The sequence below is a fragment of the Dendrobates tinctorius genome, unplaced genomic scaffold (genome assembly GCF_039654945.1).
Source record: "Dendrobates tinctorius isolate UK_male_01 unplaced genomic scaffold, ASM3965494v1 ptg000046l, whole genome shotgun sequence".
NCBI classification, from domain to species: Eukaryota; Metazoa; Chordata; class Amphibia; order Anura; family Dendrobatidae; genus Dendrobates; species Dendrobates tinctorius.
In genome coordinates this window covers 65782722-65926900 of record NW_027361714.1, presented here as the reverse complement: position 1 = coordinate 65926900, position 144179 = coordinate 65782722, and the positions used below count along the sequence as shown (strand labels likewise).

General features: G+C 44.7%; 2 protein-coding genes across 6 annotated transcripts in view; both read left to right on the top strand.

Moving 5' to 3' along the window:
- The first annotated feature begins 50911 nt into the window (after positions 1-50911).
- DSE (dermatan sulfate epimerase) lies at positions 50912-114599 on the top strand. Of its 5 annotated transcripts, none has more exons than XM_073575972.1 (6): positions 50912-51058; positions 67629-68097; positions 82049-82302; positions 106165-106404; positions 111836-112043; positions 112621-114599. In XM_073575972.1, the coding sequence occupies exons 2-6, from the start codon at positions 67682-67684 to the stop codon at positions 114371-114373; spliced, it is 2871 nt and encodes a 956-aa protein (XP_073432073.1). In that variant the 5' UTR covers positions 50912-51058; positions 67629-67681; the 3' UTR covers positions 114374-114599. The 5 variants fall into 5 exon arrangements, with proteins under 5 accessions (XP_073432073.1, XP_073432076.1, XP_073432077.1 ...); XM_073575973.1 differs by lacking the exon at positions 50912-51058 and adding an exon at positions 59374-59582; XM_073575974.1 differs by lacking the exon at positions 50912-51058 and adding an exon at positions 59693-59803.
- Positions 114600-141237: 26638 nt separating this feature from the next.
- The window catches only part of LOC141089639 (calcium homeostasis modulator protein 6-like), an 8699-nt gene continuing 5757 nt past the window's right edge, over positions 141238-144179 (top strand). Inside the window, exon 1 of the mRNA XM_073576129.1 lies at positions 141238-141827. Within this exon, the coding sequence (XP_073432230.1) occupies positions 141270-141827 (558 nt within the window). The 5' untranslated portion in view covers positions 141238-141269. The remainder of the gene's footprint in view (positions 141828-144179) is intronic.

Below are 144179 nucleotides of genomic sequence, written 5' to 3'. Positions count from 1 at the left end.
ATAAGTTTATACTGAATTCTGGAGTAGATGGGTAACCAGTGCAATGACTGGCACAAGGTAGAAGATTCAGGATAGGAAAAATGTGGTCAGACAATCCGCGCTGTGAATCACTAAAAACTCGGATTATTAATACAGTGGTCTTTCGCAGTGCGGATTGTCTGACCACATTTTTCCTATCCTGAAACTTCTATGTTGGTCCCTCGTGGATCTGTGGTTCTGCAGCAGAGAATCCTCCATTGCCTGTTACAAAACTCCATTTGGTGAGTGTATTACTTGCAGTTGTTATCTGCACACTGGATAATGCACTATTGCGCTATTTCTCTTTAACAGCAATCTTGGCACAAGACCATACATGATGCAGTAATAATAGATTACGTTCTAATTTGTATATGTAATGATGTCAGGAGTAGAGGTGTATAATTGGGTGTCATCAGCATAGAGATGGTAATGGAAACCAAATCTACTGATTGTTTGTCCAATAGGGGCAGTATACAAGGAGAAGAGGAGAGGGCCTAGGACTGATCCTTGATGAACCCCAACAGTAAGGGGAAGATGAGTGGAGGAGGAGCCATCAAAAGATACAGTGAAGGAGCAGTCAGAGAGGTAGGAACAGAACCAGGATAGAACGGTGTCCTTGAGGATGATGGAGTGGAACATAGTGAGGAGGACCTGATGATCCACAGTGTCAAATGCTGCAAAGATCCAGGAGAATTAGCATGGAGTAGTGGTCATTAGATTTAGCTGTTAGTAGATCATTAGAGACTTTAATGAGGGCAGTCTCAGTAGAGTGGAAAGAGCGGAAACCGGATTGAAGAGGGTCGAGAAGAGAATTATCTGAAAGACAGCGGATAAGATGGGAGAGGGGAACTAAGCATTCCAGGAGTTTAGAGATAAAGGGAAGATTAGGGACAAGTCTATAGTTAGCAGCAGTTTTGGTCGAGGGATGTTTTTTTAAGTAATGGATGTATGATAGCATGCTTAAATGAGGAGGGAAAGATAACGCAAGAGAGAGAGGTTGAATATTTTTTAGGTGAGTGGTTACAGCTGGGGAAATGGACTGAAGGAGATGTGATGGAATAGGGTCACTGGTGCAAGTAGTAGGGTGAGAAAATGCAACGAGCCTGATTACTTCCTGTTCTGTGACTGGTTCAAAGTCAGAAAGTGAGCTACATGCAGTGGAGGAGGGAGGACAGTGCATGGTATGAGGGGAAATACATATTAATGTGCAGGTGTCAAATCCAGGTAAAAAGATGACCTGTTATCAGACAATCAACAAGAGATCCCACATAAATTGCTGTAAATTTCAGCTGCCATAGAAGTCATATAAATGTCAAAATACTTACCGAAAAATAGGCAAACATATTATTGTGTATTTTATTAGAGTTGAAGAATTTTGCTCTATTTATTTTATGTTATCCACTAGATAGTAGTAAATGGGCAGACTATTGCCAACTGTTTTATTAATGGAGTGATCAGAGCAGCAGGCCAATGACCTGCAACTGCTAGTTGTAGACTGAGGCCCAAGTAAGAGGAATATCAAGAGTAAAGATATCAGGTCTGTATTGAGAGGTCAGTGACCCCAGGACTGCTAAGTAGAGATGGGTGAACCCAAGAAGTAAAGTTCGGCGTCCGAACACCTGTTCGGGCATGGACACCGAACTTGAACTTCACCAGGAATCCTGTGTGTTAGGAACGGCGGAACACACTAAATAAAAATAATAATAAAGTGCGTTCGCCGCTCGGGGTCCACCGTGCAGTAGGTGATATAACCGCTGCTAAGTGGTGGCAGGAGCAATATGGCGGTAATGCGCACAGGGTTAAAGTTCACCCAGGTGCGCAGAGCAATCTCAGTTAATTCACAGAGATGCCAAATAAATACAAATACAAAAGACTGAGCCGTTGAGGTCACAGTACTCAGTAAAAAACGCACACACGGTATCAGGTCACAGGAGTAGCCCAAGACGGCGGCACTACGTCCGTCTAGACCTACCGTGTGCAGAGCGTCGCAACTGCGAACGCAAAGGAGCTGCTTGTCATGATCACGTGTGTCAGGTCGCAGATGATGCCGCAAGGCGAACCCATAACACACGTGACCCTGAATACACCGCCTCCAGTGGGGCGAATTTAAATAATAGAACGTGCAGGTGGATACGCCGCCTCCACCTGGCGAATTTAGGAATTACACGTTAACATATACATTTCTGGAAACACCGCCTCCTGTACGGCGAATTTAAATAATAAGGGGGGAACCTGGGAAACTTTAACAATGGTGGGCCCTGCGATAGGGAATGGGGGCATGGAGACCTCCTAAGCTCCCCTGAGCCAGTGTCCCTGCACTCCTAACGTTCCCTATACAGGCCCCGCACCTGTCGCCGCACGCGAACCTTAACCCCTTGCTCGCCCTGACCCTAAACCCTCACTAGGGAATGGGTTGGTGCGGAGACTAATCCCACCACTGCACTAACAACACACATGAGGAAAGAGACAATACAGAGGGAACACCACTTAGCTTTGCTCTGTTGCGTACGTTCCTAGCAACAGAGCCCACCACCTGTGTGCATCTTCTCCTCCACCCTGATCCATCACCATAACTGGATCCGTCACCATCGTGCAGCCTGGGAGCAGAGTCCATCACCACTTGCAGCAGTCCAGTACACAGAGTCCCAAGATGAGTCCAGCCTCTGCCAAGAATCCAAGCATGCTCGAGTCCAGTTCTGAGCAACCAAGTCGAGCATGCTGAGTGCAACTCTCTTCCTAGTCGCCACTCCTCTAAGCCATGCCCGCACTTCCCGCCGACACCATAAACTGCGACTCCACCAGGCCATGCTAGTCCTTCCTGCAGACACCATTAGCTGGCACTCGTTCTCTCTGGCTGACTGCGCAGGACTCCTATCCAGCTCCATCCTTCCACCAGGCTCTCCAACAACTCAGCAAGAAATATCACCAGCCGTGATTGCACACCCCTAGCACATCTTTATAGGGTGTCACACCTGATCCATAATTAAGTGAACATTAACCTAAACCTAAGGTGCGATACCATTCCCCACCACCGGGCAACTTAGAATGAACGACACCACGTGTGATAATTCTAATGGCCACCGGGGGCTATCACGAAACACTTTGGAACCAAAGGAAAAAAAGTTCACTTAATGCATTTAATACCGCCAGATCCAACATTGGATCATGACAGTGCTATTGCAGTGCGGGGTGGACACTGCCACTAAACGACTGTCAGGAACACCGCACTGCACTTGCTCACTGAGCCAGTGCGCGTGTCCTGAGTACAAAAACAGTGCTCAAAGATACCTGTGGAGCGAGCAGCAGCAGTGACAATGCATGCTCCAGGACCTGAAGCACGTGACTGCTGGGGGCATGGCCTAAGCTCCACAGAGCTAGGAGCTGCAGGGAAACTCCTAGAAAGGTAACTACAGGACAATGAAACCAAGGGGCATAGACAGAGACAGAAACCACATCAAGCCGGGTCAAAGCACGAGATAGCAGGACAGTACCAAAGGGTTAGACAGAGCGAATAGTCAGGACGTAGCAATAGATCAGAAAACCAGAATGGGCAATGGATGGTACAATAGGGACAAACTGCAACGGAGTAACAATAGCCAAGCCAGGAGGTCAGAACCGAAGAAGACAATAATACCTAAACGAGAGACGGAGTACAGAGTGAGGGAACAGGCCGGGTCATACACGGGAATCAAACAAGCAATGCAGAATACACGCACACCAGGGGGGTCGGTCAGACACACAGCCAGAATAACAGTATAGCTGACAGAGAATGCTAGTCTGGAGTGAGTATAAATACCCCTCCCAGATCCAAAGAGAGGCCGGCAAAAGTTAACCCTGTGAGAACAGGACATTAACCATGTCCTAAACATGACAGTACCCCCCTCTTAATGGGGGGCCACTGGACCCCCAGGTTTCTCAGGGTATCTGGCATGAAAAGCCTGCACCAGTCGATCAGCGTGCACCGAACTGGCCGGAACCCATAACCGATCCTCCACTGAATATCACTTCCAATGAATAAGGTACTGAAGTCTCCGGCGCACCCACCGTGAATCAATGATGCACCCTATCTCGTACTCCAGTTGATCCTCTACCAACACAGGTGGAGCCACAGATGAGGGATATTCTCTAACTGTCCCCACATGTTTTAATAGGGACCTGTGGAAGACGTTAGATATTTTGAAGGAGGTGGGCAACTGTAATCTGTATGCCACCGGGTTGATCACCTCTACAATCTTGTATGGGCCAATAAATTTTGGACCCAACTTCGTAGAAGGTATTTTAAGTTTGATGTTATGGGTGGAGAACCAGACTTTTCCCCCACTGTTAACACAGGACCCAACCCCCTCCTCCTGTCTGCAAAATGTTTATACTTCTTCTGGGCTTTGGAGATGTTCCCCTGCACCTCCCTCCAGAGGGTTTTTAACTGTTGTACCATCCCCTCGGCACCAGGGCAATCCGAATCCATACGGGAAAATTCCCCAAACTGCAGAACGAACCCATAATTGACCTGAAAGGGAAACTTTCCGGTAGACTGATTAATACGACAGTTGAATGCAAATTCTGCCATGGGCAATACATCACACACCAGTCTTCCTGTCTGGAGGAGGCCAGGCATCTCAGAATCTGCTCCAACGACTGGTTGGTGTGTTCAGTCTGTCCATTGGATTCCAGGTGATAGGCAGAGGAGAATGACAACGTGACCCCCAACCTCATACAAAACGCCCTCCAAAACCTGGCCACAAATTGCACACCCCTGTCCGACACCATGTTCACGGGCACTCCATGCAATCGAACAATGTGCTGTATAAACAAGCGGGCCAAGGTTTCAGCAGATGGTAACGCAGGTAATGGCACAAAGTGAGCTTGTTTAGAAAATCTATCATCCACTACCCATACCACTGAGTTGCCCTTGGAAGATGGAAGATTAGTGATAAAGTCCATGGACAGGTGTGTCCATGGTTTATCCGGAATTGGCAAAGGCAACAATTCCCTGGCCGGCCGTACCTGAGAGCTTTTAGGGCGCGCGCACACCCCTCAAGAATTTACAAACCTTTTTATATCAGTACCCATAGAGGGCCCTCAAAACCCCTAGCTACTGCCCCCCGGGTAGCTGCAATACCAGAGTGTGCACTTAAAACAGAATCATAAAATTCTTGAAGGACTGTGAGACGGAATTGTTCGGGTACAAACAATTTACCTTGGGGTTTATTTCTGGGAGCTTGTGCTTGTGCTTCCAGAATCTATCTCTGTAACTCAGAGGAGATTTCAGCTACAACCACTCCCGGTTGAAGAATGGAGGAAGGAGGATCTGGAAGGGACACAGAATCAAAACTTCGGGATAAGGCATCTGCCTTTACATTTTTAGACCCTGGTCGTAACGTGATGGTAAAATGAAATCGAGAAAAAAAAAAGTGCCCACCAAGCCTGTCTGGGGGTCAATCTCTTAGCAGTCTCGATATAGGCCAGGTTTTTATGATCAGTGATGACCGTAATGGAATGAGCGGCCCCCTCCAAAAAATGCCTCCATTCTTCGAAGGACAATTTAACCGCTAACAATTCCCTGTTACCGACATGATAATTTCTCTCGGCTGAAGAGAACTTCTTAGAGAAAAAGGCACAGGGTTTGAGGTTAGTCAGGGTAGAGGGGCCCTGTGACAATACTACCCCCACCTCCGAAGCGTCGACCTCGACGATAAAAGGTCTTGACGAATCGGGTTGTACCAACACATGGGCTGTGGTAAAACACTTCTTTAGTGTAAGGAAGGAATTTTTGCGGCCACGGACCAATTTTTTACATCTGCTCCTTTAAGAGTGAGGTCCGTCAAGGGTTTCACCACCTGCGAGAACTCTTTAATGAACTTCCTATAATAATTAGCGAAGCCCAGAAATCGCTGCAACCCCTTCAGGTCATGAGGCTGCACCCAATCGGTAATGGCCTGAACCCTCCCTGGATCCATGCAGAATCCCTCCCCGGATACAATTACACCCAGAAAAGATAGTTCTTGCATAAAAAATGAGCACTTCTCCAGCTTAGCATACAAATGGTTCTCCCGGAGTCTCATAAGAACCATACGTAAATGGTGTAAGTGTGACTGACTGTCCTCAGAGTATATCAAGATGTCATCCAAGTGTGACGTCCGCCTGCGGGTCTGGGCTGCAGCCAGGCAACACCCCGAGAAACACTGATACCCTTTACCCCTATACAGGGATCTGGATTTATAGCAGAGCCCAGGAGGCGCTGTCTGAATAGGAGCAGTGACCAGAGCAGGACGGTCGCCAGAAAGGTGTTCCAATACGGGACACAAACGTGGAGATATGCAAGTCTAAACCAGTCGGGCAGCAATGGTACAAAAACGGTAGACAGAAGCAGAGTCAGATTCAGGCCGAGAGGCATAAACCAGGAGAGTAGCAGAGGTACAGAATCGTTAGGCAGAAGCAGAGTCAGATTCAGGCCGAAAGTCATAAACCAGGAGAGTAGCAGAGGTACAGAATCGTTAGGCAGAAGGAGAGTCAGAAGTCCAGGCCAAAGTCAGTCAGTCAGAAAGTAATTCACACAGTAACACACAGGGGAACCAAGAATATATCCGGCGGCTTGTAAGACCAGTCCCAAGGTATTTCAGGGATCAGGTCACCCCTCATAGGTTCCTGGACTGATGATGTCATCAGTACCGCTCCCAGGACCAGGCCAGATGGAGATGCAGTAACCTCTTGATGACTGACAGAGGGGTGGAGCCTGCGTCCACCAGATGCCTGCGCAGGTGCCCTTACTCTGTCAGAACCATAACTCCCGGACGAGCCATGGCGCCTCCTAGTGACCGCGACAGGAGCAGCAGACCCAGAATTTAACGGCGACGTGACAGACCGGCGCCTCCTAGAGGCTAAAGCCGGGACAGTAGGCTCTGAGCCTGACATGACAGAACCACGGCCCCTTCCAGTGGCCAAGGCAGGAACAGCCGTCCCTGAGTCTGACGATAAAGTGGCAGTCCGGCGCCTCCTAGCGGCCGCGACCGGAACAGCAGGCCCTAAGTCTGGTGGAAACGTGACACCAAGTAGATGACTACCTAACGCCCAATCAGGTCAGAAAAAACAACATTAATGAAGTTCTGAAAAACAGCAGGAGCGTTAGTGAGGCCGAAGGGCATAACCAGGTTTTCAAACATCCCCTCAGTTGTCAGGAACGCTGTTTTCCATTCGTCCCCCTCCCGGATCCTTATAAGGTTACAAGCCCCTTGTAGATCGAGCTTAGAAAACCATTTGGCCCCCATAAGTTGGTTGCATAGATCAGGAATCAATGGGAGAGGGTACGTGTTCTTAAAAGTAATTTTGTTCAGTTCCCGAAAGTCGAGGCACGGTCGCAAACCACCATCTTTTTTCTTTATATAGAAAAACCCCGCAGCTATGGGTGAGACGAGGGCCGAATATGCCCCTTGCGAAGGCTCTCTTTGATGTACTCTTTCATAGCTTGGCGCTCAGGCTCGGACAAATTAAAGAAACGAGCCTTGGGTAATTTGGCTCCAGGTACTAAATCGATAGCACAATCAAATGGTCTATGTGGTGGGAGCGCCTCAGCCTCGCTTTCGGAAAATACGTCTTCAAAGTCTCTGAGGTACTCCGGAATACCCTCCAGACCGACAGACGACACAGATACAGATCTTGTCGGATTGACAAAAGGAACCGGGTTACAACACAGACCATTATCATTACATCCCCATCGGATGATCTCCCCCTTCACCCAATCAATGAGAGGATTGTGGCGTTGCAACCAGGGCATCCCCAAAACCAGTCCTGCAGGCAGATTATTCATAATAAAACAACTTAACTTCTCCACATGAGTGGAACCCATTTTCATAGAAAAAACTTCATACATAAAGCAAATTCCATCCCGGGTAAGAGGGGATGAATCAACAGCCACAATTTTAACAGGGTCTTTTAACCTGACTGTCCCTATCTTATTAAGAGTCACAACTTGGGCATCAATCAGATTAATGGAGGAACCACAGTCAACAAAGGCGGTAGTCATAACAGGACCGCCAGCAAGTTCCAATTCAACCTGGAGCACCATCTTTGTACATGAGAAAAAATGTACCTTTGAGTCTGGACAACCTCTTCGATTGTTGCCCAGACTCAGTCGTTTCTCTGATGGTTTTTCTGAAGAAGGACAGGAGGGGCAATTCCTTTTCCAATGACCAGAGGCTCCACAGTAAAAGCATAGTAGGTTGTCTCTACGGTGCCTTCTCTCTTTCTCCTTAACCGAGACTGACCCAACCTCCATGGGCTCAGATACAGGTGCAGTGTCACACAATTTGGGGTACAAGGGAGACTCTTGTTGCATCATTCCTCTAGCACAGAGTCTCTGGTCCATACGGACTGCCTGTATCATGGCATCCTCCAGAGTATCAGGGGGAGGATGTCCTGCAGACGGTCAGACAGGCCCCTGCGGAACAACACCCTCAGGGTGGTGTCGTTCCAGGATACTTCAGCGGTCCAACATCTAAACTCTGAGCAGAACCATTCAGCAGAGTGCCTCCCCTGTGTAAGACTCATCACCATATCCTCTGCCAGACGCACTCTATCAGGCTCATCATAAATGTGCCCCAGAGCCTCAAAGAACAAATTCACAGACATACGTTCAGGAGCAGAGGAAGAGAGAGAGAAAGTCCATGCCTGTGGAGCCCCCGGAACTAGAGAAATGATGACCCCCCACCCTCTGGAACTAATCCCCGGAGGAGCGGGGCCTCAGAGAAAAAAAAAGCTTGCATTCTTCTCTGAACGACCTGAACTCCCTTTTTTCCCCTGAGAAAGGGTCTGGCAATTTCACCGGAGATTCGGGGGATGCCAATGACACATCTCTATCCCCAGCTCTAGAAGCCCCTGCAGTGACAGCCCCCTGCACAGTATCCACCAACTGTTGCTGGGTATGAGCCATCATGCACTGTTCCACATTAGGTTTGTGGAACAATTGGGTCAGGTGCTTCACCTGATCAGCCAAAGCTTGTATGGGATCCATGAGGATAACACATTTTTTTTTTTCTTCAGAGAAAAAAAAAACTAAAATGGTCAGCTATAATGTCAGGAACACCGCATTGCACTTGCTCACTGAGCCAGTGCTCGTGTCCTGAGTATAAAAACAGTGCTCAAAGATACCTGTGGAGCGGGCAGCAGCAGTGACGATGCATGCTCCAGGACCTGAAGCATGTGACTGCTGGGGGCATGGCCTAAGCTCCACAGAGCTAGGAGCTGCAAGGAAACTCCTAGAAAGGTAACTACAGGACAATGTTACCAAGGGGCATAGACAGAGACAGAAACCACATCAAGCCGGGTCAAAGCACGAGATAGCAGGACAGTACCAAAGGGTTAGACAGAGCGAATAGTCAGGACGTAGCAATAGATCAGAAAACCAGAACGGGCAATGGACGGTACAGTAGCGACAAACTGCAACGGAGTAACAATAGCCAAGCCAGGAGGTCAGAACCGAAGAAGACAATAATACCTAAATGAGAGATGGAGTACAGAGTGAGGGAACAGGCTGGGTCATATACGGGAATCAAACAAGCAATGCAGAATACACGCACACCAGGGGGGTCGGTCAGACACACAGCCAAAATAACAGTATAGCTGACAGAGAATGCTAGCCTGAAGTGAGTATAAATACCCCTCCCAGATCCAAAGAGAGGCAGGCAAAAGTTTACCCTGTGAGAACAGGACATTAACCATGTCTTAACCATGACGACAAGGCTAAGGCGCAAGCGCAATGTCGGACGCTAGCAGCTGTGGATGTTGCAGCAGAGGAGCGCTGGTGCTGATTCTAAACTCAGTCCCTAACCACATACGTAATATCAGAGGGAAGGGGTTTTATAATGAGTCATTCACCAGAATCATACATCCGTCCTCATACACACAGCAGCAAGTAAGTATATACTAGCGCATGGCGGAACAGCCATGCGTGCCTTTTAGAGCAGCCGGGACCTTCCACAAGCTTCCTGATCTCTGAGATGGACCAATGAGATCTGGAGTGGGACCTGAGCATATGACTCCCGATCTCCAATGGGAGATCGTCCCATGAGCATCCTCAGTAGGAGGACAGAAGGACTTAGCCTCAGGAGAGATTTGTTGCAAGGCAATCTCCTCTGCAGTAGATAAACAGCAGGAGACTGCAGAATGTGAGGGTCTGGATCCCTGCAGAGCAAACGCAGAACTCCGACACCTAACATTACCCCCCTCCTAGGGCCCCCTCCTCCCTGAGCCTTCTGTTCCAGCAACTTGTGCCCATCAGAGATATAGGCCTCAGACTCATCTGAAGGCAAGTCTGATGTCCCGGTAGGTGACAGGGAGACCCGGGACAAGTGGAAGGCATCTGGGGCGGTAAGATCGCCAGGTTTGAGAAGGGACCTGTGGGAGACAATGGGAGCAGAAGTTAAAGTGGAATTAGGCGCCTCCACCCTTCGCTTAAGGAGGCTATTCCGAGCACAAAAGGCGCAGGCCCGAATATATTTTTTAACATCCCGAGCCCTGTGCGGCCACCAGTAAGACCCTGCCAGGAGTTTTGTGGTCTGCATATAGCCACATTGACCACCCCTCCTGGACACGTGTGCCCACGCGAGAACCTTCGGCCAAAGGCGGAGAGGAACAAGGGTCTTGCCCGGCGGCACAGAATTTGGCCGTTGCGGGGCACTGTTGTCCTGAGAAACAGAGTATTGACAAAGATAACCGCAACTGGAGTCTTGTGCCGAACACGCCTGAAGAACAGCGCAAGACTCCTCCATGGGCTCTGGGGGTGGAACCCCTGGCTCGGGTAGTTCCAGAGGCTCAAAAAAATTGGGAGCCGAGGTAACCTTCCGTTTGGATTGAGCATGCTCCATACCGCGCTCCGAAAAACGGAGGTCAACACTCTGGCTCGGGTGATTCCAGAGGTTCTAAGAAGTTGTGAGCTGGAGTCACCCTCCGTCTGGATTGAGCACGCTCCAGCCCGCGCTCCAAAAAACGGAGATCAATACGGGTGGCAATGGCAATCAGCTCTTCCAAACTTGCAGGAACCTCTCTGGTAGAGAGAGCATCTTTAACATGCTCCGCCAAACCTCTCCAAAACACTGGGATGAGGGCTTTGTCAGACCACTCCAGCTCGGAAGCAGGGGCCAAAAATGGATGGCAGACTGACTAAACGAGAGAGAACCCGGAGTCAAAGCAAGAAGCTGAAGAAAGGCGTCGTGCGTGACCCGTGGACCGAGGAAGACCTGCTTAATAGCTGTTAAAATCTGAGCAGCAGTCTGAACCTCTGGGTCACCACGTTCCCATAATGGCGTAGCTCACTCCTATGCCTTGCCCGACAGAAGGGAAACAATAAACCCCACCTTGGCCCTTTCCGTAGGGAATCGTGCAGCCAGTAGCTCCAGCTGAATAGAGCACTGGCTGATGAAACCCCTACAGGAGGCGCCATCACCAGAAAATTTATCGGGCAACGGGAGGCGGGTAACTGTCGGCTCGAGGGAGGACGTGGACATATGGGAAACCACGTCTGTGATTGCCTTTACAGCAGCTTCGGTGGATTGTGCAGCTGAGAGAGTCCTCTCAAGAGTGGCCAAGTGGCCCTCAAGCTGCCGAATACACTGTAACAGTTGCTGCTGTTGTGCCATCACTAGCCAGACCCTGGCGCTAGTATAATGTTAGGAACGGCGGAACACACTAAATAAAAATAATAATAAGGTGCGTTCGCCGCTCGGGGTCCACCGTGCAGTAGGTGATATAACCGCTGCTAAGTGGTGGCAGGAGCAATATGGCTGTAATGCGCACAGGGTTAAACTTCACCCAGGTGCGCAGAGCAATCTCAGTTAATTCACAGAGATGCCAAATAAATACAAATACAAAAGACTGAGCCTGTTGAGGTCACAGTACTCAGTAAAAAACGCACACATGATATCAGGTCACAGGAGTAGCCCAAGACGGCGGCATTACGTCTGTCTAGACCTACCGTGTGCGGAGCGTCGCAACTGCGAACGCAAAGGAGCTGCTACTGCAGTGCGGCGTGGACACTGCCGCTAAACGACAAGGCTAAGGCGCAAGCGCAATGTCTGATGCTAGTAGCTGTGGATGTTGCAGCAGAGGAGCGCTGGCGCTGATTCTAAACTCAGTCCCTAACCACATACGTAATATCAGAGGGAAGGGGTTTTATAATGAGTCATTCATCAGAATCATACATCCGTCCTCATACTCACAGCAGCAAGTAAGTCTATACTTATGCATGGCGGAACAGCCATGCACACCTTTTATAGCAGCCGGGACCTTCCGCAAGCTTCCAGATCTCTGATATGGACCAATGAGATCTGGAGCGGGACCTGAGCACATGACTCCCGATCTCCAATGGGAGATAGTCCCATGAGCATGCTCAATAGGAGGACAGAAGGACTTAGCCTCAGGAGAGATTTGTTGCAAGGCAATCTCCTCTGCAATCTCCTCTGCAGTAGATAAACAGCAGAAGACTGCAGAATGTGGGGGTCTGGATCCCTGCAGAGCAAACGCAGAAATCCGACGCCTAACACCGTGTTACTCTTCGGGTTCAGCACCCTGAACACCGGGTGTGCATGACAGTGCGGCAAACACTGCTGTGTTCGGCAGCAAAATCATCACCACCAGTCAAACAGCCATGGTTCCCAAGCTGCCAAATGACAGTGTGAACATGCAGCTGAGATTGGAGATATAAAGTTTAAGTCCGTTCATTGGTGTCGGCTGATGGGAGCAGTAGTACCATCTGCCGATGCCGACTGTCGCTAATAACAGTGAAAGCAGGAGCAGCTGATGAGAGTATTCATCAACCAGCGCCTGTGCTGTAAATAAATAATTAAAATAGAAAATCGGCATGAGTTCCCATGTTTTTGATAACCAGACAGGCATCTTGGGGCTGCAACCTTCAGCTGTCAGCATTAGCAAGGCTGGTAATGAAGAATAGCATGGTCCCTACTCAGTTTTTTAAATTATTTAAATGAAAAAAAATGACCTGGGGTCACCCCCCACTTTAGACAACCAGCCAAGCTAAAGCAGACAGCTAGGGGCTGGTATTCTCAGGCTGGTAAGAGGCCATGGATCTTGGTCCTCCTCAGCCTAAAAATAGCAGCCGCACAAAAAATTCTGGCACTTTGCCCAACTCTTCCCACTTGCCCTGTAGTGTTGACAAGTGGGGTAATACTGGTAGGGTTAATGTCACCATTGTATTGTCAAGTGACATCAAGTCCACGGCTTAGTAATGGAGAAGTGTCTATAAGACAACTATCCATTACTAATCCTATAGTTATATGGTAAATAGAGACACAGCAAGTATAAAATCTTAATTGAAAGAATGACACAGAATCCTTTAATGATTCAAAAGTAAACAATACTCATGTCAGTGCCCATTCCATTGAATACCTCACCTCCTGTATTAAATCAAACACAAAAAACAACAATATCCCTCGCCTCCCTGTTGTTCTGTCCCACGCCATAACCCATGTCTGGGGGATAAACAGTTTTCAACCTGGACGGTGCCAAGATGCAACCATCCAGGCTAGATGGGAGTATTCATCAGCTGGCACCTGTACTTTTGATAACCAGCCAGGCAAAACTCACAGCTGGGGGCTGCAATCCTTTGCTGTTAGCTTCAGCAAGGCTGGTTATCAAGAATAGAGGGGTCTCCATGTTGTATTTTTTATTTAAATACATAATTTAAAAAAAACAGCGTGGGGTTCCCCCCATTTTTGAAAACCAACCAAGCTAAAGCAGACAGATCGGGGCTGGTATTCTCAGGCTGGTAAGGGGCCATGGATATTGGCTCCTCGCATCCTAAAAATAGCAGTCTGCAGTCACCCAGAAAAGGCACATCTATCAGATGTGCCAATTCTGGTGCTTTACCTGGCTCTTCCTACTAGCCCTGTAGTGTTGGCAAGTTGGGTTCATATTTATGGGTTTGACGTCACCTTTGTATTGTCAAGTGACATCAAGCCCATGGCTTAGTAATGGAGAGGCATTTATAAGACACCCATCCATTCCCCACTCTCAGTCTACTCCCTGCCACCCTGCCTTGGCTCTCTCCCCTGCTCCTGCTTCCTGGTGCGCGGCCAGCACATCCTAGGGTATGAGGCTTAGGTCGCGCACACATGCCCATTCTCTTAAAGAGGCAGCGCGCATTTTTCAAAAATGTTGTTAACTAATGGTATTCTTGTGTGTGTTATTTCTGGCCCCTCTGCCATAGAGAGGGCGTCAGAGCAACAAGTGTTTCCTGTTGCTAGTTTCCAGTTCTTTGATCTGACATTCCTGTGACTTGTTGTGCCTTGCCTGTGTCCTGCCAGTACCCAGCTAATACTGCTTGTCTTCTCAGATTATCTGCGGCTTGCTACTCCATCCTCGGGATGACACCACTACTACTTATGCAAGTTCCATTCGGCTCAGACGTCCGTCTCTCCATTACTGATGATGTCAGTACTGCCTGCCAGCTCCGTCCCGGAAGCTGCATCCCGCCTGTCGAGTTCTAGACTTTGTTATCCCTGTTTGAGCAGCTGTTTCGCTGGGCCAGCTTCACGTGTCTGGGGTCTAACTGGAGGTAGCACCTGTGTCCCTCTGATCCTGTTTGAGGGGTATTACTACAGGTAAACCTCAAAAAGATGGAAAAAAAAATCCTCCAAAAAATTCAGATACAAACCAGACAGGCCTAAATGCATCTGCACTAATGCAGGGTGCAGCGGACCCAAGTAAAATGGCAGCTGCACAGGTGCATAAATACCAAATGAAACAGCCAGCCTACAATCAGGGATTGGCCGTGTGGTACACCAGTGCAGAAGAAATAATCCGCATGTGGCAGTGTTCACACAGGGAATACAGGACTTCTGGTTCACAACCTCTTAGTAACGCCATATAGGGGGGCTGCCCAGTGTCAACTAGAATGCATCCCGTGTGAACAGAGACCACAAGTTTGCAGAACCATTTGGGCCCAACTGCACCCTGAAAGAAATATAAAATGTGCACAGAAAACATATCAATATATGTAAGGTATTGGTTGATATTAAGGCCTTAATACGGAAGCTGGCAAACTGCGTCAAAGTTCCTTACACTTGCCAGTCCTACTCTAACATGAAAACCTCAAAAAGAGAAAAAAAAAATCCTCCAAAAAATTCAGATACAAACCAGACAGGCCTAAATGCATCTGCACTAATACAGGGTGCAGTCACCCAGAAAAGGCACATCTATCAGATGTGCCAATTCTGGTACTTTACCTGGCTCTTCCTACTAGCCCAGTAGCATTGGCAAGTTGGGTTCATATTTATGGGTTTGACGTCACCTTTGTATTGTCAAGTGACATCAAGCCCATGGCTTAGTAATGGAGAGGCATTTATAAGACACTAGTGTTGAGCATTCCGATACTGCAAATATCGGGTATCGGCCGATATTCGCGGTATCGGAATTCCGATACTGAGTTCCGATACTTTTTGCATATCAAATACCGGAATCGGAAGCTCCCATAATGCTATGAGCCAGTTTGATTTGATTCAGCCAATGAGGAATCCTCAGAAGTGTGGGCACATCCTGTTAGGCATGTAGGCATGTTAACTAATGGCATGGCTGTGATTGGCTGCTGTAACGATGTCATGATGCACTATAAAAGCCGCCGCCGCCATTTAGGGTTCACTCTGCTGTGAATTCAGTTAGGGACAGGCTGCTGTTCAAGACTCTGAGGGACAGTTAGAGATAGCGATTTGCTATATAATATTGTGCTTTACCCAGGCTACATTATCAATCACTGTAGCTTTCTTTTGCCTTGCAGCGCTGTTCACAGCTGTCTGCAAGGTCTGTGTGAGTGCAGCTCACGCTGTAGTGTGTCCTGCAGCCACCTCTGGTTGTAGGCCGCTCAGCGTGCGTCACTGCCTCATACATATTTATTTTTGTTTTATTGCTGCTCATTTTTCATTAATTCTCCTATTAGTGTGCATCCATCCGTATCCATCTACATTGGTTGCAAACACTATAGGAGTAGACAGCGGAGCCTTTCTGCAGCCTTTCAGTGCTAGTGCCCAGTTCTCTGCACTGTTCACGGCTGTCTGTGAGGTCTCTGTGTGTGAGTGCAGCTCAGGTTGTAGTGTGTTCTGCAGGCACCTCTGGTTGTAGTCCGCTGAGCATGCGTCACTGCCTCATACATAGTCCTTTTTTTGTTTTATTGCAGCTCATTTTTCCTGATTTTTTTCTCCTATTATTGTGCTTCCATCCGTATCCATCTACATTGGTTGGTTGCAAACACTATATAGGAGTAGATAGAGGAGCCTTTTTTCTGGCTTGTGCCCTGCAGCCGCAGCCAGATTAGTATTAGCCTATTTTTTGGAGCCTCATCTATTGCATTGTAGGTTACCTTCCTGCATTGTAATAGCTCCAAAAAGTCAAAAAGTTTGTGATACTATCGCTTTCACATCGTTGGTCACATCCTTTTTGTTTTTTTGAAAAAAAAAAACACGTAAATAAAGTTCACCAAACACTCCACTTGACAGATGTGTAGGCCACATTAGCTCATATTAAAGTGTAGTCCACACACTATAAAATTAGTGTTTCTTATACCTGTTAGCAGCTGTTCAGGAATAAGCACACTAAGCCCCCCCCCTATGTACTTGTCTGCCTATCTTTATCAGTCTACCAAGATGAAGAAGGCAGGGAGTAAGGCACGTGGTCGTGGGCATGGAGTTTCAGCAGGGAGAGGACGTGGGGATTCTGTGCCTGCTGCGGGCACCAGTGACTCAGCATCCCCCAGTTTTACCAGGCAACAGTCCTTTATGCGCAGCTTTGTAGGACCTCGCCGTACCCCACTGCTGCGGGACGAACAAATTGAAGCCTGTTATGAATGGGTCACCGAGGAGGAAAGAACAAAACAAGCTAAGTCCCAGAAAAACCAGAGAGGTTGGTAACTATGCAGATTGCAGATCCCTGATCCTAACCACACAACTAACAGCAGCCGTTGAGCGTTCCTACGATGTTCCTAGATGCCTCGTCACCGCCGGAGGACTAAATAAGCCTAAAGCAAGAAAGGGGAAAACTAACTGCCCCAGAGCAGACCCCAAAGGAAAGACAGCCCCCACACATGTATTGACGGTGAAACAAGAAGAAAACACAAACACAGGCAGGAAAATAGGCTGAGCAAACGAAGGGGCCCAAACTAACTAGAAAGGACAGGAAAGGAAAGACACTGTCTGCAATCTGCCAAAAACCCTACAAAAATAATGTCCAACACTTCTGATAACAAAATTAACCCTGAAGTCACCAGACTTCTCCCACTATATCAGCACTCGGAAATATTCTGAGACAGAGCAAAAAGAGGCAAATCTAATAGGGGACAAAAAGCAATTGGCAAATACAGATAAATAAGAGAGGAAATTCAGCACAGCCCCAGCCGGGGCTGACTGACCACACAAAAACCTGAATAGACCAACAAAATCAAGTGTGAACATTAGCAGAAAAACTTAGCTTGAGCTGACTGGAACAGAGCTGAACACCAAGAGCTGAAAAGCCAGAAGGAATCACCAGCACCAGAATTGGGCGTCGGCTGACTTAAATCCAGTCTGAAACTCCTGAGGTCCAATCGTCATCCTCATTATCAGGTGGCAGATCTCTACTGATTAAATCAGCCTCACTACCTCCTGTTACCACCAGAGGGAGCCTGGAAGGAGAACTCACAACTGGTAGACCAAAAAATGAACTCACAACAGAAGCCATTGTCGGATGGATAGCAGCTAACGCATCGACTTCAATTACTTCCACATCCTCTCAGGGCCAGAGCACTGAAGAGCAACCATCTGTCTCTTCACCACCTGCCAAATTGCCCAGGCAGTCAGAGAGCCCTGGACAGGAGCCATCTCTACTTCTGTTCTATGAATCTCTTGGCTTGGAAACAGGGGGCCAGCCAAGCAGCATTCTAGAATGTGAAGAAGAGGTAGTATGCAGTGAAGCGCAACTGTTTGGCCCTCTGAATCTGAAAAGGCGGGTGGGCCAGTGCCTATGGTCAGCACACCTCAGTACGCATCAGATGATGAGACTCAGGTGCCACTTTCTGGTGCATACTGTGCTTGCGAGACTACACAGGAGACGCAGGTGTTTGAAGAGGGGAGTGTAGATGATGAGGTCCTTGACCCATCATAGCGTGAGGAACAGGAAGGTGGTGGGAGCAGCTCGAGGAAGAGATTCCCCGAGCGGCCAAAACAGGAGGGAGAGGGAGGGGGCAGACTTGGTTGCCTGTAGCCTATACTTCGGCACCCGTTAGGAGCATTCCTCTTCCAAAACCCAAAACGGGCACTCCCAGGACTTGCAGTGCGTGGTCCTTTTTTGACACAGTTGCAGATGACATTTGCTTTGTCAAATGCAAGCTGTGTAATCAGAAAGTCAAAAGAGGGAAAAGTGTCAGCAACCTCCATACCACAAATATGTGGTAACATGTGCGGACCAAGCACGTGGTGGAGTTACAAAGACACACTGAAGACGTAAGCCAACCTACAGCACCACCTACCACCTCTTCAGCTCATGTTGTAGCCTCTTCCTCCAGCTCACACACAGCTGTTTCGGCTTCCTCACAGGATCGCCATGGAAGAACCTCTGGTGTTATGAATGAGTCACCGTAGGAGGCAAAAACAGAAATACTAGCTAAGTCCAGAAAACCAGAGAAGTTGGCAGCTATCGGATTGCAGACCCCTGAACCTAACAACAACAACTAGCAGTAGCCGTGAGGGGTTCCTACGTTGCCCTAGACCCCTCGATCACAGCTGGAGAACTACATAGCCTAAAGACAGAAAGGGAAATCTAAACTGCCCCAGAGCAGACTCCAAAGCAATAGGCAGCCCCCAACATATAATGACGGTGAAGCAAGATGAAAAAACACTCACACAGATAGAAAGATAGGCTGAGCACATGATGGGGCCCAAGCTAACTAAATAGGACAGAATAGAAAAGCTGCTGTCTGCAATCCACCAAAACCCTGTCAAAAACAAGAGCCAACAGACTGATAGGGAAAAAAGCCCTGAAAAAGCTAGGCTTCAGAAAGACTATATCAGTACTCAGGTATTTTCTGAAGACAGAGCAAAAAGGAATTCAGCTCACCCAGCAGGGGAAGGCAGAAATCCATAAAAACAAGGTAAAACAAAACCAAAACACAAATGCAAAAAGCAGAGCAGAAAACTTAGCTTTTGAGGAGCAGGAATCAGACTGGTCTCCTAGAATCCCTCAGAGAAATCACCCGCAAGGCAGAAGGGTGTCGGCTGCCTTATATCCAGTCAGCAATTCCAGTCACCCAGTCATCATCATTCTGCTCAGGTGCTTTGTAATCAGCCTCACTACCTTCCTTCACCAAAAGAGGGAGTTCATCAGACCTCAATGGTGAAGGGGAAAATGAACTCACAACAGTACCTCCCCCTTGAGGAGGGGTCACCGAACCCTCATCCACGCCACCAGGGCGATCAAGGTGAGCCCGATGAAAGACACGCACCAATCTTTTGGCATGAATATCAGAGGCAGAGACCCAGGAATTATCCTCCTGACCATAACCCTTCCACTTAACCAAATACTGGAGTCTCCGTCTAGCCAGACAGGAATCCAGTATCTTCTCTACCTCATATTCCATTTTACCTTCAACTAATACAGGGTCCGGAGGTGCCACCCCAGGAACAACTGGTTCAACAAACCTCTTCAACAAGGACTTATGAAACACATTATGAATTTTAAATGTGACAGGAAGAGCCAAACGAAAAGACACCGGATTAATAATCTCCAAAATCTTGTAAGGTCCAATAAATCTAGGCTTAAACTTAGGAGAAGCCACCTTCATAGCGATATTTTTTGATGATAACCAAACCATATCACCAACCTTAAACTGGGGACCAATGGTCCTATGTCGGTTGGAAAACCGCTGGGTCTTTTCCTGGGAGAGAGACAACTTATCCACCACTTGGTCCCAGATCTGGTGCATTCTCTCCACCACAGTGTCAACACCTGAGCAGGCAGAAGACTCCACCTGCCCTGAAGAAAATCGAGGATGAAACCCAAAGTTCCAAAAAAAAGGTGACATCAAAGTGGCAGAACTAGCTCTATTATTTAAAGCAAATTCGGTCAAGGGCAAAAATGAAACCCAATCATCCTGATCAGCGGAAATAAAACATCTCAAATACGACTCCAAGGTCTGGTTTGTTCTCTCCGTCTGCCAATTGGTCTGAGGGTGAAAAGCAAAGGAGAAGTACAACTGAATTCCCAGCTTGGAACAGAAAGTCCTCCAAAATCTAGACACAAACTGAACTCCTCTGTCAGATACAATGTTCTCAGGAATCCCGTGCAAGCGAACCACCTGTTGCAAAAACAGGGGCACCAACTCAGAGGAAGATGGTAACTTAGGGAGTGGTACAAGATGAATCATCTTAGAGAACCTATCACAAATCACCCAAATAACAGTCATTCTCTGAGAGACAGGCATATCAGAGATGAAATCCATTGAAATATGGGTCCATGGCCTCCTGGGGACCGGCAAAGGCATCAACAACCCACTAGAGCGAGAACAAGGTTTAGACCGGGCGCAAGTCCCACAGGACTGCACAAAATTCCTGACATCACGAGACAAGGCGGGCCACCAAAAAGACCGACTCACCAGATCTCTAGTACCAAAAATAACTGGATGACCAGCCAATGCAGAGCAATGAACTTCAGATATCACTCTCTTCATCCACTGGTCAGGAACATACAACTTTCCACTGGGACAACGCTCAGGTTTGTCCTCCTGGAACTCTTCCAGAGCACGTCTCAAATCGGGCGAGATGGCAGAAAGAACTACCCCTTCGCCTAAGATGGTAGCAGGCTTGGTCACCACAGGAGAATCAGCAAACAAGCTCCTAGAGAGGGCATCTACCTTGACATTCTTAGTGCCAGGAAGAAAAGAGACCACAAAATCAAAACGTGTAAAAAACAAGGCCCACCTAGCCTGTCTAGGGTTCAAGCGTTTGGCCGATTCCAGGTAAATCAAATTCTTGTGGTCAGTGAGGACCACGACTTGATGTTTAGCTCCCTCCAACCAATGTCTCCACTCCTCAAATGCCCATTTCATGGCTAACAGTTCCCGATTCCCCACATCATAGTTACGTTCAGATGAAGAGAACTTTCGGGAAAAGAAAGCACAGGGATTCATTTTAGATGTTACAGGATCCTTTTGGGACAAAACAGCTCCTGCACCAATCTCAGAAGCGTCCACCTCTACCTGGAACGGGAGTGAGACATCAGGTTGCCGCATAATCGGGGCAGAAGTGAATCTTCGCTTCAGCTCCTGAAAGGAAGAAACAGCCTCCGGAGACCAATTCAACACATCAGCACCCTTCTTAGTCAGATCAGTCAATGGCTTGGCAATACTAGAAAATTTTGCTATAAATTTCTGATAAAAATTAGCAAAACCCAAAAACTTCTGGAGGGCCTTCAAAGAAGTGGGCTGAACCCAATCATAAATGGCCTGTACCTTGGCCGGGTCCATTTCAATAGTTGATGGAGACAAAATGAATCCCAAAAATGAAATCCTCTGTACCCCAAAAAGGCATTTCGATCCTTTGACATACAGGGAATTCTCCCTCAAGATCCGGAACACAGTCCGAACATGTTCCACATGAGAATCCCAATCTTTGGAGAAGGTCAAAATATCATCCAGATAGATAATCAAAAATTTAATCCACAAAGTCTCGGAAAATGTTGTTCATGAAGCACTGGAAGACAGAAGGAGCATTAAAGAGCCCAAAAGGCATCACCAGGTACTCAAAATGTCCCTCCGGAGTATTAAACGCCGTCTTCCATTCATCCCCATGCTTAATGCGGATAAGATTATACGCCCCCTGAGGTCAAGCTTGGTAAACCAGCAAGCACCTTTAACTCTGGAGAATAGATCCTAAATTAGGGGTAACGGATACTGATATTTAATAGTAATTTTGTTGAGGGCACGATAATCAATACAAGGCCTTAATGAACCATCCTTTTTGGCCACGAAAAAAAAAATGGCACCTAAGGGTGAAGAGGATGGTCTAATATGACCCTTCTCCAACGCCTCCTTAATATAGGATCGCATAGCCTCGTGCTCGGGTACAGATAAATTGAAGAGCCGACCCTTGGGAAATTTACACCCCAGGCTCAGTTCAATTGCACAGTCATAACTCCTAGGAGGAGGCAAAGACGCAGACTCATTCTCACTAAATACATCATAAAAGTCCGCCAAATAGTCAGGAACATCATGCGACTGAGGAGAGGTGGAAAAAACCAGAGCCTCACTAAGGGCACACCGACAACCCCAACTCACCACAGACACAGATTTCCAATCCAAAACTGGATTATGAATTTGTAACCAGGGAAACCACAGAACAATGGTATCATGGAAATTATGCAACACCAAAAATCTGCAATTTTCTTGATGGTCTGGGGCGACCCGCATTACCACCTGGGTCTAAAACTGAGGTTTATTTTTCACCAAAGGAGTAGCATCAATCCCCCTCAAAGGGATAGGCGTCCGCAGGGGTGTCATCGGAAATCCACAACATTTAGCAAAATCCAAGTCCATTAGGTTCAGGGCTGCTCCTGAATCCACAAAAGCCTTGGCGGAAAATGTGGACAGGGAGCAGATCAGAGTAATTGCCAGAAGAAACTTAGGTTGAACACCACCCACAAAAAACGTCTGTGCAAAACGTTTCTCTCATTTAGGACAGACAGAAATAATATGCGAGGCATCTCCACAAAAAAAACACAGCTTATTACGCCTTCTGAACTCCTGACGTTGCTCCCTGGACAAAACCCTATCACATTGCATAGGTTCAGACACTTGTTCAACAGGTGGCAACACCTCTCGTGCAGTCCTGCGTTCATGTAAACACCGATCAACCTGAATGGCTAATGACATAGAATCGTCAAGACCAGAGGGAACAGGAAATCCCACCATAGTATCTTTTACGGCTTCAGACAAACCCTTCCGAAAGAGAGCTGCCAAGGCATTATCATTCCAGGTAGTAAGGACTGCCCACTTTCGGAATTTTTGACAGTACAATTCTGCAGAATCTCGACCCTGGCTCAATGCCAACAGGGTCTTCTCAGCCTGATCAATAGCATTAGGTTCATCATACAACAACCCCAAGGCTTGAAAAAATGCGTTCACATTAGACAGAATAGGATCATCTGGTTTCAAAGAAAACGTCCAATCCTGGGGATCGCCACGCAGCAAAGAGATGACAATTTTAACTTGCTGCGCGGAGCTCCCTGACAAGTTAGGCTTCAAGGCAAAAAATAATTTACAATTATTTTTGAAATTCAAAAATTTAGACCGATCCCCAAAAAAACACATCAGGAGTAGGGATCTTTGGTTCAGCAGCATGTGAATGAGCAAGGTAGGTGGAAATTCCCCGCACTTCCGCAGCGAGCTGCTCCACACGATCAGACAATTGCTTTATCTCCATTGAGAGAAAAAAAAAAATTCCCCCTACGGCCTCAGAGATATAGAGGAAAAAATATACACACTTTTTTTTTTTTTCTACAATTCTTTCCTGCTATTGAGTACCCTAGGATCTGTGGTATGGCAGGTGATTCTGTTATGAATGAGTCACCGTAGGAGGCAAAAACAGAAATACTAGCTAAGTCCAGAAAACCAGAGAAGTTGGCAGCTATCGGATTGCAGACCCCTGAACCTAACAACAACAACTAGCAGTAGCCGTGGGGGGTTCCTACGGTGCCCTAGACCCCTCGATCACAGCCGGAGAACTACATAGCCTAAAGACAGAAAGGGAAATCTAAACTGCCCCAGAGCAGACCCCAAAGCAATAGGCAGTCCCCAACATATAATGACGGTGAAGCAAGATGAAAAAACACTCACACAGATAGAAAGATAGGCTGAGCAAATGATGGGGCCCAAGCTAACTAAATAGGAAAGGACAGAAAAGCTGCTGTCTGCAATCCGCCAAAACCCTATCAAAACAAGAGCCAACAGACTGATAGGGAAAAAAGAAAGAAGACACAGAAACAAAACACAGTATGACAGACGTGCATAAATACTCTGTTGTAAAATATATGTAACAGTAAGCAGCAAGTGCTAGTAAAAGATGTTAACAAAACCAGGGTATTTTGTTGATACTTTTTTTGCAAAAAAATGTATGCTAAGCCACTCCGCCACGTCAAGGCATACCCTTCTCGGAGCAGTCCTATCTAATATATTTAAAACCTGAACATGTGAATAATACCTTCATGAGCAGGGTTCAGAAAGGTGCTGCCCGGTATGGGCTCGCTGGGCAAAATGGCTTTTTATGTGCATGTCCCAAAAGAGAGAGGCGGGGATCTCCCAAGACTTGCATAAGCAAGAAATCAATGGATTCAGAACACATGCACATGCACAAAAAATGAACAGGTCAATAAGACCCTGTTCACACCACCCAAGAACTAAGACACAGAAACAAACTGTTCAGGTTTTAAATATGTTCAGGTTTTAAATATGTTCAGGTTTTAAATATATTAGATAGGACTGCTCCGAGAAGGGTATGCCTTGACATGGCGGAGTGGCTTAGCATACATTTTTTTGCAAAAAAACGCAAAAAAAAGTATCAATGCCCTGGTTTTGTTAACATCTTTTACTAGCACTTGCTGCTTACTGTTACACATATTTTACAACAGAGTATTTATGCACATTTGTCATACTGTGTTTTGTTTCTGTCTTTAGGCTATTTAGTTCTCCGGCTGTGATCGAGGGGTCTAGGGCACTGTAGGAACCCCCCACGGCTACTGCTAGTTGTTGTTGATAGGTTCAGGGGTATGCAATCCGATAGCTGCCAACTTCTCTGGTTTTCTGGACTTAGCTAGTATTTCTGTTTTTGCCTCCTACGGTGACTCATTCATAACACTGCAGGCTGAGTTGAGAAAAGAAAAAAAACACCACACAAAAAACTCACGTGTCCTTTCTGTGTGCTCTTCAGGACGTTCCGTCTCCTCCTGAGACCGTCCAACACACAGGGCGCACCGGGTGCTATTCAGGGAGCCGACCCTCCTCCCAGGGTTTCCCAACACACTGGCCACACCAACACACCACACAAAACTCATGTGTCCTGTCTGTGTGCTATTCAGGACATTCCGTCTCCGCCTGAGACCGTCCAACACACAGGGCGCACCGGGTGCTATTCAGGGAGCGGCCCTCCTCCCTGGGTTTCCCAACACACTGGCCTCACCAGGTCCAGGGGCTTAGCAGGTGCTCTTCAGGACATCCATCTCCTCCTGAGACTGCCCAACACTCACGCCTCACCAGGTCCAAGGTCATACCACGTGCTCCAGGAATCCGATTCTTCTCCTAGAATCTCCCAACACTGACCCTCCAGGACCTTGCTCACTGAACCCTCCAGGTACACAGTCTTTCTCACTGACCCAGGTCAGCACAACACGAACACCTGTCCGTTACCTGTGTCGGCCCCACAGGTCCTCGGATACCTCTTCTCCACAGAGGCACCCTATCAATCACCAGTCTCTTTCTCACTGACCCCGGTCAGTGCAACACGGTTTTCATGACCATCACCTGCTGGCCGCGCAGGTTCTTTGACCCCTCTACCGCAGAGGTATCCTATAAGTCTCTTTCTCCTGGGGAAACAGCCGCACTGGGCTCACCGATCCGGACAGTACCTTACTCTCTAGGCCACCCCACGGTTCCAGAACCACAGCCGGGCAGTGGCTTCCCCAACCGTCCGCCCTCCTGGCTCAGCGTTGCCCTTAGCAACCGACTTTGCAGTCCTCTTCCGTTGCTCCCAGCAACAAGGCTACAACAATGCTCATAGCTTTCTCTGCCAATTGTGAGGTAGCACTGTCATTCAGTTAGGGGATTCTCGCTTAGCCGCCACAAAACCAGATCCAGCATGCGTTTTCATAAAGCAGTATAGTCCATGAGGTTTATTCATCATCATAAACCAAAGCAATATGCAACAGCATATAAACAGCAAAGTGTCCATTATAGCTTCACTCTGTAAACCCTGTGATCACACAGGTTGTACAATGTCCAGCATACAGGCTCTCTTAGCCTTATTTATCTCACCCACGTCCGGGTCTCCTCATGGCTGCTTCAGCTTACTGCAGACGTTCATTCCCTCCCCTGGGAACTCTCAGACACATGCAGCCATTCACCACAGCCCCTCCACAGGCTGTCAGCCAGGAAGCTCCATCTCAGCGGGACCTTCCACACTGGACCAACCAGGTCCCTGCATTCCCCTCATGTGACCTACCCTGGCCACATTATATGGTCCATAGCCACGCCCACCGGGTCACATGACTCTGACCTCATCACAGGTCCTTCAAGCATTTACACACTCTTTACAACAGTGTTCTTTAAACACACCCCCTGGGTGGGTTTGTAGGTAACCAGACCTGCCCATCTCTCTAGTTAACTGGAGACTTCTCCCTGACACATTGAAGCAACACCTCAGCAATGTCATTGCTGATCCACACACACACATAAGTCTCCATCTCAAGGCCACCCACCTTGAGATACATAATGGTCATTCATTATCTTGCCATTCATCCACTCTCCTGGGACATCCATACAGCGCCTCCTAGTGGACATAGTGGTCACTGCACCACAACAGGTACATGCTCACAAACTGTAGCGTGCCTGTCAGGGCCTTCAATAGGTTCTCGGATGTACTGCGTACACTCGGACCCACGTAAATCCGGTCCAAAACATCACCTAAAAACGCAATGTATTTAATTCCAGCTCCTCAAGCCAAAACTTAAATATATACCAAATAAGAAAAAACAAAAAACACCAGAGGTACCAAACCTACCAGATTAACCCTTATCACCCCCCCAAGTGTAAAGAAACACTGGCGTTGGAATTTACTCTATACATCCATTGCTGGATTCAAAAGTATGATCAGCATTTTTTGTGCCAGTTTTTCTTAAAAGGTTTTTCAAAATTTTTTTTAACAAATGATTAATAAAGTATCTTTTAATGATTAGTTTTTTTGTATATGAGCCGTTAGATAACTAATTAAAATAAACAAACAATTTTCTAAGAGTTAACTGTATCCCCACCGCCCATGAGAGGGCCAAGGAAGTCAGTACTATTGAAGGCGATGTTCTGCGCATGCGCAGAAGCTCCGCGATCGTAGGCAAAAGCAGAGCTTCCCAAGCTGCCAACAAGAACCCCTCCAGGAGACAGAATTACCCCAACGAATCAGGAAACAAGAAGGTAAAAACTATCTATTTGCTTTACAGGGTTGTTAAAAGATATCAGCAAATGCATGCAAAGATGCCAAAAGAGTGTTTTGTAGCTGTAGATGAAGAGAAGAACTGTAATGATGATGCCGAATCACAGCTATTACCTGGGGTGACTCGGTGTTGTCAGCCAGTTATCCACGCAGGCGCAGTGATAAGAAAATGGCCGCACCGATTCCAATCCACCAGAAAAACATAAACTGCTCCAAAAATTATTTAGGTAGAATTTATGCCAAAAAAAAAAAACAATTTCACAATATTATCTTTATATTCCAGGTGTTGAAAGCCGACCAGCTCACAGCATCCTCTTGCGGTGAATCGAAGGTTCCAGAAACTACTTGAGGACAACAAAATTAAACAGATGGAGGGACCACCAGAAGTCCCAAACTCACAAAAATCCTCCACCACTTCCAGCTACATGCAAAGGAGTTCAGTCAAGAGGTAAGGCAAAAATCTTCTTTTACAGGTATTGACAATGTCACAGTTGAGGCATGAATAGCTCACCTGTGACTGACAGCAAATCCTGTCACCGAATAAAAAATAAGTAATTATTGTAAATTTCCTTTTTCAAATAAACTTGAACAAAAATTAAAATAGTCTTGAGAGTTTAAATATTAAATTATCAAAGGTAATGAAATTAAGTCTGTCAGAAAAAAGAAAAAGGGCTTCAGGCCGACGGCCTATTATCTGTGTAACAATCGTTAACAAGTCCTGACAGAAAAATATCCTCAAGAAGGGAAATATTGTCCCAAAAATTATAGTAGAGCGAGTAAATAATGCCTTTCAATAGATATGAGGAAAACTTGAGGTCAAAGGCAACGATTTTAGTTGATTTTAAGATGGTCACCTCAGAGCACCGCAGACGTGCGACCTACTCCATCCCGTCCTAAGCCACACCCCCTCGTATTTCTACCTTTGGCTATGTGCACACAGTGCAGATTCATCTGCGGATTTTTTCTGACCGAAAACCGCAGCTCTTGGCAGAAATCGCAGGTCTCTCTTTTCTGAGGTTTTGCTGCGGTTTTTACTGCGGTTTTGTCAGCGGTTTTTGAGGGAATGAAGACCTATAAAGTTTCTACAAACTAGACTGGAGAAAAAAGTAAATGATGTCACTTCCTTGTGCAGCCCCTTCTTCTTCCAATCTCCATCTTGACGAACACAATGAGTGAATGGGAAAATCATGAGCAGAGCGCCCAGCCCACTGAACAGCAGAGCAGCCAGCAGAGTGCACAGTGCCCTTCTACAGCTCCGCAGGGCTGATAGAATTCGTATTCTTGAGTCCTTGCTGAATATCTTCAATCGCCACACACAGCAAGTAAGCAAAAGTAGATATGTGCGTTATGTGATTCCACTAGTGCAGATGCAGCAACAGCACTGACATACGGACCCTCAGATGCTGCAGACCGCGTGTGAGGGTTTCGGCCCAGAATGACGTAACATTGCAAATGCTGGGTTCACATTGCGCTGTGTGTTTAACGCATCAGTTGCATTGTGACATATACGTTAACGCACACATAGACTGCTGTAGACAAGCGCATTGCTAACGCATGTCATAATTGCCATGCGTTAGCGATGTGCTGTCATTCTGTCACGGATCCTTGGATGTGGGTTGCAGCATTCAATGTGCCGACACTGCTAGCGTGATCGCATAATGCAATCATAAAGAAGTTGCGTTAGCGCAGTCAGTATAATGTATGCGTTGAAAGGACTGCCATAATGCAATGTCAACCTTGCCAAATTATGTAATGCGTTAGCAATGCGCTTGTCTATGGCAGCATATGGGTGCGTAAACGCATCTGTAAAATAGCAGTAATGCCGCTATGTAATGGATGCGTTAAATGCCCACCTTTAATGAAATGTGAACACAGCCTTTGGTTTATCACTGTTTTGTGTACTAAATGCAATATTTTATTTAGATGCAGCAGCAGAGAAGAAAAAGAGCAAGAAAAATGTGGGTTCACCCAATAGTAGGGGAGCGGACAGAAAAGGGACATTTTTATGAGCTCTACAATGATTTGAGGAGGTAAGTATCCAAATTTCTACATCCACATTATAATGTGTATGTAAAACACTAATCCTTTTTTTTTTTTTATGTTTTTCCGGTTCAATTTCCAGATTTCCGGACAAATTCATTGCCTTCTGCATGCTAAGCATCCTGGCATTTGACCGACTCCTTGAAATATTTGGACCCCAGCTTACGTTATTACATACGGTTATGAGGAAGGCCATCACTGCTGAAGAAAGGCTGCTCATCACCTTGTGGTAAGTACATTTTTTTTGTTTTGTATGTCATTCATTAGGCCTCTTTCACACGTCAGTGTGTCTGGTATGTATCATGACAGTTTTCACATGAACTGCTGACACAAGTGTAGAAGCACTACAGGAAGTGCAGTTACCTGGCGGCAGGTGCTGAAGATGGTGGCTTCATTCTCCCCTGGTCTGCAGGATTTACCCGCCATCAGGGAAGAATGGGCTTTGTTTTCACCACCTGCCACTGTGTAACTTTACTTTCTTGACCGCTTTTTCCCAGCAAGCCATTCGTGTTTGAATGGTGCAGCACATGGCTGCCACATTCGTGCCGTACACACCCAGACACACTGACATGGATATCTTTGGTACAGTGTTTTGCTGTACTGGACATATCCTGGTGTTTTTGAGAAATAACATAACCTGTCTGCATTTTTGACAGCTATAAGATAACACCAGGCATTGGCCACATCTTATAGCGCCCATAAATGCTGACAGGTCCCATTACATTTTTGTGTGAAATTTCTAATATTTTTTTTTGTTTCTTTGCAGATTTTTAGCCACAGGAGAGAGCTACACATCCCTACATCTGCAATTTAGAGTTGGTAAATCCACCATCTCTCAAATTGTGAGGTGCACATGTGCCGTCATCTGGCAGAAGTTGCAGCCCATGGTGATGCCTTCCCCAACTGAGGAGACTTGACTGCAGGTTGCAGCAGGCTTTCAGTCTGTGGCCAATTTCCCAAACTGCATAGGTGCAGTTGATGGTAAACATGTAAGAGTGCAGAAGCCACCACGATTAGGATCACGCTTCTTTAATTATAAGAAGTATTTTTCGGTGGTCCTGATGGCGGTGGCTGATGCACATTACAAATTTGTTGCCACTGACGTTGGTGCCTATGGTAGTACTGGGGATTCTCGGGTGTTGCGAACATCACAGATTGGTCAGCAAATTCTTCGAGATGGCGGAACGCTCCCAGCCCCCAGACCTTTGCCGGGTTCCACACATCCAGTGCCCTTTGTGATGGTATCGGATGAGGCGTTTCCCTTAATGACATCCCTGCTGCGCCCATACCCACGAAGGGGACTGAATGCCCGGTGGAGGATTTTTAATTATCGGCTGAGTCGTGCACGAAGATATGTGGAATGCACCCTCGGGATCATGACTAGTCAGTGGAGGATCTTTCACACTGCCATCCAGTTGGATCCTGTCACCATTGACACTGTGATTAAGGCCTGCTGTGTACTCCACAACTACACTCGTGAGTACAGTACTGACGTAGATGTGGAGTACCAGCAGCCACAATTTAATCCAGTGTGCAATGCGGGAAGGCCATTCAACTTGGGTGTGCGTGTGAGAGAAACTTTTACTGACTATTTTATGTGTCCTGAAGGTGCCGTGCACTGACAATACTCCTGTGCCGGTGTTGAGTGGCCTGAACAGCAGTGAAGAATGGAAGAAGATGGAGCAACACCAAATAAGTACGCTGCATTTTGTTGACTTTGGTTTCAAAATTGAATCTCACTTTGCTTTTTGCTTTAATAAAAATTTTTAAATTTAAATTTCTGGTGTGTTACCTTTTTAATGGACTAGGTTGGTTCCATTTTTAAACTTTACACAGTGCAGGGGCACGACTAGGTACAAGGCATGGTACGTGCCAGGTGGCACACCAGTGTTTCAACAAGGGCTATACGGCATTTGTTTACGAACATCTGGCAACTATCTTCAGTATCTGGACATCAGATTGAGGCCAACAGCTCCGGACATCAGGCCGCAGTCATCAGGCTTGGGAGCTCTGGCAGCGAACAGCAGGCTCCGGCCATCCGTAAGGCAATCTAGGGTTGAGGCAAGGAGGCACAACATATTTCAACACAGGGTGCGTGTTACAATACACGCCAAGGTACAAGGCAAGTTTCCAGGCAGGGTGTATGTGGTAGGGGTTACACCATGGTCCAAGTATAGGAGCGTGATAAGGGATACACCAGTGTTCTGGCTATGGCAAGGGCCTGCGCATGTTAGGTGGCACACCAGGGTACAGGCGAGGGCCTATGCGTAACAAGAGGGCACACAATGCACAGTGCGGACACAGCGTGGGTTCAATGAAGCATAGAGCATGTATGGGGCACTGGCTAGATGGTGAGCCTGAGGTTCTGAAAGGAGGGAAACACTTTAGGCGATCACGAATGAGGCACAACAGGCGGACACAGCAAAGTCAATGCCATGACACATATCCTCCATCACATAGTCACTTGCACATATACAATGACACATATCCAACATAATATAGTCATGCGGTCATATAGCCCTGACAAGAAAGTAGAACATAGCCAAAAATTTTATTAACAAACTAGAAAGCCTGAAAAGCATAGTAATGTATTAATAATGGCTACATAAATTAGGGGACAAATATTTTATATTTTTGAATATGTAGGGAAGGTGACCTAACAGACAGACGGACATGTCAGAATAGAGAAAGATAGGTTTGCACAGTTTGGACAGGTGTCAGTTACTACAGTGGGGAAACAGCTAGGAAAGTGCAGTGGACGTGCAGTACCTTGGGTTGACCATTAGATGGCAGGGAGGAGTGTGAGCAAAGGACTTGACATCAGCTTAGGGCTTTAGAAACCGTTGGTCATGGGGGGCGGAGTTACAGTGACAGGGGACCGGGAGAGATATAAATACTGAGGGAGGGTTCCAGAAAGTTCCAGTCCCCAGGGGGAGCTCAATTGACAGGAGGACTATGACAGTCTGGGCACTCTGAGGAAAACCAAACCAGGGGGACTGAGGAGAGAGAACGTCAGGGGGTGGTCCTGACAGGAAAGTACCGCAGAATAGACGAGGCACTGAGGTAAAGCATACCATACTAAGAGAGACTACTGTTCAGTGAAAGTACTGTTGGTTACAGGCCTAGGGCGGCCACAGTGACGGATCTGACAGGAGTGTCAACGAGTGAAGAGGAGACGGTGTATTCATACACGTCCCCAGTGTAAATTACGGTGTGCGGGAAGCGGCTCTGGAAACGGGGGGCCGACAAGTAAAGCGAAGTAAAGTGTATTGCATTGAAGTGCGGTGTACTGCGGAGGCTGTCAAGTGGGCGGCCAGAGAATAAAGCTTGGACCTGTTGTACCCGACATTTGCCTCCATCGTGTCTCTGTTACATCTCTGCGCGGTATAAAGAGGGACCACCCCCCCAGCTCAGCCCACCTCTACATTTGGCATAGTCGGCAGGATCGCCGCCGCTAATACGCTATCTTCTGCGGCAGGCCTGCATCTGAAGGACTGAGAAAAACTTGGGCTGCTCTATTTTGGATTATAAACACCTGTGGACTACCAATTACTGACCTGTGGATTACAAATTGGGACGCTGTGGCGGATCTGCGTTGCTGCAGAGGATCCAAGGCAGCAGCTGATTCTGCCCAAGATGGCGGTATTACTCCAACGCAGGAGAGAGGTCCGGGTGTTTGCCATGGTTCCGGATGGACTGGGGCCCCCTCCAACATACTCCTGGGGGAAACGATATGTGCCAGGAGGCCTTGGGCGCCTGGAGTGGCGATGGCGTCGGGAGATCGAGTCCCGCTGGGAGTCATGGACAGTCTTCCAGATCTCAGGCGGAGAAGAGTGGTTGCGGACCCTACAGGAGCGACCGCCAAAGACATCACTGGGAAGCCTCCCCGTGGACCCCCTGAGCCTGGAGGCCAGCCCCGCCGGACGGCGGGGTGAAGAACAAAGACTGCGGGAGAAGCCACGGGAAGATGTGACGGAGGCCGCGACGTCGGGGAAGGTGAGAGTTCCCCCGGCTCTGCCAGCGGCTCTGCCAGCAGCTCCGCAAGAAGTCGCCGCTACTCAGCCGCAGAACGCGGCCCCCTGTGTATCCGAAAGTCTGGCCGAGGAGGCCCTTACTGTTTACGCTGAGCTGAGCTGGGCCTCCGTTACCGTTCCTGATTCATCATGCCCGGTGGCGCCACGTCTGGTGTCGCCGGTGCGGAGACTGTCTACAAAAGGCGCTGCTGCATGTCCCCTGCTGGTAGCGACCTCATTCCCGGAATCGGCAGCTACTCCGGCTCCGTCTGAAACTCCGGGTGCGGCCTATCCCGTGGCCGCGGCTATGTCAGCGTTGAAGCCGGCTTTGGCCTATGTGTCAGGCCCTGTGGCCCAATCTGCGAGAAATCCGGCTGTCACTGCCTGCCACCCGGCCCCAGCGGCTGCTGGGCCGCTGACAGATCAGCCGCCTCTGCCCCGCCGTCATCCTCGGTTAAGTCCCGCCCACCGGACTCCAGGGCTCGTACCGGACCCTCTGTTTGGGTCGCAGGAGTTATAAAGAAGAAGAGGGCCAGGGAGCAGGAAGTCTGGAACCTGCTCCATGAGAGGGGAGAGGCTGGCATGGCGGCTGCACGATCCACGGGACGGCTCGTTTATACTAACTTGCAGAAAGGGACACTTTTTGCATCCTAGGAGCTCCACGGTTGTGGGGTCCCTTGCTACCAGCCACCAGGAGATGGCTTGAACTGTTGGGAATTCGCTATCTGCATAACGGTGTAATTGGGACAGTTTGCATCCAGGTTAAAAGAAAAATGTTTTTCTTGTTATAAGTGTTGAAATTGGTTTGCCTGACATAGCGGGGATGCAAAAAGAAAAGTGCCAATGTTAAAGGAAGGGGGAGAAAGCCTGTTATATTTTTTTTGTTTGTTTTGTTGGTTAAAAAGAAAAAAAAATGGTAAATGAAAAAAAAAATAGAAAAAGGGGTACTATTGCTATTATAATGTTGTTTTGTTGTATAATATGCAAAAGTAAATGCAACAGGTCCGGGTAAGGGAAGGTCTATGGGACCAAAGGAAAGTGTGCGATCCGAAAAGGGGTCTAGATGTGGAGGAGGTCTGGGAGACCAAGACGCCGACCATGACATATAACTGAAAGAAAGGTAAAAGAGATGGAAGACGTGAGAAAGACAGCCGTCCTAGGTCAGGTCCCCGACACCACGGACACCCCGGAAGAAGGAAGGCGGGCGCCGACAATGATCTGGTAGGTGTGTGGCCTCTATCATGGCATACCGGATAGTGGAAGGTGACAGAAGGGGAGAGTAGGGGAAGGTACACGCCATAGAGAGAATCTGGGTGTACCTAGCCCAATTTGAAAGACGTTGTCATGTGGCGTGCGCGCTGGTGAGTAGCAGTAGGCTGCTCAGAGCATGGTGCTCCCAGTATGGTTAGGCCCCGCAGGAAGTGGGTTTGGCCCAACAGCTGGTCCGACAACAGAGTGTAGGTGAAGCTTCAGAATGACGAAGGCAGGGATTACGAATTGTCGAGGACGACAATAGACAAAGGAAGGGGGAGTGTAGGGAAGGTGACCTGACAGACGGACGGACGTGTCAGATTAGAGAAAGATAGGTTTGCACAGTTTAGACAGGTGTCAGTTACTACAGTGGGGAAACAGCTAGGAAAGTGTAGTGGACGTGCAGTACCTTGGGTTGACCATTAGATGGCAGGGAGAGGTGTGAGCAAAGAACTTGACATCAGCTTTTGGCTTTAGAAACCATTGGTCATGGGGGCGGAGTTACAGTGACAGGGTACCGGGAGAGATATAAATACTGAGGGAGGGTTCCAGAAAGTTCCAGTCCCCAGGGGGAGCTCAAGTGACAGGAGGACTACGGCAGTCTGGGCACTCTGAGGAAAACCAAACCAGGGGGACTGAGGAGAGAGAACGTCAGGGGGGTGGTCCTGACAGGAAAGTACCGCAGAATAGACGAGGCACTGAGGTAAAGCATACCGTACTGAGAGAGACTACTGTTAAGTAAAAGTAATATTGGTTACAGGCCTAGGGCGGCCACAGTGATGGATCTGACAGGAGTGTCAACAAGTGAAGAGGGGACGGTGTACGCTTAAACGTCCCCAGTGTAAAGTACGGTGTGTGGGAAGCGACTCTGGAAACGGGGGGCCGACAAGTAAAGCGAAGTAAAGTGTATTGCATTGAAGTGCGGTGTACTGCGGAGGCTGTCAAGTGGGCGGCCAGAGAATAAAGCTTGGACCTGTTGTACCCGACAATTGCCTCCATCGTGTCTCTGTTACATCTCTGCGCGGTATAAAGAGGGACCACCCCCCCAGCTCAGCCCACCTCTACAAATATAATACATTTTTTTAGTACAATCATTCCATAGATTTATATTTTCATACATACAGGGTTTTTATGAGAGATGGGAGACCTCTTTTACATTGTCATAACCTAATATTTTCTCTCATTGGAGCCTTCAACATTATCAGTGCTCTTGCCAAAGTGCTCAGTGAGCCTTCAAAATATGGCTATTTTTTGAAGTATCGAGGTAGAAATGTTAACATTTACTAGAACCAACAGGGTGTCTAAAAAACATTATATTACAAGTACTGATAGTCTGGGCAGTATCCGTACGCATATGGGGACGGATCGGAATTTAATGGGGCTGGTGTCGATGGTCCATTCCTTTGGGTTGGTCCAAAGTTTGAGGGCTGCTGGGGTGCTTGGGTTGGCCGGAAGAGTCCGAAAAGACCCATGAGGATGGTATTGTACGGTGCGATTGGGGATTTTATGAGCCTCCAAAGCTGCCAGGCTCATAAAAATGGACTGCCTATCCGGCGTCAGTGAGCGAGCCTTATTTGCTATTGTTAATGCAAAAAAATCAAAGACATCCCCTGAAGTACTTTTTTTGAGCAACTCCAGTGTCTTGGTTGCGGCTTTGACAGTTTTATCTTCTATTTGTTTTTTTTATTTTTTTCTGGTTGGCTCACCTCTCACCGGATAGGCAGTCCTTTCAGTAGCAACTGCTTCTGCGGAGACAGATGCTCCAGAAGCTGCAGATGGGCCAGCAGCTGCAGATGGGCAAGCAGCAGCAGATTGGCCAGCAGCTGCAGATGGGCCAGCAGCTGATGAAGAATTTGCCCCAGCAGAAGCGATTGCTACTGATGGCGAAGATATGTCAACAGCTCCAGAGGAACCTGCCCCATCTTCAGACTCTTCGTCTGCCGGACAAATGTTCCCATCAGTCCTGTTGAAAGAAACCCAAATAAACATTTTTCAACGCTGTGTATGACCAACAGTTTATACGCCTAAAAAACAAAATAGTTACCTCCTCAATGTCCGTCTAGTGACAAGGAACTGCAGCTCCTCATAGAAAGGGAAACTGTGCCTCCTAGGTGGTGAAGATCCACTTTTATGCAAGGTTGCGATGTATTTATTAAATCGATCCCGAACGGACCGCCACCTCTGCTTCACATCTTTCTCTGCAAAAAGAGAAAAAGAAAACATAAATTAATTCACTATCCCTTTCTTAACAAATGGAATCAAATGTGTACAATATCATTATAATTACCGATTTCCCCCTGCTTGGCACTTGGGAAGGAATGCCTTTCCGGGTACAGTTCCTCCAAGATCTTGTTCCAGCAGATCTCTTTAAAGTAACGATCTTTGAAACTGTCCTCGGCCTGGTCCCATACTGTGGGATAGTCACGGACCTACAATGTAAAGAATTATGTTATTACTTACTATATCAAACCCGTAATTTATTTCCTAAACTTATTTCAAAATCTTCTTATCTTAAACCCCTAATCATACTACAGCCATAAACCATACAGCCATTTAGAACACAAAAGTAACCCTAATGGCCACACATCATGGTTTGGGAGGGAAGTAGTGAAATTTTTTAATGCAATGTTATGCAGGAGTTAGGTTTGCGTTTGTGCAAACCTGATGTTCGTAAACATTACAAATACAAAAGGGACAATTTAGCCAACCAATATTTTGAGTAATTTGCATGGAGTACAAGAATACCTCATATGTGGGGTAAATCACTATATGGGAGAAATGCAGAGGTCAGAAAGGAAAGAGCCCAGTTTGATTATCAATTGCACAATTGGTTGGTGAATTGAGACTAGAGTGGTTTACATTTGAGATGATAGCATAGCCTATGACGCTCTCACGGGCCAGACATGTGACAGCGCTAAATTTTGTGGCTGTAGCTGCGGCGGTGCAGATGGCAATCCCGGACATACACACATACATAAAAACGTACACACACATTGAGCTTTATAAAGTTAAAGTGTAGGGCAAAACAAAATTAGTTTGACGAGGGTTCCCACCATATTTTAGGGCCAGAAAGGCTATGCAGAAAGCTGCAGCCTACTATCCCTAGCCTGGGAAAGGGGACATGGATATTAACTCCATTTCCCAGGTTGTACAAATCATGCTGCAGCTGTCTGCTTAGCCTTTCTGGCCCTAAAATATCGGGGACCCCAACGTCAATTTTTTTTTTTTGGGTGTCCCCCCTTTTTTTAACTGCCAGAAAGGCTACGCATACAGCTGTGGGCTGTTATTCATAGCCTGGCAAAGGGGACATGGATACTAACCCCATTTCCCAGGTTGTCCAAATCATGCTGCAGCTGTCTGCATAGGCTTTCTAGCCCTAAAATATGGGGGGACACCCACATCATTATTTTGTTTTTGCGGCCCTTTTTTTAGATTCAGATAAGGTACGGGAAAGGGGACATGGATATTAAACCCTTCCAAGGTTGTACATATCAGTACACAGCTGTCTGCGTAGCTTATCTGGCTGTAAAAACAAGGGCCTCCAAAAACAAAATAATGACGTGGGTGTAACCCCATATTTTAGTGCCAGAAAGCCTATGCAGCCCGCTGCAGCATGATTTGGACCACCTGTGAAGGGGTTAATATCCATGTCCCCTTTACCAGGCTATGAATATCAGCCCACAGCTGTATGCGTAGCCGTTCTGGCACTTAAAAAAAGGGGGACCTCCCCAAAAAAATTGACGTGGGGTCCCCCATATTTTAGGGCCAGAAAGGCTAAGCAGACAAGTGCGAGCAGATATTTCCAACCTGGGAATGGGTTAATATCCATGTCGCCTTTTCCAGGCTATGAATATCAGCCCACAGCTGTATGCGTAGCATTTCTAGCTCTTAAAAAAAGGGGGACCCCCCCAAAAAAAAGTGACGTGGGGGTCCCCCATATTTTAGGGCCAGAAAGGCTAAGCAGACAATTGCGAGCAGATATTTCCAACCTGGGAAGGGGTTAATATCCATATCCCCTTTGCCAGGCGATGAATATCAGCCCACAGCTGTATGCGTAGACTTTCTGGCACTTAATAAAAGGGGGACCCCCCAAAAAAAATTGACTTGGGGGTCCCCCATATTTTAGAGCCAGAAAGGCTACGCAGACAGCTGCGGGCTGATATTCATAGCCCAGGAAGGGGTCATGGATATTGCCCCCCCCCGGCTACAAATATCAGAACGCAGCCGCCCCAGAAATGGCGCATCTATAAGATGTGCCAATTCCGGCACTTAGCCCCTCTCTTCCCACTCCCACTCCGCGGTGGCGAGACGTGGGGTAATAAAGGGGTTAATGCCACCTAAATGACAGGTGAAATTAACCCTAGTTAAGGAGAAGCGTCAATAAGACGCCGATCCATTATTAAGCCCATAGAAACAATGTTAAAATAAAAACACGGACACAAAAATAAACATATTTATTGAAATAAAAAACATTGTTTTTGACCAATATTTTTATTGCACGCTCAATCCAATTCGATGCCCTCGATCACCAAGAAAAAAAAACAAAAAAACAATTCTATACCTACCGTTCTGTCGCAGTCCATTAAACGAGTGTCCCACGATGATCTGCCATGGAGAACAGTCACATCAAGTGATGTGACCATTTTCCATGGCTGCAGAAACACACTGACAGGAGCTTTGCTCCTGCAGTGTGTTACTGTGCATGTGCCAGAGTTTACCTGAGTTCAGTGTCTCCGGTAACCTCCTTTACGGCATTGCTGCATGGAAAAGTTCACACGCAGCAAGAGAGCCGTAAAGCGAGGTCCCGGAGTGGCCGAACACCGGGAAACTCGGCGATACACTGCAGAAGGACCGCTCCTGCTACTGTACCACCCGAGGACTGCTGAGATCGCCGCGGGACACTCGTTTTTTGGACTTCTGCGGACAGGAAGAATTTTTGGGCGTTTTTTATTTTATTTTATCCCTAGGTGATCAAGTGCTTTGGGGAACAAAATGTGCTGTATGTGGTGAGTATGTATTCTAAGTTGTATGTTGTATGTCATGTCTGTCATGTATACATGTATTATATGTTGTATGTCATGTTTGTGTTTTGTTACATGTTTTAACACTTTGTGCTCGGTCGCCCCAGGGACTACTCTCCCATCCTATAGGCGGATGGGAGCAGCAGTCCCATGCAGCAATTGAGCACAATACGGGGGCCTACCGTCGCATGGACACTCATGACGCACACAGACTGACACACAGACAGACACACACACAGACAGACGCACACACAAACATACAAACATACATACCAGATCTATCAGACGCCCCACATCAATGTCCATGCGACGGTAGGCCATGGCGACATCTTCTTCCCTACACTACACTCCGCCCACACATTTCCTCTTCCGCCCCCTCACTTCCTTCTACAGCGGTTTTGACACCCGAAACCTCAGCAAAAACCGCAGATATTTTTTCATCTGCGGTTTTGCTGTGGAATACAGTGACTCAATGCAAGTCAATGGATGTAAAACCGCTGCAGAACTGCTAAAATAATTGACATGCTGTGGAAAAAAAAAAGGTACTTTTCCGCATGTTTTTTTCCGCAGCGTGTGTACAGCGGCTTTGCAAACCCATAGGCTTACATAGCAATGTACACTGTCTGCAGAACTGCTGCGGTTCTGCAGGGCCAATACAGCTGCGGAACCGCAGCAAAAACCGCAGCGTGTGCACATAGCCTTACAATCTTATATCTATTGTATCTTCCCTACAATAAAATGGCTGCAGGGAGCACTGTGTGCCGCAGTACGCATGCGCCTGGCTCATATTGAAAGTGGACTGACTCAGTGGCATGTCATGAATGGCCACACACCCTTCAGTGACGTGTCCTGTGTCCTCTGCTCCGGATGTGTTTGTGGGGTGCATGCACAACCGACGGTTCCAATGTAATATGGCACTTCTCATTATTATGTGCAGCTGTGAGTACACCATATATGTACTTGCATCTCCCCCCTCACCAAACTCCCTGACGAAGCAGGAGCAAAAGGCGTTGGAGTGATGTGAGGGGGTTGAGGTATGTCCTCCTGCGGCGATTTTTTCAATTACTATACATGTATTCTTTAGTCTGTGATAGCTCTTGATCTATATATTGTTCATAGAGAATCATGTATTATATTTCTTTCCAGCACTTAAGAATTAAATAATAATTGGTAATTATTGGGCATTATTTTGTGCAGAAGATATATATAATTTATGACCGAAGTATGTCTATTTTATTATGTATATTGTGTCAATTTATTCTGTAAAATCATGGATGTAATTATTTTGGATTAATTTAATATTGTATTGATAACAACATACATGATGTTATTTACATGTATAATTGATTTACGATACAATACCATAGTGATCTATTCTTAGATTAAACATCACCTTTTACTGATGGCATCCGCCCTCCCCCTCCAGAGCTGTTTCTTAATCATTCTTAATTAGTCCTTGTCTTGTGCTTGTTTTTATGTGTGATTTATTTACTGAATAAAATGTGGAAGTGACTCTCTTTAGTGTCCCTTTTGTTGAATACCTCTTTTTGGGTTTCTGTTTGATTTTGCTGGTATTCAGGGCTTACCGCCTATTTACTATTGGTATTTCCTTCTTTTTATAGGATTTATTCTAAATCTCTATTTTGTCCTATTTTGTCTGAGGAATACAAGCTGCCTAATATTTCTGCACCTTGATAAAGAGTGTTGATATCCTTAGACCACTTCCTCCCTCATTTCACAGATTACCCACCTGATCTGTTTCATCCAATAAGAATTAAAATGTATCCAGCTTGGAGTTCAATGATATGTATAAAAATGATGACATGGTCATAATATAATACTTGCCTAATTATTGTGCACATAGTGTACACCTTAACTAAGGTGTATATTTTTGTCCTGTCTGCTGTCACTATAAGCTCCACAGTAACTAGTACACTACCTTCAGACTGTCGCGTACAAAGATTAACTCACTTTCTGCTTCATACAGTCTATGGACTGTACTTATGTGGTTAGGGCCAGAGAGGGAAAAAACCACATAAACCAAAATATAGTGCCTGTTCCCTGTTGACAAAATGCATTATCGTATCTGGGCAGAGGTTTCTAACAAAGTACAGGGTATATAAGCACACTACCACATTAGTATCCACCATAGTAGCAATAGACAAACCACATACAACATAATACGGTAGCGTTTAAGCAATGTGTTTATGTTTGCATAACCAATAAAATATACATTTCTTTTTCTACCTATACATTTAAAGGGGGTATCGTGTGCAAGTAACTAACTCACATATTGTCTGCTGAGATTGCAGTGGTGTAGAAATGATGACTAGTTAGAGGTGATACACTGGTCAGTTAGTTCAGTTGCATACAACTGCTAAATATTGTTTCCAGCGACACCAAGATACATTCACACATACAGTTTTATAGCATTTGAATTACAGTAAAAAAAAATTGTACAATAAGTTGTAGTGATAATCAAATATTTTGAAATTCGAAGTCACAAACTTCAGTGACTTTCCCAAAAAATTTGATTTGCACAAAATTAAACTATCATTCACTCTGAGGTCTCCTAGGACTGTATCCAACCTCTCTCAGGCTTCTTAACACAAATGCCGACATAATAATGTCAAAGTGACCTCAACATATCTGGCTGTAGATGAATGGATCTGTTGAACATCTTCAGTGTTTTATGGCTTTCTCTCACTATCTCAATGGCTAACCTACCATGGTGTGCCACTATTCAGAATCACACCAAAGTGAGTACTACATTCCTTTCCTCTGCTTTTATACAGGCTATCATAGTCCCTCCTGTTTGACTGTGCTATACATTGTGATGCGATAGCTGCAAGGCATTATGGGGAAGCTCTTTAGGTCACATTCGTGGTCATGTGATCTTCTTTGGCTATTGCAATCTTTTGCAATGTATAAGATGGCAATGGACATTTTTGTTAATTTGCATGAATTTGCTAGATGCCATCACTGGGCTCAGCAGCTTGTACAATTTATATAGGCAGAACTGCTGAGTTCAAGTGACTGGCTACAATTGTGATATCACGGCTACAGTGTACATCACCAATGCAGCCAATCACTGGGCTCCATGACATCTTGAAACCTATGTAGGCAGAACAGCTGAGCTTTGTGATTGACTGCAGAGGATAAGGACAGACTGGAGCCAAGGCAGTGACCCAATACTGGGACAAAGAAAAGTGAGTAACATCTGTGTCTCTTAGTTTAACTTTGCACTGGATGATCGGTTGAAAAACCCTATTACCGGAAAAGCCTTTCAAGAATTATTTGTCATTTCACAAAAATCATTCCTCAATCCTAAATTGTTTCTGGTCAGAGGGATGAACTGTAATAAAAGCTGATAACCATACAATAAAAATGGAAAACTTATCTGAACTGGCTATAAAGGGTCCGTTTGCATGGACTGACTGGAGGCACAACACGACCATTGATCAGTAAACTTTTACTGATCGGTGGTCATTTAAATGCCTGTTCATACAGGCAGACCAAAGCAAATGATGTGCACTGAGCAATATATTTTAGATCACTCAATGAGCAGAGGCTGCCATGATTCTTGGCAGTGCGAGTGCTGTTTACACAAGATGATGCATTGTCAATTAATTTTTTGTGCTTTGCATTTTGGTCATTCATTGGGTGATCAGTAGCCTGTTTACAAGATAAGATAATCATGAAATGAACATATGTAACAATGCCCGTTGATAATTATCTTGTAGTGTAAATGCAGTTTAAGATGTGCAGTTTATTATTAACCCCTTAGTGACCGAGCCAATTTTGACCTTAATAACCAAGCCAAATTTTTTAAATCTGACTCATGTCAATTTATGTGTTAATAACTCTGGGATGCTTTTATGGATCCCACTGATTCTGATATAGTTTTCTTTGCGACATATTGTACTTCATAACAGTGATACCATTTGGTTGATATGACTTGCGTTTATATGTGAAAATATCAAAAATGTTACAATTTTCAAACTGTGAATTCTCATGCCCTTAAATCTGGACGTTATGTTACACAAAATAGTTAATAAATAAATTCCCACATGTCTCCTTTACATCTGCATAATTTTTTATACCTTTCTTTGTTAGGAAGTTCCAATGTAAGGAGGTGGCGGGGCCCTCATGTGCCTCCTCTCTATGGGATGCTGTTCACACAGTCACATGCTGCACCTATCAGGATCTTGTCAGCGCCGGCGGACTGCCATGGCTGAGCAGGGTCACTCACCCAGACTACGGGAGGGCCCGGGGTCCGAAACTGCAGGGAAAGTTCTGAGAACAGGACCTGCAACACTAAAGGTAGTCAAGAGTACAAGGACCTATGATCATGTGACCACAGTGGGCGTGGCTTAGCATCCTGCTGCATTAGATGACTGTAGGATTCTATTACAGGAATTCTGGAGTAAAGATTAGGGGAACTCAGGTCAGACAAGCGGGGGGGTCATACACAGAGAGGGCAGCGTGGTACCAGAGGAGCAAGCAGAGAATAGTCAGAACATAAGCAAAGAGTCATACACAGAGATAGCAGCGCAGTACAAAAGGAACAGGCAGCACTCGTAACAGGGACAGAACCGGGTCAAAACCAAACAAGCATAAAGTATCACAGTCACAAAGCACACCAGGGTCACAAACACTCAGCCAAGGATCTGAGTATAAGCGACGAGAAATGAGTCCACAATGCGGCTATAAAAAGCCTCCCAGAATCTCAGAGTGAGGCCGTCAAGATTAACCTCTGAACTACCTAATCCCATGAACTAAGCAGATCATGACAGCACCTCATTTTTTATGAATGTTTATATACTGTAATGTCATGTGCTGTAATGCTTAATATAACATTTAGATAATGTATCTGTCATGTAGGCTTAGGGATAGAATAGGATCTTAGGTAGTATAGGACCATAGTGGGGTGGAATGGAGGGGGCATTATAGAGTAAAGGACTAGAGATAGAGAGTATCATAGAATAAGTTAGGAGATAGGCAGCACAGGGGTTAACTAGAAGGGAGGGGCAGCACAGATCAGGGGAGTTTTGTCAGGATACTTCCTGGTTGTGTCAGACGCCCGGGCAGCCTGCCCAAGGGAAGTACGTATGAGCAGTGATAGAAAAAAACAGCCACACTCAATAAATTTTGTCAAGTTGCAAAAAAGTGTCTGCTTATTACATGTACGGAGAAATAACCACAGGGAAAAGCCAAGTGGAAGTAAGGCACCAGTAATCATCCAAGTCTCTCCCTGTCCGATTGCTACAGTGCATGTGCCCAGCCGTCATCAGTACTATTACTCACGTCAGAACGCCAAGCTGCACTTCCATATCTCTACTCTGTATCTGGGCCGTTACTGCGCATGCGCTGGCATCCGATGTGCTCCAATCCTCTCTCTGACTCTCACATTACATTGCGCGCCCCCGCCCACCCTGCCCTCTAATTTCCGGAAGATCCACAACCGGAACTGGGATTCCCTCAGATATTTAAACCATGCTGCCACCAATGTTCCTACACACCACCACAGACAGCAGAGACATGCCATATGCGTTTTTTTTTCATATATATGAGGTCAGTGATAAGTGATTTTACCTGCAGGCACCTTCTGAACTATCTTCATGGTACTCACACCATATCCCTTTTCTGCAGTGGGGACTTCTTCCAATTCAACTGAACATATCTCTTCTACTAAGGTCTGTATCTTTAAACTTCCTCTATTTCATGTTTTCCAACACGTTCACACCACCTGATTACCTTTTGGATGCATATACTCCTGGCTCTCTGTGTTCCTACATATTGCTTTGGTCATGTTATGTATAGAATATTTACTGGATGCTACAATTTGTCATTTTCATAGACTATTTCATATAACGTTAAGGGTCAATTATTTTGAACAGAATATTTGAAATTATTTTATTTTCACGTGTATATGTACAACACATTATTTTTTATGTAATTGTCTTGCAGTGAGGTTTGACAAAGACCCGGATAGGGTCAAAACATTACCTTGCTTACACTTACTGGCTTTTCCCTGTGGTGATTTCTCTGTACATGTATTAAAAATAGACACTTTTTTACAACTAACCTTGCTTCCACTTATTGGCTTTACCCTGTGGTGATTTCTCCGTACATGTAATAAACATAGCCCCTTTTTTGGAACTTGACAAAATTTATTGAGTGTGGCTGTTTCTTCTCTTGGTGACAACATTGGATTTAGTCCACATTCAGCCTGCACCTCCATCTTAGCAGAATGCGCATCATTCTCTTTTCCTAACAGTGATAGAAGAGCAGAGAATGATAGGCCGTGGGGATAAAGCTGCAGACGGCAGTAAGGGGCACCAGGCAGGGAACTGTGTTGATGGGCACCAGCTGGATAAGATCATCCCTAAGCAGGATCCAGGGTCTATAACCTGGGCAGGAGCTGCAGTGGAAGCTTTCCTGGCACCTCTTCCCAATGGAGCCGGACAAGAGGCTGATAAGGAGCTGGTGACTGGAGAGAACAGGAGGGACACGCGCTGTCCAAAAGATACGGCCTGGATTGCCGGGCAGTGGGAGCTGCTAGAAGGAACATGGCATGTCTGGATGACAGGGAAGGCGCAGGATGTGAGACTCTGTGTGAAATGTGCTGTCTATGGGATGAAGATGCTGCTGCCCAGTAAAGTATTGTTTGAAAAGACTTGTGACTCTGAGATATTTTGTGAAACCGGAGTGACAGGACCTAAGGCGAACTGAACAGTGACCGTGTTTTGTTGCACACACAGCAGAAAGGATTGTTGTTTCATCTGTGAAGTGTCAGGGTGTGGGAACTGTAAAGCCAGTTGCCAAGACAACCACCATGGTAGCCTTACACCAAGGCTTAAAAGTTGATCAGCAATTTCTAATTTTTCCAACAAAATTTGCAAAACCATTTTTTTAGGGACTTTGGGGATCTATATGACCGAAAATACCCAAAAATGCCAACCTTCTGCAAACTGCACCACTCAAAGTCTCCAAAACCACACTGAAGAAGTCTATTTACCATCCTGGAGCTTCACAGGACTAAAGCAATGTGGAAGGAAAAAAATGAACATTAAACTTTTTTTTTCACCAAAATTTGACTTTAGCTCTATATTTGTTATTTTCACCCAGGTAACAAAAGAAAATTAACCCTAAAATTTGTTGTGCATTTTTTCCTGAGTATGCTGATACCCCATACATGGGGGAAATCCACTATTTGGGTGCACGACAGGTCTTGGAAGAGAAGGAGCACCGTTTGACTTTTTGAACACAAAAATGTCTTGCATCGAGATTTGACGCCATGTAGAGCCCTTGATGTGCCTAAATAGTGGAAAATCCCCACAAGTGACCCCAATTTGGAAACTAGACCCCTTAAGGAACGCATCTAGATGTGTGGTGAGGACCTTGAATGAGCAAGTGCTTCACAGAAGTTTATAAGGTAGGGCTGTGAAAATGAAAAAAAAAATCACATTTTAACCACAAAAAATGTACTTTTAGCCCCATTTTAATTTCACAAGGTTTACAAGAGAAATGGACCCAAAAACTTGTCCAATTTCTACTGAGTACGCAGATACCCCATGTGGGGGGATACCACTGTTTAGGCACATGGCAGGTCTTAGCAGGGATGGGGCATCGTTTGACGTTTTGAACGCAAAACCGGCTGGAATCTAGAGCGGACCCCATGTTGCATTTGGTGAGCTCCTGATGTGCCTAAACAGTGGAAATCCCCCACAAGTGACCCCATTTTGGAAACTAGACCCCTGAATGATCTTATCCTGATGTGTCATGAGTACCTTGAATCCCTCACAGTACCTTGAATACTTCACAGAATTTTATAACATAGAGTTGCAAAAATACAAGATCACATTTTACCCACAATTTTAGCCCCAATTTTTTTTATTTTCACAAGGGTAACAGGAGAAAATGGCCCCCAAAAAAAGGAAGGAGTGACATATTGGAATGCAGACTTTGATGGAATGGTCTGCGAACATCATGTTGCGTTTCGAGAGCCCATGATGTGCCTAAATACTGAAGCCCCACACAAGTGATCCCATTTTGGTAACTACACCCTTCCAGGATTTTATCCAGGGGTTTTGTGAGCATTTTGAACCCACAGGTACTACACAGAATTTGATAACAGTAAGTCATCTTATTGAAAATTTTCATTTTTTTTTCACTAAAATGTTGTTTTAGTCCCAAATTTGTAATTTTCATACTGGATAATAGGAGAAAATGGATCCCATAATTTGCACAATTTGTCCCGAATGCGACTATACTCCATATGTGGTCAAAAACTTCTGCTTGGACACATGACAGGGCTAGGCAAGGAAAAAGCGTTATTTGCCTGGGATAGATTATGAATGTAATGTTGCATATGAAGAGCCCCTGAAATGTGAAAACAGCAGAAACGCCCCATAAGTGACCCCATTTTGGAAACTAGACCCTTCAAGGAATTAATCTAAAGGTATAGTGAGTATTTTGATCCCATTGGTGCCTCACAGAATTTTATAACATTGAGATGTAGAAATAGGACATTTTAGTGGTAAAAATGAAATTTTTTAATTTGCTGCAAATTTGACAGGTACACAAGGGTTAATAGGTAAAACTAGACCCCACAATTTATTGCGTAATTTCTCCCGAACGCAGTGCTGCCCAATATGTTGTCAGAAATTACTGTTTGGTCAGAGGTAAGGGCTGAGAAGGAAAAAGCAGTATTTGGCTTTTGGAGCACAGATTTTGCTAGAATTGCTTACAGGTGATATTTGCGGAGCCCTGAAGGTGCCAGAACAGAAGAAAACCCCCAAAGGTGACCCCATTTTAGAAACTGTACCTCTCAATGAATTCATCTACAATCACTATTTTGTAACATCCATGCCAGGCTTTTTTTTCTGGAGAATTAAAAATCTGTCTAGTACGCCTACATTGTGTCCCCATACAGTGTAGAGCCCACATATACTGTAGCACCTCCATACACTGTGCCCAGCTTGTGCTTCTGTCGATATGCACCTGTAAATTAAGTACCTTCTCTCCATTACAATAATGCCAAACATGTGGTCACTTACTGTGGTTTAGGCACAGTGGGGATCAGGAGGAGGGGGCATTTGGATTTCAGAGCGTAGAATTTGCTATATATTATTTTGGGGGCAGGAGCCATGTCGCCTTTCCAGAGTCTTTGTTCTAGCAGTAACGTGGGAAACCCCTACAGTACAAGTGACAGATGATGGACCTAGGTGGGGGCTGGGTGTGTGCAGGATAAATTAGGGGTTTTATTGGTAACATTTAGGGGTACCTAATATTTTCCAATCGCTTCCAGAATAAGGCTGGATTACATTCTTGTGTTCTATGCTGAGCACTTATGTGGGGTTTTCCGTGTAAATCCCACAAAAATGGGATTCAGACAAAAACCCCAAGCTTCAGCGTTCTTCTGCGCAGGTGCCAGTGTGTGCGGCGATAAGGTGCTCTCCCTACTTCCGTCCTCCTTGCATAGTTGGGAACTATACAGTTTCTGATGCCCGTCACCCATGTATGTATGGTGGGGATAGCACCTTATTGTCGCACGCATCGGAGGTCACTGCAACGGAAGTAGCAGTGACTTGCCGGCGCCTGTGCAGAATAATGAAGCCAATGCCCATAGAAGGGAGAATACGTACTGTATAATCATGCTATCGCAGGGAGCAGGCATGGAAATTGTAAGATATGCTTGTATAAAATATATGAAATATCTGTATGTATTATTTCATATATTGTGGAATGTATAACAACATGGATTTTTCTGCAGTTTATCTAATCTGTATGGACAGAATCAATTGTTAGGGCAGAGATACACTGCCGCATTTCTCACGCGAGAATCGCATTGTAAAACTTGTACTGGCTGTTGGCTCTAATGACCTGAGCTTGACAGCTGCATAGTAATCCATCATGCTGTCTTGCTCAGATCAGGAGAGGTGCCGGCCAGACCCAGACCGCTCAGTGCCATGCGATTCTCGCATGAGTTCTAGTTTTACGGCTGTATGACTCTCCTCTTAATGTCAAAAGCCTTCAGAAGTCTAAGGGTATGTGAACACGATCAGTAACATGCAGCAGGTTGGAGGCTGCATACTTGTGCAGTGTCCAACCTGCAACTGCCTGATGTTACAGCATAGTGGATGGGATTTCAATAAATCCCATGTCCACTATGCGTCCAGAGACGCCATGGCTCACCCGTGAAGTCAGACATGCAGTGCATATTTCCAGACTGTAACATGTCAATTTCTCTTGTGGAGACGCAAGAGAAATTTCATCCATACAATGTATTGGATGTGGTGAATCCGCAGGGTTCGTGTATACATGCAGATTCACCCGCATTCAATATACGGCAGCGCTTTGGACGCAGCTAACATGGCTGCATCCAAAGCGCTGCCAGTTCCGGATCGCCTACACATACCCTGAAGCCTCGGACGACAGTCATTTTTTGGGTATGTAAAAAATAATTTTCAGCAGTGTTTTAAATCAGTTTTTACCATCAGTGATTTGTTGCATGAAAAAAGGAATAAATAAATAATTTCTCCTATCCATTACAATGTTAAGGTACTGTCACACTAAGCGATATCGCTAGCAATATCGCTATAACTTGTGACGTTATAGCGATATTGCTAGCGATATCGCTGTGTCTGATACTTACCTACAACCCGCTCCCCCGCTGGTTATCGCTGATCGCGCGAGAACGTCCTGGACTGTTTCTCGTCGTCAGCTTCCTGCGGCGCTTCCTGTGGAGAGACGAGCGTGGAGCCGGGCGGGAGGACGCAGGATCGCCTATTCTGACAGGTAAGTAGCGACCCCCATCCCCAGTGATGTCGCTGGTGAGATCTGCCTGTGTGGCAGCTCACTAGTGACCACTTAGCGATGTACCAGCGATCCTGACCGCGTCATATCACTGGTCGGGATCGCTGGTATATCGCTAAGTGTGACAGTACCTTTAGTCACAGACAGTACTTTAATGCCATTCGCGTACTGTGTGTGCACAGGAGCACAAGAATTTTCCTATTGTAGTATAACCATTATAAGGCGACCTTCACACTTTCAATATTTTACCTCAGTGTCTGTAAGCCAAAACCAGGAGTGGGTGATAAATCCAGAAGTGGTGACGGGCTTCTATTATACTTTCCTCTGATTGTTCCTCTCCTGGTTTTGGCTTACAGATACTGAGATGAACTACTGAACAAACACGGTATGGTACTTAACCTGTGAATGTGGCCTTAGAGGTGATATCACCTAGCCAGCAGTCTGATCTGAACACAAATGAAAGATAATCATGATGATTAAATTAGAATCCTTTGTATGCATATTGCAGGGAAAATGCACTTTGATCATAAGATGAGATTTAGCCTCACAAGGTTGGAGTGGCAGTGTATAGGCGGAGCGACAAAAGGGGTATAAAAGATGGAACTATGGCAAACAAGGTAGGAAGTACAAACCTTCAGGAACCAGTCCCTGGGGGAGAGAGAAGCACCTTCAGTCAGTAAGTAATCCTGTAGGAAAACATCTCTTGTGAAGGGAGTCATGAAGAGGCCCCTACCAAGGAGATATAAGTGCCACACTAAGGTGGCAAAATCAGGAGGCTCCAAAGATGTCATTGAGAAAATAACTGCAGAGAGATACCTGGATGTGTAGAAAGGTTCTTTATTTGTAACTATGACCATCCCCTAAAATTGACTTAGGTGTACTTTTCTTGTGCTATTTTCTTATTGTTTGACAGTGTTGTTAATAGTACTTTTGGATGTTGTTGGGTGTTATTGTTCATGTTAATAGTATTTCTTACATAATGATCAGAATAAGAGTATGAGGTTAGTGCGTGGAATTTATTGCAGCTGTATAAGGTAACTTTGATGAAAGAGACCATTTCATGCTGTTTTTTTGCTGCATCTTACAATACCACCAAAAGCTATGAGATTTCAGGAATCTCATGCAGTTTTTTTTTTTTCCTGACTGAATTGGTAAAATGCTGCGATTTTGAAAACTGCATGTCACGTCTTTGAGTGTTTTTTTTTTTTTTCACCCACAGAAAGCAATGAGTTAGTGCAGAAACCTATGTTCACGCGTAGTGTCTGCAGCATTTTTCTGCAGGCAGAAAAGAAGCTGCTTACTTTTGTTTTGCTGTGTATTTTCTGCGCTTTTATTGTATTTTGCATGCTGATAACGTTTAGTGCCCCAAAAAAGCATGCTGCAACTGCCATAAGGATCTTTCACCAAAAAAAGGCAGCATAACCTGATATGTGGTGTTTGGTTTTTTTTTTTGCACTTATTGTTTTCTATGGATGAAAAAAGGCAGCAGTTTTCTACCTCTGAGGGGGGGGGGGGGGAAATATGGGTGCATGACCTTTCTGAAATCTTATAGCTTTTGCTGGTTCTGTAAAACGTAGTTTAAATTTTACTTAAAAAATGCAGTAAAAAACATGAGTGAACAACTTAAAACGCAGCAAAAGAGCCCCAGAGTGAATGTCTTTTCCAAGCAGCTTCTTTCCTGCCAAGAGAGTGGGTTTTGCCTGCAGAAAAAATGCAACGTATAATCTCAGCGACTTCACTAATCTAGATGCTACATGCAGCACTCCGTGCACGCTAGGGATGGTGGCTAGTCAGTATACGTGTGTGCAGTAGTCTGTACACTCCCTGTTGACAGAACATCCAATATTCACACCCAGGGGTGAGGCATGTTGTGCCCAGTGGAAGGCGATAATTGCCCCCTCATGCCACGTATATGCTTACACTGTCATACCCACGTCTATTTACCTTAGCGTTGGATACTGTTACATCATATTACAGGCAATTCCCTCCGATAGTGTGGAGATGGGGTAGCTAAGTTTATGTAAACACAGTTCACTGAGGAAGTAAAAAAAACTTCAACTAAAAACTTCTTAAGGAAACGCTACTTTTTTTTTGAGATTCTTGGGGAGCTTACCTCTCTCAACATGGTATTAAAGGGTTTTTTTTTTTTTTTTTATAAAAAGCCTATCAGGGATTATTGTGCTAGGGTTTTATATGGCAGTGCACAGTAAAACGCCAATGCAAGTCTATGGGGGCGAGAAACATATGGACCAGATGTGTGACTTGCGAGAAATACGCACCGGTGTCCTTTATTATTTTAATTACTTTGTGTAATTATTTCATTAAAATTTTTAATGTCTTTTTTAACCCTTTACTACTGGATTAATAATGGATAGGTGTCTTATTGAGACATCCTTTATTAACACGGCTTAATGTCACCTTTCAATAACAAGGTGACCTTAACCCCTTATTAACCCATGAGCCACCGCTAAAGGCAATGGGAGGAGAGGCTAAGTGCCAGACAAGGCGCATCTTATAGATGCGCCTTTTCTGGGGTGGCTGGGGGCAGATGTTTGTAGCCAGGGGGGCCATTAACAATGGTCACTCTCTAGGCTATTAATATCTGCCATCACTCACTGGCTTTCCCTCTGGCGGAGAAAATATCGTGGGAGCCCACGCAATTTTTTTTTTTTCAACGAATTTACCCATTAATTTAACACCTACATGTCCCAAATTTTACACACATACACTAATCTAATGATTAGTCAAAGACATATAAAATAAACTAAATGAAATTGTTTACTGTATGTAAACCATGTGTCATTTCATATCTGGTTCTGTAATGATTTTACAGAAGCCAGCAATTAATTTAGCGGCTATTATACGATCTAAAACTCTATGAAATAAGATGTATAAATTTCCTTCGTTTGTTTTAACCTGTCATTGGGATCCATTATGTCCATTTTGCAAGCCGGCGAGAAAATCTCGTCACACAGATGCTTAGATGTGAGAAAATGGCATCCTCGCATTACAATCGGATGTTCATGGAAAATGTGTGCGATTCTGGTCTGTGGAAAATAGACCGTAGTTTTATGTGTTGTGTGACTCCGGCCTTAGAGTCTTTCTTTTTATAACTTTGAAAAAGACCTGGTGGCATAAAAAAAATAGTATGTTATTTCTCTGAAGTATTTTCTGATGCAAATTGTCTCTTCAGAGAGGAAGAGAACTAGAAATCCAGTGCCCCTATAGGAAGTAGCAATCATAAAAGTCGATGTCGACCCTTTAACGAGGAAAAGTCACAGTGTAATTACAGTAGAGTGGAGCCAAACTTGGCTTTTTTTCTTTTTTTTTTTTGAATTTAATTAATTTGTCTAAAATACCTGAAAAAGTCACACTGGTGTAAAAATCCAAAAAATAACTGAAGTGGCAATATGCATTTTGTGGTTTAGAGAGAGAGGACTTGAACTCTATAGCGCTATCTGTTGGTAGTAGCGATCATACAAGTCACAATCAACCGTTTAACGAGCCTTGCAATATGATTTGGGATAAAAGCCAAATCAGAATCTCAATTTTCAGACATGGTGTTTCAGGCTATTGAGATTCTGATTTGGCTTTTATCCTAAGTCATATTACAAGACTCGTTAAAGGGTTGATTGACTTGTAGGATCGCTACTACCAACAGGTGGTGCTATAGAGTTCAAGTCCTCTTTCTCTGAAGAGGCAATTTGCATATTAAAATTCCCAGAGGAGCATTGCACGGCGAATAATTTTTTTTACTTCACACCAAATTTATGAACCATGTGCCCCATTATGAATTTGGCCAAAGAAAAAAAAAAATGTGCCTCTTCCTGTAGGAAACTACTTTTATGTTCTTTTGTTCCTGAGCCAAAAAGTCACAAATTTCTCTAAAATGCTGGAGTATCTGAAAATACCCTAGGGTGTACTAGACGCTTGGACACCGGCGTCTAAAATACTGTGTGCACATACCTCAAAGCTGTTTTGAAGAGTTTTTTTTTTTTTTTTTTTTTTTTTTTTTTAAATTTTATTTTAGTTTTATTCCTGAAGTGTTCTTTGTAGCTTTAGGGTATGTGCACACCGTGTCACTTGTTGCAGCTGCTGAGTTTTTTTTCAGTCAAAGCTCCTGTAGGGAAACATGGGCAACTTTAGCTCCAAACTGTTGAGTTAACATAGGGCATCCGCTAGAATAAGCCTGTTACTTTGTTTAACCGCTTCAGGGTTCAGATTAAAAAACTGCTTAAGATCCCTTGAGATAAAGAATTACCGCGAAACGTGCGTCAGGGGTGCCTTGGCCATTCAAGTACAGTATCTTCCCAGCAGCAGCCTTTAACCCTTTTCTCACCTTCTCTTTTGATTTACCTTGTATTGTTTGTAGGCAGTTTTTGAGCTCCTATGACAGCATTATGCCCTTTTTCTAACCTGTTTGCTTACTGCTTTACGCTTTAAATTCAGTATTTACATCATTAGAGATTGAGAATTTATTCTACTGTATGTGTTGCATGCCATTATCTTTGTAGGCAACTTCAATATGGACCTATTTTCCATACATTTTTACTTGCACTTAGTATGAAACACATTTTTTTGAATAGTGTATATATATTTTTGCCGCTCTATGATCTACTGGCTCCTGCGGGCTTTATATGTAAAACTTTTTGGCTATAGTCCTTTTTTACATTTATTTAGGTATCATTTTCATTAAAAAAGCTTTATATATGGACTATTAGAATGGTATTTATGCATATACTTTCTTATGAATTCCGATGTACCTGGTCTATAAGCCTTTGTCTTTTTTGCATTAACTTCTCCTATATGTATTGCATTGCACTTCAAAGCTTCTTAATTGACTGTTAATAAAACTTGATCGTTTTTATGGCGTAAAGTTTCCATTTTCTCTTTTTGTATGATTTATGAACTGATTGGAAATGCTGTTTCTATTGGGCAGCATATAATATTTAATTAAATGTGTGTGTGTGTGTGTGTAAAATTTGGGACATGTAGGTGTTAAATTAGAAAAACAAAGGGGGAAAAAAAGGGGGGGGGACTTGCAGTGTGTGTATGTGTGTATATATATATATTAATTAGTGGCACATACATTCTTTCAGCGCTCTACTCTCCCCTGAAGAAGCCACACAGCCTGTGGCGATACGCGTGGGGCTTTGCTCCCTTACCCCACCAGCTGCTTCCAGCACTTCTTTTGGCACTATACATCTTTATGCTGAATACCGTTTGGTCCCTGTGCACCTACAGAGTGAATAAGCTTTTTACCTTTCTTCTTGGGTCAGGTAGTTAACACTTGTTTGGGCCTTTTTTGCCCTGTTATCTTTTTGGCTCACATGGTGCTGTGAATAGCAGCTTTCTGCATCTTGCATATACAGACCTTCTGGTCTATGTATGACCATATTATCTTATATTTATTGTTTGTGATATCTAATATGTTGAGGTGGCTTGATTGACACTTACCCAATGTCATTATTGTTATGTGGGATTTTTCTGATGTGGGAGTATCATTATCTCATGATTTGACATGATTGCAGCTCTTTGCATTTTTTAATCTGCTTTTAATGTTTTTGCTGTTTTGTGTATGTGTTAGGCATTTATGTATAAATAAAAATTACCTTTTTATACATTGTGGAGTTCCCATATGTAGATATATTGCTTTCCCTTTGTTCTTTGTATGACGTATCTTTGAATATATCTTTGGTGAACCCATTTCTCGCTAATCTGGCTGTGCCCTCCGTCCAAACATTATTTTGGTCTGATTTTGCTGGCGCTGCGCCCAGAGCACAAAAAATGCAACACAGCGCGTTTTTGGGCGCAGCGCCAGCAAAATCAGACCAGCGTATCCAACGCTAAATATAGGATACGCTGATCGCATGCAGCCTCATGCGATCAGAGGAGGAACTGACCGGAGGGGGCATGGCCAGGGGCGGAGCTAAGCGGCGGCGCTGCGCCCACGAACGCTAGTGTAAAACTAGCCTAACAGCTGAAGCAGTTGCCGTTTTCAACCTGGACGGTGCCAAGATGCGACCATCCAGGCAGAGAACCACTGATGCATGAGCTGCTGTGAGCGCAGTATCAGTGACCAGCAGTCACTTAATCACCATGGGGAAAAAAAAATAGAGGTTACTGCCGGTCAGGGAGGCTGCATTCCCAGCCGGGCTGAACTGCGGTGACCTCAGCACCATGGGAAAAAAAAAAATCACTGACTTCAGCTCGGTGAGTTCCCCACAGTTCACCTAAGCGATGGACTTGATGTCACCAGGTAATACAAAGGTGACATCAACATGACAAATAGAAACCCCACTTGCCACAACTGCAGGGAAAGTGGAAAGAGCCAGGCAAAGCACCAGAATTCGCACATCTAATAGATATGCCTTTTCTGGGCGGCTGCAGGCTGCTATTTTTAGGCTGTGGGGGGGGGGTGAATATCCATGGCCCCTTACCAGCCTGAGAATACCAGACCCCAGCTGTCATCTTTAGTAAAGGCCCCTTTACATTTAGCGATGCACCAGCGATATGACCCGGTCAGGATCGCTGGTGCATCGCTAAATGATCGCTAGTGAGCTTCCATACAGGAAGATCTCACAGCGGATGATACTTGCCTTTCAGACACGGCGATCCTGACGTCCTCCCGTCCGCCTCCACACGTCGCTCGTTGGCGCCAGCAGGAAGCGCCCGATGAGAAAAGGAGTTGCACGATCAGCAATGGACAGTGGGGGAGCCGGTCAGCGGTAAGTATCACACATAGCGATATCGCTGCTGCGTCACCAAATTGGTGATGCTTTAGCGATATTGCTATGTGTAAAACCCCCTTAAGGCTGGTTGAAGTGGGAAGGGGGGGACCCAATGCCTTTTTAGCTTTTTTTTTTTTTTTTTTTTTTTTTTTTTTTTTTTTACTAATTTAAAATTAAAAAAGTGAAGACCCCCTCTATTATTGATAACCAACCGTGTTAAAGCTTAGGGTTGCAGCCCCCAGCTATCAGTTTTCCCTGGCTGGTTATAGAAAATACAGAGGAATCCAAGTCAGATTATTTATAGCACAAGTGGCGGGTGATGAATACTCCCATCAGCTGCTGCCTGTGGTCACTATTAGCGGCATCAGGTGTAGGCTGATGGGAGTAATAGTCCTATCAGCCGCCTGCTCTCATTGTTATCACTTGAATATAACTCTCATCATTCTCCCCGCTAGCTGGCAAAGCAGGGGAGAATTAGTGGTCTTCAGTAGAGATAAGCAAATCTATTCAGGTCTCTCCTTATTAGGAAAGTGCTATAGCTTGCCGAATAAGCTGCAGATGGAATCCAGCTACCTGGATCGCTCCTGCTGTCTGATGACGCAGCTTCATGTGTCGCGGTTTCACCGTCAGAACACATGCATGGAGAGCCTGTCTGTTGGGCTCCGGGGAACAGAGCTTACTGTATTGCTGCTTCTCAAGATGAGATTTTGCGGTTAGACTTGACACAAGAATGATCATGTGCACAGCGGTATTGTTTTGCCTTGCCTTTATATCCATTTTTTTAGGGAGCTTTTTCAGGCAGACTCAAAGCAAAACCCTCCTGAAAAAGATGCCAAGTGCACATTGCCAAAAAATTGTTTGCCATACGCAAAAATCAATTGGACAATAAAATGGCTTAAAAGGGGTACAAAGATGGCAATAATTACATGGTGGCAGTTTAGGAGCTCAGTGCAAGCTGTAAGGTGGCTCACTGAGGTTCTGAAGCATTTTGTGCTTTATAGCCTTATTGGAGAAGGCTCTGAAAGGAATCCTCCTCAGAGATGAGACATTGGTTTTTCCTTCAGAAAGGTTTTTAAATCCTCATTGGGGGGAAATTTAAAGTCCAAAACCCCCCTGTAAGAACAGCAGAATGGACTTTCCATTTATATGAATAGGAAGAGTAGTCAAAGATTATTATTTAAGGCCCCATTCACACCTTCAGTATCTGGTCAGTGTGGTTTTACCTCAGTGTGTTTTCTGTTACCCAAAACCAGGAGTGGGTAATCCAGAAGTGGTGATGTGTTTCTAGTACACTCTTCCTCTGTTCCACTCCTGATTTTTGGCTTGGATACTGACCAAATACCGAACGTGTGAACATGGGCTGAGAACTTTGAAGCAGATTAGCTTCAAAATCCTTCTGAAAGCTGTGTGAACCAGGCTTCAGGCTGGAGTCGGAGATGCAACTCTTGGTTCTCTGTTTTTGTTTTTTTTTTTTTCGTATCCTCTCTTGGCTTAGAGGGGGGAAAAAAACCAAACAAACTGTAGATCTCTCAGTCCTCCACTGTCGGCTCCAAACGCCACAAACTGCTCGTGTGACTCCGGTCTATCTGTATGTGACCAACAGTCACACACTTTGGTGGCCATTTTAATGGCTTTTTATGTCCAGGATGCTTATTGACTCTTTTCTTCATACAGGAAAGATGTATATCTTTGTACTGTGTTAGCCAGTAAGAAGAATATTCAGAATTGAGAGTCCTCAGTGGTTGATACCTTTTAATGGCTAACTGAAAAGATGGTAACACATTGCAAGCTTTCCACACTACTCAGGTCTCTTCATCAGGCTAGACTAATACAAAATCTGAAGTCACATATTTCTGTGCTGTATTGTGCATAAATATGTGACTCTTCAGATTTTGTACTAGTCTAGCCTGATGAAGAGACCTGAGTAGTCTGGAAAGCTTGCAATGTGTTACCATCTTTTCAGTTAGCCATTAAAAGGTATCAACTACTGAGGACTCTCAATTCTGAATAGTTGTCTTCCCAGTAATTGGTGAGCAGTGAAGAGCCCATCCTTATGAAGAAGAAGAAACTGCCGGATAAGTGGCCATGTCCTGTCACCCGGTTACCTCATCCCACCGTCTCCCTGCCTAGACCGGTGATGACGTTGCCCCGCACATAACAGCTAATAGACTCCCATTTTTTTTCCCTCCCAGACCCTCTGTCTCGCCCGTTAGGGTTAAATTCTTGCTCGGGGTGGGGCTTCATTGCCAGCACGGCTCAAGCAGACAGCAGAGACATGCCTTATTGTCTGCGCTGTCCTCCATAGGGACGCCGGGAGTTGTAGTTCTGCGCCCGCTAGAAGTTGTAGAGCCCTCCTAGTTGGCACGTCGGGATCCTCCGGAGCAGCCTCGGCTCCCTGTGCTGGCGAAGCCTCCCGGGGATGGGCACAGTGTCGGGGCTAGCGGATCCCTCTGGTGGCTCAGGACCCGGGTGAGTGCGGCCGATGGCTGGGGTTGCGCTGTATTTGCAGTCTTTCCTATGTCATGACATGGGGAGAGTTCGGAGTAACTTTTCTCCCCCTCCTCCCCTTTCATCGTAGTGATGGATGCAGCGGAGTTTGCCACAGTCTATTTCCTGCATCCTAGCTGCAGTCCTCTGGTCACCATGTAGCAGAGCTGAGCCGGTCCCGCCGCACATCTGTGTAATCCCTGGTAAGCCACAAATCACAGCTGGCTGCATGTCATCTGATGGGGAAGCTGTGCCGGGTGGTGATGGCTGCTCACAGCCAGAGCGGAGCTCCATCCAGGTCTGACCAGGCACCAGCCCACAGAGGCACATTAGTTGTGCGGGCTTTTATTTTATTTTTCTTTCCTTGACTGGCTCCTGAGTGGAAGTCAGTGGTTTATAGCCTGTTACTACTACTACTGCAATCCCAATTATACAAGCCCTAATTGTTAATTAAAAGCGAACTTGTGCGACTTCTATTAGTTCAGGCAGTTATGCCTGGATCAATGCCGAATGTTAAAGGGATTGTCTGGGACTTTAAAAATGATAGCCGAAGTCATCAATTCTGATGTGACTGCCACTGCTTCAGTGCCAGTAGTGGTTGCCCATCACGGTGCAGCACTGTATGGCCGCCACCTATCTAAATCGGTAGGACACGGATGTGTTGTACACGACTGCGGCCACTATTCCGTTGAAGGAGCTTTGCAACTGGGCATTTCTGGTTGCCGACAGAAACAACTGATCCGAGAGGGTGCCCGGTGTCACACCCCCAGCAATCAGATGTGTATAAAAAAAAAAAAGCAGGTTTTTGCTATGAAACTTGAGGACTGCATGAGGTAGGGGTTAAAACACTGAATTCAACAATGTGTCATCTGGCTGTTTGCTAATAGTGAAGGTTTTATCATCGGGTGACTATCTTTCTGTAAGCATGTAGTCCAACTCGACCACCTCGTGTGATGTATATGGACTTCAGAGAGCATGGTGGGGTCAGGGTTAGCTTTTCAGCTTTGCTGCATTGCTAAATCTGAAAAAAGAAACACTGAGTGGCTGCACTCCGTAAACTAAGTGATACGTCGTTGGATTTGGGGTCTCTTTGCCTACATCATGCTGAACTTGGATGAGGTAACAAAAATCTGCTGGCAGATTCCCATTAAGGGGAAGAGACGGCACAGCTGAGTTTAGCACTGTCACATTACAAAGCCTGCTATACTGCCTGTCTGAAGATGAGTCTGTTGTGCTCAACTTGTACTCACTGCAGTGAAATCAGAGACTCTTATCATTGTCTCACACAGGGGCAGTCAGTTCTAGGCAACCCCTGTGTGAGATGTAGGAGCCTGCTATCGCTCCAGAGCAAGTTACAAGTTGCTTGAGCACCAAGGATAGAAGTATAATTACTGCTACTCCGTAATTAGTGGCATTGATAGAATATGACACGGCTAAATTCAGCTGTGCTGCTCTTTCCTACACTGACTACAAGATCGTATATATGTAAGTGAGGTCACTGACTAGTTGAGGGGGCGTTGGTGTCCCCAGACTAGTCGACCCACTCAGCATGTTATCACACCCCTGTGGGCGTGATAATACAACTTGCAAGCATCGACGACACTGCATGTGTCATACTTGCCTCACGCATGTACAGTCATATGTTAGTTTGGGCACCCCTATTAATGCTAACCTTTTTTCTTTATAACAACTTTGGTTTTTGCAACAGCTATTTCAGTTTCGTATATCTAATAACTGATGGACTCAGTTATATTTCTGGATTCAAATGAGGTTTATTGTACTAACAGAAAATGTGCAATCTGCATTTAAACAAAATTTGACTGGTGCAAAAGTATGGGCACCCTTCTCATTTTCTTGATTTGAACACTCCTAACTACTTTTTACTGACTTCCTGAAGCACTAAATTGGTTTAGTAACCTCATTGAGCTTTGAACTTCATAGCCAGGTGTATCAAATCATGAGAAAAGGTATTTAAGGTGGCCACTTGCAAGTAGTTCTCCTATTTGATTCTCCTATGAAGAGTGGCATCATGGGCTCCTCAAAACAACTCTCAAATGATCTGAAAACAAAGATTATTCAACATAGCTTTTCAGGGGAAGGATACAAAAAGTTGTCTCAGAGATTTAACCTGTCAGTTTCCACTGTGAGGAACATAGAAAGGAAATGGAAGAACACAGGTACAGTTCTTGTTACGCCCAGAAGTGGCAGGCCAAGAAAAATATCAGGAAGGCAGAGAAGAAGAATGGTGAGAACAGTTAAGGACAATCCACAGACCACCTCCAAAGACCTGCAGCATCATCTTGCTGCAGATGGTGTCACTGTGCATCGGTCAACAATACAGCGCACTTTGCACAAGGAGAAGCTGTATGGGAGAGTGATGCGAAAGAAGCCGTTTCTGCAAGCACGCCACAAACAGTCGCCTGAGGTAAGCAAAAGCACATTTGGACAAGCCAGTTACATTTTGGAAGAAGGTCCTGTGGACTGATGAAACAAAGATTGAGTTGTTTGGTCATACAAAAAGGCGTTATGCATGGAGGCTAAACACAGCATTCCAAGAAACACTTGCTACCCACAGTATAATTTGGTGGCGGTTCCATCATGGTTTGGGGCTGTGTGGCCAATGCCGGCACCGGGAATCTTGTTAAAGTTGAGGATCGCATGGATTCAACTCAGTATAAGCAGATTCTTGACAATAATGTGCAAGAATCAGTGACGAAGTTGAAGTTACGCAGGGGATGGATATTTCAGCAAGACAATGATCCAAAACATCGCTCCAAATCTACTCAGGCATTCATGCAGAGGAACAATTACAATGTCCTGGAATGGCCATCCCAGTCCCCAGACCTGAATATCATTGAACAGCTGTGGGATGATTTGAAGTGGGCTGTCCATGCTTGGCGACCATCAAACTTAACTGAACTGGAATTGTTTTGTAAACAGGAATGGTCACAAATACCTTCATCCAGGAACTCATTAATAGCTACAGGAAGCAACTAGAGGCTGTTATTTTTGCAAAAGGAGGATCTACGAAATATTAATGTCACTTTTATGTTGAGGTGCCCATACTTTTGCATCGGTCAAATTTTGTTTAAATGCAGATTGCACATTTTCTGTACAATAAACCTCATTTGAATCCAGAAATATAACTGAGTCCATCAGTTAGTAGATATATGAAACTGAAATAGCTGTTGCAAAAACCAAAATTGTTATAAAGAAAAAAGGTTAGCATTAATAGGGGTGCCCAAACTTTTACATATGACTGTACGTGGCTTCTTTCCACCTCATCGTTGATCCTCTGAAGCCGAGAGTATGTGTTCCAACTTCAGAGAGGCTCACTGCGCATGATCGGAACTGTGACCACTTCAATATGAGAAATTTGGTGAAATGTCCCCTTTAATAATAATTTCCAGTGTTGTACAGAAACGGCTCTTCTATATGCAGACTAGGCTTCCCGCTGCACCCCTGGTATGGTCAGGGTGCCCTGACTTTTCTATTCCTCAGACTCCCTCTGTGCTGTTTGTCTGGATCGAGTGCTGTCTGAGAACCTTGGGCATGCGCTCATTATTTCATTACTGGAGCTATAGTTTTCCCTTTTACATTTGCATCATTATTTTTTTTGATGAATGAAAATCATGTTGCTGTGCCAGATCTATTGTAAAGTAATCACTTGCTGCACCCATTAACCTAAACTGGGGGGGTCCCATCATTTTAATGGAAGCCACGGACACGCCAAAGTCGGACACAATTGGCTCTTAGTTCACATAAGTAAAATGTCAACTTGCTGTCTGCTGATCAAAGCGTTTGCAATTATTGGCTCCATTGCATGTGTACTAAGAGCTGGTGCTCAGCTCTATATGGGAGAACGTTAAGTCCAGATTCCGGACTCACAGGCATTCTGTGCGCTGTCGTCCGTCTGCAGGGTGCATCATTGCTTATAGACTCGTTGTGCCACGATCTGGCATCACTTACACACTGCTCACATATAAGATGTCTACTGCCACAGATGTGCTGCAGGTATGAAAAAGGACTTGCATTATTATTATTCCTTGGGGCTATGCGTTTACTCTTCTACTCAGAATCCAAAGAAATATGTAGCATGCTGCTCATTTGGATGGTACAGCCAAAAATGCTGGCAAAAAATTACGAGGAGGAGGATGTGTTTTTTTTTTTTTTTTTTTTTTTTTCCCCAATTCTCTTCTATCTACTACCTAATCTGTGTGGGATTTTAACTAGCAGGTTGCGTTTTGCTGTAGACTTCCATAACCGGTATAACCCTTTGTGTGCATTTTCCACTCTATTGACATCTCACTGGCAGAGTTGAGCTACATAAGATGTTGTGATTTCTTAATGATCTTGACCATACTAGATAAGCAAAGCCCACTAGGGGTACAAGAATCCAATCATTTGAAGTAGGGGTAAGCAGGATCAGATTTCTTAAATAAAATATAACTTAATATTCAAGATTAAAATATGGGTAGCCAATACCTTGCAATGGCATGTACAGATGTTAAAGTGAATCAGTGCTCAAAATGGTTGGATCTTACTGTTAGTGTGACCTAGCCCTGTAGAAATGTCCTTGTACAATCTCCCCCTAAGGCCGCTTTCACACTTCCATTTTTGCTTGTCAGTTAAAATCCGCCAAAATGGCGGAAAGCGGACCCGTTTGTAACTGATGTGAACGGATGCCACCGGACCGTTTTTTTCGAATTGAATCCAGAATTTTAAAGGGGAGAGAGATATTCCCGGCTGACTTCCTTTCTCCGGGCATGCGCACTGTAAAATGCGGATCCTACAGCCAAAAAAGTTGCAAGGTCCGTCCAGGCATGCCGTCGGACGCTAACATTTTGGCCGATCCGCAAAAAACCGGATCCAACGGATGGCCATCCGTCAGGATCTGCTGGTAATGCAACTCAATGGGGAAAACGGATCCACCAAAAAAATGGCGGATCCGTTTTTTTCATAAACTGGCTGATTTTGACTGGTCAAAAACGGAAATGTGAAAGGGGCCTAAGCATTTGATCCGTGTGCTGCACAGCATTCTGCCACATAAAGAGGCTCTCGTACTATTACAGCACCCCGGAATGGTCCTTTTCGAAACTTAGAAGGACTCCTATTACCCAGGACCCTTCCTAATCTGTTCCTTTTTATACTCCTTCATCACAAGTCCCCCATTACAGGACGATGAAACGAGTAGGGAGTGTTTTTACACAGACCATTTTTAGAGGGACAGGTCAGACTTGGCGGCTGTCCTTGTCAGGATGAGAGATTGCATTGGGTGCCACAGGGAATATAATTTTACCTGACTTCATTTCCCATTTCTCCCTCCTGCATGAGTTTTTTTTGCCGAACTGTAAACTTCTAAGGCTATGTGCACACGTATGCAGAAAATTTCTGCATAAAAACAGGACTCCTTCCCAGAAAACGCGTGTTTTTTTTTTTTTGTTAAATATTTTTTATTTCCCCACCCCCCGCGCGTCCCCAGACACACAGAAAATAGCCAGAAATGTGGAATTTACTGCAAAATTAACGAGCATGCTGCGTTTTTTTTTTTTTTTTTTTTTTTGCGGTAAAAAGAAAAGCATCAATATGCACAAAGTGCAAAATGCATTTTAATGAATGGGACGCTTCTTTTGAGCGGATTTTTTGGTAAATCCGCAGGAAAAACGCGAAAAAAACCCGCTGTGTGTGATCACAGCCTAATGGTAAGATCCAACCATCTTTAAATCGAGCACTGGTTCACTTTCATGTTTGTACGTCATTGTGTGGGATTGGCAATCCATATTTTAATCTTGTCCATAGACCACTCGGTCTCATCTGTTGCTTTTACAAGCATCAAAGACCCATGTAGAGTTTAAGTATTGTGATGGTCTATGAAGCCATAACTGGGTCATAAACATAAAATATCAGAAAAGACTATTGATACATGTAAAAACTGTATAATTATAATGAACCAGCAATACTGATAATCTGTGCACTGGCAGTCTACCAACCAGCACTATATTGCTAGTGTCATACGATTCTTAAACGGAACATCCGTATGCAATGTGTTGTTTTTTTTTTTGTTTTTTTTTTTGTTTTTTTTTTTGTTGTTTTTTTTTTAACATGAGCTTTTTGCATACAGCAGTTCTCTGGTCTTTACACATTTTAAAACGAAGTATTCTTCAAACACATACTGTATATCTACCTATTCTATATGAATTCACCATATGTAATCCACGTCTCCTATCCTGTCGGCTCCGGCAGTAATTATACAGAAGCCGCCAAATGAATTACCGGCTATACATCTCTCTGCCATATAAAAGCTCTATATATTCCGACCAAGAAAGTAGATCCATAAAAACTTAAAATACAAGTTAATTAAGCAAATTTAAATGTTTTTTTCCTTGGAGAGTGACCTACCGGCCTTGGCGTGCTAATGTAAGGGGACTTATTCGCCATGCTCCTGGTGTAATGACCAGGCCAAACGTTCCCTGCTATCCACCCCCACATGATGTCCACAGCCAAAGGAATTATGACACACCGGTCTCAGGGAAAACAGTTGCTTTTACGTCAGCAGGAGCGGGAATTATAACTTGGAACAAACAAGGAACAGTCTCTCATGAGTAGTCCACGGCAATTGCAGCTCACACTTAGCTGCTGAGATGTGATTGGGGTCTGGAGCTTTAAGAGCACAGGACAGTGTCTTTTGGTAGTTTACAGAAGGAGGTAGACGCAGCAGTTAGAGGTTACAGACCTGTACTCGGGGGTTATCTCCACAGTGTCACGGCACGTGCACAAATACTTATAGGTGAATGTAGACACTGTGGTGAATCCTGTCAGAAAGACTTTAGAATGATTTGTGTACAGGTTAGAGGGAACTCGGGCTTTTAGGACTGCAGGAGATCTTGAGGTAAAAACCTCCTCCACATGTGTTCTGCTCTCCTTGAATGCATCTCTCAGACTCTAGAACATTCTAGACTTGCCTGGAAAACAGCTCCTCCTATTGACCATGTGACTAGGAGCTGGCCAATAGGAGACTGAATTCACATCTCAGATCCTTACAAAACAATAATTCAGTCATTGTACACTTTCACCATTAGATGGCGACAGAACACAGCAAACAAAAAATGCATTGCATCTAAAATGGAGGTAACTAGAAATGGAGAATCACAGCTCACAAATAATGTAGAGGGCCAGTTAGAGAGTGAGCAGTAGTGTACTGAAGCTACTCACAGTTCAGTATTACTTAAAGGGACGGGCACAAGGTATTGCGGGTGCTCAAGTGATTTGTTCAAGTCCCTGCAACCGCATGTTTCGTGGCTGTTAGACAGGCTCAAAACATGGCCGCGGGGACGCCACCGCATCATTTGAACACCTGCGATACTGTGTGTGTACCCGAGCACCCTTGCAAACATGAGTAAAAATCACTTGCGCGAATAGTAGATACGAAATCTGGAGGTCGTGTGTGTAAATGAATGCAAAGCTAATCAACGGGCTTTTTTCTTGTGTGTTATATCCATTAAGTGTTACTTTGCGTTTTTGTGTCTGGGTTAAAACAGGCCTAAAATCCCTTGAGGAAAGCGAGGGAATTCTTTACATTCTTTAGAGGGGAAAGGTTATAGCTGAGGGAATAGCAGCCGGCTCCATATAAAATGAATGTACATGTGTAGAAGGAAAAATGTATTGATGGTGTCACTTTATTTTCCTAAGACACAGAAGTGTGAATTAAATTTCATTTTTGTGTAGTATAATTAATTTTTCGGTCCACAGATATAAATACTGACAACTCAAACGCAGAAGTCCTCTGCTCAGTTTCCTAGACTGTTCTGTTCCACATTCTCATGATATAGTGGGCTTTGCTCGGTAATAGTTTTTAGGTTATTGACAGAATGGTGATCTAGCAAAGCCTGAAATAAGGCCACGGAAAGGGGGGGGGGGGGAATAAGATAATTGATAGTATTCGCCTGCTCTTCAATAGCTTTACGCACCAAATAGTAGTCTTCTTTGTATATAAAGACAATTTTCATTTTATTTTTCTCTTCCCATTAGGCTGTATCAAAGATGGTCTGGCATAACATCTGGTCTGGAGATTTAATGCTACAATGAGGACACACACACGGGGAGCCCCCAGTGTGTTTTTAATATATTTGATTTGTTGTGCCATTGTACATGGCTCGGAGGACAGTACAAATGCTCAAATCCCATTCCTTAATGCCAAATATGATGGGTATCCCATGCTGTACTTCTCTAAGGGAGAGGTGGAGAAGCTGCGTGCCCAAGCTACAGGCACCCATCAACACATTGCATCACGCATTAACAAGGCCGTTCACACTATGCTCACCAACCCTTTGGAATACCTCCCACCTTGGGACCCTAAGGACTTCTCTGCCAGATGGAATGAAATTTATGGCAACAATTTGGGGGCACTTGCGATGTTCTGCGTCTTGAATCCTGACAACACTGAAGCACTCGGCATGGCAAGAGAGTACATGGAAAGAATGGCAGCACAGCCTAGTTGGTAGATCTATTTACTTAAAATATTTCATTTTGATGCATGCATTTAATTATCCAATAAGTGTCCCTGAAAACTTTCATGTAGAAATATATAATTTTATGGGTTTTTGTTTTTTTTTTCCCTCCTTCTCGATCCTTCTATTAGTAAAGCTGCCGTGTCTCCCTACAATTCATACTTCTGGCCCTGCTATCGTCTGAACAGGACTACATTGGGTTGGATGTATGAGGGGGGGGGTTGACTCCTGACAAACTAGTATTTGTAGATTAATGTACATACAAATTTATAAAAGTAGGGATAACATCATGTAAAATATATGATGTTAGTCAGGCATAGCTAGGGGTTCAGTTCAGGGGTTAAAACTTGCTGTATGTGGGCCCCTGACCATGTAGCCTGATTACATCTATGGTGGAGCACTTTAATTGTAGGTATCGGGGAACCTCAGTCGCTTGCTCTCTACACCCAAACATAGATATTACTGCCAATTGGTGACCATATAGTGGTAGATACCAGTCCTGCAGAACATGTAAGGTTACCGACAGTTCCTTACAGCAGTCCTTCACTTTCCACAGCTTTTCAATTTGACCCAGATTGACCTAACCGTTTCTTCCAGTCATAACTTGTCTTTGTTGTAATCTCTATAGACACATTTCACTTCCCACTTCCTGCACTGGCCTCCTCTTTCCAACCTGCATAAACTCCTCAATCTCCTGGTACCCTAAGGCTACGTTCACAAGCTCAGTTTTTTACCTCGGTATGTGTAAGCCAAAACCAGGAGTGGGTGATAAATCCAGAAGTGGTGACGGGTTTCTATTATACTTTCCTCTGATTGTTCCTCTCCTGGTTTTGGCTTAAATATACTGAACATGGCTTAAAAGCTCATACTCCTCTGCGAGGGAAAACGGACGAATGCAATCCAACAAAAAAAATTTGATTTTACTCTGACCAGTGTTATGCTATGAGTCACAGCTCATCTGAGATCCTCTTATCTTGGATGAGAATCGTCATTGGGTGCAAGAGAAAAATCGAACGGCACTCAGACCATGTGAGTGCCATGCAACTTTAAGGGTATGTGCACACGTAAGCATTTTTTTTTCACGACTTTACCAAAACAAACCCTTAAAAGAAGCATCCCATTCATTTTAATGAATTCTGCGCTTTTTGTGCATATTGATGCGTTTTTTTCAGCAACAAAAAACGCATCACGGTAAACGCAGCATGCTCATTAATTTCTTGGAAAAATCCGCATTTCTAGCTTTTTTTTCTATTAGACTGGGGATGCTCCGGAAAACGCATAAACGCGCGTATTTTGCGCAAAAACGCACGTTTTCTGGGAAGGAGTCCGGTTTTCAGGCAGGAATTTTCTGCATAAGTGTGCACATAGCCTTACACCGATTCCATTTGAAAAGCCGCCAATTCATCTACTGCATACAGTAAAATCGCAGCGTGACCCGAAATAGATTACATCTACTCTGTGTATATATTGTAGTGCAGTGGTATCCACACTGAGCAGTGATGAGGTAGTGAACCAGGATGGTTCCAAAATTATTATTATTTTTTTTTTTTTTTTTTTCTCAATTCAAACACAGCACACCATATCCTCCAGATTGCAGCCGGGAACCATATTCTCCATATTGCAGTCAATAAACACACAAGTCCACCTCCGAGACCGGTTGCCGTGGGTGCCAGGATTTTCAGCTTCGCTTGCCTGTGTTTCCTCATTACAGGTGGAGCTCTGCAGAGCCTTCTGCTCTACACACTTGCAAAACCAAACTGACCCTGACACACCTAAACCCTTTACTACAGGGCTTTTAACTGGAATCTGTGGCCATGAGCCACATGGAAAACCTGGGCCGGGAGTGAAACAGACTGCACCACTATCATCCTGTAGTCTGTTTGAAAACAAAAGCGCAGAGCAGGTTTTCTCTAAATCTGCCTTGGACAACCAGCATGTCCAAGACCTATACTTCCTTTTATTTTGCATTGCAACCACAGCTACGCCTGTGACTGCAATGCAGTCCCATGGCCTCAATATGACTCCATGCGCATCCTGGGGGGAACACACAACGACTTCTACATGTGACACCAGTCACTGCCTCACAATATCTAAAGATGTCAGTCACATATACAACTAGAAGGGTATGTGCATATGATACAGATTTTGTTGCAGGATAAAAGTACTTTCTTTATCGCTTCATTGGGGGGACACAGATTACCATGGGTGTATGCTGCTGCTAGGAGGCTGACACTATGCAAAACAAGAGAATTAGCTCCTCCCCGGCAGTATACACCAACCGACAGGCACCAAGTACCTCAGTTTGTGCTTAGTGGCTGTAGGAAGTTGACCGGGATCTTCCCAGATCCGCACTCAACGATTTTTCTTCTTTAGGTTTTAGTGGTGTGTGTGTTAATCTTTTCCATTTATTTTTTCAGATACAGCATCAGGTAACAGGATGTGAGTTCATCCTGCTTTTCCATGTCAGGCGGCTGAGCGAGCAATGTGGTATTGCCCACATCGCAACTCTCAGAGCCGCAGGCAGGACCTTTCCCCTATCACGCTCGGATGCTATGGGCTGTTGACGGGTGGCCGGTCCTAGCCGATTCCCCTCCTCACCCCTCTCCCGGGACAGGGCTGAGAGGAAGACGGCGGTCACCAGTGGTGACGTTTCCCCTGCCAGCAAGAGTTTGGCGCACCGTCTTTTGCACCATGCGGACATGGTGCGGGTACAGAGGATCTTCTCTCCCAGCAGCCTGCTCTCTATCCGTGGGCCCCTGCGGTCATCCTCATCAGGGACGTCGGGTAAGCTGTCTGAATGTCCCCTCCAGCCCCGCTCTCAAAATGGACCCAAGCGACCTTTCAGCCCCGCAGCCTTCACAGGCAATACAGCACCCCTGTTTGAAACTCCCGTTCTGAAATCGCTCCACATTGAAGTTATCAGGGTGGGCGCCCCTCATTGCCGGTTTGAAATTCCCGCCCCCTTTTTCCCTGGGCGCAAAGTCAGGCGCGCGCCTCTCCTGCTTATCTCCGGTGGGGTCCAGCGGTGGTTGCTGCGGGTAGCAGCCTACCCGGTCTCATAGTCTAGCGGGCTCCGCGTGCGCCGTCGCACGTTAGTCTCTGAGGGAGACACTTTGACTTTCAGTTTGAGAGCTTCTTCCTCCCTCTCTGCGCGCGCTTTCTTCGCGTTTCTTAGCCCATCACAGTGCTGCTTTCACTTCAGCGCTGTCAGTCTCTACCTTAACCGCGCCCCCCCTTGGTTGTCATCCAATCGTGCGGCTCTCCCGGCTCAGCGCTGTTATAGTCTGATGCTACAATTAGCTCCCCACGGCAGTTCCCTATCAGGTTAGCGCTACTGCCGCATACATATGCTCAACCCTGCAAGGGCTCTCTGTTCTAGACCCACTACTATTCACTACGCCTGCGCGCGCTGTAAAAAGAAGTGGGCATCAGGTCAGTCGTCTCCTTTCTGCCCGTCCTGCAGCCCTTCCACCATGTCTGCCCCTCGGAGCACTCAAAGATCCGAACCAAGAGCACTCCACCCCCTGAGTGGGCCGTTGCAATGTCCCAGTCGGTCTCTGACTTGACTAAGGTGTCTCAGTCATTGGTCCAGGTCTTAGAACGGTTACCTCGGCTATCTACAGCCACCTGTGCGCCGACCGCCCCTCACAGTGAGTTGCCTGCACCTGACCACGACCTTCAGACAGGCCGGGTAGGGGTTCTAGGAAGCGGGCTCTGTCTGGCTCTTCTTCCAGCTCGCAAGGTCCTTCCACTTCACCCAGGCTACGCTCTTCATCTCCCTCATCAGCAGATAACCCTAGGTCAGACGATTCCCAATCTGGATCTGACTCAGAGGCGGACAACATAGCTAGAACACGGGACATGGTAGGTAGTCTCATGTCGGCTATCTTCCAAACCCTCAAAATTAAAGGAGGATAAGGCACCCCCTCTCAGGAATGCTCTGTGTATTTTAAGCGAGCGAGGCCTCCCTCTCAAACCTTTCGTAATCACAAGGAGTTCGACACTTCCTTAGCCAATCACTGGGAACACCCTGAGAAGCGGTTTTCAGGCTGCAAGTACTTAGATGTGCTATATCCCTTCGATGCGGATCTAGTCACAAAATGGACCAAAGCTCCCGAGGTAGATCCTCCTGTTTTCCGTCTTCCTCTAAGACGGTTCTATCCCTTCCGGACGGAGTTCCGCTTAAAGATCCGACAGACAGGCAAATAGAATCGCTGGCTAAGTCAATTTTTGAGGCATCCGGCGCCTCCCTCTGTCCTATTGTAGCCTCCGCTTGGGTAGCGAAAGTTATTTCAGCTTATGCAAAAATTCTTCGCAAGGGCATCTTAGCGGCAGCACCTTGGGATGAGCTGGCAGATTTAGCAGATCAAATTAATCATGCGGGTAAATACCTTTTTTGGATGCGGCCGGGTGTGTAGCAAGAGCTAACAGCAACATAGTAGCCATACGCCACATCCTTTGGTTGAAGTCGTGGAGTGAGGACACTACTTCTAAGAAGTGGCTCACCAACCTGGCATTTCACGGTTCTAGGCTCTTTGGCGCCAAGCTGGATCAGATAATTTCGGATGCCACTGGTGGTAAAAGTACCTCCCTTCCTCAGTCTCGGCCTAGAAGGTTTTTCAACAGAAAGGCTGCTCGGCCGTTTAGGTCCTTTCGCCCCTTCTCTTCCACAGAGGGTTCATCCCAGCAGGACCGGTCCTCCGCTTCTAGAGACAGGAGAAAACCATCATATAAGCCTGCTCCCTGCTGGAGGGAAGAGATCAGCCCTCCAGGTCTTCAGGCTCCCGATCCGGCAGATTTCCTTCTAAGTGACGGGCCACCCCCACCTGGAAATTTTTCCAGGGTGGGAGGCAGACTTTCCTCTTTCAGGGACGCATGGCTGTCTGTTGTCGAAGACTCTTGGGTCAGGGAAATCATCACATCTGGATACAAAATCAAATTTTTTTTTCCACCCCCCCCCCCCCTAAACAGTCGCTTCTTCCTGTCTCGAACCCCCCCCCCCCCCCCAAGACAGCGGTCCCAGATTTCAGGGCTCCTTCAGGCCGTCTCCTCCCTTCTTTCCGCAGGGGTTATCGTTCCCGTTCCTTCAAATGAACGGTTTTCAGGGTTCTACTCGAACCTCTTCGTAGTCCCGAGAAAAGACGGCTCCTTTCGACCAATTTTGGACCTCTAGTTGCTCAACCACCACTTGAGGATCCTCCACTTCAAGATGGAGTCCCTGCGCTTGGTAATAGCCTCGATGGAACCTGGAGAGTTCCTCTGCTCAGTGGACATACAGGATGCCTATCTTCACATCCCTATTTGTTTGCAACACCAGAGAGATCTCCGCTTTGCGATTCAGAACAATCACTATCAGTTCACGGCCCTTCCCTTTGGCCTAGCCTCCGCTCCCTGTGTCTTTATGAAGGTGATTGCAACAGTCATGGCCATCCTTCGATCCAGGGGGATTCTTATCATTCCTTATCTGGACGATCTCCTGATCAAGGGCTCGTCCCACCAAGACTGTCTTCAGATAACCCTGGATGCTCTCGGCCGCCTCAGATGGATAGTCAACAAAGAAGCCCATCCTGCTCCCTACCCAGCGTCTGACCTTTTTGGGCATGAAATTCGACACCAATCTGGCCCAAGTGTTTCTACCGAAGGACACATTTTTAGCCCTTTGCAAGGGGATCTGATCCCTAAAATGCTCGAGGACCATTCCCCTTCGGTCCTGCATGAGGGTCCTGGGCAAGATGATAGCTTCCATGGAAGCAGTGCCTTTCGCACAATTTCACTCACCCTCTCCAGCTGTTCCTCCTTTCAGTCTGGGACAAGACTTCTTTCTCGCTGGACCGTCCCTTTCTCCTTCCGCTCAGTAAGACAATCGCTGACTTGGTGGACATTGCCGGCGTCAGGTCTCCAGGGACGGTCCTTTCTTCTGCCTCAGTGGCAAATCATCACCACCGATGCCAGTCTCCTAGGATGGGGGGCGGGTTTCCATCGGAAAATGGCCCAAGGGCGCTGGAACGCCCAGGAGACTCTTCTTCCCATCAACCTTCTGGAAAGCAGAGCAATCTTCCTTGTTCTCCTTCGTTGGCAGCCTCTCCTCTTAGGCAAACCAGTCCGCATTCAATCAGACAACCCCGTGGCGTCCATAAACCACCAAGGCAGCACTCACAGCAAGCAAGTAATGTCAGAAGTGGCAAAGATACTGTGTTGGGCAGAACGTCACGTTCCGCCGTTCACATTCCAGGGGTGGAAAATTGGGCAGCCGACTTCCTAAGTCGCCAGGGTTTAGCGTCAAGCGAATGGTCCCTTCACCCCACAGTCTTCAATCAGATATGCCAGCGTTGGGGCATCCCAGACGTCGATCTCTTGGCATCTGGGATGAACAACAAAATTCCTCACTTTGTAGCCAGGTCCAGGGATCCTGTAGCCGTCGGTTGTGACGCCCTGGTAATTCCGTGGTCCCAGTTCCGTCTGCCTTACCTGTTTCCTCCCCTTGCCCTGATCCCAAGGGTGGTCAAGAAGATAAAGTCAGAAGGCATCTCAGTAATTCTGGTGGCTCTGGAGTGGCCAAGACTACCTTGGTACGTGGAGTTGGTGAACATGCTCGCAGACGTTCCCTGGAGGCTTCCAGACCGTCCAGATCTTTTCTCACAAGGCCCCCTTTACCACCAGAATTTTCAGTCTGAGTTTAACGGCATGGCCGTTGAGGCCACGATTCTGAGAGAATCAGGGTTTTCCAGCCAGGTCATTCAAACCATGATCAGAGCTAGGAAGCCAGCCTCCTCCCACATTTACCCTAGGTACTGGAATGCCTTTTTCCGTTGGTGCGATAACAATGTTTTTCCACTGTCATTCTCCATTTCCTCCAGGCCGGTTTGGATGCGGGCCTGTCCCTCAGTACCCTCAAAGGCCAGGTATCTGCTCTGGCGATCCTCTTCCAGAAGGATCTGGCGTCCCTACCGCAGGTGAAGACTTTCCTCCAAGGAGTCGCCCATGAGGTTCCTCCTCACCAGTCTCCGATAGATCGTGGGATCTCAATCTCGTTCTTGGCGCTCTCCAAAAGGTGCCGTTCGAACCTATCCAGGACATCCCTCTGTCCTTTCTCTCATGTAAGGTGGCTTTCCTCATTGCCATTACATCCATCAGGAGAGTTTCTGAGCTGGCGGCTTTATCCTGTCGTTCCCCGTACCTAATCCTCCACCAGGATAAGGTCGTTCTCGGGCCAGTTCCCTCTTTCCTTCCAAAAGTGGTATCCCCGTTTCACATTAACGAGGATATCGTCCTTCCCTCGTTTTGTCCTGCGCCTGCTCATCCTCTGGAAAAGTCGCTCCACAAACTGGATGTAGTGAGAGCCTTGCGTGTCTAACTTACCAGGACCTCTTCTTTTCGCCAATCCGATTCCCTGCTTGTCATCTCTGAAGGTCGCCGGAAAGGGCTTTCGGCATCCAAATCCACAATCGCTCGCTGGATTTGTTGTACCTTTCTGGAAGCCTACCGACTTCAGGAAAAACTGCCCCCTCCGGGAGTGAGAGCCCACTCCACCCGGGCTGTAGGGGCTTCTTGGGCTGTGTGACACCAGGCTTCGGCCTTACAGCTTTGCAGAGCCGCGACCTGGTCGTCTTTGCACACATTTGCGAGGTTCTACAGGGTTCATACCCAGGCCTTGTCTGATGCAGCTTTTGGTAGGAAGGTTCTGCAGGCGGTGGTAGCTCATCGACCGACCTAAGCCCTTCCCCTTTTCATTCCTTTATTGCTATTCCCACCCTTGGGACTGCTTTGGAACATCCCATGGTAATCTGTGTCCCCCAATGAAGCGATAAAGGAGGGATTTTGGGTTCTTACCATAAAGTCTCGGAGCCTTCGTTGGGGGACACAGCACCCTCCCTGTTTAAGTTGTACCGTGTTGGGTCTTCGAGTCCCTTGTTCGGTTGGTACATATGTTGAGAGTTTTTTAGTTGTTTTCTCACCAGCTGAGGTACTTGGTGAGTGTATACTGCCAGGGAGGAGCTAATTTTCTTGTTTTGCATAGTGTCAGCCTCCTAGCAGCATACACCCATGGTAATGTGTCCCCCAATGAAGGCTCCAAGACAAAGATTTTACGGTAAGAACCCAAAATCCCTCTTTGTGGGTAAAATATATAACTATAATTTAACTTTCACAGTTCTACCTTTTTATAAACTTGTGTCAATCTTCTTGTTGGGGGGGGGGGGGGGGGCAGGCAAAGTGCTCACCACACAAAATGGGGTCACTTGTGGGGGTTTCTACTGTTAAGGCACATCAGGGACTTTCTAAACGTGACATGGCGTCTGCTCTCGCTTTTTCAGCCATTTTTGCGTTAATGTCAACCTGTGCTCCTTCCCTTCAGAGACCTGCCTTGCACCCAAATAGTGGATTTCATCAACATATGGGGTATTTGCATACTCGGGAGAAAGTGCCTAACAAATTTTAGGGTCCTTTCTCCCTTGTGAAAATAACAAATTTGATAAAGTAAAATTTTTGTGACCAAAGTGTTCAATATTTTTTTTTTTTTTTTTTTTTCTCCCTGCCGCCACTCCACTTCCTGTCATAGGGTCTGTGCAAGGAGCGAGACGTTAGTCCACCGCTCACTACAAAATGAGTGTGCTGTAATGTCTTGGCATTTTGTGATCTCTTCCAAGTAGCCCATCCTCAGGCTGGGCTTCATTCAGCAATACATGACAACCCATGACAAAACGCAACTGCGTCACAGGTGAGCTGATGTGTGCATCTATATGCCACTGTCAGTGTTTAAGCGATGTTGACAAACACTTAATGGCAGCAATCAAGGAGGCCTCTGATTGCGGTTACAGGCAGATGCCGGCTATGTATCACAGCTGACATATGCCTGGTATGGAGCATTAGAGTTGTTCATTCTTTTAGTCTGGACAGGGTCTCCATCCTGTCCAGACACTGATTATTTTTTTACACCCACAGTTCTTCTCTACAAACTTGCATCTTCTCCGCATCCCAACACTATGTCCTTTAAAAGTAGCATAGCGATTATAATGCTCCTTTATAAACTACAGTATTAACTCTCACAGCGCTCCCTGCACAAAATGACCCACACTCTAACCCTCTTATGGTACATGTCCTCCACATTGTCCTCTCCTTTCTATACTGAATTCCCTCTTCAGACTGTCCCCTTTTCCCCTATACTGCCCAATCTCTATACTGTGCCCCTTCATCACACTCCTCCAGCATACGGTTTCCTCCTTGCTGTGTCTTCATATGCTACCCCCTCTCTATACCTCTCCCCACACTATCTACTCTGTTCAGTATGCAGCAGCCAGGGTCATCTATCTGGCTAATCGGTACTCGGACACGTCTGCTCTTCGCCAGTCCTTACATTGGCTGCCCATTCATTATAGGATCCAATTCAAAGTACTTGTTCTCACCCACAAAGCTCTCCACAGTGCAGCACCCCCCTACATCTCCTCCGTCATTTCTGTCTATCGGCCTAACCAACCGCTGCACTCTGCAAATGACTTTTGACTAACCTCTGCACTAATCCACACCTCCCTCTCCCGACTCCCAAGACTTCTCCTGCGCTGCGCCAATCCTCTGGAACGCTCTACCCCAAGAAATTAGGACTATCCACAATTTGCATAGTTTCAGGCGCTCCCTCAAAACACATTTGTTCAGAGTAGCCTATCACGTTCACTAATCAAATTCATTCTATGTGTAAAGGTACTGCCACACTTAGCGATGCACCAGCGATATGACGCGGACAGGATCGCTGGTGCATCGCTAAGTGGTAGCTAGTGAGCTGCCACACAGGCAGATCTCACCAGCGACATCGCAGAGGACGGGGGTCGTTACTTACCTGTCACACTAGGCGATCCTGACTTCCTCCTGCCCGCGTCCACGCTCGTCTCTCCACAGGAAGCTGACGACGAGAAACAGTCCAGGATGTTCTCGCGCGATAGCCAGAAGTCATAGGTAAGTATCACACACAGCTATAGTTATAGTGATATTGCTAGCGATATCGCTTAGTGTGATAGGCCCTTTAGTGTGCGTGTGTAGCCCATTCACTAGCTCCATCCCTCCTTCAAGATGGCTGGACCATCATTGCAAATACACACCTGTACTTTGTATCTTCCCCCCTCAAGATTGTAAGCTCTCACAAGCAGGGTCGTCTTATTTTGCTTTAATTACTGTATTAACGTTATTACTTTATGCATTGTGTTTTGAAACTGTTAAACTGTAAAGCGCTGCGGAATATGTTGGCTCTATGTAAATAAAGATTATATTCTGTAACCCTCAAACCCCCTCCCCCATCCTATGTCTTCACACATTCCCCATCCTATTATTCTCCATTCTGTTTATTCACACATTCTGCCTGTACTGTCTTTAAATATCTCGCCAATTATAAATCTTTGTGCATGCCTGTGTGCAGACATGTCCACACACTCGCACTTAGACATGTGCAGAAATGCACATGTAGATACACGCACGTGTGTGCACACAAACAGATGCGCACAGGCATGCATTTGTGTGCACACACAGAAATAGACATGCATATGCAGGCGCGCACACACACTCGCACATGAATACATGCATGCTGACAGATATGCACATGTAGACATGCACACGTTAGCTCAGATACGTACACAAATAGACATGCAGATGTTCACGCACGTAGACACATGCACACAGACATGCAACAAGAGTATCTGAAATACAATAGTGGTGTGCACACCTAAAATAATCCAAAAGTTTGATACAACATATCAGCAACCCAAAACCTGACACATACTCAGCCTTGCATTGGCCATTTTGCATCTAACGGATACTAGTATTGTCATAACTCTGTTGGGTCCTTCCCTGTCCCTAAAGTTAGGGGCGCCCTAGCTATACCTGTTCCCCGGATTACCTCTCATGGTGAAGATGCCGGGGCCATGTACATTGCTGAGCTCCTGAATATTCCCTCAGTCTTTTCCCTTCCCCCACCCAGGGAAGAGGGGTGTAGTAGCCGACAAAGGAGAATATCGCTCGTACAAGAAAAATGCACTCCCAAAAAAACAAAGTGAGACAGGGAGTGAAGGATGGAGGGGAAAAAACAAAATGGAGAAGGAGCGCATCTGCACACAACCAGACTCTAGCAACAGCCTTAAATTAATCCACCAAACGCCTTCTCAAACACACCACCAACTCTTGAACCATGGAGCAATGACGTTTAATCTGGCAATGCTTTCTTGCTATAGTCCAGTTTCTATAGGTGATGGGAGTGGCTATCCATGAACAGCTGAGTGCCTTAATGCAGGAAAGCTTCAAGGAGCTCTCAACTGAGATTAACCCCTGCATTACTAGAAGAAACTTGCACGTTTTTTAATATGTAGGTGAAGTGCTTCTAGTCCGTGCAGGAGTAGGAGAAATCAGATGCTGAGGTCTTTTGGCACCTCTGTCGTGGCAACCCTGTGACAAGTAATCTACAAAGTAGGTACATAAACAGGGTGAATGCCAGCAAAATCTCTTGTCAATGATTAACAGACATAGTTACCATATTACAGCTACTAAAACATGGTTTATCTGAGATTGCATGCATGGTTGCATCACATGTTAATTCAACCCCGGCAAAAATTATGGAATCACTTGGTGCAACAGCTCTCCAAGGTGTGCTCACTCATTTTTACATGCAGGTTAACGAGCAGATCTAATTTGATGCAGGTATTAGTTTTGAGAATGAAAATTTACAGGGTGATTCCATAATTTTCTTCCTCAGAATTGAGTGACTCTAATCTATATTTTTTTTTTTTTTTTTTTTTCCCCTCTGCTTGGCCTAAAAAAGTAACCATTACTTTCTACCATATTTTTTGCTCTTGATTTCTTTGTGTTTCTTAAAGCCAGAAAGTCGCCATTTGAAATGATTTTAGTTTTGTGCCATGTCTGATCTTTTTGTCTGAATGAACATCCTCCAAGGCCGGTGATTCCATAACTTTTGCCAGGGGTTGTACAATCCGATCCGCAGTCGTTTACATGGGGTGATGGGGAACAGAGGGCTTGTAATGATTGTTCTGTGCCCATACAGCATAATGTTGCCACTATACCACTTTTTCTTTGGGGTGATGTATTGCTAATAGATTAAGGGAAAAAATATAATTAAAATGCCATATATACCCTGATTATGCGTAATAGTTAGACCTGACAAATGGAAAAAGTATTGGACACTCTTACTGAAATTTAATTAACACTTTGTGTGTTAAAAAACAAACACCTGAACAATGCATGAGACAAGATTCAACCTACAGAAGGCATCTTGAAGCTGACAAACATGTATATGTGTATTGTTTTTTTATTTTTTTTTTTTTTTTCATTCTCCAATCCTGAAGGTTCAATTGGCTCCTATGAACTGAGCTTAAGTTCCTTCCATAAATCTTCTGTTGGATTCAGGTCAGATGATTGGCTGGGACATTTTAGCAGCTTTATTTTCTTTCTCTGAAACCAATTGATTTGCCTTGGATGTGGATTTGGATCATTTTCTTCCTGAAATGTCCACCCTTGTTTAATTTTCATCATCCTTCAATTACTTTGAAGTTTGCAAGTGTTATATGCTGAAAAACAGCCCCCACGCCATGATGTTCCAACCTCCAAACTTCAATGTTGGTATGGTGTTTTTGGGGTGCTATGCAGTGCTTTTTGACCTCCAAACATGGTGTGTATTATGGCATCCAAAGAGTTCAATTTTGGTTTCTTCTGACGAGACTATATTCTTCCAGCATTTCATAAGCTTGTCTAAATGCTGTTGAGAACATTTTTTTAAATGTGCTTGAACATGCTTTTTGTTTCACAACGAGGTCTTGCATGGTGAGCGTGCATGCAGGCCCTTGAGATTAAATGCTTTACTTACAATTGTTTCAAAGAAATCTTTTATGTGCTGTATTCAGTTCTATCTGTATGTTAGGGTACCGTTACACTTAGCGATGCACCAGCGATCCCGACAACGATATGGATCGCTGGTGCATCGCTAAGTGGTCGCTAGTGAGCTGCCACACAGGCAGATCTCACCAGCAACATAGCAGCGGTCGGGGGTCGCTACTTACCTGTCAGACGCGGTGATCCTGACGTCCTCCCGCCCGCATCCACGCGTCGCTCGTCGGCGCCACAGGAAGCCCAGCAGGAAGCTGACAACGAGAAACGGTCCAGGACGTTCTCGCGCGATCAGCGATAACCAGCGGGGGAGCGGGTCGGAGGTAAGTATCAGACATAGCGATATCGCTAGCCATATCGCTGCTATGTCACAAAATTGGTGACGTTACAGCGATATTGCTAGCGATATCGCTATGTGTAACAGGGGCTTAACTCTACGCAAGCTGTCATTGGCCCTTGGACAAATCTTCAGTAGTTTAGAAATTCTTCTGTAATCAATGCCATCAGTATATTTTGCAACAGTAAGGTTGTGAAGGTCTTGAGACAACTTGCTGGTTTTACCTGTCATGATATTTCTTGTGTGGCACCTTGGTAATGAGACTCCTTTTTATAGGCCATTAGTTGTACCTGCTGATATTTTTCACTAAATGGCATGATTGCAGTCTTATTACTAATAGATTTCAGCTGGTGTCATGATTTTCCATGGCCTTTATTTATCCTCATGTGTTCAATATTTATTTTTTTCCCCAATGTAATTTCTTATTACACACAACTTAATTTATGAACATCTGTGGCTTGATTTCTTTGCCTGTGTGGATTGAATGGGTTGTTATTGACCTCTCTTTCTAGTTTACAATTGATGCATTTGTTAAACTGCTTGAGAATTTTTTTTTTTTTTTTTTTTTTTTTTAAATTCGATGTATAAGATGAAGCTTTTGTTTCAGTGAATTTATTAGGCAGCCTATGACCATGGCACATTTTACTTTGTATAAATATAACCCTTTCATATCTTTTATTCATATATAATAATGATAAAAGTAACCCATATACTGTCTGCTTGGTTTGCAGGTTGGTGAAGGATGCTCCGTGGGATGAGGTTCCCTTGGCACACTCCCTCGTAGGCTTTGCCACCGCTTATGACTTTCTGTATGACTCGCTTTCTAGACACCAGAAAGAGCGGTTTATTGAAGTAATTGCTAATGCTTCTGGGATCATGTATGAAACCTCTTACAGGAGAGGGTGGGGATTTCAATATCTTCACAACCATCAGCCTACTAACTGTGTAGCCCTGCTGACTGGAAGCTTGGTCATGATGAATCAAGGTAAGCTTTAGAAGGTGAAGGTATGATTTAGGGGGCTGCCTTTTGTCATTGCCAAGCTTTTTTCGGACATGTCTTCAATTAACCATTGTACTTGTTTAACAGAAAAATCCCGTCATTCACTGTTACATGAACATTTATTGCCTGTGCACAGGATAAGTTGTAATTCTGATTTCTAGGGTCCCATTACTAGAAACACCACCTCTCGTTATAAAAACAGGGGTTTGAAACACCCATTCTTTCTTGAGGAACACCTTGAAAAGGAGTTTTGAATGGAGTGACTCTATGAACATTAGATTGGTGCTCCATTCCGAGTCCTCTGATTATTGGCATCTATAGGGAACTACTGTGTTTTGTGGACTATAAAGGCCCCTTTACATTTAGCGATGCACCAGCGATCCCGACCACGATACGACCTGGTCAGGATCGCTGGTGCATCGCTAATTGGTCACTAGTGAGCTGCCACACTGGCAGATCTCACAGCGATACAGTGGTCGTTGCTTACCTTTCAGACGAGGCGATCCTGATGTCCTCCCGTCCGCGTCCACACGTCGCTTGTCGGCGCCATCAGGAAGCGCCCGACAAGAAATGGAGCTGCACGATCTCGCGCGATCAGCAACAAGACAGCGGGGGAGCCGGTCGGAGGTAAGTATCACACATAGCGATATCGCTGCTGCGTCACCAAATCGGTGATGCTTTAGCGATATTGCTAGCGATATCGCTATGTGTAAAACCCCCTTAAGACTTATCCCAAATTTTGGAGAGAATGATGGGTAACTTTTTTTTTTTCTCTTTTCCGATTTCACTGTAGCTTACCTGGGAGGAGGTGGGGCTGCGGTGTAGCAGGGTCCCTGTTACATGAAGCTGGCGGTGGCAGGAGTGAGGCGATGCTTGGAGGAGGGGGTTATCCTGGCGCTGCGGGAAAGGGGCTGTCAGAATTTGTCAGCAGTGAGCAGAGTCCCTGCACTTTACTTGATTTCCCTGCAGTGGGCTTTGGGAAAATGGCCGTCAGACGTGGCACAAGCCTAGACTGAGATTTCGGCTCCTGAGTACATCTATCTGGTATTGCTGTGTCCAGAATGACCTGCTATATAAAACTCACACTATTTTACCTTTACATTGAACATTGTAAATACAAATGCGTGGTAAAGTTTTTTTTTTTGTTTTTTTTTGTTTTTTTTTCCCCCCCAATCATACTGCCAAAAAAAGTGGAATAAAAGACAAATGTAAATAAAAATGTAGCTGAAAATGTCATCTTGTCCCAAAAAAAAAAAGCAATCCGCCATACAGCAGAAAGATAAAGGATAAAGCTGTCACTCTCAGAATCCAGCAACGCAAAAGCTGTTTTTTATTTATTTATTTTTCTATAAAATTATTTTTGTGTCAACACCTAAAAAAAATATGAATGTGGTATTGCTACAATCGTACTAGCCCAAAGAATTAAGTGGTTTTATCACTTATCATACAGTAAAAAAAAAAAATAATAAAGAAACACCACAAAAGCCATTCTTGAACTTGTTTTAGTCCAATGTGTCCCACAAATAATCTGGATCAAAAAGTGTTATGTGCTTGAAAATGGTTCCGATAAAACCCTCAACTCATCCTGCAAAAAAGAGCAAGTCCTCACTATCTCTGCCTGCAGATATGTAGAAAAATTATAGCTTTCCAAATATGGCAATGCAAAAACTCTTGATCACGTTCTCCCCCTTTTTTTTTGCTAAACGTATATCGCTTCACATGGACCCGAAGACTAAAACGGTCTTCTCATTTTAACTGCATGAGGAATGGCACAAAAAAAAAAAAAAATTCCATCTCCAAAAAGCTTGTTGGCAGAGGGAAGCATGAAGTGCTCTAAAATGTCCTGGTAGATGGCCACGCTGACTTTGGTCTTGATTAGAGTTGAGTGACTTCGGTCGGATTGGGTTTCATGCAACAAAATTTGAGTCGGATGAAACTGGTCCGACTAGGGCAAAAAAAAGTCGGAGTTTTGTCCGAAACCCGACCCCAATGCAAGTCAATGGGGAATAAAAGTCAGCATTGAGCGGATGGCATTCATCCACTCAATGCCGACTTTAATTCCCCATTGACTTGCATTGGGGTTGGGTTTCGGACAAAACTCTGACTTTTTTTGCCCTAGTCGGACCAGTTTCATCCGACTCAAATTTTGTTGCATGAAACCCGATCTGACCAAAGTCTCTCAACTCTAGTCTTGATAAAACACAGTGGACCTACACCAGCAGGTGACATGGCTCCCCAAACCATCACTGATTGTGGAAACTTCACACTAGACCTTAACCACTTAGGGACCAAGCCATTTTGTGGGTTAAAGACAAGGCCTTAATTTTGGAATCGGACCACTGTCGTTTTATGTGCTTATAATTCTGGAATGCTTCAACGGATCCTGCTGATTCTGAGAATGTTTTTGTTTTTTCGTGATATACTGGACTTCATGTTACTGGTAAAAATGTCTTCGATATGACTTGCGCTTTTTTATGAAAAAAGCGGAAATATGGCAAATGTTAAAAATTTTTCAATTATCAAACTTAATTTTTATGCCCTTAAATCAGAGAGATGTCACAAAAAATAGTTAATAAATAACATTTCCCACATGTCTACTTTTTACATCAGCACCATTTTGGAATCAAAAAATTTTTTTTTTTTTTTTTTTTGGTTAGGAAGTTATAAGGGTTAAAAGTTGACCAGCGATTACTCATTTTTACAACAAAATTTACAAAACCATTTTTTTTTGGGGGGGACCACCTCACATTAGAAGTGACTTTAAGGGGTCAATATGACAAAAAATACACGAGCGACACCATTCTAAAAACTGCAACCCTCAAGGTGTTCAAAACCACATTCAAGAAATTTATTAGCCCTTTAGGTAATTTACAAGAATTGAAGCAATGTGAAAGGGAAAAACTGAACGTTTAACTTTTTTTTTTTTTTTTTTTTTTTTTTTTTTTCTACCCCCAAATTTTTATTTTCACAAGGGTGACAGGAGAAATTAGACCCCCAAAGTTGTTGTGCAATTTGTCCTGAGTACGCTGATACCCCATATGTTGGGGCAAACCACTGTGATCGCCTTACTACGATCCTTGGGAGGCAGAATGCACAAATCCACAAAAGAATTAGTGAAGAATTGGTTTTATTTTTTTACGCCGTTCCTCATGTGGTATTGGTGATTGGGCGAATTAATTCTTCGGGTCGGTGCTATTGCAGCGATACCAGATTTATATCCTTTTTTGTCGTGTTTAGCTTCTGTCACACACTAAGACTTTATTTTTTGTATCGCCGTATTTTGTGAGCTATAATTTTTCCATATTTCGGCCAAGTCATGTGCGGGCTTGTTTTTTGCAAGACGAGTTGACGTTTTTATTGGTTCTATTTTTGAGCACGTTTTTTGATCGCTTTCTAATCCAATTTTTGTGGAGGCAGAATGAACAAACACTTTTTTTTTTTTTTTTTTTTTTTTCCCCTCTCCGTTCCGCGTGTGGTAAAATTAGCATGGCAGCTTAAGTCTTCAGGTCACTACGATTACAGCGATGCCTCCTTTTTATCTTTTTGGTGATTTTTTTACACAATAAAAACTTAGGCACACGTGTGGAATTGCCACTGAAATTTCTGCGGCAATTCCGCAACTCCTTGCCGCGAGAAATTCGTATGCGGAATTCCCGGGAAAAACTAGCATTTTGCAGGCGTAATTAGCTTGCAGAATACTAGCGTCTTCCAAGTGATCTGGAGCATCGCTTGGAAAACTGACAGGTTGGTCACACTCGTCAAACATAGTGTTTTGACAAGTGTGACCAACGTTTTTACTATGAGGCTGCCTATGCGGCATCAATAGTAAAAGATGATAAAAATAATAAATAAAAATTGTGATATTCTCGCCTTCCGGCGGCCCCCACAGCCTTCCCGAGCCTCGCGATGCTCCCGGCAAGTCCCGTTCCCAGCGATGCCTTGCGACAATGACCTGTGATGACGTAGCGGTCTCGAGAGATGCTACGTCATCTGGGGTCATTGTCGCAAGGCATCGCTGGGAAGGGAGTTGTACAGTCTCCTCTCCTCCAGACCCAGGGTACCATCCATACATTTTCTGCTTACTTTGCGCATGGTGGGCATAGCCACATGCGGAAAGTAAGTGGAACAATGCATTCCTATGTGTGCGGAATCCCCACGATTCCCCAAAAATGAGCATGCTGCGTATTTTTCCACAATGCGATTCTACCGCATAAAAAAAAAAAAAAAAAAAAAAAAAGCTGCATTAGCACAGAATGTGCGGAATGCCATTGAATACAATGGGTTGCGTTGTGCAAGCGTGTTCGCGGCGAAAAAACACGGCAAAAAACCCTAAAAATCCGCAACATGTGCACATAGCCTTATAGAAAAAAATAACTATTTTTGCATCACTTTATTCTGCGAGCTATATCTTTTCTATTTTTCCACTGGTGGAGCTGTATAGTGGCTTGTTTTTTGCAGGACAAGATGACGTTTTCAGCGATACCATGTTTATTTTTATCCGTCTTTTTGATCACGTGTTATTGCACTTTTTCGAAGCGGTATGATCATACTGCTCGGAAAACAAATTTGCTACTTTTTTTTTTTTTTTCGGAATTCACTCAAGGGGATAACTAGGGTGACACTTTTTTATAGATGGTATTTTTACGGATGTGGCGATACTAAACGTGTTGTGTATTTTTTTTTAAAAAATTTAATTTTATTTTTTTACATTTTTAAAAAATTGTTTTTTTTTTACTTCGCTTTCATTTCGGGTATAATACATTGCAATGCTCCAGTATCAGTATTGCAATGTATTCCTTATGCTGAAAGCTGCTGACACAATGCTGTGAGCATGGTCTCTGCAGCTTTCTGTAGCTGAATGACCCGGAGGTTGTCAGGACAACCCCCGAGTCATCATGGCACAGATCGGGCCCCACGATTACATTGCGGGGATGCCGATCTGAGGCAGAGGGAGCCCCCCCTCTGCCTCCCCCCTGAACACTTCAATCGCAGAAGTTAGGGGGTTAACAACCAGGGGCGGCGCGGGCGCTGCTCCTGGCTGGCAGTGCAGGATGCTCAGCCACTGCAGCACTGAGCGCCTGCACTCATCGGGCAGGAGATGCTGAAATTTCTCGTTCGCTGCTGATTGGTCAGTCAATCACAGCGCTTGGGGTGCAGGGACTAACTGCAAGGGTCCCTGCACCCCTTGCCATGCCTAACGGCTGTCATAGATGGCTGTCAGCACTGAACTGTCACTGCGTGTTTACACGCAGTGACAGTCCAAAGTCATGATGTGCAGTCTGTCCTGGTGTGGTAAGTTACAACCGCCCATGACGGACTGTGCATGTCTATAGACGTTAAGGGGTTAAGCAGCTTGGATTGTGTGCCTCTTCACTCTTCCTCCAGACTGATACAATCAGTGATGGTTTGGGAAGCCATGTCATCTGCTGGTGTAGGTCCACTGTGTTTTATCAAGACCAAAGTCAGTGCAGCCGTCTACCATGGAACTTTAAAGCTCTTCATACTTCCCTCTGCCAACAAGCTTTTGGAGATGGAAATTTGATTCTCCAGTAGGACTTGGCTCCTGTCCACACTGCCAAAAGTACTAATACCTGGTTTAAAAACAACAATTTCTCTGTGCTTGATTGTCGAGCAAACTCATCTGACCGTAACCCCATAGAGAATCTATGGGGTATTGTCAAGAGGAAGATGAGAGACACCAGACCCAACAATGCAGACGAGCTGAAGGCTGCTATCAAAGCAACCTGGGCTTCCATAACACCTCAGCAGTGCCACAAGCAGATCGCCTCCATGCCACACTGCATTGATGCACTGATTGATGCCAAAGGAGCCCCGACCTAGTATTGAGTGCATTTACTGAACATACATTTCAGTAGGCCAACATTTGGGACTTTAAAATCATTTTTCAAGCTGGTGTTATAAAGTATTCTACTGAGATAATGACTTTTGGGTTTTCATTGGTTGTAAGCCATAATCATCAACATTAACAGAAATAAACACTTGAAATGGATCACTCTGTAATGACGCTATATAATGAGTTTGTGTTTGTATTAAAGAACTGAAATAACTTTTTGTTGATATTCTAATTTTGTGAGATGCAACTGTAATTGCTCAGTGGAGAGCGCCAGATAAGTGTGAGCAGAACCTTTATTCTTATTATTATTTTTTTTTTTTTTTTTTTGTTCCGAACAAAGCTGTATAAGGGCTTACTTTTTGCGGGATGAGTTCCAGATTTTATTTTTATTTTTTAATTTATTTTTTGTATCCTTTTGAGGCACACATATTTTGATCGCTTTTATGCAGACGTTTCAGCTACAGAATGAACAAAACCCAGCAATTCAGTGTGGGTTGTTTTTTTTTTTTTTTTTTTTTTTTTTTTTTTTTTTTTTTGCCGAATGACCTATATTAGGGCTTGCTTTTTAGCGGGATGATTTGACGTTTTCATTTATACCATTTTAATTCATATATGACTTTTTGATCGCTTTTTCTTCACTTTTTATAAGTCGCAAAGATAAGAAAAGACGGGGGGGGGTTTTTTTTTTTTCTTTTGACTTTCACTGTGGGATATAATTTCTATTTTGATCACCTGTCTCATACGCTGCTGTACTCATCTACAGCAGTGTTTGAGAGAAGTAAGTGTCTCACTGACTGTGCCTGTAAGACTTAGCTTATTGCTGGATCTTGCAGGCCACCATACCCTGAAGTCATCACATGACCTCAAGGTACCATGGTAACTATCGGGACCAGCAATTGTCATCGCAGGGGTCCAATGGTTAAAGGTCTTGTGACCCCCCCCCCCTTGCAATAACTTAAATACCGCTGTTGCGATTGACAGCGGTATTTATGGGGTTAGTTGGCCCCCATCAGTTGTAAAAACCGTCCGGGGCTGATGCCTCAGGGTGTCAGCTGTCACATAGAGCTGAAACTTGTGTGACTTGGTGGCACTATACTCCTATTCCTCGGCGCTGTTATTAAGGTCACACTAAAGTTTTGTCGTCATGTTAATTGTCTGCTGTCAAATTATATATCACCAATTATATACGTGTACACGGAGAATAACTACTTGTGATTGTCAAGTACATTCACTAGCAGAAATACGGCTTATTGCGGGAAAAACAATTCTATTGATAATTGTTAAAATCTGTAATTTCTCCTCCCTCAGGATGGGCTTAACAGCTTCCCGACCACCCATGGTGCATAAACATTGGCGCTTTCTGGGCTCTGTGCAGCGCCGATGTTTATAAGTGGTCGGTGGTCTTGCAGTGCTCAGGACTAGAGTTGAGCGACTTTGGTCGGATCGGGTTTCGTGAAACTCGAATGAAACAAAATTTGAGTCAGCTGAAACTGGTCCGACTAAGGCAAAAACCGTCGAGTTTTGTCCGAAACCTGACCCCCAATGCAAGTCAATGGGGAATAAAAGTCGGCATTGAGTGGATGAATGTCATTCGCTCAATGCCGACTTTTATTTCCCATTGACTTGCATTGGGGTCGGATTTCGGACAAAACTCCGACTGTTTTTTTTTTTTTTTTTTTTGCCCTAGTCGGAACAGTTTCATCCGACTCAAATTTTGTTTCATTCGGGTTTCACGAAACCCGATCCGACCAAAGTCTCTCAACTCTACTCAGGACCTCCAGGGTCCTGCAAGCGCTGCGATTCCTATGCAGAGTGGTAGCGCTGACAAGTGACCTCAATGGGGCCTGATTAGATTGCAGCATTTAGAAGATAGCAGAGGGCGACCACTGCTATACTTGCCCCCCTCCCTGTGATGAGATCTGATCACATCACGGGGGGATCCTGCGCTGTCCTGGCAGCCGGAGGTCACATGATGACTTCCAGGTCTGCCAGTTATGGTGGCTTGTTAAGGCCCTGTCACACTAAGCGACTTACCAGCGATCCCGACACCGATATCAAGGTGTCAGGATCGCTAGCAAGTCGCTATGTGATCGCTGGTGAGCTGTCACACAGACAGCTTCACCAGCGATCAGCACAGCGATGCCGAGCGCCCGGCATCGCTGGCCATCGCTGTAAAAAATAGAATCAAAATAAAAAATAGTTATTCTCACCTTCCGACGTCCCGTAAGAAATGTCCAGAGGTTTCTTTCAGCGATACCGGCAGGGGGGCTGATCGCTGTCACACATAGCGATCTCGCTGGTGAGATCGCTGTTACGTCACAAAAGTTGTGACTCGGCAGCAATCTCGCTACCGAGATCGCTTAGTGAGACGGAGCCTTTAGACTCAGCCAGCAGCTGAGTCTAACAAGCAATCTGACAGTATAAGGCTAATTTCACACTAGCGTTACCGGGCGCAGCGCATGGCCGCCACTAAGCCCCGGCCGCGCCCCTTCCGGTCAGCTCCTCTGATCTCATGACGCTGCATGCGATCAGCGTACCCTACATTTAGCGTTGGGTATGCTGAGCGTGTGGTGGTATGTTTTTGCGGGCCCTTGCGCCCTTTTGGCGCAGCGCCGAGCGCACAAAATATGCAACAGTGCGTTTGGCGCATGTCGGCGCAGCGTCTAAAGGGCGCATTCGCCGTCAAGTGTACCAGCGCACGACCAGCGTACCCAACGCTAAATATAGCGTCATGCGATCAGAGGAGGAGCTGACTGGGGCGGAGCTTAGGGCGGCCCTGCGCTGCGCCCGGTAACGCGAATATGAAACTAGTCTAAAACTGTCAGGTCTCATGCAGTGCAATAAGTAAAAAATAAAAAAATAATAATTTTAGAAAATTATTAAAATCGCCAAATAAAGAGAATATTAAACCAATAAATACATATATTTATATAAAAACAAAGTACACATTTGGTATCGCCATGTCCTTAACGAGCTGACCTATAAAACTGTCACGCTTGTTAACTCCTTCAGTTAGGTCTCAGAATAAAGCGATGAAAAACAATTATTTCTTCTATAAAAGGATAAGCGGCAAAACATAATACAATTATATAAATGTTGAATCGTACTGACGCGAAGAATAAAACTGCCTTTTATCAATTTTGTCACACACAGAACAGCAAAAAAAACTATTCTGGAATTCCTGGTATTTCATCATTCTGTCTCCAAAAAATCAGAATGGAAAGCGATCAAAAAAAAAGTCATGTGCCAGAAAATGGTCTTGATTAAAAACGTCAGCTCAACCCACAAAGCTAGACCTCACATGACTCTGTGGGCCAAAATATGGAACAATTACAGCTCTCAAAATATGGTGATGCAGTCTCTTAGGCTGGAGTCACACTAACCTGCGCAAAATACGGTCAGTATTTTACATGCGTAATACGGATCAATGACCACTAAATAGTGGTCCGTAGGTCATCCGTAAGCAAGGTGAGGTCGCGTATTTTGCGCATGTGTGTCTCCGTATGTAATCCGTATGCAATCCGTATGGCGAGATTTTCTCGCAGCCTTGCAAAATGGACATTTAACGGTTTTGAGGCCTGCAAACAATTTAAATCATTAGCCTGCACACTATTTAGACACTCAGAAACAGGTGGATGCCTACATTCTGTACATTTCTCACCTTGCTTTCACGAGGTGTGTTGGTGTTCTTTGTGCAGCATGGCAGAGGGTCTGACATTCAATACAACCGAGCAGGTTCTCTTTACATGGCTTTTATCACGGCGCTTTGGGCAACCATATCCTGTGATAGTGGATCCGCGGAGGAGACGCATGTGGGTACATCCACTTTTGAGGCAACGACTCACAAGAGGTCATTTTCACCGCCTCTATTCGTCTCTGCGGGAGCATCCGGACAAATTTTACCAGTACTGTCGAATGAGCATTTCCACATTTGATCGCCTCTTGGAGACAGTGCGCCCTGGGATCACCTTTCAGGACACTAGGATGCGCAAAGCCATATCTGCAGAGGAGCGACTTCTACTCACAATACGGTATGTACTCCACAACCACATTCTCTATGTTCATAATGTGTGTGTTAATTTATGTTTTTTGGCCTTCTTGGACAAAGTTTAATACCCTCATCTTACTCAAAATATGTTTCACCTGACACAGCAGAATGTTACATCTAATATGTCCTGCATATCACTTAGTCATTGTGCCACCACATATGTGTGTGTTGTTATCTCTCATTTCCTACCAAGTTTGGTCGGCATGTAACTGATTTTTTTTTTTTTTTTTTACTTTAGCCATTCTAAACTGTACTATTTCTGTTGTTCTACAGCTTCCTGTCCACTGGCCTGTCTTATGCCGCCCTCCACCATGAGTTTCTCATTGGAAAGTCCACCATTTCAGGCATAGTGAGGTCTACATGTGCAGAACTCTGGACAAGACTCCATCAGGTGGTCCTACCCGAGCCCAGGATGGAAGACTGGTTAAGGATTTCAAGGGACTTTGAGGAGGACTGCCAGTTTCCAAATTGTATTGGGGCCCTGGATGGCAAACATATCAGGGTGCGTAAGCCGCCGAACTCAGGGTCCCAATTCTTCAATTATAAGCAATACTTTTCTGTTGTATTGTTGGCTCTGGTAGACCCTCAATACAAGTTTATAATTGTTGACATTGGGGCCTATGGAAGGACGGGAGACTCTAGAGTCTTCAATACTTCCATAATGGGTCGGCGGCTACGCACCAACCAGTTGGATCTACCACCACCACGCCAGCTACCAGGCTCCCCCGAACAATCAGTCCCTTATGTTCTTGTGGCAGATGAGGCCTTTCGGTTATCACGTAATGTCATGAGGCCATATCCCCGGCGCAACCTTGACCACAGGCGCAGAATTTTTAACTTGCGCCTATCACGTGCTCGGCGACTGGTGGAGTGTTCCTTTGGGATTCTTTGTGCCAAATGGCGGGTACTCCAGTCTGCCATTCAGTTGAGTGAGCAAAATGTGAATGAAGTTGTGAAAGCCTGTGTTGTTCTGCATAACTTCACCAGGATCCATGTTTGTTCCTCCTCTGATGGTGTTGTGCGTAGGCCGGACAATGTGCGCAGGGTGAGACCACCTATCATCCCTCAACGTAGACCGCTCTCTGGCCTCAAAGTGCGTGATATATTCACGAATTACTTTATCTCACCTGAGGGGGCAACGTCTTGGCAAGAGAATGCTGTGTCTGTTATAATTTCTTTTTTTCAAAGTGTGTCTAAATATATATTACTCAAGCCTTTTTATGATTCTATGAGTGTTTCTTTGCATTGGTTGGTGTCTGTAAGTATGTTGTGATGGATAGTGAGAAATCACACAGAGACGTTAACTAGAGTAGACACATTTTTAGTTTTGCCTTTTTTTTTGTTTGTTTTGCTTAAAGGCAAACATAATTTTGCCAGAACACAAATTTGGCAATGGCCAAAATGACCTTTTGGGCCTTCTTTAACTTGGTGTAACATTAACATTACGGAAAAAAATGCACCAAACATTATGCAATTACAACATTGCTGCATGCCTACATTAACCTTGATTAGGCAACAAAGGGTGAGCTCCATCACCTAAATAAAGTGAATAAGATAACACTCACATTTCCTCATAATGTTTTCCAATCATAGAAAGATTCCACCATGACAGGCAAGGCTACCTCACATCTTTCACACAGATATTACCTGACTGTAGAACAGACAATATTTAAGCATGCTATACTGGAAAGGATGAAAATACAAAAATCTCTTGTTAAGACATTGAGAGAGCGTGATATTGTGAATGCTGGTCGCCTCAAATTGGTTTACTAGAGAATGCTAATAACAAAGTTGACTACTTAACTAAAGGCAAGCACGCCTTTCCTATGCATTAGCAAGTGATTAGTGTATTTTCATCTTTTCAGGTAAAACAGCATAGCGCATTTAAATATTCTCTTTTATACACACATGTAATATCTGTGTGAAAGGCGTGAGGTAGCGTTGCCTGTTATGATGGATTGTTTCATATGTTTGGAAAACATTGTTTAAAAATGTGAGTGTTAAATTATGTTCTAAATGTTGGTGAAGGAGAACACCACCTGTTTTTTTTGTCTAGATTAGAAGCACCAGTTACATGTCACTGGACATCTCCAAATTTTTGAGTCATAAATCCTCATATGAAGGGGAACGGGGAGGAACAGCCTGTGGGTGCTGCTGGACATTGTGGCCAACATCGCCCTGTGTGGGGCCATACTGTTGCCCATGATGCTGTTGTTGTCCAGCCTCCTGGGCCTGTTGGTGATACTGCCCAGAGTAATAATGATGATGGTGAGGGGCTTCTTGTTGGCTCTGGTAGGCCCGTGGCTCATACCCACCAAGATAGCCAGATCGTCCCCAACCAGGTTGGGACCAGCCTCCAACACTGGGTGGGTACAAGTGGCCATATTGGTGGGGTTGGCTTGATGAAGACCTTTGGGGCTGCGGAATAGAAGGATGGGTAGGGGGAGGAAGGGGTTGAGGTGTTGGCCCACGTATTAGGGGCTGTTCAGACCCTGCTTGAGCAAGCATCTGTGTGGATGGTCTCATGCGCATTAAATTTCTTGGTGAGAGCTGCCACCTCTCCAGAAATTCAAACACCTCATATGGGGTATTGGGGGGGGTGCTTGCATCAAGCAGGATCTGAATACACCCCCTAATACGGAGCCTGACCTCACGGGTAAGGGCACGGAGATAAAGGGTGAGGCTACGTGCATAGGCCTCCTCACCATCATCTGTAGTGACTCTGGACAAGTAATTCAGCACCCCAGTGTCCACATGGGTCCGGCTCTCTTGAATGGCGACCTGGCGCCTTCTTCTTATTCGCCGTTATGCAAGAGCAGCCTGTGGGGAGGGCCTGATCTGGGCAGTTGGGCTGCTGCTCAAGTTGCCCATCTCTTCCAGGATGGGTGAGGTTGCAGCTGCAGACCGTCCTGGTGGTGTGTTGTGTCGGGCAGCCATTGTGTGGTCTTGTGATGCCTCCTCTTCAGACATCCTTCTTGTAGGGGGAGAAGATGGGCCAGCCACCTCATCCCCTACAGGATCAATAATGGGCTCTGCCTCTGAGGCCGTTCCTCGATCCGTAAGGTTGGATTGAGTTCTGTTATGAAATAGAACAGAGGCAAAAATACATCAATATTTTTGTCCCTGTAAAGTATTTGTGTAATGTTTTTGTGTCATGTGGTGTGAGGTATGTACTTACGGTCTCAGAGCCAGAATTGGGGCGAGGAAGTTCAGCCGGTCATAATATATATATTTCCGCTTTACATGGCCAGCATCCCCACTCCTAGACCGCTGCTGGCGTTCCCGGCGGTACTGGTCCCGGATGCTTCTCCACCGTTTCATCACATCTTCCACTGCAATGTGACAGGAAAGATTGTCAAAATCACATATTTGAGAGGTCACATTTTCAAACAGTAGTCTAGGCATGGGGCCTTATGGGGTGTGCGTTCTACCCATGGTGGCATATGTAATTGGGCCGATACCCAAGGTCTCATTAGCTCCCCTGAAACTAATTTTAGTGGCTAGGAGGATGAGGAGCTTGTGGCATAACCCCTAATTATGGCTGTGTAAAGCCACGTGTCACATCCTAATGTAACGGCCTCATGAGGCTAAAATTACATGCCCAGGAAGGGGGGGGGGGGGCTGATTGTAGAGTCATTTTATAGCGCGCGCTAACGTTAATTATATTTTTATGGTTGCACTTACGAATTTTCTGCTGCTCATCACGTGGTCTGTCACCGAAGTCATGGTACATCTGGCGACAGATGCGCCTCCATGACGCCTCCATGACGCCTCCTTTCTTGTGCGGTTCGCATAGTTTGCGTCGCGTGGGTCCCATATTTCTGGACGCTCCTGCACCAGCACAATTAGCATCTCCACATTTATGTAAGTGGATGCCATGCTGCTGCTGTACTCCGTGGAGGCGTACTTCCTGGATGTCTGGAGCGCTTTTTGAGCTCATTTGCATGTCTACGCTTCCTGATGATGGATTGGCCCATTTCCTGTTCACCAGCCAAAAGACCTGCGTATTGCTCGCAGGTCACACGTGTGTTCAGTGTGTAATCCGTATTTTTTGCGCACCCATAGACTTGCATTGGCGTGCTACGGGCGTAGTACGCTGACAATCGCAGCATGCTGCGAGTGGCACGGAGCGGAGGATACGGAGGAGAAATATACGCCTGGTCCGAGTGACCCCATAGAGAATCATTGGTCCGTGTCTAATGCGTGCTTTTTGCGCCTCTCACGCACCCGTATTCCTCGCCAGTGTGACTCCGGCCTTAGTGTGTGTGACAGTTTTTTTGTTTAGCGTCTGTCTGGTATCACTGTAATCACACCAACCCGAAGAATAAAGTCGCCTAATCACATATACCGCACAAGAAACAACGTAATAAAAAAATAAATTCTTCTCATGCTGGTTTTTATTTTTTTCCATTCTGCCTCCCAAAGATCGCAGTAAGGCTTGGAGCACATTTATCCTGCGCTGAGCGGTTACATCTGGGTTTCCGTGTAAATCTCTGAAATGCGTGATTAGACGGAACCCCCGGCGGAAGATTCCCTATGAGGCACTGTGGATGCCATAGGACCTGTGATCCTATCCTGTCTTTTTAGTCGTACAGAAAAGTGCAGTCAGCCTGTTTTGTGCACCTCTGAAAAGGACACTGCTGAACAGAGGCCAAATGGAGTCCAGAGTAACTTTGCTGCCTCATTATAGTGAATGGATCCCTTGGGGGTTTCATCTGAATCATGTCACTCAGATTTAGATGGAAACCCCAAAGTAAGTGGTCAGCGTAGAGTGCCGAATAAAAGTGATCCCACTCGTTATGTAAAATGTTCCCAATAAAAGCTTCAACTCAATCTACAAAAAAAATGCAAGTCCTCACTCAGTTAACGGTAATACAGGGGGCTTCTACGTTACTGCTAGTATAAAGGCCCTGGAAAAGCATTCTGGCTTCTCATTTCCCCCCCCCCCCCCCCCCCCCTAAAAGAAATTCTGCGCTTTCAAATGCCCCCCCCCTCCCTTCTGAGCCCCAGTGTGTCTAAATCACACATAGTTTTCGCATGTTTGGCATTTCTGTAGTCATGAGTCCTCCTAATTTACGGGTGCATGTCTCCAGAAGCACGGGCTGGGCATAACGTACTGGTGATTTCAGCATACTGGTCACTACACTGTTTGCAATCTTCATTCAGCAACATCCACTGCTGCTTGTTTCTGAATAAAGTGTCAAAATCCTCACTAGACCTATAGGTTACCAAAGCGGCGTAATTTCGAAACTGAGGTCTATTGAGGGGGGATTCTGCTTGTCTCGCATTTAGGGACTCTCTATATGGAGTCCGGAAGCTATTCTATAATTGTTCTCAAAGAGTCAAATAGCGCTATGTCCCTCCCGAGTCTCACTGTGTGCTAAGCAGTACTTTACAGCCACTTAAGGGTATTAACAAGTTCAACAGAAATTGTGTGACAAATTTTGACACCATTTTGACCCACTTCCTAGTGTGAAATCTGGGGCTAAAACAATTTTTTTGTGTGGTAAAAATGTAATTATTTTTTCTTCACTGTCCAATGGTATGAAATTCTGTGACTCACTTGTGGTGTCAACATGATCACTACACCCCTAGATGATCTTATTGAGAGGTGTATTTTGTAAAATCGGGTCACTTATGTGGGTTTTTGCTGTTCTAGCACCTCAGGGGCTCTGCCAATGTGACAGGACCTCCCCTCAAACCAGTGAGGCAAAATCTGCACTGTAATATGGCGCTCCTTCCCTTTTGAGCTTTGCACTGTGCCTCAAATGTAGTTTTCTACCACTTATGGGATATTGATGTACTAACGAGAAATTGCATAACAAATTATACTGTTCTTTTCTCCTTCTACCCCTTTTGAAAACTGCAAACTTGGGATCAAAGTGACATTTTAGTGGGAAAAAAATAGTAATATTTCATTTACTAAGCCCAATTTTATACAAGTTTGTGAATCGCCTGAAGGTTAAACATATGCACTACTCCCCTAGATGAATTCCTTGAGAGGTGTAGTTTACAAAATGGGATCACCTCTGGGAGTTTCTTTTGTTTTGGCATGTCAGGGGCACTTTAAATGTGACATGGTATCTGCAACCTATTGCAGCCAAAATTGCGCTCATTGCCTTTCCAGCCCTACCATGCACCCAAGCTGTCATTTTTCAACAAATATGTTGTACCTGCGTACTCTGGGAAAACTGCACAACAAATTTTAGCATCCCTTTTTTTTCTTGTTACCATTGTGAAAATGTAGAAAAAAAAAATGAGGCTGGCACAACATTTTTGTTGTGAAAATGTGTTTAATTTTCACATCTCAGCATTATAAAATTTTGTGATGCCCCTGAGGGTTCAAAGTGCTCACCACACATCTAGATAAAGTCCTTGAGGGGTCTAGTTTCCAAAATGGGGCCAGTTGTCAGAGGTTTCTACTGTTTAGGCACCTCAGGGGCTCTCCAAACGCGACGTGGCGTCTGCTATTGATTCAAGCCATTTTTGTATTCCAAAAGTCAAATGTCGTTCCTTCCCTTCCAATCCCTGCCGTGCGCCCAAACAGTAGTTTTCCTCCACATATGTGGAGCTCAGAAGAAAACGCACCATAAAAGTTGTTGTGCAATCTTTTTTTTTTTTTTTTTTTTTTTTTTTTTCTGCCCCCTCCCCCCTTGTACCTTAAAGAAAATGAAGACTATGGCCCTAAGTAAGTTCCCTTTTTTTACTTTTTTGTGGTAGCTGGTCATCCTGGAGTACTTGACCCCAGCTGGGTAAATCAAATATATGGAAGGGCATAAGGCCTTTTACCATAGTGCATTGTCCTCTCCAGGGTGTGTAGTTTAGGCCTAATTTTCAGGTCACCATATAGCAAGTACATATCAGGTAATTTGTAAATCTGGCATGTCAATAGAGAATCATTATATGGGCTTCCTGGCTGGACCTGGAGAACAATTACCTGGATAGGAGGTGATCCCATGGCCAGTTGGTTCCTTATTTTGGTAAGGTGGTTATAGATTGGATACAGCTTGGCATCTGTAAATCTCTTGGTGATTTTAAGTATAGTGATAGGGCACATCTGAATCCCTCCTTGTCTACCCTTGGGTCTATTGGGAAGGGTATTGTCCCTAAATGAGGTTGGGCAGTAGAACGGGCTATGCATGAGGAGCGATTTTTACATTACTGGCAGTGTATCTTATCCGTACTAGCCAAATGTTGGGAGTCAGAAAACCCTGTTTCTATGGTCAGTTTATCCTCATAGGTTTGTTTGGATAGGAATTTGACCCCTGCAATTAGTCCATCTATTTTAAGTGTGTAGGTGAGACACAGACCTGGTATCAATATTTCTTACTCAAAATTAACCTGTTTTGTCACCATCGTCCTTTCTCCCACTGAACCTAGTACATATAACCCTTTATCATTCTGTGAGGGGTTTTCAATGGTGATATACAGTTGTGCTCAAACATTTACATACTCCAGCTGAATCTTTGCTTTCTTGGCCTTTTTTCAGAGAATAGGAGATGAGCCTTGTATGCAGACCATCGGGTTGGACAGGCTCAGCGTGTTTACACACCTGGGGTCCTCAGTTGTATCAGAGACTGGGACCAGAGTGATTGTTGGACGTATCTTTGCATATATTTCTCTGTTTCTCTGTCTGCCTCTTTGCAATGTCTTATTAGTGGAAACACCTCTCACTTGCTTAACCAATGCAGACAATTAAGGAAAATACTCAGTTGTTAAAGACTAGGACTTTGTCCGGAGAAGACAGCCGTCTATCTCTGTTCCTTTACGGAGACACAAGATGGTGCTTAGGCGAGACTAAATATTTTATTACCTCTTAATGGAGCTGCGCAATCTCCCGCCCTCAGGTGTGGACTGTTCAAAGAACAGAGTTTCTGGTGCAGCTGGCATCGTCTGGACTTTTCATCCTAGCCCCACGTTGGGCGCCAATTTTTAGGGTCACACAAAGGCCTTCAGTGTGTCTGGTACGTGTGGTCAGTTTTCACCCACACCATAGACACTTACACACGTAGACCCATTCAAGTGAATGGGTCTGTGCACATGTCTCGGTGTATTTCCACGAACTGTGTAACGTGGGTAAAATACGCTGATGTGTCCTTCTCTCTCTTTTTTTTTTTTTTTTTTATAGCTGCAAGGGTCACAAAAGGTCCCGCACAGAGATGTCCTCAGTGTGTGTTGCCTGAGAAGCAGCAGTACAGTTAGTGCTGTTTCCCGGCGCCAGGTGCTGAAGACTGCTCGCATCGTGCTCTCAGCGACCATCGCGAGCAGGGGAAAATGATGAGTTATAGTTAAGTGAGGACAGGCAGTGGCTGATGGGAGTATTCATCACCCGCCGCCTGCACTATAAATAAATGGCATGTATGTTTGATAACCAGCTAGGCACTACTCACAGCTGGGGGGTAAGAGGCCATGGATATTGTCTCCCCCCCCCCTCAGCTTAAAAATAGAAGCCCGCAGTTACCCAGAATAGGAACATCTTTTAAGATGCGCCAGTTCTGGCGCTTTGCCCAGCTCCTCCCACTTACCCTGTAGCGGTGCCAAGTGGGGTTCATATTTGTTAGGTTGATGTCACCTTGTAATGTCTGACATCAGGCCCACGGCTTAGCAATGGAGAGGCATCTGTAAGACATTTATCCATTACTAATCTTATAGTTGTATTGTAAATAAACACGCAGCCAGAATAAAGTCTTTTATTTATAATAAAACAAACACTTTTTTACTTTTTTATTTAAAAATAAGTTATACTCTTAATGCCCATTCCATTGAATCCATCGTCTTCTGTTAAGTAACAAAATAAAAAAAAAACACTATCCCTTACCTGTCTGACGTTCTGTACCACTCCATAATCCATGTCTAGCGATTTTAATAGTTTTCAACCTGGTTGGTGCCACTGGTGAATGAGGTGCTGGGATCACAGCATCAGTGAGCAGTGGTGACCTCATCGAGGTTACCGCTGGTCAATGAGTCTGCAATCCCAGCCGGGCTGAACTGCGGTGATGTCTGCACCGTAAGAAAGTCAGTTTAGTTCAGTGAGTTCACTGCAGATCTTTGATTTGTGGTGAAATCACTGACCTGAACTGCAGTGAACTCGGTAACTTTTTCTCAAGGTGCTAAGGTCACCGCAGTTAAGCCCACATGGGAACGCAGCCTCTGTGTATGGTGGTAACTTTGAGGTCACCGCTGCTCACTGATGCGAGCAGCTCATTCACCACTGGTTCTCAGCGTGGATGGTTGCATCGTGGCACCGTCCAGGTTGAAAACTATTAATCTCCAGACATGGATTACGGAGTGGGACAGAAGTCTGATAAGTGAAGGATATTGTTTTGTTTATTTTTTTGGTTTCAATGAGACGAGAACCATGTTTATTTTTCAATAAGAATGGAAAGGTGTGGTGTGTGGGTTTTTTTTTTTTTTTTTTTTTTTTGTTTTTTTTTTTTTTTTTGCTTTCAGGTAACGAACTCTATTCTTGCAGTAGCTTTATTTACAATACAACTATAGGCTTAGTAATGGAGTGTCTTGTAGACACCTCTCCATTACTAAGCCGTGGACTCTGTCACCAGACAATACAATGGTGACATTAACCCCACAAATATGATCCATACTTGCCACCTCTACTAGGCAAGTGGGAAGACCCGGGCAAAGCGGCAGAATTGGCGCATCTAATAGATGTGCCGTCTCTGGGCGGTTGCTCTTTAGGCTGGGAGAGGTCAATATCCATGGCCCCTTACCGGCCTGAGAATTCCAGCCACCAGTTGTCTGCTTTAGCAAGACTGGTTGTAAAAAATGGAAATGTGGGGGAACTCATGCCCGTTTTTTTTTTTTTTTGTTTTTGTTTTTTTTTTTTATTTCCATTTATAAAGCAGGCAGTGGGTGATTAATAATTAATCAGCCACCGCCTGCCATCATGGTTATATTCAACTGATAACAGCTACAGCAGGTGGCAGCTGATGGGAATTTTTTTACTCCCATCAGCCTACACCTGCTGCCGCTAATAATTCTCCTCATTCTCCCCTGCTCACGCTGATTGCCAGCAGAGCAGGGGACAATGATGAAAGTGGTCTTCAGCACCCGGCGCCTGGGAACAGCGGTACGTGTGATACTGATGTGGCACACGATTACCACATGTGCAGCAAGTAACACACACACACACACGCACACACACACACACACACCCTGTATCGGTGTATCCGGTACCGGAAATATCAGGACATGTTAAACCGGCCTAAAGCTGTGTGGTCGTCTTAATTGTCTGCTGACAAATTATATATCACAGATATATATGTGTACACGGAGAAAGACTACTTGTGATTGTCAATGCATTCACTAGCAGAAATTCAGTTTATTGCAGAAAAGGCATGTATACTCAAGTATAAGTCAAGCCGAGAAAAACTTATTGACTAGAGTATAAGCAGCTCCGCAGCTGCTGCTCCCCCTCCGTCTTCTGGGACCCTCAATTGAGTGTAAGCCGGGGGGGGCTTTTTCAGAACAAAAATATGTTGAAATACTCGATTTTGTACTCAAGTATAAACGGTAATTGTATAGATTGCTCAATAAGTGATAATGTTAAATTGTTGTTTCTCCTCCCTCAGGAGGGGCTTAATAAATATTCATTACCTTTTTGATTCTATTTTTACCTAAAGGATTACTCATATTTTATTAGCAAAAGGACGTCATGTCAAAATCCACAGAATTGTTCTAATTCAATAACTGGTATGAGTTAGCGAATAATTGCCTTCTTGATTCATATTCAAGTCCATTTTGTAAGTCTTAAGTGTTTTTTTTTTTTTTTTAACTCACAAGTCTTGTGTACAAAATGACCCGCTTGGTACGGTGTCCTCCGAGGGAGGGGTCTGGCAAACTCTCAGGTAGATCAGGAACACCTGTTTAAGACTCCTCTTTGTGTTCTCCTCTCTAGACAGTGTCTCTGCGCTGATCTCTCCCTTCTTTCCTGTCCTGCGCCTTTAGAAGCAGTGTCCCCAATCTAGCAGCCTTGAAACTTGCCGGGCGACGTGGGTCAGGCCCTGGGGTCCTTTACTTCCACAGCTGCCTTTTGAGGAATGCTCTGGATTAGTCACTACAGCCTCCGGCTTACTAGTTGAGCCTTGTTTGGTATACTCAGCTAGGCTTAGGGGCCAGCTCCCTCACTCTGGCCTGGTCCTTCCTTTCCAGGATACGGGCCCCACGGTTGGCTTTCGCACTCTGTGCCCCTAGGACCCCTTCCTTCTATTAGGAGTTTTCTTCCGTCTTAAAGATGTCTCTCTGACTCCACTCCCTCCTGCTTATCTGCTGTCCTGTCACCGACTGACTGGATCTTCCTGAAAGATCCTTTACCTCAGGCTTAACTCTGCCCACTCACTGTCACTTTTCTCTCTCTGATTGGATGCCCACAATCGCTCCACTATCTAAGCTACTCCCACTCTACCTACCTTCCACACCAACTCCCCAACACCCTTTCCTAGCCAGTCTGGGATGAGGCCATCCTCCCGAAGGGTACACCCAGATGCCCTGACTAAATTAGTGTGTGTGTTGCGTGCTAGTAATAGGAGTCCTGGGTGGTGCTCCCTCCTTACCTGAGGGTGGGATACCACACCTCTGGATGAGGTGCAGTACGTCTGTGGCGACCGGACCCTCAGGGGGCGCCACATGAGCTTGAAAAGTTAAATGGTGCTTCTTCCCTCCAGTATCAACATATGGCCAAATGGTACTGTACAGCCGCATGTAGGGTATTGCCATGTTCGTGAGAAATTGTGTAACACGTTATGCTGTCACTTTTACTTATTTCACCTTTAGAAAATGTAAAATCTGGAACTAAACCATTTTAGTGCTAAAATGTAACTAAGTTTTCTTCACCTCACAATGGTACAGTATGTGAAACACTTGTGGTGTCAATATGCTCACTGCACAACTGGACATCAAGAAGTGTAGTTTGGGCGTCTTTCTGTCCAGACACCTCCAAGGCTCTGCCAATGTGACATGGCACTAGCAAACCATTTCAGCCAAACTTGTACTCTGATATGGCGCTCAAAATCTCTTTTGTGATTTTTGCATTGTGCCTGAAAATTAGTTTCTGATCACCTATGTGGCACTTCCATACTCTTCAGAAAATGGACCACAAAATTTACTAAATTTCTCCTGTTGGCCCTTTTGAATATGTAAGGCTAAAACCTTTTAGTTGAAAAAAATGTAATTTCTCACAGCACAATGTTATACAATTCTGTCATGATTAAAATACTCTACCCTAGAGGAATTCTTTGAGAGTTGCAGTTCCCAAAATGGGGTCACTTGTGGGGCTTCTGGTTTCTGTTGGGACAACATATGGCATATCCCTGTACTAGAGAAATTGCACAAATTATGGGGCTCTGCAAACGTGACGTTGCTTACCCTATGTATTCCGGTCAATTTTGGTCTCCAAAAGTCAAATGGTGCTCCTTCCGTGCAGAGTTCTGTCGTTCACCGTAACAGATGTTTCCTACCACTTATCGGGTATATCTGCGCCAAAGAAAATGGTCCATGCAAACTGTTATACAACCAATATTTTTGTAGGGAAAGTAAAAAGGTTTTTTTTTAATAAACTTCCTGAATGTGGTTTTTGAGCGGTGAAGTTTTGAAAGTGTCACTTTTGGATATTTTTTTTTTCCAGGTCCCTCAGTCGCTTTAAATTTGCTGTGATCCTTAAAAAAAAAAATGAATTTTTTTTTTTTTTTGTAAATTTTGTTGGAAAAATGAAAAATAGTTGATAAATGTTTAAACCTCCTAACGGAGGTTGTTTAAGAAAAAAAATGATGCTGATGTATGGGAAATGTTAGTTATTAACTAGTTTATGTATTATAACTACCGTATCTTTCGCTTTGTAAGATGCACTTTTTTTTTTTCCCCCAAATTTGAGGGGAAAATGGGGGTGCGTCTTACAAAGCGGATATACCTTTCTGTGCTGCCGCTGAGGGTGTCCAGCAGTGCTTGCCATGGCGCGCTGTCCCCCGGTGCTTGCCTCTGCGCTCTGTCCCGTGCAGCGTGGGGGGGCTCTGCCGTTTCATGCATGCTTTCCTGTGGATTTCTTCTGGGAAAATGGCCGCTGCGCAGATGGATATCTCGGCACTGAAATCTCGGGAGATGCGTGGCGGTAAGAACCGGGGGACAGAGCGCGGAGGTGGTGGCAAGCACCGAGGGACAGCGCGGCGGCAGCACCAGGGACAGAGCGCGGAGGTGGTGGTAAGCACCGAGGGACAGCGCGGCGGCAGCACCAGGGACAGAGCGCTGCGGTGGCAAGCACCTGGGGGCAGCGCGGCTGCATTATCAGACACATTGCTGTTGGGATGAGGGGGTGTTTTCATGTGCAGCGCGCCGCTGCGGTTGTCTGGTACTGTCGCCACGCTGTCCCCAGGTGCGCTGCACATGAAAACGTCCCCTCATCCCAACAGCAATGTTCCACTCCTGCCTCTTCCATCAGCAACCCTGGGACCCCGCTTCACCGCAGCCACCACCCCCGGTAAGCAATAAGACGCATGGATTATAAGATGCACCACCATTTTATTAAAATTTTTTTTTTTTTTTTTTTTTCCTATTTTTGTCCTCAAAATTTGGGGTGCGTCTTATAATCCAGAGCAGAGTGTTATAAAGCGAAATACGGTATCATATTTGAGAGTAAAAATTGTGAGAATTTTCAATATTATTATTTTTTTTTTTTTTTGTCAAATTTTTCCATTATTTTAATAAACGCCAATCTTGGTGGCAAAATTTGACTAACCTGACATAGAATTTATCAAGACTAAACAGCCTCTGAATTGCTGGGATGTATTGCAGTGTTCCACAGTTATTAATACATAATGACATCAAATTTGAAAAATTAGGATCAATAGTTAAGGTAGGAAGTTGCTAAATCCTTCATGGGTTGTTAACTTATTTCTATTTTTGTTTTTGTTCCCCCCCCCCCCCCCCCCCCCCCAAGGATTTTTGCAAGAAGCATACTTCTGGACTAAGCAAGTTCTTACGATCATGGAAAAGTCCATAGTCCTGCTAAATGATGTGACAGATGGGTCACTGTATGAAGGAGTGGCTTATGGCAGCTATACAACAAGATCACTCTTCCAGTACATGTTTCTTGTCCAGAGGCATTTTGATATCAATCATTTCAACCATCCTTGGCTAAAAGAACACTTTGCCTTTATGTACAGAACTGTCTTGCCAGGTAAGAGACTCTGGAAAAAGGCAATTTATCTTAGCAGAACAGTTTTTCCAGATGAAAATATGATCTTTTTATTACGAAATATTTGCCGTGAGTTCATGAACCTACTGAAATTACATTTTTTTTTTTTTCCTCTTCACAAAAATAGTACAAATATCTATTATAAACTGTTAATATAATTTCATTAATTGCATAAATTTAAGGGAAATCTATGGTTAAAGGGTTAGTCTGACACTAGCACAGATTTAATTAGTCCTAAATGTCTTTTTAATATCACAATCTAATTGCTTTTCTAATATACTTACATTCCCTAAAGTTCCCTCTCCTAAGTGCATTATTTATTTAACCAACTTCCTGTTTGTTTGACGTTTTAGTTTGAGAACCCTTAGTGCATGCTGGGATACTCAAACAATGTCATCAGGTTACTGCCGCAGCCTCTGTCCCTACCCCGAAATGAAGCATAATCTGACGTTCGTTTCCGGGACTGGACTAGTTCCCACTCTACTAAGCATGGTTCTGTTGTCCATTTCAATGTATGCTGAATAGTATATTGTCACTGTGCAAAGTTCTTTTTAATGCAGTGATGATGCCATAACACGTGAGGAGCGACAAGCCAGCAAAAGAGCGCACGGTCAGAGCACACTAAGTAGAGGTGCGTGAATTTGATCGGTTCCCTTCTTATTCAATAAGCTATAGTACTTACCGAATAAGCTGCAGAGGGCACCTGGATACATGGAGCACACCGGCTGATCAGTTGTCCGGCACTGCAACTGCATGTCGCGGCTGTGTCAGTCACAACACATGCATGGAGAGCCTGGGTGTTGGGCTCTCCATGCATGTATTGTGACTGTGACACAGCCGTGACACATGCTGCTGCGGTGCCAGACACCTGATCAGCCGGTGTGCTCCATGTATCCAGGTGCCCTCTGCAGCTTATTCGGTAGGTGCTGTAGCTTGCCGAATAAGCCGGGACCCGATCAAATTCGCTCATATCTAATAACCTGGCTAGCCAGAAAAGCCAAGAATTGCTCCTAAAGTGATGGAAATCTCGAAAGCTCATCTTCTTTTCTTGCTCGCCGGGTTATTTCCTTACATGCATATCGAGAAGGGAGTGCAGTCACTGTGCATTATAAAGCATACTGCACAATGACCAGATCATACTAGGCAAACGTCGTAATTGACAACCAACGCGTGTTAATGAGAGCAAGAACTAGCCCCTGAAACTGACGTCTCTTCATGTCAGGGTGGTTGCAGTCTACTGCAGTGACCGCAGTCACTGCTACCTGATGTTTCATTTGAGTATCCCAGCATCCACTGGAGTTTTAAATGACATGTCAACTACTGGAAGTTAGTTTATAAAAAGGGGAACGGTAGGGAATTTCAATGTGGTGGTCCAAAACCAATACGGATTTAATTCTAAGATTTTCCGATTTCCAAATTCTAGACTTTTATAGGTCATTTGTTTGACATACTGATAACTTTTCTTGTGCATTTCCCTTTTCTTGGTCATTCATATTTCAGCCATTTTTTTTATAGGGTTAGTTTGACTTAAATCTAAAGCAGAAACCTGATAAACCTATCATGTTTTTACCATGTAGACTTCACTCTAATGTGTATCAGGAGAACCTAATGGACAAGTAGTTAAAATTGTGTGAATTGATCTTTGACTGTATTCATGGGAGTAGGATTTTGTTCAAGTACGGTAGCTAAAGACTAAGGAAAGCCTTAACGTTTTAAGGTTGTTTGCTCAGTATTTAGAGGAAAGTGCTTAGTCCTGTCTAGAATTTGGCTTCAGAAATTCCATTTCTCTGTCCAGTAGAAACATTTTGCAGTGTGGTGGCTGTTCATTGACTTGCGCATGCAGCTTTGTACACAAGTACAACCACAAAAACCTTAAACAACATTGTAATTGCAAGCTTCCACAGTTTGCGGTTAGTTCAGAGAAGCCATACTTTGCACAAAAGGATGTAGCGTTAATTCCATCCTCACTGTCCGTATTTCTATCTGACAGTGCTCATTTTCTGCATTTGCTTTTTAGCCTCTTTACCTGAGTTATCAGATTGTCATCCTAAAGCAATTTTTATAGAATGGATACATTATACTTTATGCCTTTTGCTTGCTTAAGACAGTTAGTTTATGATGCTGGCATCCAAATATAATTCATGACTGTTTTAAATCTTGTACTTTTACAGAGTACCGTAACTTATTTAAAATTAACTTCTGACATTTCTATATGATGACATGCCAGAAGTTCAGGTGCAAAGACATTTAAAGGGAACCTGTAGATGTTAGCCAAGCCAGGTTTAATTTGTCATCTATACTTGTTACTGCAAAATGTATTCCTAAAAGTATGACCAATGTAGTTTTAAAGCTCTCCATTCATCTTTTTTTGTATTACTATCACTATCTGATTGCTTCCAGTTGATGTCCTGAAATTCAGCCTTAAACTTGGAAAAACTTGCCCCCTTTTTAAATATTAAGATTTTTTTATTACGCTCTACGCCTTAGTGTTTTTATCTGTATCTATATACATGACATATTTCCAAGACTTTTTGCATTGTTGGGCTGGAAAGATCCAACAGAGCATCACTTCTTGTCGGTTCTTCGAAAAAATGACCCACAAAATTATCCTGCATAAATGATGCTTTTTGCAGCTAAAGCAGAAACCTGACCCCATTCAGTATGAGATGTTAAAATCTCCCATAAGCGCTACTGTTCCAGTCTGTGCAGCTCGCGGCATCTGATTATGCAGCCAACCCTCCAACTCCTCAGTTTTGGCGGGTCAATAGATTACACCGAAAATGACTGTATGTCACTTTGGAATTTCCTCACCCACCCCCTATTGCCTTTCACTCTTTCATATCACTTAACATAGAGATTTTCGCCTCTTCTTTTCCCTTTTTTTTCCCCCATTTGCCCTGTCTTTCCAAAAAATCGTAACTCTAAGAAGAGCACGGGTTTAGGCACCAGGGCTGCAGCAGTGACATTAGTGACCTGTTCTCACCACTGGTTGATATCCCAGTGCCCAGACCTGCTGTCGTCGCTCACCAGTAATTGCTATGATCCGAGCACTGTAGTCACCAAAGATTTGACTGTTATGCTGTGATCACTGTAAGTGATGGCAACAGAAGGTCTCCACCTACACCTGCAAAGTGGGCCAGGGAGCATGTATAGCTTAAGGCCCCGTTACACACGCAACGATATTGTGAACGATATCGTTGCAACATCACCAGATTGACGTTGCAGTGATGTCGAAACGACATTGTTGCATGTGACATGTAGCAACAATCGGTTGGCTAATCGTTGCCTAATGGTCTGGGCCATAATTCTATCATTGGTCTCCTGCTGGGCAGCACACATCGCTGTGTGTGACAGTGAGAGACCAACTATCAGAGATGCTGGGAGCTGGTATCCAGGGTAAACAGTGGGTAGCTAAGAGCCGCACGGCTCTTAGATACCCGCTGTTTACCCAGGGTACCAGCATGCTTGCTGGTCCTGATCGCTGGTGAGTCTAACTATGTCCCAGCGATCCCATCCATGTCAGATCGTTGGTGGGATTGCTGGGACATTGAAGCGTATAACGGGACCCTTACATCTGAAGTGGCAGCTTCTGTCTCCTATGTCCTGGGTCTGTCATATTTGCTGTGCAGAAGTGTTGTGCTCTGACATACTAGAATAAAAAATTCCCAGTGGATACAGTGGTAATAAACTACAGTTTAACTGTATCAAATTAACCCTTTTACATTATCTATTTTCTTTCACCCAGCTGCTTGGCTGTTCATCCTGTCCCACATGACCAGCCTACATGTCCTCCCTACTAGTTGCTTGTTCAGTGAGCAGCATGCCCAAGCTTTTTAATTGAGCTCTGCATTGCATTTTGCTCCTCCAGAACTCTAATATGGGGTTCCAGGTGACAAGCATGCTCACATCTGCCACAGAGGTATTCACCTTGTAACTCCTGCTCCAGTTGTGCATACATATTGTGCACAATATCTAAATGAAGTGGGGTGCCCTCCCAGGGCTGCGGGGTACTCTGCATCGGGCTGGTGTCAGGGGAATGTGTCACAGCAGCGGTGACCAGGTCCGTGGCCCTTGGCGCCCAAGTTAATGGAATGGTTCGTGACGCCACCTGTGGTGTTTGGCAAGCAAGATGTTAAGCCAACGCTGCGTACAGATTCTCTGGGTTGGATGGTGTGTTGCAGCATAGATGGTGTAGCTCCCCACAGGTGAAGCTGTAACCCCAGGGCAGTGTAATAGCAATAGATGAGGATAGGCGCAGGCGGTGTGAGGTATGCTGGTACTCAGATGTAGCGGTGCTGACGGTGTTGGCGCACAAATGAATGAAAGACCAGGGCTTGCAGTTCCAAAGCTTTACTCACAGTCCGTGGTACACACTGGTGCCTGCCTCCATGCCGTGTCCTCTGGGGCAGAGTCTCAATCAACCTCCCGGGCAAGTCAGGATTCTCCTCTTCAACACTCCGCCAACATGTACCTTTCCTGAACGACTAATCTATTGCGCCTTAAGTTGTGAGGAGCTCCAGTACCGTGATACTCTGGAGTTCCTCCTGTCAGATGTTCCTAACAACTCTACTTGTATGGCAGACAGCTGTAGCCTCTCTCGGGGACTCCCTTCTCCAGAGTCCTGGCTCTCTATTCAGTTGCTGTTGTGCCCCAAGTCTTAGATGGGAGTAGTGCATTTACAGCCAACTACTCCACCGGTGTCTGCTGCAGAACCATAAGCGTCCATACAACCTCGGGGACCGGGCCCCGGCCTTGCGCTGAGAACCTATAGGCAGGGTTCCTCTTCCGACCCACAACTCCTCTCTGTTCTCCTACTCCTTTGTTCCGCACTATTCCTTCTCTCTTATGGAAGCTTAGGTTGCATTTCTACGGAGATCACTGAGGCAACTGCAGCACTCCTTCCTCCATCCCTTCTTCCAGGGATCCCCACTCCTCCCGAGTGGCTTCCTCTCTCAGCCTCACTCACTGACTGACTGACCTCCCGTCAGACTGACCTGTAATTCTAAACCTTCCCAACCTTTTATATGGATCTCAACTCCACCCACCTCCCAACACATCCAGTGTTCCAAGCAGGGAACCACCAAAGGCACTCCTAATGTCTAGGAGGAGTGAGACGCCTCAATGTGGTTGTGCTGAACTACCCTGTCATGTGGGATGCGAGTGATGGAGTGTGGAAAGGAGCTCCCAACTTACCTGGATGGTGGGGCACTACACCTTAGGAGAAGGTGCAGTAGCTCTGTGGCGACTGAGCCTCAGGGGCGCCACAGAAGTAATAACAGTCCTTGAATGCTTTCCACACTTCCCTCAATTTTTAATCAAAACTAGACAAGGTGCAGTTATACTCTTTTAAATGTGTATAAAACCTTTCTTAAATAAAAGGATGGTTTTCTATTTATCGTCCTTTTTATCCTAGGTTTTCAGAGATCTGTTGCCATAGCCGATTCAAACTATAATTGGTTCTACGGCCCTGAGAGCCAGTTGGTGTTTCTGGATAAGTTTGTAATGAGGAATGGAAGCGGCAATTGGCTGGCAGAACAGATTCAACTAAACAGAGTCCAGGAAGGACCTGGGACCCCAGCCAAAGGGCAGCGGTGGTGTACTCTGCATACAGAGTTTCTCTGGTAAGCAAGCCTTCTCCTCTCTGAATTTACTAAATCAGCACTTACTGATGGATCATGAACTTGTATATCTGTTTGATTTCTCTAAAGCACAGCTATCTCTTCAGACTTGTTTTTCTATCAGCAGGTTTAAAAAATAATAAATATATATTCCTGTCTTATGGAGCTCTGATTTGTCTGACATCCGGAGGTAGCAGCCAAATTGGAGCCAATATGGAAAATTATTAGAAAAAAGGGTACCCTGCAAGACTGTACATAGTCTGGAAGAACTTGAAGAGGGGTGTGTGTGTGTGTGTGTGTGTGTGTGTGTGTGTGTGTGTGTGTGTGTGTGTGTTCGTGAACAATGATTGGTGTATCAAGATTATTTAATCTATATAACAATCATTGTTCATGAGTTCCTAAGTGAGCAAGCAACTATCAACCTGTGCTATATTGCTATATCTTAGCATTTGGGGCCCCTCTTTTAATTTTGCCTAGGGCCACACTCTCACAAAAACCCCTCCTACCTCTTTAACAATTCTGGTTGATCTCCCCAATGTAGTACAGTATATGTACTAAAAATATATATCTTGTTTTACAGGTATGATGCAACATTACAATCTACACCTCCACCAGACTATGGCATTCCTAAACTACATTTTTTTGAAGACTGGGGTGTGGTGACCTATGGGAGTTCTCTACCTGCTGAAATCAACAGGTCTTTTCTCTCCTTCAAATCTGGAAAGCTTGGTGGTCGTGCAATATTTGATATTGTTCACAAACAAAAATACAGCGCGTGGACTAAAGGATGGAGAAACTTTAATGCTGGGCATGAACATCCAGACCAAAATTCCTTCACATTTGCACCAAATGGATTTCCTTTTATAACAGAGGCTTTATATGGACCAAAATATACTTATTTAAATAATGTCTTAATGTTTTCACCATCTGTGTCAGATTGCTGCTTTTCTCCATGGGAAGGTCAGGTGACTGAAGACTGTACTTCAAAATGGCTTAAATATAAGGTTGAGGAAGCTGCCGACTCTTACGGAAGGGTGACTGCAACTATGGAGAAAGGTGGCATTGTTTTCATTAGGGGTGAAGGCAATTCAGCCTATAGCCCAAAACTAAAACTGAAAAGTGTTCAAAGAAATCTTGTGTTACTCCATCCACAAATGCTGCTACTTGTTGACCATATTCACCTAGACCATAGTAGTACTTTGAGGGCCACAACAACTTTTTTCCACAATGTAGACTTTCCCTTTGAAGAAACCTCCATTGACGGTGTTCATGGAGCAATAATTAGGAACCGAGGTGAACAATATAAAATGTATTGGATGGATGACACGGGCTTGAGTGAGAAAGCAGTCATTAAATCTGTAAACTATCCACATGGTTACCCTTATAATGGAACTAATTTTGTGAATGTTACAACCCATCTCAGGAAGCCAATCACAAGATCAATATACCTTTTCATTGGACCATCTGTTGATGTTGAGAGTTTCAATGTCCATGGAGACTACCAGCAGATTGATGTATTTCTAGCAACTAGCGACCATGCTTATGCAGTCTACCTTTTCACCGGTGAAACGCCAAATCAGTCAATCTACGCTAAAGTAGTTGCAGACCGACAAAGAGTTGTGTTTGATAAAAGTTCAGCGATCAAAAGCTCTTCACCAAATGAGGTAAAGGGTTATGTGACAATTCTGCAGCAGAACCTCCAGCACTTCAAGCCTGTCTTTCAACAACTAGAGAAACAAATCTTGTCTCGCGTAAAGAACACCGCCAGTTTTAGGCAGACCGCGGAGCGAATTCTTAGATTTTCCGATAAAAGGAACACAGAGGAGGCCGTTGAAAAGCTGTTTTCAATTTCTCAACAGCAAAAGCAAACTGGGAAGGTGAAACGAACCAAAAAGGGACCAAAAAATTTCAAGTTTATGAATGCCGCTCCTGACATTTTTGCACAAATAGAAGTAAATGAAAAGCAGACGAGACAAAAAGAAATGGCTCAGGCTCAAAGTGAAATTCCAGTAAACGAGGATGAACAAATGAAAGACCTCTTGGATTTTGTAGATGAACAATCAGTAAGGCAGAAATCTAGCCCTCTTAGAACATATGGCTCCCAACACATGTTGACCACACATTACAACAAGCCTTCGTCAATATCTGCTTCCTATACAAGACTCTTTCTGATCCTGAACATTGCCATCTTTATAGTTCTTTTAGCATTACAACTGTCACGATTTTTGAGGACAAAGAATGTCCATAGAAAGAGGTGTCTTTATGGGATACTGTCTATTGATTGCTGTATCTTATTGTGGCTATATTCCTCATGTTATCAAACACAGTGCTAGTACAGGAATCTTTGCAAAGAAGGGACATCAGCTGCATAATGAAAATAGTTTGCAATTCTTTGTAAAATTGTAATATTCTTAACTTTTCCAAACCAGAAAATGTCTATTTGTTCATGTTTTTATAAAGGGAAATGCTGCATAAAATACAAAGGAACTATCCTGAATGTTTACTTGCTGACTGGAAACCAATCCTGCAGAAAAGAAAATAAATTTGTCTGATGCTAAATGTGTGACAAGTTCTATTACGCGTATGTTACAAATTCTGTATGAACAGTCGTCGTGTTCCATGTAGCGTGTCCTGGAATTAGATGTTGAGGGGAAATAAGGTAGCAGTCTGGTACACGTACATTTCTTTGAACTTTATTCCTTGAACACTTGATTACAACATGGAGCCGGGAAGCGGGATTCCTATGGGACAACAAACGTTTTGCGTCCAAATGACGCATCACCGAGTCCAGGTACAGAAGATGCAAAGGAGGGGAGACCATTCGATAGAGAACACGCCTGTCATATCAAAGATTAAAAAAACTCAGTTGCACACAAAATGGCAAAAGGTGAAATTCATTATAAAAGGTAGACATGGCTGTTTATCGTTAAAACCACAATGGGGAACGTGTGGAATTTCAAAGTATAAAAATTTGGGAAGATGTAATTGTCCACATAGCAGAAAATGGAGGCAATGTAGCACTTTTGTCCAGGGATTTTTAAATCAATGAGGCTATTCTACAGTTATCAGGTACCACCACATACATCCTTTTACTGAAGGATCCCGCTTCTAAAAACAAGCAAATTAAGCTCCTTTCTTTAGAAGCAAGTGGAGCTACAGGTGTATCTCACAAAATTAGAATATCATCAAAAAGTTAATTTCTTCAATACAAAAAGTGAAACTTGAATATTATATAGTCATTACAAACAGTGATGTATTTCAAGTGCTTATTTCTTTTAATGTTGGTGATTATGGCTTACAGCCAATGAAAACCCAAAAGTCATTATCTCAGTAAATTATAATACTTTATAACACCAGCTTGAAAAAGCGATTTTAAAATCCAAAATGTTAGCCTACTGAAATGTATGTTCAGTAAATGCACTCAATAGTTGGTCAGTACATCTAGGAAGGGAAAAAAGCCAGCTCACCAGTCTCAGTAGTAATACACAATTCTGTCACGCACGGAGCCACCTGGATCAAGGCGTTGACTGAAGCAATACATGAAGGAAGATTCTCCAGCATAATAGCATTTTTTTTAAAAACCAAAAATTTTATTATGCAGAGTTAAAAATACAATGGAAAAATGGACATAATGAAAAAAGAGCAGGCAGATGGCATCTCTAGTGGTCAGAAACAAACACATTTCGACCTAGGTGGTCTTACTCGTGGCTAGATCGAGAAGTGTTTGTTTCTGACCACTAGAGACCCCATCTGCCTGCTCCTTTTTTCATTATGTCCATTTTTCCCATTGTATTTTTAACCTTGCATAATAATTTTTTTTTTTTTTTTTTTTTTTTTAAAAATACTATCATTACGCTGGAGAGTCTTCCTTCAATACTTGGTCAGGGCTCCTTTGGCATCAATTACTGCTTCAATGCCGCATGGCATGGAGGCGATCAGCCTATGGCACTGCTGAGGTTTTGGGGAAGCCCAGGTTGCTTTGATGGCACAATTCAGCTGGTCTGCATTGTTGGGTCTGGTGTCTCATCTTTCTTTTGACAATACCGGTTAAGGTCAGGTGAGTTTGCTGGCAAATCAAACACAGTGATACTGTAGTTTGTAAACCAGGTATTGGTACTTTTGGCAGTATGGACAGGTGCTAAGTCCTGCTGGAGAATGAAATTTCCATCTCCAAAAAGCTTGTCAGCAGAGGAAAGCATGAAGTGCTCTAAAAATTTCCTGGTAGATGGTTGCGCTGACTTTGGTCTTTATAAAACAAAGTGGACCTACACCAGCAGTTGACATGGCTCCCAAAACCATCACTGATTGTGGATATTTTATGTATGAAGAACTGAAATTAACTTTTTGATGATGATCTAATTTTGTGAGATGCGCCTGTAGGTATATCAAAGAAAAAAGCATAACAATTACTCCATGAATACCTCCTAAAGCTGCACTGGTATGACTTGCATAAGATCCACAAATTGTTAGTAGCCTGCCCTTGTTGCCCAATTACTTCCGGTGTGGGATCTTTAACAGAGCAATTATCCAGGTATATGAATTGGCTCTTATGACCCCGCCTCAGGGATGTACAGCCCTATATTAAGATCACTGGGGATTTAATTAGGGCCATAAGAGAAACTGAATGGCAAGAGAACTTTTCATTAGCCTCTATTGATGTAGAGCTTCTACACTAGGATACCGTAATGTCGGGATGGAAGCTATATGCTGTATTGGAATTCATATGGAAAGGATTGCTGCATACATTCATTTAATTTTATTTGTGAAGCACTCAATTTATTTTGACTAAATGCCTTTCAATTCTGGATAGGTGGTACATTCACTGTACTGGTACCGCCATGAGTACTCCAATTGCATGTGTTTTTGACAATCTTTTTTTAAGATTAGCAGTTTTTAAAGAACGTGTTTTTTTTTTTTTTTTCCCTCCCTATTTGAAGTTTATCAAATGCTTCATGCGCTCTGTCAACGATATTTTTATAGTATGGTAGGATCCAAAAGAATTGTTCTATGATATTTTGGCCCACTTAAATAGCGTCAATGACTTGAATATGCGCTTTACATCCGTGCTTGGAGATGCGGCGTTAGATTTTCTGGATGTAAAAAAGCGAGTAGTGAATGGGTATCTAGAAACAGGTTTTCAGTAAGCAGACTTCAACAATTATTTTTTACATTACGAAAGCTATCATCCCACACATACAAGGAAATTCCTTCCATTTAGCCAGTTTTCCAGTTTACAAGGATATTAATAATCAGCAAGCTCGTTTTAAAGCACAAGCAGAGGGCTTGAAACATTGCTTATTAGAGGGTATCCTGGACAGGTTTTGGATGAGGCATTGGGTCAAGTCCATTCCATCTGGTCAAAAGATCTTAGTCCAGAAAAGTAGTTCAGAAAAGGATAAAAGATTTATCTTCAAATTTGGTCCGATGGACAGTTTTATTAGATCTGTAATTACTAAAATATGGCATGTCATTTAATGTGACCCAGCAGAGGTCACTGGACGAGAACCTTTAGTTACTTATAGGCGTAGCTGCTATCTGAATGACATTGTAGTAAAAAAAAAAATTGCAACGAGCCAATTTCTAAAAACTGGCCAGGAAGAACTAAGTAGGCAAATACAGATGTGAGGGATGCTCCTTTAGCAAGCAACGCCTCACTATTAATCTTATTAGGATAGGTGCTTTCACACACTGTCACTGATGTTCAGTGTAAAACTGATTGTGATTTTCTGTCCTCTTGTGAAAAACTTCTATATTGGCAAAACAATTCAGCTGTTTGTGAGATTTAGGGGACACTGTACATCCATAATTACCACAAAAGAAGGAAAGGTGCCATTAAACTAATCGAACATATGCAGAAATGTCATGATTCAGACCAAAAACTTAGTTTTGCAGGACTTGCGTGTGCAGGGAAGCAAAATGGATAATACAGCTACAAGCCCAAGATCCTCTTGGTTTTAATGAGAAGGTACTTTAATGATGAGGTAGGGATGACTCTGTTTTTATAATGAATTTCACCTTTTTCCTTTGTGTGCTGGTGGTTTTTTTTTTTTTTTATCCTTGATATGACATACTGGAGGCGTGTTCTCTAAGAGTCTCCCTTGTTTGTATCTTCTGTACCTGGACCCGTTGATGCATCATTTGAACGCGAAGCGTTTTGTTGTCCGTAGGAATCCCGTTCCCCAGATTCAAGTTGTAATCATGTGTTCAAGGAACAAAGTTCACAAAGAAATTTACTTGTACCAGAGTGCCACCTTCTTTCCTCTCAGGGTCTACATCAAGGACTCCTTCCTCAGGGTAGAGCACCTCTGTCATGACGTTGGCCAGCTGCTAGCAGGTCTCCACTGATCACAGTATGCAGTCTTAATAGTGCAGGTCTGTCTTTCCTTACATATGGAACACAATGCAAATAGTAATCACAGGATGACCTTATAGAGTAAAACTGCATATTTCTTAAAATGTTTTCTTTGCAAATAACCTCACTTATGTTCTCACTATTTTTTTTCATGTTGCATACTTTCGCTGCACCAAAATAAAAAAAAAAAAACTTAGTCTTGCAATTCCCGCAAATTGGGTGGGATTTGTAGAGATCTCATTCCCACTTTGCTTTAATGTTGACACAGCGTAAACTGACCTGCTGCGTGGGGTTGAAATACTTATGTCATTTTTCTCTTTCAGGTACACTTAAAAAAAAAAAAAAAAAGTTTTTGTGGCTTTTCCTCAGAATTGTATTCCATACTGGGAATCTACAGGTAAACTCACAATGCTAACATAAAGAAGACACTATCCTGCTTGTATAGGATTGATTGGAACGTTAAGGGCCTGTGGTTGTGGGCTAATTGTCTGCTACATTTTTATCAAAATCTGCATTCTCAAGACGCCCATACTGTTTACGGTTGTGATGGAGCACAATGTCGCTGACTTCGTCACTTATCCCACCAGGCCGCGGGTGTCCCTTCTGTCTGTGACCTGCTGTGTCCATCACCAACAGGGAATGTCAGGGGTGCAATGATGTCACATTGTGATGCCAGCATCCACTGCGAGAATGGATAGAAGTGGGGTTAGACGCTGTGGAGCAGGAGGTGTCTGGATTAGGTACGGAGTATAGGGATTTTTTTTATATATTCGGGGGGGGTTGTGGGGAACAATCATACTATATAGGGTGCTGTGAGTTGGACAATCCTAGTATATGTAACGGAAGAGGTGGAACTACTGTGCCGTGGTCTGAGGAGAGCCTGGAGGAATGTGACTAGACTTTTCACTAGGGCCACTCATGGTAGGTCAGGCTTGGCTCCCGATGAGCACCAAGTGCTTCTCCAAGAGAGACTATGGACACGTGGCAGCTGGAACGGCCCAGAGGGGAATAACAGCTGATGCAGGCAGGTGCATACTGGCACGGCAAATGCTGATGGGTCTGGCTGATGTACAGACTGGCATCGCAGGTGCAGACGGGTTCAGTTGATATACATACTGTCACGGCTGGTGTAGGCGGGTCCGACTGTAATACAGATTGGCACAGCAGGTGCAGACACGTCTTGCTGCTTAACAGATTGACATGCGGGTGCAGGCAGGTTCGGCTGTTGCACAGCAATTGCAGACTGGATCGGCTGTTACAGAGTTTGGCATAGCAAATGCAGACGGGATCGGCTGTTATACGGATCGGCACAGCAGGTGCAGGCTGGTCCGGCTGTAATACAGATTGGCACGGCAGGTGCAGGCTGGTCCTGCTGAGACCTGACCTGAGAAGTAGCAAGTGTGTTTAAGAAACAGACTAACGATGTTGCACAGACACCTCCATGCAGGTGGCGGTGTCTTAAATAATAAGTGTCCCCCAGTCATTAAGGTGAGGTGGACCGTCATACTATATAGGGTGATATGAGGTGAACCATCATACTATATGGGAGGCTGTTGGGGGGGGGGGGGGGGGCGGGTACCATCATACTTCATAGTAGCAGTGAGGTATACCATCACAATATATAAGGAGCTGTAGGGTGTACCGTTATACTATATGGGGGGCTGTTGGAAGGACCATCATACTATAGAGGAGGCTGTGGGGGAACCGTCATACAGTATTGGGGCTATGGGAGATCTTCACAGTGTATGGGGGATCTATCCTACTGTGCGAGGTGGCTATGCGGGACCATCTTACTGTGTAGGGTGGATGTGGTGGACATGATACTGTGTGGGGTGACCATAGTGGACATTAAACTGCCTGGATGTCTATGGGTTGCATTACACGATGTTGGGAGCTGTGGTGACAATCATACTGTATGGGGGTTGTGGGGTCCTCATACTGTACAGGGGCCTGTGGTGGACATCATACTATATATTGTGGGCTATGGTGGATACCATAGTGTATGGGAGGCTATGATGACACTTACTGTGTGGGGTCCTGTGGGGCATCATATTGTGTGTAAGGTTTGTGGGGCAAAATACTCTATGGGGGTCACGAAAGGGGCATCATAGGGAGTGAGACCACTTAGAGGCTTCAGTAGGGGCAAAATAACTGTTTAAGTGCTGCAATACATTTCCTCAGTTTCTTAAAATTTGGGGAAATGTGCTCTTTTGACAGATGTTATTAGTCTTTTTCTGTGGGGTGCCTGGTTCTATGTACACCCCTGCTCTGGAGCATTATTAGAATAGTCATTGAGGGTCATTATTATATGGCGGCACAATGGGGGATTATCATTTGAGGAAGCAAGGGGTCATTATTAATATAAGAAAGCCCAGGGGATATTTTTATTATAAGATGCAGGGTCATTATTAGGTCAAGGGGGAGCATTATTAAAGGAGGCATAGGGAAATTATTATAAGGTATCGCAAGCTGTGATTTGTGTAGAGGTGATAGAATGTTGGGGTTCTAGAAAATCAGTAAAGTGAAGATGTCTGTGTTACATTCTGCAGATGAGTTCTGGATGGAATAAGAGGTCATGGTGGTCTGGATTGATTGCAGTGGAAAAGGGAAAATGAAAGGCAACAATCAGCGAAACGTCACTGGTGAGACACTGCACAATATACACATATATGGTCTGCAGAGCACTGGTGTAAAGCTGATATTTCCGCCATACAGTGACCATATAATGGTGATTTCAGTCTTAGCATAGTGTTTTTGGTAAAAGCAGTTGTCCAAGCTTGAAGTTAAAGTCTGCAGTGAGTCTATGTGACTGAGGACTCCAGTGCTGGCATTGGGAGTTGGTGATCATGTGCTGTGGCGTACCTTGAACAGCATGGGCCCCAAAGCAAAAGCTCTTATGGGGCCCCCAATTATTATTAGTATGTAATAGCATTGGTCTTTTTATTTAGGCCAAAGGGACTTTTGTGGCTTCCTAGGTTCCAGGGTCCGGGTGCGATTGCAACTCTCGCACCATCTGTTGTTACGCCCCTAATCATGTTACCGTGTATGAGACTTGCATACATGCGGTCACGTGCTAACTAAACTTGCACGGCCTCGCTCAATACAAGTGAAATTAGCAAAGCCGAATACAATTAGTTGGAATGTGGCCGCAGGTGTGAAAATCGCATACTTGCAGTCACATGATGGTCGCTTCCAATGCTAACACCAGAGGATCCTCACAGTGTGCTCTGAGGATTCCAGAAGTCTGAAATCACAAACTTTAACCTCAAACCCTTTAACGATCAATACGGTGGTATTAACCCCTTAACCCCCAAGGGTGGTTTGCATGTTTATGACCGGGCCAATTTTTACAATTCTGACCACTGTCCCTTTATGAGGTAATAACTCTGACATGCTTCCATGGATCCCGGTGATTGACATTGTTTTCTCGTGACATATTGTACTTCATGTTAGTGGTAAAATTTAATTAATATAACTTGCGTTTATTTAAGAAAAAAATGGAAATTTGGCAAATTTTGAAAATTTCACAATTTTCCAACTTTGAATTTTTATGCCCTTAAATCACAGAGATACGGCACACAAAAAACTTAAGTAACATTTCCCACATGTTTACTTTACATCAGCACAATTTTAGAACCAAAATATTTTTTTTTTTTTTTTTTTTTTGTTATGCAGTTATAAGGGTTAAAAGTTGACCAGCGATTTCTCATTTTTGCAACACCATTTTATTTTTACGGACCACATAACATTTGAAGCCACTTTGAGGGGACTATGATAGAAAATACCCAAAAGTGACACCATTCTAAAAACTGCACCCCTTAAGGTGCTCAAAACCACATTCAAGAAGTTTATTAACCCTTCAGGTGCTTCACAGGAATTTTTAGAATATTTAAAAAAATAATGAACATTTAACTTTTTTTTCTTTTTTTAATTTTACCAAGGGTAGCGAGAAATTGGACTGAAAAAGTTATTGTGCAATTTGTCCTGAGTACGCTGATACCTGATATGTGGTGGGGGGGACCATTGTTTCGACGCATGGCAGAGCTCAGAAGGGAAGGAGCGCTGTTTGACTTTTTCAATGCAAAATTGGCTGGAATTCAGATCGGACACCATGTCACGTTTGGCGAGCCCCTGATGTACCTAAACAGTGGAAATCTCCCACAAGTGACCCCATTGCGGAAACTAGACCCCCCCAAGGAACGTATCTAGACATGTAGTGAGAACTTTGAACCCCCAAGGGCTTCACAGGAGTTTATAACGTACAGCCGTACAATTAAAAAATCATTTTTTCTACAAAAATGATCTTTTCACCCTCAATTCTTTTCCAAGGGTAACAGGACCCTAAAAGTTATTGTACAATTTGTCCCAAGTACGCTGATACCCCATATGTGGGTGTAAACGACTATTTGGGCGCATGGCAGAGCTCGGAAGGGAAGCAGCGCCATTTGACGTTTTTGGCTGGAATTGATATCGACACCATGTCGCGTTTGGAAAGCCCCTGATGTACCTAAACAGTGGAATCCCCCCCACAAGTGACCCCATTTTGGAAACTAGACCCCCTAAGGAACTTATCTAGATGTGTTGGGAGCACTTTGAACCCCCCAGTGCTTCACAGAAGTTTATAACGCCCGGGCGTGAAAATAAAAAAATCGTATTTTTTCCACAAACATGATCATTTAGTCCCCAATGTTTTTATTTTTCCCAAGGGTACCAGGACTAATTGTACCCCAAAAGTTGTTGTCCAATTTGTCCTGAGTACGCTGATACCTCATATGTGGGAGAAAACTACTGTATGGGCACACGTCGGGGCTCGGAAGGGAAGTAGTGATGTTTTGGAATGCAGACTTTGATGGAATGGTCTGCGGGTGTCATGTGCGTTTGGAGAGCCTCTGATGTGCCTAAACTATTGAAACTCCCCACAAGTGACCCCATTTTGGAAACTAGACCCTCCACGGAACTTATCTAGATGTGTGGTGAGCACTTTGAACCCCCAAGTGCGTCACAGAAGTTTATAACGCTCAGGCATGAAAATAAAAAAATCATTTTTTTTTTTCCACAAAAATGATTTTGCTCCCAATTTTTTATTTTCCTAAGGGCAACTGGAGAAATAGGACCCCAAAAGTTGTTTTGCAATTTGTCCTGAGTAGGCTGATACCCCATATGTGGGGGTAAAACACTGTTTGGGTTCATGGCAGAGCTTGGAAGGGAAGGAGCACCATTTGACTTTTTCAACGCAGAATTGGCTGGCATTGAGATCAGACGCCATGTTGCGTTTGGAGAGCACCTGATGTGCCCAAACAGTGGAAACTTCCCAATTCTAACTCCAACCCTAACGCCAACACACCCCTAACCCTAATCTCAGCCCTAACCCTAATGGGAAAATGGAAATATACATTTTTTTTTAATTTTATTATTTTTCCCTAACTAAGGGGGTGATAATGGGGAGGTTGATTTACTATTTATAGCGGGTTTTTATGTTTGACAGCTGTCACACGCTAAAAGATGCTTTTTATTGTAAAAATAGTTTTTGCATCACCACATATTGAGAGCTATAATTTTTCCATATTTTGACCCACCGAGTCATGTGAGGTCTTATTTTTTGCGGGACGAGTTGACGTTTTTATTGGTACCAAGTTTGGGCACGTGACATTTTTTGAACGCTTTATATTCTGATTTTTGGGACACAGAATGAACAAAAACCAGCGTTTCATGAATTTCTTTTGGGTTGTGCGTTTACACCATTCCACGTGCGGTAAAATTGATAAAGCGGTTTTATTCTTTGGGTCAGCACGGTTACAGCGATCTCATTTGTCATTTTTTTATGTTTTGGTGCTTTTATGCAATAAAAACAATTTTATATAAAAAAAAACTGTAATTAGACCTACCGGTATTTGTGTTTCCAGGAATCCATCCTGACAGCACACTGGAGGACGTCCTTCTCATCCGCAGTGGGACAGAAAACCACGAGAGTTCAAAAGGATCCTCCCCCTACCATCCCTCAGTGATCTCACAAAATAACACATCTGGATGGATGCAAACATAGTCTTTATTTACACCAACATTCTTCATACACATGTTACATCACAGTTGTATGGAAAGTATTATCGGGAGGGATCTAACAGTGCTGTCAGGATGGATTCCTGGAAACACAATTATCGGTAGGTCTAATTACCGTTTTCCAGGTCACCACCTGACCGCACACTGGAGTAGTACCAAAGTATATTGGTGCTAGGGTGGGACTACTGCATGGAGTTCGTTTCTCCCAAAAGTAAGCTGTGTGGATGCTATGTCTAGTTTATAGTGCTTGGAGAAAGTACTAAGACTGGTCCAAGACGCCCTGCAGATCTGTTCTGCCGAGGCTCCCCCCCTTTCTGCCCATGAAGCGGCCATGGCCCTGATTGAGTGGGCTCTAAGGTTCCCCGGGGGAATCTGACCCTGTGATCTGTATGCTATGCTAATAGTGGATCTAATCCACCTTGCTATTGTTGATTTTGACGCCTTCTTCCCCTTGTTGGGGCCTCTGTATTGGACGAAGAGGTTGTTATCCTGCCTCCAGGGTCTGGTTGCATCCAGGTACCTGAGTACAGTTTCCCTTACGTCCAAATTATGGTAGGTTCTTTCCCTGCTATAAAGGAAGGGAGTACTACTTCCTGGTTCATGTTAGAGTTTGAGATAACTTTGGGCAGGAAAGCCGGGTCGAGTCTTGGGACTAAACGGTTACTAAACACCTGTAAATAGGGGTCTTGGGTTGATAAGGCCTGCAGTTCTAACCTTTTGTCTGAGGTGACTGCCACTAGAAAGGCTGTTTTGAGAGAGAGATTACCGATATTTATCTCTGCCCCTAGCTGATATGGTTGTTTGCATAGCGTATTGAGGACTAGGTTAAGGTCCCAGGGTGGTATGCTCTTCCTTATTAAGGGTTTAAGCCTTTTCACCGCTCTCGAGAACCGTGCTACCCATGGGTGTGATGATAGAGCTGTGTCATAGAACACGCTCAAGGCTGCTATCTGCACTCTCAGAGTGCTGGGCCTAAGGCCCTTTCTGAACCCTTCCTGCAAGAAATCAAGTATCTTCAGGATGTTGGGCTGGTCAGTTCCGACTGTCGCCTCTCCACAAAAGCTGCAGAACTTTTTCCAGATCTTGTTATATATCGCCGCGGTCACGGGTTTCCTACTGGCTTGTAAGGTGGAAATAACTTCATCCGATAGACCCCTTGCTCTTAGGACCTGCCGTTCAGGATCCAGGCTGACAACTGGAAAGCCTCTGGTCTTTGATGTAGGACCGGGCCCTGATGGAGGAGGTCTTCTCTTCTTGGCAGGAGAATGGGTTCCTCGTCTGCTACTTTCCTGAGTAGGGGAAACCAACTTCTTCTTGGCCAGTAGGGAACCACCAGTATGACTTTGGCTCTGTCCCCGCAGATTTTTCTGAGGACCCGTGAAACGAGGGCTAGGGGTGGGAAGGCGCACAACAGACCCCTGCTCCAGGATTGTGATAGAGCATCTATTCCTGCCAGATCTCCCAGGGGGTTCAGGGAGTAGAAGGTCCTGAGCTTTGTATTCCATTTGTCCGCGAACAGGTCTATTGTCGGTTGTCCCCAACGATCGCACAGGCTGCTGAACACTTCATCGTTGAGCTCCCAGCCTGTCGCAGTTATCCTTTTCCTGCTGAGGAAGTCTGCGATCTGGTTCCGGGAGTCCTCCAAATGCACGGCCGAGATTGAGAGGACCTCCTTTTCTGCCCATCTGAAAATCTGATCCGCTAAGCCCGGAAGTGCTGGGTGTCTTGGTCCGCCCTGGTGACGGAGAAAGGCCACTGTTGTGGTATTGTCTGACATAATTTTGACGTGTCTGTTCTTCACGTGAGACCCGGCAACGAGCAGTACTTTCCAGACTGCATGCAATTCTCAGACGTTGGAGGACTTGTTGCTGTCCTCCGGACTCCATCGCCCCTGGTAGTACCTCCCTGCAACATGTCCACCCCAGCCGAATAGACTCGCATCCGTTGTTACTACAACCTCTGGAGACTGAACCCATGAGACACCCCTCTTTAGGTTTCTCGGAATGGTCCACCACAATAGCGATCTTCTGGCTCGGGGGGGTCAACAGTATCTTGCTGTCCAGTGAGCTCTGCCTTCTGTCCCAGGACGCTAGGACTGTGCGTTGCAGGTCGCGGGAGTGGAACTGACTCCATCTGACACAGGAAATGCATGAAGTCATTAGCCCCAGGACTCTCATTGCTTCCCTGATCGATACCCGATTCTTTGAGAATTGCCGGATCTTCTTCGGCATCATGGTCTGCTTTTCTGTTGGTAGATAAGACATTCTTCTTTCTGAGTCTAGCATGACCCACAAGAATTTTATTTTGGGCTTGGGTACAAGATCTGACTTCAACCAATTTACGATCCATCCTAAACTCTGCAGTGTGGAGATCAAGGACTGACAATCGGCCCTGAGCTGGGCTACCGAATCTGCTATAATTAGGAAGTCGTCTAGATACGGGACCTCTAAGATGTTCCGGTCCCTTAAGTAGGCTTCTTCCTCTATCATTATTTTTGTGAAGACTCTCGGGGCTGACGCAAGGCCGAAGGGTAGGCAGCGAAACTGATAATGGTAAATCGTGCCGTCCCTTTCGACCGTGAATCTGAGGTACTTTTGGTAATCCGGGTGGATAGGGACATGATATGGGCTGTTGATCCATTCCTACGGACGCCTGCCCACTTCCCTGGTGGGCCTATGCCGCTGCAGTTTTTGGTACCGGGCGGTCACTGACAGTGGGCTTTGTGGTGACGCGACCGGAAGTGACGCATCCCCGCTGATGACACGCCCCCGGGCCTGTGACGCGCACCCTGCTCCTGCCGGAAGTAATGCGCCCGTTCTGTGATGCGCGCCCCGGCCTGCGCGTCTGGATGGGGGCGACTGCTGCGGCGCCCTCAGCCTTCTTCCACTCTGTCGCGCGCCTGCTGTATGCCTCTGACTCCGGGCACGGCGACGAGTTCTCCGGGGCAGGCGGGTGCGGCAGCTGTCGGTGAGCCGCTTGTGGGCTCAGTCGGCTCCCAGAGGCGGTCTGGCGGTGGTGGAGTTCAGAGTCGAGAGCCCCCGTCAGGAGGAAGCGACTCTGCATCCGGGAGCGGCGCTACACCGGCATAGCTGAGGGACACTCTGTCGGTTGTCAGCTACAGATCTCTCCAGGTAGGAAGGGAAAAGGCTGGGCCCCCCGATCTTGACCATCTGCATGGAACGGTCGGATATTCCTCTCGTCGTTCCTATCTGCAGTGGGACAGGAAAAACACTGAGGGGTGGTAGGGGGAGGATCCTTGTGAACTCTCGTGGTTTCCTGTCCCACTGAGAAGGACATCCTCCAGTGTGCTGTCAGGTGGTGACCTGGAAATAATTATTTGTGCATCGCTTTATTTTGCGAGCTGTAACTTTTTTTTTTTTTCACTGATGATGCTGTGTGGTGGCTCGTTTTTTGCGGGACAAGATGACGTTTTCAGCGGTACCATGGATATTCGTCTTTTTGATTGCGCGTTATTGCACTTTTTGTTCGGCGGTATGATAATAAAGCATTATTTTTTTGCTTCGTTTTTTATTTTTATTTCTTAACGGGTTCGCTAAAGGGGTTAACTAATGGGACAGTTTTATAGGGCAGGTCGTTACGGATTCAGCGATACCAAATGTGAACTTTTATTGTTTTTTTTTTATTTCCAAAAAATGAATTTATTAGGGAAAATTATATATATATTTTTTTTATATATATATATATATATATATATATATATATATATATATGTTTTTGGTTTTTTTTCCCCCCTTATTAGGTTGTCCCAGGGGGGACATCACTGTCCTGTGACAAATCGCTGATCTGTCACATCACAGATCCCAGTGACAGGTCAGCGATCTGTCACAGGCATTGAAGCAGACTTCCTCTTGCCTGCGCTTTGCAGGCACTGAGGAAGCCAGCTCCCTGCAGGCCCCCAAAGGTCCCCGTCGCCTTCTTGGATCCGGGGACCTGCAGGGAAGGAGCCCCCCGCAGCAGCGCTGCACATTGCGCTGCTGTGGGGGGCTCAGGGAAGCACGGAGGGAGCCCCCTCCCTGCCGATGCTTCCCTTTAACCCCCGGTACACCACGGTCGTGTTTAATCGCGGTGTGCAAGGGGTTAACATGTCGGGGGCGGTCCGTGACCACCCCTGACACATTGTGCTGGGTGTCAGCTGTGATAATCAGCTGACACCCGGCCGCGATCAGCGGCGCTCACCAAGTGGGCGCCGCTGATCACTGTGACGTACTATCCCATCCCTGGGAATTAAGTCCCAGGGCACATGGACGGGATAGTACGTCACATGGCACAAAGGGGTTAATACTGTATATGCTGGTAATATTGGGTTGTTGGTATTTGTCATATTGCAATATTATTATTTTGATATAATTAACTACCTTTATAGCAATATTATTGGTCGTGTAGTAAATCTTACTTTCCTCCAGGCAGGGTAATATTAATATATCCCCTTCTGGTGCTTGGGTGCAGTGACTCCATGGGCCTGTGTGATTTTAAATGCCAGGGCTGAATTTCAGTCCCAGTCAATCCCTGTCTGTCCCCATACTGAAAGTGCGGCACTTGAGACAAAATCAACTTTATTCCTGCTAAGAGTCGCTGGCTTTCAGTGATATGCCAGGTTTGCACAAGCGTATGTTTTCTCATGCAAGAGAATCTGCCAGATTATGCTAATGACATTCTGATTAAACTCTGACAGTGTTTGATCAAAGTGTCGTTCACTTGCTCGTGACTCCTTTGACACACAAGCCCATTTTCAAAGTTGTCATATCCTACTGTGTGTCCGGGGGGCTGAAGAAGTCTAAGTCCTCTTTCACGCGTTCGTATAAAGCACAGACGTGAGTGTGGTGTATTGATTATTTATGGACCAATAGACTTGGATTTGCCCTTGTCATTGCTTCCGGAACAAAATGGACACGTCTGTGTCTTGCTTGGGTTCAGTCCATGTAAAAACTCCCACATGCGCATAACACCATAGGGTATATTGGATATGTGTGGTAGCTGTGACAAAAGATGGATACCACATGTACTGGAAATCTGGCCATCTGAAGGAGGCCTAAAACACATCTGATACAAGTCAAAATTCAGGGGTGTGAGTGGTGTGTTTTTGTTTTTTGTTTTTTTCCCTTAATAAATCTCCATTACGGATAAAAAAAAAAAGTTTTAATTTGGATGCAAATATTGGTAAGATGGCATGTATACTTGGAGTTGCTGAGGTAGTGTGTGCCATGTGTTTTATTATTTATAGCGTGCTTTATTCCATGGTGCTCTACATGTGAGGAGGGGTATACATAATACATACAAGTACAGTAATCTTAGACAATACAAGTCACAACTGGTACAGGATGATGGAGGACCCTGCCTGCGAAGGCTCACAATCTACAAGGGATGGGTGAGGATACAGTAGGCAAGGGTAGAGCTGGTCGTGCAGCGGTTTGGTGGATCGGTGGTTACTGCACGTTGTAGGCTTGTCGGAAGAGGTAGGTCTTCAGGTTCTTTTTGAAGGTTTCTATGGTGGACGAGAGTCTGATATGTTGTGGTGGAGGGTTCCAGAGTAGGGGGGATGCGCAGGGGAAGTCTTGTATGTGATTGTTAGAAGAGGAGATAAGAGGGGTGTACAGAAGGAGATCTTATGAGGATCAGAGGTTTCTTGCAGGTAAGTACCGGGAGACGAGGTCACAGATGTATGGAGGACTCAAGTTGTGGATGGCTTTGTATGTCATGGTTAGGCTTTTGAACTGGAGTCTTTGGGTAATGGGGAGCCAGTGCAAGGATTGACAGAGGGGAGAGGTTGGGGAATAGCGGGGGGACAGGTGGATTAGTCGGGCAGCAGAGTTTTGGATAGATTGGAGGGGTGCAAGATTGTTAGAGGGGAGGCCACAGAGCAGGAGGTTGCAGTAGTCAAGGCGGGAGATGAGGGCATGGACTAGGGTTTTTGCAGATTCTTGGTTGAGGTTACATGGAACCTGGGTGATTTCTGCTCCTAAGTGAACAGGCGCCCATGCTCAAGATCATCCTGGAGTAAGAGGTGTATAAGGAAACTGTTCTGCCAAGGCTTTTTTCCAGGCTAAGAAGTCCCTGCACACTACCACGATGTCCCTCGTGTTCACCATGCGAGTGGTCGCGGACCAAATGGACTCCTGCACTGCTTTTCTTTCGAGAGAAGCCAGATGAAACAAGATGGCATGTGACAGCAGATGGGACCCAGTGCCCACTCGCACAGAGAGTGACTGCAGGTGCGACTGATGCCCACTCGCACAGGAAATGACTGCACACCTTATTTCTTGGACTAGTAGAGCGCCTTTTAATCGCCAGATAAGCCATAAAGTATTGCAACATTATAAACTATTAAAAAAATGTATGCATATTTATAGAAATCAAGTACTGGCAACAGCAAAAGACAACCCCTGGTTAACAAGTGCAGACTTAACTCCGCATGCATAGAGATTCCTGCTGCATTAACCAAAAAAAAACAAATTGTCATCGGAACATGCTATTTTCTTACACAAAGCTTAGAAATCAATAACCACTGTTTGTGACAGATACCCACTATCGCTTTGCAATTTTTTTTTAATGTAACATAATGTAGGATAAAAATAATTAAATCCATCTTTATGTACAACATTTCTTATAATGTATGAATATGATATAAAAAATGTGTGCATTATAGATTTTTTTTTTTTTTTACTTTTTTTTTATTAAACAAAAAAGTGCAGGAGTCCAAAATTTATATTGCATTATAAGCTACTTTCCATTGGAGCCCTTGTGGGATGTATAGTCCATTTATCAAAGACCCTCACGTAGAGACTGTATGATGAATAATCCCACAAACTTTAAATTTCTTCAAGAGGAATTTTGTTCATATGTCCTGAGCTACACGGGTGCATAATCTTATTCAGGACACCACCCCCTTATTGTCATACTGAGGTTCATAGATATAGTAGTATAAAGTAAATGTACTTTGTTTAAGTTAAACTGATCTGTGATAATTTATTGCAGCATTTATTAGACACCCAAGGAACTGGGAATTCTGATAATACAGTTGTCATATTGGTTTAGTCCTTATTTGTGTATCTTTTTATTAAATTTATAATTTTATGTTCTGTACATTTTGAAAACAACTTGTTGCTCTTTACTTCTGCCAATGAAAAACGTGCAAAAAACTGTTTTCAGCTGAAAACTTACAATTGATAAAAGACAAGTGTATTAAAATAGTGACACAAGAGGGTGACAACTCACAGCAAGGGGCTGGAGGTGGATAATAAATCTATATATAAAATGAAAAGGATGGCTGGCGTGGTAAAGAGCAATCGGGGTCGTTGGCAACAAAAAAAATATAGTGAGTTAGAATAATTGCCAAACAGTTCATATGTAGTGAGTGCGTATATACAACAAAAGTTCAAAAGAGTGAGATCCCTTAATGGAAGCAAATATACAACACCACCTCCCCCATAGCTTCCTCCTGCTAGATGGCGCCAGCCCCAAAGCGCTTTTAAGCATTTGAATATATTTAATATGTATATTGAGATCATCCAATCGCTTGGGCTATGTACAGCTATATAGTTTTTCTGCATATACAACCCCTGGCAAAAATTATGGAATCACTGGCCTTTGAGGATGTTCATTCAGTTGTTTAATTTTGTAGAAAAAAAGCAGATCACAGACATGGCATAAAACTAAAATCATTTCAAATGGCAACTTTCTGGCTTTAAGAAACACTAAAAGAATGTGGTAGTCAGTAATGGTTACTTTTTTTTTTAGACCAAGCAGAGGGGAAAAATCATGGAATCACTCAATTCTGTGGAAAAAAATTATGGAAACATTAAAAACAAACAAACACTCCAACACATCTCTAGAATTTGGTGCACCACACTGGCTTTTATAACAGCTTGCAGTCTCTGAGGCATGGACTTAATGAGTGTCAAACCGTACTCCATCAATCTGGCTCCAACTTTCTCTGATTGCTGTTGCCAGATCAGCTTTGTAGGTTGGAGTCTTGTCATGGACCATTTTCTTCAACTTCCACCAAAGATTTTCAATTGGATTGAGATCTGGACTATTTGCAGGCCATGACATTGACCTTACGTATCTTTTTTCAAGGCATGTTTTCACAGTTTTTGCTCTATGGCAGGATACATTATCATCTTGAAAAATGATTTCATCATCCCCAAACATCCTTTCAATTGATGGGATAAGAAATGTCTCCAAAATATCAACATAAACTTGTGCATTTATTGAAGACGTAATGACCGCCATCTCCCCAGTGCCTTTACCTGACATGCAGCCCCATAGCATCAATGACTGTGGAAATTTGCATGTTCTCTTCAGGCAGTCATCTTTATAAATCTCTTTGGAATGGCACCAAACAAAAGTTCCAGCATCATCACCTTGCCCAATGCAGATTCACGAATCATCACTGAATTTGACTTTCATCCAGTCATCCACAGTCCACGATTGCTTTTCCTTAGCCCATTGTAACCTTGTTTTTTTCTGTTTAGGTGCTAATGATGGCTTTCATTTAGCTTTTCTTTATGTAAATCCCATTTCCTTTAGGCGGTTTCTTACAGTTCGGTCACAGACATTGATTCCAGTTTCCTCCCATGCATTCCTCATTTGTTTTGTTGTGCATTTCCTCTTTTGGATACATATTGATTTAAGTTTCCAGTCTTGACGCTTTGATGTCTTCCTTGGTCTACCAGTATGTTTGCCTTTAACAACCGTCCCATGTTGTTTGTATTTGGTCCAGATTTTAGACACCGCTGACTGAACTACCAACATCTTTTGCAACATTGCGTGATGATTTACCCTCTTTTAAGAGTTTGATAATCGTCTCCTTTGTTTCATTTGACATCTCTCGTGTTGGAGCCATGATTCATGTCAGTCCACTTGGTGCAACAGCTCTCCAAGGTGTGATCACTCCTTTTTAGATGCAGACTAATGAGCAGATCTAATTTGATGCAGGTGTAAGTTTTGGGAATGTAAATTTACAGGGTGATTCCATAATTTTTCCCTCAGAATTGAGTGATTCCATAATTTTTCCCCTCTGCTTGGTCTAAAAAAGTAACCATTACTGACTACCATTTTTTGCTCTTGATTTCTTTTATTTCTTTTATTGTTTCTTAAAGCCAGAAAGTTGCCATTTGAATTGACTTTAGCTTTGTGCCATGACTGTGATCTGCTTTTTTTTTTTTTCTACAAAATTAAAAAACTGAATGAATATCCTCCAAGACCGGTGATTACATAATTTTTGTCAGGGGTTGTAGTACCTCTAGGGGCGAGAGCAATGACAAAATGCAAAAGTGACCAAAACAGTCAAAAAGGATGAGAACAGAGAAATTGTCTGTGGTCATCACCTGCAGAACCATTCCTTTTACAGATGTTATCTTACTAATTGCCTATCATTTCTACCTGGTGTCTATTCAATTTGCACAACAGCAGGAGAAATTGATTCACAGTCAGTGTGGCTTTATAACTGGATAGGTTGATGACACAGAAGTGTGATTGACTTGGAGTAACATTGTGTTGTTTAAATGTTCCCTCAATTTTTGCCAGAGCTGTATATACACTGCTCAAAAAAATAGATCACGGCACAGTTTTAAAAAAATCAGCTTCTCTACATGTCTTACTGCCATTCCATTCCAGTGTCAGTTGAATTCCAACCAGAGTACACCTCATTCTAGTTTATGTGCTTCTGATTAGGTGATCACCCGAACCAAATCCTATTTAATGAAGGAAAGTATAAAAAACCCTGCTGTGGTGTTCACAATTATCTTGCAATAGGACAAGCTGGATGGCAAAACAAGTGCTAGTAATATCCCAAAAATAATAGGAATGAAAACATAACTTTTAACCATGCCAAAGAAGTTGAAAAGAAAAGTCTAGAGTGAGGAAAAGAAGGGCTTAATTCTGGCTTCACTAGCAGAGGGATACAGTGAACATCATGTTGCCTCCATCATTAAAATTTCTAAGACGGCAGTCCATTACAATAAGGTCAAGCAGCAGACATTGGGGACAGCAAAACTACAGACCGGCAGAGGGCGAAAACGACTCTCCACTGACCAGGATGACTGTCATCTTATTTGAATGTCACTCAGCAACCGCAGGATAACATCAAGTGACCTACAAAAGGAATGGCAAATGGCAGCTGGGGTGAAGTGCACGGCAAGAACAAGTCTTTAAGAGGCGCCTAGAGGCTGGGCTCAAGTCATGTAAAGCTAGAAAAAAGCCTTTCATCAATGAGAAACAAAGGAGAGCCAGGCTGAAGTTTGCCAAAGACCATAAGGATTGGACCATAGAGGACTGGAGTAAGGTAATCTTCTCTGATGAGTTTAATTTTCAGCTTGCCCAACACCTGGTCGTCTAATGGTTAGACTGAGACCTGGGGAGGTGTACAAGCCAGAGTGTCTTGCACCCACTGTGAAATTTGGTGGAGGATCGGTGATTGGAATTGGGCATGCTTCAGCAAGGCTGAAATTGGGCAGGTTAATCTTTGCGAAGGATGTATGAATCAAGCCCCATACAAGGTTATCCTGGAAAAACAGTTGATTCCCTCTGCTCAGGCAATGGTCCCCAACTCTGAGGACTGTTTTTTCCAGCAGGACAATGCGCCATGCCACATACCTAGGTCAATCAATGTGTGGCTGAAGGACCACCACATGAAATCCCTGTCAGGGCCAGCCCAATCTCCAGACCTGAACCGCATTGAATACCTCTGAAATGTAATCAAGAGGAAGATGGATAGTCAAAAGCCATAACGCAAAGAACTGCTTACATTCTTGTACTAGGAGAGGCATAAGGTTACCCAAAAGCAGTGTTAAAGACTGGTGGAAAGTATGCTAAGGTGCATGAAAGCTGATTAGAAATCATGGTTATTCCACAAAATATTAATTTCTGAACTCTTCCTGAGTTAAAGCATTAGTATTGTGGTTTCTAAATGATTATGAACTTGTTTTCTTAGCATTATTTGAGATCTGCAATAGTGATGAGCGAGTATACTTGTTGCTCGGATTTCCCAAACATGCTCGGGTGATCTCCAAGTATTTTGGCGTGCTCGGAGATTTAGCTTCTGTCACCTCAGCTGCATAATTTTTTATGGCTGCTGGACAGCCTGAATACACGTGGGAATTCCCTAACAAACAGGCATTCCTCACATGTATTCAGCCTGTCCAGTAGCCATAAATCATGCAGCTGCATTGACTGAAACTAAATCTCCGAGCACGCTAAAATACTCGGAGGCCACCCAAGCATGCTCAGGGAAACCCGAGCAACGAGTATACTCGCTCATCACTAGCCTGCAAGCATTGCATTTTTTTTGTCATTTTGACCATTTCTTATTTTTTTGAAAATGCTAAATTTATTGCTTGGAAATTTGGAGACATGATGTCAGTAGTTTATAGAATAAAAGAGCAATTTACATTTTACTCAAAAATGCTTGATTACAAACTGAAAATTTTGCAGTGGTCTCTTAATTTTGCCAGAGCTGTATATACCAAAATTTATCAATCTTTGGGGTCTGACCGCTGTGATCTACAGCAATCCCGAGATTAGGGCTCCGAAATGCTGAGAGCACGGTTCTGCAGCTCCATCCTAATTAGAGCAGAGGTACGTATTCTCAATTGTTTATGGGTGTGCCGAACTAGCATTTGGCTTTTTCCTGCAGTTTCATAGCCAATAAATAAGAAAAATAGGAATGCTCTAGTGATGAAAGGAGTGATTTAAAAAATTGTGACTGACATATCACAGGGGCTAGAGCAGATTGACGAGTTTCGACGTTCAAGCCATGACTGAGACTTGAAAGCTGAAACGCGACAGTCTGCCCTAACCTCCGTGATATGTCAGTCACAATTTTTTAAATCGCTGCACTAAATGGAAGTTTTATACCTACCCTTTCATTGCTGGAGCATTCCTATTTTCAGATTTTGTATTTGCCTCGACCCGCTCTAGAGTGGCTCCGTTCAAGGACTCCATTCCTACCCAGGTGCACAGCAATGAAAGGGGTGAGATGAGCTGACTTCTTCTTTACTGGCTATAGACAATAATGTAGTGGAGACCAAGTATGTGTACCTCCTCTCTAAGAAGGCGCTGTACATCCCTATTTTTGGGAATTCCAGATTGCTTGATTACCTAGGATCCCAACAGTCAGCTTGATTGCCTGGGATCCCAGCGATCAGAAAATTATTTTTCGGAAATAGCCTGTCACATAAACAGCAGTTTTTTAAATAATTGATGAACTACCCCTTTAATATACTAAGCTGTGATATAATGCTTTTGCTACATAACATGGGTGTCACGTGGACCCGTCTTGTTTGACACGACCCGCAGGTCGGTAACTAAAACAACAAAACTGGCACGTGTAACTGTTCTGTGTGACACGACCTGCAGGCCGGTAACTAAAACAACAAGACACCGGGGAAGGGGAAACAGTTACAATGGTGGGCCCTGCGATAGTGAACGGGGACGTGGAGAACTCCTGCACTCCCCTGAGTCAGTGTCCCTCACACTCCTAACGTTCCCTATACAGGCTCCTCACATGTCGCCGAGCCGGAACCTGTCACCCTAGCACACCCTACACCTAACCCTTGCTAGGCAGCTGGGTGGTGCAGGCACTGGCCCCACCGCTGTACTAATACCAGGGAAAAATACAAACAGGGATAACAGCACTTAGCTCTGCTCTGTTGCTCTTGCTCCCAGCAAGAGTCCAGCACCAGAATGCAGCTTTCCTCCTGAATAGCTGCTACGTCACCAAGCGTTGTCAGAGCTGCAAGGAACTCCTCACTGTGTGTCCTTCCGCACCAGGACTCTGACCGTGCTGCAAGGAACTCTCTCTAGCTCCTTCCTCCACCAAGGATGGTTGAAAATGACCAATATCACCAACACCTGCTCATAGACCATGTGACCCTATATAGGAAAAGGGAATGGTCAAATGATCAGGGGTCAAAAGCTGCTATAATCCCTGTGACCACCGGGGGCAAAAGGCAAAGCAAAGAAAACATCGAGTGCAATGACCCTAATGGCCACCGGGGGCAAAACTAGAACTGAAACCACCAGCTTAAGGAAATAAAAAGGTTACTAGTGCTTTTATCTGTCATAATCCAGCATGGATCATGACAGTACCCTCTCTTAATGAGGGGCCTCTGGACCCTCAAGACCGCTCCTCATCAGGGAACCACCTACAGCGGGGATGCCCAGGTCCAGAGTTCACCCCTGCAACTACCTGCACTTCAGGTTTATGACAAACGAGCACCGTTGGTATTGGCAATGTATGTTCTGGAGGCACCACACATCTCCGAAGCGCCGACCTGGGGAGCGAGTTGTGTATGTGCATGTTTGGGAGAAACTCAAGCTGGTAAGACTCCGCAACACACTTCCACTGGATGTTTTTTGGTGGACACCCATACATGCTTGTTCACACACCGGTCCGGACCTGAACGTTTATTGCCACACATTAATTTGTCACAATTCGGTGAACTCTTTCTGGGATTGACAACAGAAGCGTCCCCCTGTGTCACCACACTCACACCGCCGCAATTCACCACGGGGTGCACCACCCTCCAACCCCTTCCACCACGAGGTCTGCGCCTCCCAGGGTTGGCTAATGGCGAGGGTTGAGACTTGCCCCTACTCTCCTGCAGCACATCTGCTGCTCTCACTGGAGAGAAAGGGGTTGGTTGAAGAGAGACAGCAGACAGTAGTCCCTAGGCAGCAGCCCTCACACGACTGCCCCCAGCTGACTACTTCCCTCGCCCGCCAATCTATCAACTCCGGTACACCGCCAGCCAACACCTCTGCTGACATAGTACCTTGGGAGGGCAAAATGGAGGAAATATACACTCCCTGGTCACCTCCCTCCGAGCGACAAGGGGACTGCGGCTTCTGAGATGGCACAGATAATTTGGCACGCATTGGGCAAGCCTTAAGGACATGACCAGTCTGCCCACAGTAAAAACATGCTGCCAACACTCCCTGAACCGTAGGCAGCCCTGTACACAAACTAGCTCCTCCTACTTGGGTTCGTTTGGAGACTTGGCACGAACTGGGCAGGCTCTCATGAAATGGCCCGGCTTCCCACAAGAAAAGCAGAACCGCGGACAACCCCTTTTTTGAACCAACAACACTGGACTGCTTGGGTTCCTCCATCCGCACTGGTGGGTCCTCCTCCCTAGCGAGGACTACAGGGGGCACATTTTGAGTATGTCTCTCCCTAAGGCGTCTATCTACCCGGATGGCAAGGGACATGGCGACCTCCAGCGACCTGGGGGCAGCGTACTGCACCAGAGTACTGCACCAGAGTATCCTGCAACTTTGGAGACAGACCCTGCAAAAATTGACTCCAAAGTGCAGGGTCATTCCACTGAGTGTCAGTGGCCCACCTACAAAACTCTGAGCAGTACTCCTCAGCAACACGGGCTCCCTGTTTACAACTACAGAGTCGGGATTCCGCCAGGGAGACGCCATCAGGATCCCCATACACAAGCGCCAAAGCAGCAAAAAAACTCGTCCATGGACTCTAATGATGGTGAATCGTCCGGCAGGGAGAAGGCCCAGGATTGGGGATCCCTGTTATGAGCTCATTTTTTGCTCCAGCAGCTGGGAGTTCTCCTTCCGTTCTCCCTCTGGTGGTGACAGGAGGTGGTGAGGTTAGTTTAATTGGTAATGGTCTGCCACCTGACGAGGAGGATAATGATTGGATTTCTGGAGTATCAGACTGGATATAAGACAGCTGACGCCCTATCCTGTTGCTGGTGATTCAGTCTGCTTCTCAGGTCTTGGACTTCAGCTCTGCTCCATTCTTCTCAAGTTAAGTTTGTTTTTTGCTAATGTTCACACTTGCTCTTGTTGGTCAGCTCAGTTTTTGTGTGGTCAGCCAGTCCGGCTGGGCTGTGCTGAATCTCCAATCTTATCTGTATTTGCCAATTTGCCTTTTATTAGATTGGCCTCTTTTTTGCTCTGTCTCAGAATATTTCAGAGTGCTGATATAGTGGGAGAAGTCTAGTGACTTCAGGGTTAATTTTGTTATCAGATGTGTTGGACATTATTGTGGGTAGGGTTTTTTGGCAGATTGCAGATGGTATCTTTCCTTTCCTGTCCTTTCAAGTTAGTTTGGCCCCATCGTTTGCTCAGCCTATTTTTCTGCCTTTGTGTTTTCATCTTGCTTCACTGTCAATACATGTGGGGGGCTGTCTTTCCTTTGGGGTCTGCTCTGGGGGAGTTAGTTTTCCCTTTTCTTACTTTAGGCTTATTTAGTTCTCCGGTTGTGACGAGGCGTCCAGGACCATCGTAGGCACGCTCCACGACTGCTGCTAGTTGTTTGTTAAGATCAGGGGATCTGCAATCTGCATAGTTACCAACCTCTCTGGTTTTCTGAGACTTAGCGTGTGTTGTTTTTCTCCTTTGTGACCCATTCATAACAGATCCCCTTAAGAAGGGACATAATGATTCCCACCCGTTGCTCTTCACTCCTTGATGAACAAGGTCACAGCCTGAAGTATAGTTTACAGGCTTGCTGAAATACCAAGAATTGATCTCTCCCTCCAGAAAACCTGTCAGGGAGGGATATCTTGGGTTCTGGCTGAGCCTGTCTCTGAACCAAGCCCCCAAAGCCCACCAACAGCTGCAGTTGCTGCACCAACTCACCGCACCGCCCCCTAATCTCATCCGTAAAGATTTGCAGCATTTGGGCAAAGGACTGCATTGGGTCCATGGTTCAGCAGAAAAAAATGTACGGTTGGTGATAATGTCACGTGGACCCGTCTTGTGTGACACGACCCGCAGGTCGGTAACTAAAACAACAAAACTGGCACGTGTAACTGTTCTGTGTGACACGAACCGCAGGCCGGTAACTAAAACAACAAAACACAGGGGAAGGGGAAACAGTTACAACGATGGGCCCTGCGATAGGGAACGGGGACGTGGAGAACTCCTGCACTCCCCTGAGTCAGTGTCCCTCACACTCCTAATGTTCCCTATACAGGCTCCTCACCTGTCGCCGAGCCAGGACCTTTCACCGTAGCACACCCTACACCTATCCCATGCTAGGGAGCTGGGTGGTGCAGGCACTGGCCCCACCGCTGTACTAATACATACCAGGGAAAAATACAAACAGGGAAAACAGCACTTAGCTCTGCTCTGTTGCTCTTGCTCCCAGCAAGAGTCCAGCACCAGAATGCAGCTTTCCTCCTGAATAGCTGCTACGTCACCAAGCGTTGTCAGAGCTGCAAGGAACTCCTCACTGTGTGTCCTTCCACATCAGGACTCTGACCGTGCTGCAAGGAACTCTCTCTAGCTCCTTCCTCCACCAAGGATGGTTGAAAATGACCAATATCACCAACACCTGCTCATAGACCATGTGACGCTATATAGGAAAAGGGAATGGTCAAATGATCAGGTGCCAAAAGCTGCTATAATCCCAGTGACCACCGGGGGGCAAAAGGCAAAGCAAAGAAAACATCAAGTGCAATGACCCTAACGGCCACCGGGGGAAAACTAGAACTGAAACCACCAGCTTAAGGAAAAAAAAAGGTTATTAGTGCTTTTATATGTCATAATCCAGCATGGATAATGACAATGGGATTTCCGGCATAATCAGATAGCTGCTTCTTGAAATTTTCACTTTCAGTATTTCTAATGTGTGTAGTTTTTTGTTTGAGAATGTTTTGTATTTTGAAGATCAGTTTGCCGGAAACTTTTGATAGCTACACCAAGTTTTTGTTCCTTTATTTTACCACATTCTACTTCCTCTTCTGCAAAAAAAAAAAAAGTGAAGTCAATTTGAAACTAGAAGTTAACAATGTCATTTTAGACGAAAGGATCGGAAAAAGTGCAAAATAATGGAGAATTTCAAACCTCTATATGCTCTAGCTGTGAAATACCAGACATTTCTTGGCTACGGTGCTTTGTCCTTGGTGGCAGCTGTAGGTGAAAACCTTTTCTCTTCCATAGTTTACAAATGTCCATGCAACAGTTGGAGCCATACGTATGGTTTGGTTTTCCTTCTTGTGCCGGCATTGCTTTTGTTTCTTATTGGTTTCATGCTCAATATTCCGCTATGGAAACAAGTCACTGGTTGCTGTAGTGCACAGGCATTTGACAGAGGATTACGCTATTGGTGTGGAAAAAGGCTCATCTGCTTCTACATATTTTTACAAGTGACCTTTTTATCAGCATTGCCTCCGTTAACTTGGATTGCCCTAGCTCTTCTAAAGGTCAATTTTTATGAATGCATTGTCTCAGGGCTTCCTTTGGACTTCATTAAAGGACGATTTTGTGGAAGCAATGATGTGTGTATTAAAGAATTACTACTGATACCCTGTGCATCATCTGTAAAGCTGAATCTGTCCAATGTCGAGTTGGAACATATTCTGGGAAACATTCGTGCTGAGTCACAGGTGAGTTTTTTTCCTTTATATATTTTGTCGTCTGTGTTGAATACTGTGTAAGTTTTAGGCAGATGTAGAAAAAATGTTGCAAAATAAGAATGCTCTTAAAAATAGAAGTGTTAAAAGCTATCTTTTATCAATTAACAAAATGCAAAGTCAATGAACAAAAGAGAAATCAAAATCAAACCATTATTTTGTGTGACCAGCATCAATTCTTCTAGGTACACTTACACACTCATTCTTAACTACTTGCAAGTTTTGCCCGACGCACAGCAATTCCCCTGCTTCATTTGTTGTCATTTCCACAAAGCAGCAATTTCTCTTCCGCTCTGCTCTGTCAATGGGTCAATGTCACTGACGATGTCATGCTTATTGACAGCCGGATCCATCTGTTTTGTTACACATATATGTCTAAAGGAAAAATAATATCTAAGCAAGACAGGCATTATGGCATTGTTATAAATGATTTATTTTAGTTTTATAATATGAAAACACAGTTATATATCACCACCAAGTGGTCATGTTGTTGTCTGCAATTTTTCTTCAGAGAACCGTTGCTTAAAGGTGTTTTAGGCTGTGTTCACATCTGCACTTGAAAATTCTGTTTCTTCCATTTTAGAAACACATAATCTGCAGAGTTGTGTAACCGAGGCAAACGGAAGCCAAAGCGCTCCATTGTCTATTCTGGGGTTGGTCTGAATTCAGTTATTTTTCAGTTTTTGACACAGACCTTAATACTGTCCTTGAACACAAGGTTCCATTGCAAACCTGTCCTAAAAAAGTGAAAAGTTCAAATTAAAACCTGCTAATTTTTGGTGTGCATAAATATGCATTCTATTCTGCATTGACATTCTATTCTCCCCAGAGAGAAGTCAGAGATGGTTTATTACGGTCTCTGCCTTCTCAATTGCTGTATGCACAACAGTAAACATGCATTGGGTATACAGTAATAGGAAGCCCTAACGGCGCTTCCTTCTCCTGACCCAGATGTCATGTAATCGCTGGGCATAGCCCTGCTATGCAGCCAAAAAGCTGTTTTTCTCCTGTAACTGGGGCTAATAGACCAGCTTCAGTTGCAGGAGAAAGATGATTAAAAAAAATTGTTGTAATGTAAAATGTCTATAAAGTATGATGTTTTCTGTAATCTTCTAGAATCCTCCATTCTATGAGAAAGTAGCCTGTCAGCTCTTGCAGACCCCTCCTTTTGCCCCCTTAGCAGCTGTGTGTGTACAGCTCTCTGCCTGCATCTGAAACCTGATTACCGGGCATTTCCTCTCGAAGCCTTCTCCTCCTCCCCCACTCCCTGCTCAGCCAAGAAGAGGATTCCCACTATTGTTCTCAACCATGCGGCTGAGAAAAACTATGAGAAATATTAAGAGAAGCTCCGGCCGTGACAGAAAAATGAAACGGACATTTCTGTGATCTGCGTGGACCCGGCTTCCCTACCGTGGCTCTTGCGAAGTTCTCGGACCTTCAGAAATTGAGATATGGATTGCTCCCAAATGGAGTGTCTTAATTATGGCATGATTGGTGTTGTTGGATTCTATTCGATAAATCACAAACAATGATGCCCTATGTGTGTTGGTACTGGCTTTTCTCGTTTAGATATAGTTATTCTAAGTTTTGTAGCCAAATCATAACTTAGAGAAAGGGGGGTTGGACCTCACCAGACCGCCCATTTCATGAGGTCACAGACCCTAGGCTATAAGGTATTCCCTACCAAATTCCAGTCAGTTGGAGCTGGAGTTCTGATGCTGAACAGACCTACCCCATGTCTTGGGATGTTTGGTTGCAGCCCATCCCCCAGCCACATGGTCTACCTAATACCACCTAAGCACATGTGTTACTCTGCCTTTTAATCCTTATTGCTTTCATATATTTGTATTGTACATATTTAATGTCTCAACTTTATAGCAACTTTTATCTATGTAATTACTGCCCTTTTGGGAATAAATGATAAAATCTATTAGCTCTGTCTCCATGCTCTAAGAAACGAACTATGCACCTTTTTTAGATAATCGCTACTAATTTGGGGGTTTGCCACGGACCCTCTTAATGAACTCTCTGATTAAGTGAAGCATGGCTGGTGGCAGCGTGGTGTGTGCGGTTGGTTAGGCTGGTTGGCAGTCCGGAAGGGTCTTATATTGCTGGATGAGTGGTTGAGGCCACAGCATTGATAATTCCCTTACTGCAGTAGTCTAATTGGCCGTGCACAACAAGCAGCCCGTCCGGCAACTAATTATCCTAGATGCAGTTCCCTGACTGACCTGAGGGAAAGGGGGGAGCCGGAGACCTGCGAGTTCCAAAGTGGAACTGAGAAAGTGGGATATACATAAATCCCCACAGTTCTTGGAAGGTTGT

What these genes read in the sequence shown, in the direction of transcription:
- DSE (XM_073575972.1), top strand. Translation starts at nt 67,682, where the DNA reads ATGAGGACACACACACGGGGAGCCCCCAGTGTGTTTTTAATATATTTG. An exon ending in CTTGGTCATGATGAATCAAG is followed by an intron (nt 82,303 to 106,164) that starts GTAAGCTTTAGA and finishes CCCCCCCCCAAG; the next exon opens with GATTTTTGCAAGAAGCATAC. An exon ending in CTGCATACAGAGTTTCTCTG is followed by an intron (nt 112,044 to 112,620) that starts GTAAGCAAGCCT and finishes CTTGTTTTACAG; the next exon opens with GTATGATGCAACATTACAAT.